General features: G+C 36.1%; 1 protein-coding gene across 4 annotated transcripts; it reads left to right on the forward strand.

Moving 5' to 3' along the window:
* The first annotated feature begins 1220 nt into the window (after window positions 1-1220).
* Col12a1 (collagen type XII alpha 1 chain) lies at window positions 1221-112796 on the forward strand. Of its 4 annotated transcripts, none has more exons than XM_005340334.5 (66): window positions 1221-1800; window positions 4786-4891; window positions 12128-12244; window positions 14868-15011; window positions 15416-15475; window positions 17583-17846; window positions 18017-18181; window positions 18848-19021; window positions 22350-22640; window positions 22840-23442; window positions 24589-24861; window positions 27166-27438; window positions 29079-29351; window positions 37850-38122; window positions 42533-42799; window positions 43195-43387; window positions 44513-44634; window positions 46415-46564; window positions 46647-46766; window positions 46867-47031; window positions 47709-47855; window positions 50876-51015; window positions 52076-52205; window positions 54036-54178; window positions 54606-54735; window positions 55732-55868; window positions 56923-57052; window positions 60211-60350; window positions 60594-60726; window positions 60828-60854; window positions 61563-61705; window positions 63793-63922; window positions 64271-64410; window positions 64801-64930; window positions 66171-66313; window positions 67392-67521; window positions 68258-68400; window positions 70087-70216; window positions 71976-72095; window positions 73547-73693; window positions 74638-74754; window positions 74907-75053; window positions 75490-75564; window positions 77347-77486; window positions 79333-79456; window positions 79628-79771; window positions 81350-81514; window positions 82806-82844; window positions 82941-83079; window positions 85096-85238; window positions 85592-85701; window positions 89385-89534; window positions 90978-91055; window positions 92618-92704; window positions 94084-94137; window positions 96282-96377; window positions 96917-96970; window positions 97319-97372; window positions 100809-100862; window positions 102713-102784; window positions 105791-105826; window positions 105935-106001; window positions 107263-107451; window positions 108375-108443; window positions 109400-109570; window positions 111768-112796. In XM_005340334.5, the coding sequence occupies exons 2-66, from the start codon at window positions 4819-4821 to the stop codon at window positions 111941-111943; spliced, it is 9363 nt and encodes a 3120-aa protein (XP_005340391.2). In that variant the 5' UTR covers window positions 1221-1800; window positions 4786-4818; the 3' UTR covers window positions 111944-112796. The 4 variants fall into 4 exon arrangements, with proteins under 4 accessions (XP_005340391.2, XP_021575900.2, XP_021575899.2 ...); XM_021720225.3 differs by lacking the exon at window positions 111768-112796 and adding an exon at window positions 110560-111388; XM_021720224.3 differs by lacking the exon at window positions 60828-60854.
* Window positions 112797-144179: the final 31383 nt, after the last annotated feature.

Here is a 144179-nt window from a genome sequence, read left to right on the forward strand (position 1 = left end):
CAGAGAATGTGCAGAGGTGGCGATTCCCATTTTTCTAGATTTTTTTTCTTTCAGGCTTCTCTTTTGCTTCCGCTGGCTCTTGCCTGTAGCAGTCTGTGCGTGGGGCGAGGTGAGCCAGTTAGGGTGGGCTCTGCACGTTTTTGTCATTCTCAAGGCAAGTTTGGAGGCTATCACACCTACTGGAAGGAAGGTCAGATCTTCAGAGGTCAGCCCAAACAGGAAAGAGAAGCTTATAAAGGAGACCTGACCTCCTGGCAGTCAATTCCAAGGACGCTACTCCTGGTTGGCTCTCCGCCCAGATACCAGGTAGCTCAACCCGGCAGGGGTAAACCCTGGCTTCAAAGAGGACAAAAGGCTCAGGGCTTGTGCTGAGCGCGTAGATCTGTGTAATTAGAACCTCTCTTGTATCGCTTTTCTGATACCATGATGTGACTGCTGGAAGCACTTTCCCATGCGCCTTGTACGATTTGGCAACGTAGAGTACCTTCAGGGCCAAGGGGTGGGGGTGCTGGAAGTGGGGGAGCTGTAAAAAGGGGCAATAATGCTGGCAGAATACCAGGCTCCTCTTTGGCGTGTGTGTGTGTGTGTGTGTGTGTGTGTGTGTGTGTGTTTTGTTTGGGAGATGTCTTTTCTCAATTCACTTTCAATTTATTCCTCTTCGTCCCTTTGACCCCAAGGAATTTTAAGAGCAGGGCTGAGTCTGAAGCCTCCGCCTGGGGCTAGGTTTTGCTCCCAATATAGTGAGAAATTTCTGCGGGTGGACTGAACTTGTCGCCGAGTGGCTTCCTGTTCTGAAGACCCTTAGGTTTCACAGCTTCCCTTTCCCTCCCTCTCTCTTGGCTCAAATTAAACTTCCCAGTTCCATCCCGAAGCACCAGGGGAGCGGGGCAGGACTGGGAAAGCCATCCCCTCTCCTGAGCCCGGTGCGGGCGGCTGTCCGGGTTTCCAATCGCCGCTTGGAGATTGAAAAAGACAGAAGGCCCGCCGCGTGCACAGACAGTTAGTTAATGGAAACCCTGTAAATCGGTTTTAAGTGCACCCAGGACGGAGGGGGAGGAAGGTGGAGGTAACGATGATGGGGGATGGGGATGGGATGTTGTGGGGGTGAATGGGTTACACGTCTAGCAGTTCTGAAAACAAGAACCGTGTTCCCCCTCTCCATTGTTCTTAATTTAGAAAAAGACAGTTATTAAAGAAAATCGCACCGAGAGGGAAACCCGAACTCCCCAGCCCGCCCCAAGCGGAGGAGTACGCGGCTTCCCTTGGCAGTGAACCCGGCTGCGGCTGTCCCCCTCTCCTCTCCCTCCCTCCTCCCCGCCCCCGGCGGGGCACTGCTACTACGGCGATCGCCACCTCACGCCGAAGGAATGCTCGAAGTATGCACACGTTCCCAAAAGTAGACCTCCTTCACCGCCGGAGGAGCATACATCACCCTGTGGCAGGCTTCCACCTTCTCAGGCGTTTCGTAACCGAGTAAACTGAGAGTGGGAACAGCCCTCTATTAAGTAGCCCGCGGCGCGGAGTCTCTTCCCACTCCGCGAAGGCGAGCCGCCCCAGACGCGTCTGTCCGCCGGCAGCTGCAGCCCCTGGCGGCGGTCTCCGTTGGTCTTGCGGCGCCGGGCGATCCTCTCTGGATCTCCTCCTCCTTCTGGACCTCCCCGCCGCTGTTCCTATTCCCGCCAGGTGCTCCGGGATCGCACAGCCTTTAGCTTCGGCTTGCGGGGGTCACCGCGAGGCTCCGGCTTCTGCGACGTCCGGAAGCTGCTGCCGCTGCCGCTACCTCTATCACCGCCGCCTCAGGTCAGTTTGATTTCTAACTACTTTTTGTGCCCCAAAGATAACGAGGGAAACTCGCCTTTAGCCTGCACTTAGATAGGAGCCATGAAGAATACCGGGCAAGGACCTTGTAGGCTTGTAAGAATGGAGAAGCACTTGAGTTTTGCAGTGATGTATAGGGGTTTTGTGGCTTACTTGGGGTTTTGAGGGAGAAGGGGAAAAAAGTCTTTTCTTAAAAGCGGATGCAGAGCGACTGTTTGCGCGCAAAGCATCAAGTCAAATATTTCCGTTTGTAGGGGAATTTCATCAATAAAGGCTGTCAATGAAGGGTGCGTTGGGTACTGTGGCAGTTCCTCCCTCAGTATCTTTGCAGGGGAGTGCCGGCGTGAGGCCGGGGCTCTGCGAAGGTATTTTAGTGACGCACCGTGCGGAATTCTTTGGAGAGCCCTCTGAGGGCTCTGCAGCTCGTCCGGGCTGCACGGGTGTGGGTGGCATCTCGAGACAGATTCCTGGTGCAGGGTTCTGATTTCTTCCTCCGGGGTATTTTGAAGCATCTGAGACAGTGGGTTAGGCCAGCTCTCGGGGACTCATTCTTGGCCCACTTTTCCCAGTCCCTGGAGAAAACCCCCTCTTTGATCCCCTTCCCCAGTGCATTATTGAGGCCCTACTCAGGGTTGGTGGGACTTCTGAGGTACTCACCATCTCAAATTCTGAGGTGGATTAGAGAGCCTGGGACGCCCAGATTATTTATGGAGAGGGGACCTGGAACTTGGAAGACCACAAGACCCAAATCCAGCATCCTCAGTGACCCTCCAGTGACCAGTTCTGGGCTTCTGGAATCTGTACCCCCAAAACCCAGACTAGGCAGTCTTTTAAAGAATGCTGGGGAGACATGGGGCTAGAAAGGACAAGAGCGTTAAGCCAGTCGTTAGCTAAGGTTAGGGTCTCAGTAAGTAGCAGGGACGGTAGAAGGCGGGCATGGGATCTGGAGAGGCTTTGTGTGTGTGTGTGTGTGTGTGTGTGTGTTTTGTGTGTGTATAAAATCTTCTTTAAAAAACTTGACTCTGGAGTTAAGAAATTGGCTCTTCCAGAGGGGTGGGAGGGAGTGGGGGAAGGGCGAGTTGGCCGAAGGGGACCAGTTCCCGTAGCGGCCCCCCCCACCCCGAAACTGACTCATTTTCATTCATGAGGGTGAAGTGAGGGAATCCTCACTGCCACGTAGGGGCGGCCACTTTCAGACACTTATGTCTGAGAATGCTCAATGAAGTGTTGCTAAGTATTCAGATAAATGTTTTGGCTAAAAAAGAGAGAAAACTTTCTCTCTCTTTTTTCAACATATATGGACAGAATGACTGGCTGGCGGAACTGATTCTGCGTTCAGATACCCCAAAGCGAGATGATTCATTCTTAATGTATATCAGGCAGCCGATAGGTGGCGCTGTAGACCCAGAGAAAAATGCTTCTGAGCCTCAGGTTTTTGTTTTTTTTTTTCCCCTTAAATCTGCACACGGTGTTTCGTGGGTCGATTGTCAGCTTTTAACTTTTCACATGTACGATTGCCAGCTGTGTTGGAAATTATTATGGCAAAGTTAAGGCAAGAACAACGGGCCAGTCTCACCTCTTGCTTTTCACTGGTGTAGAAGAGCGTTAGAAATATCAGTTATTAATTAGGAAGAATGAAATTGTAGAGCTCTTGGATCTCTTGAGCAACGCCAAAATTTTAATCTTGGCTTCATAAAAAGGTGCTCTGGGCAATTTGGCACCCCTGATCATCAGACATTTAAAATGCAATTTACACTAAGGCAACTAAGGCAGAGGAAAGCTGTCCTAATGCTTTGTGCCAATAATTTGGAAAGACATGGTTGGAGATTTTTTTTTTTTTTTTCTCAAGAGAAGTTTGAGCTTTGGCTCATTTTTGGATTCTCAAGCACCAGTCTTTTTCCCCCTCCATTTTTCATGAGGCCTAGCTTGTTGTTGCCTTATTATAATTTGTGTACCTATAGTCAACTCTCTTTTTATGTTTTGCCACTGGAAGCTAGGTTCTAGTTCAGTTCATTCCTGGTAGCTTTTGTCTCTAGATTGGATCTTAGAATATTTTGGGAGATTCCATTCTGTTGACTTGTTTCCCTACTGTGTGTTGGTGTTGGGAAACAAAGATGAATAAGACTCTTTATCTTTGAGGAACTGATAATCTGGTTACAAAAGAAGAAAAACTCAGAATAGAACATATTCACTTCTGGAGCACATATAACTGCAACTTTCTAGGATAAACGAATAATTAAGTACCCAGATTCATTATTAGCAGATTTTTCATTAAAATATTTTGGGAAAACAGACAAAGATCTTTTGCCTCTTCCATTGCCCTGTCTCTCTTTATTATGTATTTTAGAGTTGTTTTCCCCTCATCTTGGATAAAGCATTTATCAGATGTGAAAACAACAGTTAGCAGGAGGGTTAGGTTTCAGCTGGATCTCACATATTTCTGTATAATCCATTTCGGACCTCCAAGACCTGCGTATTTGTAGGCAGGACAAAATGAGGAAAAAAGAGAGTAAAAAGAGGTTTATTATACTTTTCCAAATTACCCTGAGACCACTAAAGTACAGTTACCTAAAGAGTTCAGCAGCTAGGAAAAAGCAGCCAAATAAAATCCCCAGCTGGAAGAGACATTTAGTTGAGTCAGGGATAAAATGACCTCTGAATTAGCCATCACCCAGGATGAAGTCATATGGGGACTGGTAAGGCCTTCCTGGGATGCTATGCAGGGTTGGGCTCCAGGAAAATAGGACCCTCTTTAAACTTGAATTCCCTCTTGGTGCCATGATTAGATTTATGTAGATGAACTTGACTTCCATGGTTCCACAATAGATCCATTATGTGCCGGTTTGGTCTCTGGGATTATTAAAACAGATTTGGCAGGTTTCTGGATTGTGTCTAGACTCCAGTTCTAGCCTGGTTCCAGACCTGTCCAAACCCGGTTCTGAATGCAGTTACTGCTTTCTCCTGCAGGTCTTCATGAGGCTGTGAACACTGAGGTCGAGCATGCGGACCAGGCTTCCCACAGCGCTGGCCGCCCTGGGCGTGGCCCTGCTCCTGTCTTCCGTTGAGGCAGAAGGTAAAAGGCTTTTCTTTCCGCCTTCCCGAGTGACACTGCAGAATTCGAGAAAGTAAAAAAACCACATCTTTCCACTTTCTATTGCTTGCTCTGTTTCCCCCGCATTTCGTGCTTTCTCGGGTGGTTTCTCTCCTCCAGAGAAACGCCCCCTTCTGAGGTTTGTCCATTTTCCAGCTCTCAGGTCCAGCTCTTTTGTATTCTGCTTAAGCCATTCCGTACAGTACTGTGTGGTCTCCTTGCTCTTGTCTCTGCGGTGGTGTGCTGTCCACACTGCCACCTCCACTGGCGCCTTCCGAGAGGACCAGCCCCCCCGCCCCCCGGGCGGGGGCGACGCTGCATCTAGCTCTACCAACGGGACATCTCCGGGTGGCACCCAGGAGCCTCGGAGCGCAGTTGTACTCACTTGTTGGGCCGGTAAACCATCTGAGTCAGGGATGCATCCTTGGTGACAAAACGAAATAAAAGACTCCAACAGCTGAAATAAAAGACTCCAACAGCTCCAGGTCTGCGCGTCTTTGTGTTTTGTAGGGAGCCCACTGGCTAGGCGGACCATGCAGGGCAACGGGGTCAGCAGGCAAACCGCTCCTGGAATGGGCGGCAAAAAGAGGTGGGGCCCTGGGCCCCGGGTGGCTGTGGGTGTTCCAGTGACCTAGGGGCTCTGCTGTCCCTGTTTGCTTCGAAGGACTCCAAGGCACGTGGCCCAGAACAACCCAGCTCAAGCAGTTTGGATCTGGGCCAAGGTTCCCAGCACGGGAAACCAGTGTGAGCCAAAGAAGCTGGGCGCCACTTCCATTGTCCTTCCCTCCTGCTTTGCTCCTGCCTTCTTCCCAGGAGACTTGGGTGCCGCTGACTTTAGTAAGAGGCAGTCAGAGACTCTAGAAGGGTCTCCAGACATGTGACCCTTTGGAAAACGAAGGACTTTTGTTAGACTTTCAACCTGTTTTTTTTTTTTTTTTTTTTGTGTGTGTGTGTGTGTGTGCACTTGATGCCTTACTTTCAAGAAATTCACTGAAAAAGCCATTTCTATATATTAAGTCCATGAGGACTGTCCTCAAACACCAGTGGAAGAACTAGTCATCTTTGTGTGCAATTTAGGGTAATGTCCTTAAAGACATCCCCCCCCCCCAATTAAAAAATGTTCTTGAAGTCAAATGAGAAATTCTGCATGTGACAGTTACTAAAGTTTCAGGGTGGGTTGTGACTTTTTTACATGTTAGGGGAAAGTGGGGCTATTTTAAAACACCGAGGTTTTCGAAAACTTTCTACAATAAAGCTGCAGGTACAAAAACTAAGATTAGGAAAAACAGAGTCTCCAAAATGTATGCATATTTAGAAAAGTAACAGAAACTGGTTGGCTCTTCTTACTTGATCAGTCTTGTGAATGTAGAGCTTTTTTCAAGTGGCCTCTGTGAAGTAATATTCAGATGAGATTGCCTTTGGTACCGGCTTCCTTTGTGGTTGTTAGGAAGGAATTTTATTTGAGGATCTTTTGGAAGCACTACTGAAGATATTTTTAGATAATTCACTGAAGGGACCCATTTATTGCTTATTAAGAAAATAGTTATTTGAAAATACAAGATTTGAGAATTCTTAGGGAAAGAATTAGGTTGGAAATGATGTAAGTGGAAAAAATCAATTCTGAATTGGCTTATGGCTAGCTAGCAAAGTGCAGTTAAAAACAACATTTTACTGTCTAAATTGTTACTTCTGATTATTTCCATATTTCTCACATTTAGTCTTTTTAATTTTCATTAGTTTCCATATGGTATGGTAGTGCTTTCTTAAACTGTTGTCTTTTTAAAAAATTTCCTACCCCCTTAAGTCAGTATATTTTAGTAAGATTCTAGTTTGGCCTTATTTTCTAGTTTGGCACTGTCAAATAGAAATACAATATGAGCCACAAATGCAACTTAAAAGATTTCTAGTAGTCACATGGAAAAGAAAAAAGGAACAGGAGAAATTAATTTTTACCATATATATTTATTTAACCTAATATTGTTTCAACATGTAATCAATATAAAGTTATTAGACATTTTGCATCTTTGACTAAGTTTCTGAAATTGGGTGTGTATTTTATACTTGTAGCACATTTTATTTTGGACTGGCTACAGTTTACTTGATAGCCACATGTGGCTGGTTTCTCCTGTGCTGGACAGCATAGCTCTAGTGTTAACTACCAACTAAGTGTCCCCAGGAGCTTGTGAAGGTCCAACAAAATTTGTGGCCAAAGCCTTGTTGGGGACAATGGGCTGGAAACAGAATTTTTCTGAAATCTTTCTGTTGGGAGCATTCAAAATTTCAACTTGCACCCCTGTTTGGTATTATGCCATTTTGATCTTAGTCCTAAAGTATTCAGAGTTACTTTTCTTTCTTTTTTGTGACTCACACTTGAACACTTATATTGATAGTTTTCTCATCATTTTTATTTAATTAATTTTTATGTGTTGAAACCCAGTACTTTTTTGATATTAATTAAAAGTTTTTGGTATTCACTTTTGTATTTCTCTGTTTTAAAAAATAGAGGTACTGCCTTTGCCCTGTTGTTTTTCTTCTCTGTAGTCATATAATATATTATATTTTTCATACTATTGTATCCTTTTTTATAGAAATAACTGTGAAAATGTGTGTTTTTTTTAACCTTTAATATTTGTAGTAGATACACAATAGACATCAGCAACCTTATAACTAGGTCAGTTTTCTCTGTGGCCTGAATGTATGAATTATTTTTGGTTTATATATGGCATAGTTTTAAAAAATATTTTTCAGAAAATTTAATATCTTAAAATTTTTTATTTAAAGTTTAATACTCAATATTTCCTGAGACTTGGATACCTTTCTTTTATTTCTTGTGGTCCTAGGGATTGAACCCAGGGCCTCACAGATGCTTGGCAAGGAAGTGACCACAATACTATATTCCCAGTCCAGAATTGTACACCTTTCTAATTAATCTAGAATTTGAAATGGAGGAAAATTTTGTGAAACACAGAGTTCTAACTTTTGTCAGTATTATTTATAGCTTATAATATATAATGAAAAATTGGATATTATCAATTCATCCGTGAGTTGAGGTCATAAGTTTTAATTATCTTGTGTATTGTTTAAGAAGCTAATTAATATGTATTTCCAGAATCCTTTGTCTAGCATATCTTATAGCAGAAATTTCAAACCAAAGGAGAATTTAGAGATCATTTATATAATTATCTTATTTTCCAAATGAGAAAATGAGGCCCATAGAGGTGAATAACTTGATCAATTAATATAGCTAGGGCAAAGCACAGAGAAGACCCAGGACTTCTAGTGCTGGTTTAGTGCTGTTCTGGCCACATTATGGTTCATTTTTACTGAGCAAGTGGTCAACCTAGTCAGTTTAATGGGAGAACACATTTTGTAATGTGTATAAACTCATTGTTTGTCTAAAATGTGAATTTTTTCCATTGGTTATTTCTGGCATTTTGTAAATAAAAATTGAACGAATTTTGGTAGCATGGCAAATTTTAAATATATACTAACATTGTATGGAAAATGTAAATTAATGCCTAGGGAGTAAATTCATCACACTTTGCACACTTCTAAAAGGCTTTAACATGAAGGTCAAATTCTTTCTAGTGTTATCCCAAATACTGGATGATGACTCTTAATTAGTTAATCAACATGATACTTTAGTGTATGTTCTCAGTTTTGCTTTATCTATAACACTTTAGATTCATTTATCAAGCGTATTAGAATATTTCCCTCTCACTTGTCCATTCATCCACTTAACCAACCATCCATCCATCCATCCATCCATCCATCCATCCATCCATCCATCTATTCATCTCTGCCATGGTTGGTAAATTCTTGGTCACAGATTCCCATTAGGTGACCTAATAAAAATTATTTTTTATTTATTGTATATCAAGGCACACACCTTAGTTTTAGAATTGATTGAACAAGTGTAAGGTTAATACACCAAATTCTATCTCTATCAGAACTGGAGATGACTGCATACCATGTATTTGTAGTTGACCAGGCATCATTTGTTCTAATAGTGGTTTATCATGTAGTAGGGAAATATGTATGCATATATTAACAAACAATTATGTATTAATATTGGGCTCTAAAGTTAATTTTTGGCTGAAATATTTTTTTTCATTCGATCTAGTAGAGTAGAAAACTGTACTTTAAAGTCAAGACCATGGAATAAAAGTGTTGCTGCCTATTAGCTGTGTTAACCTCTTTTGAATCTCACCTGTAAAAATGCCCACAATTAGGTTGTTATAAGGGAAAAAGCAGGCAGTATAAAAAATGATTAGCTCTTTGCTTATTACATAGAAGACAATCAGCAAATGTTATCTAGTATTATCATTCCTAAAATGTCCTAAATTCTGCCAGCTTATGTAACAAAAATTTTATCTGAATGAGACTAACGTAACGGTGTTTTGATAACAAAAGCATCATTCATAAATATAAAATTAAACTACTTACAAATATTTCAAATTTTAGTCTTAACTATCAGCATTTAGGTTTTATGAATAGATATGTTATTTATAATTTTAGTTCTCTTTTGATTCAGATTCTCATTCTTTGTAACTATGGCTCTTTGCAATTATAAACCATATATAGCTACTTCATATTTGTAATATTCCAGCATCAGCATTGTTGTAGGGTATGCCTATGATCTATGGCAATGCAATGTAGTTGTAAACTTTTTATGTAAGATTTTCAAAATTAATAAAAAAATATTTCTGGGGGCTACTAGGGATTAAACTCCAGGGCACTCAACTACTGAGCCACATTGTCAGTCCTATTTTGTATTTTATTTAGAGACAAGGTCTCACTGAGTTGCTTAAGTCCTCGCTGTTTTGCTGAGGCTGGCTTTGAACTCACAATCATCCTGCCTCAGCCTCCCGAGTTGCTGGGATTATAGGTGTACACCCCTGCACCTGGCTGAAAATATATTTTTGCATTGATTTAAGTTGACATGGGTCACATACTCACACCTACTTTACTATTATTTTTTCATGAAACAAACAAAAATGTATACAAAGAATGGCAATCTTGAAAGGTTGTATATATGACACAATCAGAAGAAAGTGGAAAGGGCTCTATGATTTACACAGGCTAGTTGGCCATTTCCTACTTTTGATTACCAAGTACCACATCTGAGTTTCTATGAGCACTTTAAAATCCTCTTAAATGTTAAAGACTTTTCCCCACAGTCAATTTTTCAGTTTATCTGGAATCCTGGTCATTTGGATATCAACAAGGTGGGCCGCTGCTGACCTTCAGCAGTTTTAACCTTGTGTCCGCTGCTTCAGGTCAATTTCCTTCCAAGGTTGGTGGTACTATTTTTCCATGTACTGATTTTTTTTAAAGCATGCTCAGGCCAGTTGTGTCTGCCTTTGCATTAAATTTGTCCTGAGCCATTGCTATTGGAACAATATTTTATAATGATATTCTTAATACCTATTGTCTTATTAACATCTGTTGCATGCTTGTTATACTAAGTGAGGACTTTAGCTAAACTTGTGATATGATTACAGACAGAAGAATGTTCAATAATTAAATATTGCATGTAGATAATTTTTTCTAATCTCACTGCCTGTGTATGGATAGTAAGAAAATAACATTCATTCCTATGCTAGTGTATTCAATAAAAAAAAACCATCTCCCACAGTTGCAAGCAGCAATCCATTAAAGCAATGTTTGCTTAATTTGTTTTATTTTCATTAAAACGTGGTATTAATATTATGTAAATCTCTAACCCCAGTTAAATTGGATAACTCTCAGAGCTACTACTGTATTTCAATTGACCTCTATAAGACTCTAAAAGGAGTTTGTACTCTCTCAAAACATAGGCAAAAATTCTAACTCACAAGGAATACTTTCAGACTAAAACATTTTAAGAAGAATATGGCTGAAAATCGTCTTACTTATTGCCCTGCTTCAAGTGTAATAATTTTTAATGCATTGACCATGCACTGACAGTGAGTCAGTACAATGCTGCATGATGAGGCATGAACATTGTAGAGAGAATATCATTATAAAATATTTTGGAAATGTCTTTGTGTAATGACTATTGTACATGGAGGCTTTTGTTTATTGTGGGAAACTAAAAACAAGTCAACATTTCATTGACACATGCATGATGCTGTATAATTTTGTATGTAAACTATTCCTTTCTGTACTTTTCAATTATTCCTGTCATTGATTTCTTCAAGTTTTTTATGCACAGTCATGTCTTCAGATTGCTGATTCTTCTCCACTATTTTCTTTAAGTTCTGTAAATAAATGTCCATAAATATACATTGATGTTGTCTTTTCATAATTAACCATTGTTTTGTAAAGGACCATACTGGCATTTTAACTTAAAATGCCATTTCTAGTATGGAGTATACCTGCTGCAAAGGAAATAGTTGTATTGGTTTACACCATGGAAACACATAGCAAGTTGGTGTAAACAGGCAGAATATTAGTTTTCAAAATACCTGTAGATCACTGTTTATATACTTATAAATTATTAACATCTCTTATTATTATGCTTGAATATTTGTCTATATAAATGTGAATATACATTTAAATGTATATTTCCTTGTGAGAAATACCTAAGATTCCTATGATTTCTCCTTTTCACTAAGATACAGTTTTTATCTCTGCCACAGATTGAGATTTATGAAACAACAATGAATAATAAGGCAAGAGTGCAGAGAATGAACCAAAAATATAATAAGGCAACAGTGCAGAGAATGAACCAAAAATATCATTAATTCCTTTCCACATTATGGAAAAAAAGTACTATGTCAATGTTCTAAATTAACTTCTATTGTTGTAAGCAGGTTGTGATTTGGCATGCTTGTTCAAAATGCACTCAGCATGTATTGATATTCTTTTAATTGTTATGTGAATTGTTTGCATATGTGGTTATTATCTGTGATTTCATTGTACTTGTATGTACCTGTAACCAAATATGTTTCTATTATGCTTGATTTTGCTGGCCATTCTTGAATGACCTAGCAACTCAAGAATCCAAAGTGTTTTGTGCCTGTCCTCTGTAATATGTATACTCTCTGATGTTTTGTCATATCTTGTCAGCTTTTAATTTTATTCTTATCCAACAAGATATCTTTTATATTTGTTGGAAACAAATTTATGCAAAGACAACTTTAGTAAGCTTTGCTCAACACAATTCTTTATTAATTATATTGACCACTCTGTGACATTGGAAAATGTAACTAATATCAACTCTCTCTTTTGCAGTTGATCCGCCTTCAGACTTGAATTTTAAAATTATAGATGAAAATACTGTTCATATGTCATGGGCAAGACCAGTTGATCCAATTGTGGGTTACAGAATAACAGTGGATCCTACAACAGGTAAGTTTTGAGATGTTGTGTTTTTAGGACAGAGTCATCAAAAATGATAAATCCAGTCTTCTCCCTTTCTTCCATCTTATCACAAGGAAGTCAAGTTTTAGCAAGCCTGAGGTCTTTGGTTGATATCATTAGATATTTGGTAGACTGAGGTCCACAGATTTCCATCCCAGTACTCATTTCTATATTTTGTGGTGTTCAAATTCCTTAACATGCTTTGCTGTGCCAAGCTGTTATTAACAATGGACTTTAGTTGATGTCATTAGATATTTGGTAGACTGAGATCTTTGAGATCTTTGGTTGATGTCATTAGATATTTGGTAGACTGAGGTCCACAGATTTCCATCCCAGTACTCATTTCTATATTTTGTGGTGTTCAGATTCCTTAACATGCTTTGCTGTGCCAAGCTGTTATTAACAATGGACTTTTGCATTGTTTAAACTTTATCAGATTATTACTGATAATTTTTAATTTTTTAAAAAATAGAATTCTTCTTGAATTACTTAATATTTTTCACATTTAAAATGCTAAGCAATGAAGTGAGTTGTTATGCTTTATCCAGTGCCCTATACATCTGGTGCTTCGGAAACATTATTCATTGTCATGGTGACTGACCATGATGGAAGACAAGAATTTACCTTTGCTAGGTAGATTTTGTAGCTACAGGGGCATTTAGTGCTAATGATGTTTCCCAAGTGTGGAAAACCAAACTCTTGGTAATTAACTTTTACTTATAAAAATGGAGTGAAAAAATAACAATTTTGAACACTGGCCACTATATCTGATTGACAGATGTGGGTGATACCAATATAACTTATCACTATAGCCTGTTATTTATCTTTTGGTCTTTAAAGATACCAATAATTTAAAATGCTGTTTATCAGGGAGTTTTTTTTTTTTTAAATTATGGTTTAAGAACTTAAAAATGGGCCAGGAATTTACTTTTTCCTCTTTGAATCTTTTCTCCCTAAATGTATTTGCAGTTAATTAATTGATCTATTCCAAAGTAGAAAAGCACTCAAATAGGGTCTATTCAGTACCCAGATATTAGAAATTGCTGGTTCCCAACACTCAAAAACCTGGCAAAATGAGTACCCAACCCAGCATATTCCCAAAGCTTTGATGTCTCCTAGGGGCCTGGCTGCTTTTGCATGTTCCACATGTGAGTCAAGAGCATTTCTCAGGGGTCTGTTCCATATGCCACCTTTCTTAATTATGTTTTTTGTAAGGTTTTTTTTTTTAGTTGACTATGGACACTATACCTTTATTTTACTTATTTATTTATTTTGTGAGGTGCTGAGGATCCAACCCAGTGCCTTACATGTGCAAGGCAAGCACTGTACAACTGAGCTACAACCCCAGTAACTCTAAATTATGGTTTGATGAAAATATGATATAATTAAAAATATTAATACATTTAGTCGCTAGGAATTATCATGTTTTCTGATTTAATTGAGAATTAGAATTTAAAAGAAAATACATTGTCAATATATTAGTAAACATTCAGGATGCTATACCTTGAAATATTTGGAAGTTAAATCAATTTAGCAGACATTGTTACCCTTCAAGTTTCTATTTGAGCATAGTCTATTATTTCCACACAAATTGTTTCCTACTGGGGTTAATTTAATTTAATTTAAAAATTTTTATATTTTTTGATACTGGGGATGAACTCAGGGATGCTTTACCATGGAACTACATCCCCAGCCATTTTTGTTTTAAGACAGGGTCTCACTAAGTTGCCTAGGGCCTTGCTAATTTGCTGAGGCTGGTCTTGAACTTGTGCTCCTCCTATTTCATCCTCCTGAGTCACTGGGATTATGTGTATATGTCACTGCACCAGGCCTAGTGGTTAATTTTAATCTATAAGATTGTGTTTTCTGGGGCTGGAGTTGTGGCTCAGCAGTAGAGTGCTCACCTAGCATATGTGAGGCCCTGGGTTCGATCCTCAGCACCACATAAAAATAAGTAAATAAAATAAAGGTATTAAAAAAAAGGATTGTGTTTTCCTTGAATTTATTTCTTTTTTTTGTTTTGTTCCTGGTTTAATTTATGCTAAAGATTAATTTATGTTTTAGCATATGTAAAAATTCCCTTCCTTTTTAACCCATTGAGTCCTAAGTTTTCAATTCTGCAAATATTTTAATAAAATAGGTTGGAAATAATAATCCAGAACTTTTATATCAATTATTATGATCATTAAGAATAAGAATTTATTTCTCTTTTTCTTTCTCTCTGCTCTCTTCTAATGTGTAACTTAAAATTAAATTATTTCTGCTTTATATCTCATTTATAACAACTTTTAAAATCTACCATTTGTCTTCAAAACCAAGGAGATTTTTGGTTTGTTATTTTAGTATCACTTAAATCTAGAAGAGTCCTGAGCCTTCAAAAAGTATTGAAAATGATTTTAACGAATAAAGGCAATGTCACTGAATTTATTACATTTCTAAAATTCAAGGTTTTAATCTTGATAGATGATTAAAAATAATGTTGGATATCCTGAAAAATGTATATATTTAATTTTTCAAATTTTTTAGTACATTTGGGAATTGCAATATATTGTGTTGTGTTATATTTTAAAAAGGTTTCATTGCATTCATATTTTCTCTTCCATATTTCCAGATGGGCCCACTAAAGAATTTACCCTTGCAGCTAGTACCACAGAAACTTTATTATCAGACCTTATATCTGGAATAGAGTATTTGGTAACAATAACTTCATATGATGAAGTAGAAGAAAGTGTACCAGTAATAGGCCAACTAACAAGTAAGTTCACATATACATTCAAACTTTTTTATTTTTATTCTGCAATATGTTTTTCTATCTTCAGATTTAATCTCTTATTATATAGAGTAAATTTGCTATTATTAATGGATGCAAATAAATTCATTCCTGGTTTATAACCCTGGTCTCTGGAAGCAGCAGGAATGTTCTAAATGAACATTATTTAGAACACTAAATTTATAGGCAAGAGTGCTAATGTCTTTTTGAAATATCTCTAAAATTTCACTAAAAATAATTTATTGCAAGGAACTGCTTGTTTGGAAGTCTGACCAGGAGGGCATAACCATACTTTTGAAAGACCATGGCAAAATAAATATGTTTATTCTCTTTTAATGAAACATTTGTTTGAATTAACTTCCTTTTCTAATAATGAGATTTTGATTTAGTTCAAACAGGTGGTCCTCCAAAGCCAGGGGAGAAGAAACCTGGAAAAACAGAGAAACAAAGTAAGTGTTTCCATATGCTTTTCCTTGGATTTGAAGTTGTAAATGTAGTAACAAATGGATGTGCCAATTATATACAAAGATTGATCTTATTCCTATATTTTTATAAGTTTTATCTAAAAAGGAGCACAAACAATATGAGAGAACTGTATAACTAAGTACTTATAAAAAAGTTCTGACTTTCTAGTTAATTTTTCATTCTAAACACACTGATAAAAATAGTTGGGACTTAGAGCTATATAATAAATATAAGACTGGAGAAATGCCCTTAGTTATTGTCTGACACAGTTCATCTGCTGCCATGAAAATACACATCCAAGTCCAGGCATATGTTATGTTCATCTCCAGGATATTTGTGTTGTCTTAGTTGGCAGTTTTTCCAATCTTTTTCAGAGATTCTGTGAGACATCTCTGCTATATTGTTGCATTTGTAATCAGATAAAAGCATGGTGGTTTTGTGATCATCAGCTTCCTTTTATGTTATCCTGCTTTGTCTGACTTACTAGGATGAACTTTTAAGGGATTTTTTGGACTACTGATTTTGCCATTTGTAAAAGTTGAATTTATGACCTAGAATGGCAAGTAAATATTATAAACACAAAAGCCTCTCTACCTGGAAATTTTCCTTCAGATCACTATTTATCATCCTCTCAGCAGTCTAAGTTTATAGCATTAAGTTACAATGCTAATATTTTCCCCAAACCATCAATGTTTATTCTGCATCAAAGCATTATGCCCCAAATAGACTTTTTAATTTGCTTAAATTGACTTATTAAATAGTGTGCAAAATTTTTTAAACATATCAATTGTATTTGGCTTGCAAAATTTTCCAGGACCCTTTTCCTTTTCATCCTAGCCAAATGTTTCTTTTACTATCTATACATGTCTTGTAAGAACAAAAATATCTTCAGAAAATCTACTCTGTGTTGCCTTGCAAGTAGAGATTTTCACAAAAACTGACCTGCCACCTCCACTGTAGAGAGAAGGAAAGATGACATCCAGTTATAAAAGTCAATCTTTGTATTTCAGTACTTTAAGGATTTCATATGAATTATCTATTTTGGAATAAAATGATTATTTCTCCTCTTTTCAGTAAGGTAGGTTTGTCAAATTTGAGTACATGGATGATTAGGACAAGATGTTTTGGTTACTTTGCACCATTTTATGCTTATTTTTACTTCTGTTAGGTTCCATTACCTCTTTAGACTAACCCTATTTCAAATTAGACAATTACATTGAAAAACACACATTAGTTTTTAAAAAATTGCTCTTTTTCTCAATTCAACTGCATTTGCTTGAATTGCACAAGTAATAAAACAGTTAAACTTACATTTATTTTGTGTATTTCCAAGATACTTTATATAATTTTTACTTGGAGAGAAGAATCAGAATATAGTTCATAAAAGTAGATAAGTTGATAGCAAAAATACTTGGACCACAGTCTCCTGGATAGCACATCACATCTCTAGTTATCTCTTTTTTAATATTTATTTTTTAGATGTACTTGGACACAATACCTTTATTTTATTTATTTTTATGTGGTGCTGAGGATTGAACTCAGGGCCTTGCACATGTTAGACAAGTGCTCTGCTGCTGAGCCACAACACCAGCCCTCTAGTTATCTCTTAATGCAGAAAGTCTTTTTTTTTTTTTTTTGAGTGTGTGTGTGGGGGTACTGGGGATCGAACTCAAGGACACTTGACCACTGAGCTACATCCCCAAGACTATTTTGTATTTTATTTAGAGACAGGGTCTCACTGAGTTGCTTAGTGCCTTGCTCTTGCTGAGAATAGTTTTGAACTTGCAACCCTCCTGCCTCAGCCTCCCAAACTGCTGGGATTACAGGCATGCAGCGCTGCACCCAGCTTATTGCATAAAGTCTTATTTAGCAATTTCAAAACATATAGTTCCATAAATGCATCTTGAAGACACTGAAATGCTACCATGTGTTAATAAAAATTTTTAATTCTTTTGTGTGTTTGGATGAAGAATAAGGAAGAAATAAGTTCTCATGAATAGGATGATTCATTTTTGCAATGTTGGCTTGTATTTGTTAATAATGGATTGATTGACTAATCCATCATATAAAAATGTATCAAATGTATTTCAGAATGCTCTGTCAGTGCCTGGACTGATTTAGTCTTCCTCGTGGATGGCTCATGGAGTGTGGGAAGAAATAATTTCAAGTACATTTTAGACTTTATTGCTGCTCTTGTGTCTGCTTTTGACATTGGGGAAGAGAAGACAAGGGTGGGAGTTGTTCAGTACAGCTCTGATACAAGGACTGAATTTAACTTAAATCAGTACTACCAAAGGGATGAGCTTCTTGCTGCAATTAAAAAAATTCCATACAAAGGTGGCAACACAATGACAGGTATGGTTTTACAGATTTTATTATTGTTTCTAGTAAATGAATGTTTGTTTTGGAAAGAAATTAAGCATTGCTTAGTAATCATATATTAAATACCTTTGAAATTAATCACATAGTTTTTGACGTTGGCAAAATAGCATAGAGTGAATGAACATGTTTTTTTGTCCTTTTAGGGGATGCCATTGATTTCTTGGTTAAAAATACTTTCACGGAATCTGCTGGAGCAAGAGTTGGCTTCCCTAAAGTAGCAATTATCATTACGGATGGCAAATCTCAGGACGAAGTGGAAATTCCAGCCCGAGAGCTTCGTAATATTGGAGTTGAAGTTTTCTCTTTGGGTGAGTTAGGTTTGGCTAATTATTTTCATTGTAGAACTGCTATAGTACACTTAATAATTAGGAAGATGTGAATTAATTACTCAAGGAAGGATACTATAAGAAGTGTTTACTGCATTTTATAGTGTGGCCATTAAACCAAATTGTCTTTGAGTAAAAACTTTTGTTTATCTCTTTCCCTAATGTAACTCCCTTGGCTTGTGTATTAAAGTAAGGGTATATATACATTCTTTGTTAGCTCTCTACTTTTCAAAGAAAACTGGGCCAATGATTCTAATAAAGATCTTCCTTGTATTATCATTAAGTGTTTTTTATGCGTTTCCTATATTATGTAATGCTTGAAGAATTCAGAGGGCTCCAGCTCATTCAGGACACTGGAAGAGAAAAGTATTATCTTTACAGATGGCAGAGACAAATAATGGTGTGGTTGGGATGAGAGCTTGCTCTGTTTTACTAACCAGTCATTTTTCTCTTTGGCTGTTCATTTTATGTGAAATTATAAAATGCTTTTGTCATCTGAACAGTTGCACATTCATTATGAAGCAAAGTAATTCTGGCTTATGACTTAAGGATTTGAAAATGTGTTCAGCTGTGAAAGACTGAGAAAGTGAAGAAATTTAAGTAGACACCTTTCCCATTTTAATATATCCTTGACTTTTTGTTTTTAAGGCATTAAAGCTGCAGATGCAAAAGAGCTCAAACAAATTGCATCCACACCTTCATTGAACCATGTTTTCAATGTGGCCAATTTTGATGCAATTGTGGATATTCAAAATGAGATCATCTCCCAGGTGTGCTCAGGTGTTGATGAACAGCTTGGTGAATTAGTTAGTGGAGAAGAAGGTAAGTACATTGTTTGTTAACTATTTCCCATGTGTTAGAATTTTCCATTTTTTTTTTGCTAACACTTATAGCTTTACAGCTATCTTACAAATAGTCGTATTTAAACATATCCTCCAGTGATTTTCTAATTTTATATTCTATTTGTTTTTCAGAACTTAAATTATTAATGCCATTTGTACTAACCTGTCCCATCAGTGAGCAATTCAATAAAATATTTATGTCATTGTTAAGTTCTTAAAACTTTGGGGGACAAGTTTTGATTTGCTCTGTTCTTTAATACTTGTGCATATTGTCTATCCATAATCAGGCTCTTCTGACACTTGCTTTAATTATCTTTACATTCTGATGTGAAAATTGGCTTGCTGAAAAGACATTTATTTTAGCATTCTATAATTTAAAATAATAACAATGTTTCTACTAATTGACTAAAGACAAGGGTTTTCCATCAAGATACTCTACTTATTATTTTCAAAGCTTTTAAGAATATTTAAAAAACCAGTCAATTTAATACTCCCACATCTGGAAAGCTTTTCCACTTCTATCAGTTATTACTTCTAAATATGTGGAAGAAAGAAGAGACTTTTCAAAAAGATGTGTTTCACAAAGATCATTTTGAACATCGAAAGTCACAATTCAAGGCGTTTATATTTTTCCATGATTGTTTGCTTTTTAGTCTAAGAATTGACAAATGATATGTCTCTAAATAGCTACATCCTCGATCCTATAAATCCATTAGTCTCCAAATCTCAAATATTTTGGCAATGTTCATTGTTGCTAACTTTATCTCACAACCTCTCATTATTTCATGAACTCTGAATCTTTTTCTTTATTTTACTGCCTAATGCCTGACTTTTTGCTCTGTATTATTACAAAATCCATCTCCCCCACAACCACTTTCCTTGAATGAACTGTCTTTACTCTCTTTTTAAAAATATGCTAATTCTTCACTAAGGTGAGGTTGTGTGTATGTAAGGGTAGGTATTTTAGTTAGTTTTGTGTTGCTGTGACCAAAGAACCTGACAAGGACAACATTGAGGAGGAAAAGTTTATTTTGGCTCATAGTTGCAGAGGTTTAGTCCATGGTTGACTGACTCCATAGCTCTGGGTCCAAGATGAGGTAGAACATAATGGTGGAAGGATGTGATGGAGGAAAGCAGCTCAGGACATGACACTAGGAAGGAGAGAGAGAGAGAGAGAGAGAGAGAGAGAGAGAGAGAGAGAGAGAGAGAGAGAGAGAGAGCATTCCATTCACCAAGTACAAAATATAACCCCAAAGGCACACTCCCAGTGACCTACTTCTTCCAGGCATATCCTATCTTTCTACAGTTACCACCCAGTTAATTTGTCTTAATGGGTTAATGCACTGATTAGGTCACACCTCTCATAATCTAATCATTTACCTCTGAAAATTCTTGCATTGTCTCACATATGAGCATTTGGGGAACATCTTATAGCTAACCCATAATAGAAGGGCAAATTTCGTCCTACCATGGCTTGAATTCTTCTGTATGGGGACCAGGGGCCACTCCACAGTTGTTCACACCATTCTTTGGTGTTTCTCCTTTTCCTTTGGCATTGGTTTGAGACTTCTGTTCCCTGTACTGTCTCTGTACCACCCAACAGTTTTTGCCAAATTTCCAGTTGGAACATTTATGGCTTTCCTCCTGCTACTTTTCACTAAAACATCATTTTTAGACACTGCATCTGATTGACTGTTTTTAGGAGGTAATGAATAAACTTGTGCCTGTTTTTGCACTTACTTCATCCAGTCTGATTTATAAAAATTTATGATTTTATCTTCTGGGAAGTCAATTCCATTGGCAAGCCTAGAATTTTGGAGACTTGTCTGGAATATCTTTAATATCATAAATACTTAAATTTAAATTACATGACTATGTTCTACAGTGACTAAGGATCAACATTTTTTACATGATCAATATTTACATATCAAAATATGCCTGTTAGAAACTGTTATTTCACCTCTTGTTTGTGGCATTTCGAAAGTAATTGAACTTTTTCTTTTATTCAGTATTAAGTGGGGTTAAAATTGTTAAAAAGAACCTGTCATTTGAGAACTGCTAAGTGCTTCTTATTTTTTGGAATCATATATAGTATCTTCCAAAGATCAGTTTTTCTCTTTATTTATTTTTTTTTTACAATTTTTAAGGACTTTATTATTTTTCTATGGATGAGCCATGCTTTCTTGCTTCTCTTTATACATCATGATTTCTTTTGAAAACTGAACATTTTAAATAATATATTGTGGGAACATTGTAAATCAGATTTTCCCCAAATTCAGGGATTGTTTCTGTTACTATTTGTTGTTATTTAGTTTTTTTATTTTATTTTCTTTTCTTTTTTTTCTTTTTTTTTATTGGTTGTTCAAAACATTACAAAGCTTTTGACATATCATGTTTCATACATTAGATTCAAGTTGGTTATGAACTCCCATTTTTACCCCAAATACAGATTGCAGAATCACATCTGTTACATATCCACATTTTTACATAATGCCCTATTAGTAACTGTTGTATTCTGCTCCCTTTCCTATCCTCTACTATCCCCCCTCCCCTCCCCTCCCATCTTGTCTCTCTACCCCATCTACTGTATTTCACTTCTCTCCTTGTTTATTTACCCATTCCCCTCGCAACCTCTTATGTGTGATTTAGTATAACAATGAGCGTCTCCCTCCATTCCCATGCAATTTCCCTTTTCTCTCTCTTTCCCTCCCACCTATTGTATCTGTTTAATGTTGATCTTTCCTTCCTGCTCTTCCTCTCTGCTCTGATCCTGGTTATTCTCATTATATCAAAGAAGACATTTGGTATTTGTTTTTTAGGGATTGGCTAGCTTCACTAAGCATAATCTGCTCTAGTGCCATCCATTTCCCTGCAAAATCCATGATTTTGTCAGTTTTTCTCTTTAATGATATTATTAAAAGAGAAAAATTTTCTAATGGATTGTGTGAATCATCGATTTAACAAATATTTATCACCTCTTTGGGACTCTGAGAATAAAGGCAACAGGTGAAATGCCAAAACCAAAATGGAAATCTTGGTTCCAGAGAAGAATCAGGCACCAGGGGCCCTGTTGTTAGTTTCTTTCAAATACTTTCTTTTTCCCTAAAATTTTCATCAATCTGACTAAAATCCAGACACTAGTCACTACTGGTTTGTAGGTACAGATGAAATTAAGGGAAAGAGGGTGTCGGGGATATCCTCATCATTACTGTGAATAAGGAGAACTGAAGGTTCATACCTAATCAACTAATTAATACAGTTGCATTTTCTTTTTATTAATCATTGTCTACTTATTTATAACTTTTTAGTTGTTGAGCCTCCTTCAAATTTGGTTGCCACGGAAGTCTCATCAAAATACATTAAGCTAAGTTGGGATCCATCTCCCAGTGCAGTGACTGGCTATAAAGTCCTCCTCACACCAATGGCTGCAGGAAGCCGACAGCACGCTCTGAGTGTGGGGCCTCAAACAACCTTGCTCAACGTTCGTGACCTCTTAGCAGACATGGAATACCAGATCAGTGTTTCTGCCATGAAGGGACTGACATCCAGTGAAGCCATCTCAATAATGGAGAAGACTCAGCCAATGAAGGTTCAAGTGGGTGAGTGAGTGCATGCACCATTGGGTTTGTAATTTGTGTAGGTCCATTTGACAGTAAGCCCCACTGGTTCAGACTTGGTTTCAGGCAAAATAATTTGCAATAGTTTTCTTTGAAAGAAGCATGCTAGGAAAGGCAGTACTTATATTATAAGATGAATTCATACTTGTTGAAATTTAATGGGCTTTTCTTCTCTTTACAGAATGCTCACGTGGTGTGGATATAAAAGCTGACATCGTGTTTTTGGTTGATGGCTCCTATAGCATTGGGATTGCAAACTTCGTTAAAGTTAGAGCATTTTTGGAAGTTCTTGCAAAAAGTTTCGAGATTTCACCAAACAGGGTCCAGATAAGTCTTGTCCAGTACAGTAGAGATCCTCACACCGAGTTCACTTTGAAAGAATTTACCAGAGTTGAAGATATAATTAAAGCAATAAACACCTTCCCCTACAGAGGAGGATCTACGAACACTGGCAAAGCAATGACTTATGTCAGAGAGAAAATATTTGTGCCTAACAAGGGTTCAAGAAGCAATGTACCAAAGGTTATGATTCTTATCACTGATGGGAAATCATCAGATGCTTTCAGAGATCCCGCCATAAAACTAAGGAATTCAGATGTTGAAATCTTTGCAGTTGGCGTGAAGGATGCTGTTCGCTCGGAATTGGAAGCTATCGCTTCTCCTCCTGCTGAGACCCATGTGTTCACAGTGGAAGATTTTGATGCTTTTCAGAGGATATCTTTTGAACTCACACAATCTATCTGCCTTAGAATTGAGCAAGAATTGGCAGCTATCAAGAAAAAAGGTTTGTGGAGTACAAGTTATCTCTTCATGACCAAAGCCTTTTGATTCTAAACCTGTGGATGATAGGCTTCTTCAATTCTTTTTATGAATTGGAGAAAGTAACATTCCTACGTCATTGAAAACTACTGGCCTTAGTCTATTTAGCTCTGAGTGATGGCTGCTGGGTATGGATCATTTCTTTGTTGGCTATGCTCACCCATAAGAGTTGTGAGATGTTTTTGCTCCCAGATTCTCAATCAGGGTAGGAACCAACTTTATCTCACCTATTGGCCATAGCAAATCAAAACCAATTTATTGAGTGTTTATTATGTGCTGGATACTGAGCCAGGTCCTTTGAACAAAGGTGACTAGAACAAAGTCCCAAACCTTTGAATTCTTTTTAGAACTTCACTTTTCTGGATAATTTTTGGGCATCACTCCTCACATTTGGGGTTTCCTATCCTCTTTTTCTTCATTTAACTAAATTCTCTTTCAGTGTTCAGTTAAGAGTTCCATCTCTTGCGTCCTACCTTCCTTAACTATTCTAGCCCTGGAACGCTCACTATTGCTTTCATTCATTTGGCATCCACATGTGTTGCCGTTTTTGTTTATAACTATGCACTTGCTCATCTCTCCAGTTCGAGTAGTATTTCTCTGGAGGACAGGCAATGTGCATTAAGCATTGTCTCATTCTATGATTTAGTTTAAATGCTTAGTTTAATAAGTGTTCTTTTTTAGGAAAAATTTTCCTTAGTTTTATTTTGAAGTATCTACCTACCTACCACCAAAGGTTTATATCCAAGTCCTTGGGAATGAATGGGAAAATCACAGTGGCTCTTTTTGGCTTTGCTAGTACTGAAGTAGCCCACACACGAAGAGTACCATTCTGTTACCACTTTGTCTTAAGAAGTTCAAATTCAATTTTAATTAAGCATTTACATTTTTCAGTATTTATGGATGGTCAAGGCAAATCATCAGGACCTCCTTGTAAGGCTGTGAGTGAAGGGCCCTCTCTCAGTGGTTGTGTGTGGAAGGTTGACTCAGTACATTGGCCTTAATGGCCACTTTCCCAAATTAATATAAGCCATTTCAGAAACATGAAGTCATTAGATCCATTTTTGTTTTATAAATTTTAAAATTTTAAATCAAGTCTTTTTTTTTTGAATAGCTTATGTGCCTCCAAAGAATATTAGTTTTTCTGAGGTGACATCTTACAGTTTCAAAACCAACTGGTCTCCTGCTGGAGAAAATGTTTTTTCATATCACATCACATACAAGGAAGCTACTGGGGACGACGAGATCACGGTGGTGGAGCCAGCCTCAAGCACCAGTGTTGTTCTAAACAACCTGAAGCCAGAGACCTTGTATTTGGTTAATGTGACTGCGGAGTATGAGGACGGCTTCAGCATTCCCACGGTTGGAGAGGAGACCACTGAAGAAGGTGTGATGGGGTTTCTATCATGGTTTATCATGGACTAGTCATTTATTGCAGAACAAAGTTATAGTTACAACCACCAGCTTTATAGTCCAGAATTGTGAACACCTTTGTAAAATTTGGTATCTTTAAGATACAGCTATTTATACATCTTTTTTAGAAAGAGAAAAACACTTTTAAGTAAAAAACTCTAGATTTGTTGTAATGAATTCAAGGTTAAGAGACAGAGAATTGTTAATACTTGTGGAACTAACTTTTGAAATACTGCTTTTCCATCATGTTCTGTTGTACATTTTGGCAACATCATGTTTTAAACCCTTCTGCAATTGCCTTATATTGCTAATGGAACTAACTACAGATACATATTGTCACATATTTTCTTTTTTTAAAAAAAATATGGTGAAATATATATAACACAAAATTTATAATTTTAGCCATTTTAAGTGTACATTCATTCCAGTGGCATTAAGCATGTTTATTTTGTTATTCTACCATCACCACCATCCATGTCTAGAATGTACAGAACTGAAACTCCGTAGCCTTTCAACTAAAATTCCCCATTCCTTGATTCCCTCTGCCCTGGAAACTACCATGTTGCTTTCTGTTTGTATGAACTTTTTCACTCTAAGTGACTCATAAGAGTGGAACCATACAGCATTTGTCCTTTTGCATATAATACTTATTTCCCTTAGTGCAATGTCCTCAAGATTTGTCTACTTTGCAACACGACTCAGAATTTCCTTTCTTTTTAAGGATGAATACTGTTCTGTGTATGTATACGCCACATTGGTTTATTCATCCATTGATATTCAGGTGGCTTATACCTTTTAGCTGTCGTGAATAAGGCTTCTGTGAACATGGGTGTGCTAATTTTACCAATGCTTTAAGAAGTATTTGTTTAGATGGGTCAACTGGGTAAAGCTGAATAGTTTTTGACATAATATTGACAATTAAAGGGCACCAATGTAACCTGGTTAGGACAAGATTAAGACAAAGCAATTACTCTTAATATAAAGACTGGGAATATTACAAGAGGTGTTGATTGTTCTCTATTTTGACTGGAGATATAAGGGAAAGAGCCCAAAGACCAGCATGAGGAATTTACAATAGTTACAGAATGTTTACTGATAGATCTGGCACACATGGCCATATTCTATTGATAAAAGCTAAGGAATCTTTTTTCTCAGAAACTTTCTTTTCATAAAAACAAACTGTAGAAATAAACACATTAAAACTTGACCCCTCCTCTGAGAAATAGTTTTGGAGTAGAGGCCACTATATTCACAGACACTCTAGTTTTTGGCCATTGGGCTTTTACAACAGAATTTGGCAATGCCTTTCTAATTATACGGTTTGTAGCAAAATCTAGGATGTGAATTTTCTTTAGTCAATAGGGAAATTTCTGATTCAATACTTTCATTAAGATAACACTTTTTGAGCTCCTGCTATGTGTCAGATGCTATGCTAAATATTTTTACATGGATTATCTTATTCAACCACTTCAATAATCCAATAAGTGGTCCTGTCTTACTGCTGGGTAATCTGAAGCTCACGGTTACACATATGTTAAGTTTCAGAGCCAGGAGACAAACTCCTCAGTCTATCTGCCTCATTTGTTCTGACTAATTTAGTCTTTTTCCTTGCCATACAAAATGAATCATAGCTGTAAGTCTGCCAACCACCATTTCTTTCTTTCCTTTCTTCCTCTTTGGATTGATCTATCGATTTTTAAGTAAAGTTAAATTTTTAAGTAAAAAGTTCTAATTGGGAGGAAGATACAGGCATGTTTCTGTGTAGTGGACTGAGAACACAATGACCTTGAGTTTCCCTTTTCTCAATATGTTGTCCATATGGACAGTTTGCCCCCTTGAACAAATAAATGTTTACTAGACATGAAGCCAAATAATGCTCTCATTTGGGCTTAATGAAAATTTCATTGAAGACTGTGAGTCTGTGTATGTTATCCATATTGCAATTTGACTTCAAGATATAGATCTAACTAGTGTTCATTAAGTACCCATCACATGCTTGTTCCCTCACATATATAGTCCAGTTATTCTTCAAATCAAATGACTGTACAGATAAAGTTAGTTAATGTATTGTTTCAGAATCTATTTATTCTGGCTACATGAGTGCAGAAACTAGGATGTTTGTCCAAAAACTGTAGATTTAATTAGAGAAATGTTTTAATTTAGTTTATAAATGCTAGTTTTTGTATTTTTCACATAAATTCTGCTAACTTTTTTTGAACATATATATGATATATAAATATATATACACATACATACATACGTTGTTTGTTTGTTTTAGTAAAAGGAGCACCTCGAAACCTAAAAGTGACAGATGAGACTACTGATAGCTTTAAAATTACCTGGTCTCAAGCTCCAGGAAGAGTTTTAAGGTATCGAATTATATATAGACCAGTTACTGGTGGAGAAAGCAAAGAAGTTACCACTCCAGCCAACCAAAGGAGGAGAACGCTGGAGAACCTGACTCCAGACACAAAGTATGAAGTATCTGTAATTCCTGAATATTTCTCAGGACCTGGCACTCCACTGACTGGAAATGCAGCTACTGAAGAAGGTAGAGGAAATATATTGATTATATGGTAACAACCAAGATCTTAAACTGAGGGGAAAGTTTGGATAACTCTCCAGATAACACAAGTCATGAGACATTTTGTCTCAATTATCTGAGTATATACTTCTTTGAAATTGAAGTTCTTCAAATTTTTTATTTACTTATGACATCATTTGTTTCAGGAGAACTTGAATTCTATGATATGGTCTTAATATTCATTAAAAATGATATTATTAAATATTTTAATTAAAAATTGAAGCATGACTAAGGATTAAAAATCAAACTGCTTGGCACCATGAAAACAGATCATATTTTACTTCTTTGGGAAGATTTTTAAACATTAATTTGTTTTTATTTACTGTGGCAGTTAGACTTCTGGGATCAATTCTGACATTTGTTGTAAATAGTGTTTAATATATATTTCATTGAGAGAAAAAGGCATATATAATCTTTTTTTATGTCTTATCTGTGTAGTTTTTAATAATAATAAAATGCTAAGAACATATTAGCAAAAACAAGCAGTTATTGTGCACCTATTTGCAGTAGACTCTGCAAAGATTTTTTTTGCGTATTATCTCATTAAATTCCTGTATAGACTATGAAGTTACTGTTATTGTCCCAGTTTTAGAAGGAAATGAGGCCAAGGGAATTAAATAATAGCTCTGAGTCATGTGGTTCATAAGTCAGGAATCTGAGTTTATGTTCTTCACTGCTATTTGCAGATGCCCCCAAGGAATATCTACTACAGTATAGTGTGGCCTCTGTGTCACTCCCTCCCCTCTACTTCAGTGCTCCCCTCCCTCCCTGTGCAATTTAGCTCATTAGGCTTTTCTAAGGTAACCTCTTCTCCTTCTGTGTCCTTTCTTCCTCCTTTCTCTTCCTTTGGGAAGTCACTGTTTCATTTTTTCTTTTACTTGCTGGGAATCTGGGATTCTTTGTGCTGGTCACCATGAAACAACCCAGGAACTCTTCATCTTTCTGTTTTCTGGAGTAAAACTGGCTGGGTGCTATGTTCCCAGTTGGTAACTGAGTACCCTGAGACTCTTCAGAGATGATGTGGCTAATCTACCTGCAGCCACGAGATGCTAGACATCATAGTTGAGAAGGGATAGGTGGCCCTCTCAACTATACCCAAGCCGTACCCAAGTTTCTGTCTCAACCTATTTCTTCTCTTTTCCCCTTAGGACAAGATCATTTTAATCACATTTATTCTATCATCATTATTTCCTGGATATTACCTTTAGATATTTATAGCCTTATACCAACAAAGTGTTTGTCCTGAGACATCTTGGAGGAGTTAAAGTCTCCTCCATTGTAATACTAATCAACATGGGTGCATTTTATAGTTTTTTCCCACTTTCAGGGAAAATTTAAGAAAAATATTTTGTACAAAATATTCTAACATGAGAATTACACAGATTAACATGAAAGATTTTAATCTGTCTAAATTCAGAAAATGAATGGTATGTCTTTGGCTTTGTTTCTACTAACACAGAGGTCCAGATTTAGAAATGCTTAAACTTTGTTGACTGGTTAACAGTTTAAATGACTAGCCTCATTCAGGATATAAAGTAACCAAGTGTTTTTCAAGTCAGTTTATTAAATAATGGATTTTAATGTTGTTATTGTCATTTTTAATGAAGTTAGAGGGAATCCAAGAGACTTAAGAGTTTCTGACACTACAACATCAACTATGAAGTTATCTTGGAGTGGAGCACCTGGAAAAGTCAAACATTATCTCGTCACATACACCCCAGTGGCAGGAGGGGAGACTCAAGAGGTCACTGTGAGAGGAGATACAACCAATACCATGCTGAGAAGATTAAAGCAGGGGACACAATATGCCTTATCTGTGACAGCTTTGTATGCATCTGGGGCTGGAGATGCCCTTTTTGGAGAAGGAACAACACTGGAAGGTAATCACTGTCATATTTTAATGAAAATTGTTGAACTTGTTTGTGATTCTGTATTTAGGTAGCTTAACATTTTTTCAAATAATGAAATCTGGAAATGTGTAATCTTTATTCTTAAAAGGAATTTATAATTTGAAAATGAATAATCATAAAATTGCCTGTTACTCAAAGATATAGAAGGTAAGAAACTGAAAAAAAATTTAACTTGATTAGGAAAAAGTATCTTTGGGGAGCAGTCTGTATAGTAAGGCCATGAAAATGTGTTTATAGTGCCTTGGGTTGATTTAATGGAGATTAAAGGTGCAACATTCAGGGAGGGAAGGAGCCTTGGGAAATATCTATAGGTGAAGAGTATTTGAATTGCTGAAGGTCAATGTCAACCAGGGCCTGATAGGAGCCATTTTCTCTTTTGGTCATGTGGTCTTCTCTTTTACTATGCACAAAAGCACTCATAGTAGCTTGAGAAATATGAGAATCCACGTTTTTGTTTGTTTTCTAAGTAACTTCTAAAATTCAATTCCATGTTAGAATTTCAGAGTTAATGCAATACTTAGTAAGTACAACCAGCAAGACTGTCTTCTTGTTTTTTTACATGAATTGTCAGAGTGCTTCATATTTTTTAGGTTCTTTTGAGATATAATGGCAGCTTAGGTTTAACTCACCACAAATAAGTAAGTAGTGCATGGTAGAGAAAACATAAATTCAAGTTAACCACAAAGAGAATGATTGCAATGCAAAGAAAAAGTGTTATCACTAGATGATTACAATGATGCTGATTAGTAGTGTAGGCTAACAAGCTTTCCTTCTTTTTATCATCACATTTTATATTACTTATTTAAATCATTATTGAAAGAAAATGAATCTGAAATACCTTTGTGATGTAAAAATTCATAGGAAATTAGGCAAAATACCCATCAAATTTGACAAATTCAGGAGCTTGGAGGATTGTAAATTGGAACTGGCAGGGACAAACCTATAATAAGTAATTCTGATTGGATGCTTAAAGACCTAGTCAAGAATTAAAAACAAATAAACAAAAATTTTTCAAATCAAAATAACCATGATTGAAAGTTTAATCCCATTAGTCCCAAAAAATCTGTTTTAAGAAAAGGATTTAAATATAAGATTACATACCAGTGTGTGAAGTCCTGATAACCAGAAGATTGGCTGAACTACGTAGCTGAGCAAACTTAATAAGCTTTTTACCCCTCTGAACCTCAGTTTTTCCAGCTATAAAAGGGGATGATCATCCTCCCTCCTTCTTCAAATTGCTATATGTATATAAAATTCATCAAGAGGAAATACCTTACTAACTTTAGAACTGATATTTAAAAATACAGTGCTAATATTGATTGGCTTCACAAAAACTTTCAAAATGAGAGGCAGAAATAAAGATTGCCTTAACTACAGATGCATAAACATAAAAATAAAAGCATGTGAACTCTGCATCTGGAGCAACATCCAGAATTTTGGAGAAACTAGCCCTTCTCTTTTGACCTTTTGCAGATTTCTTTTTCATATGCTTTTTATAAGTTTTTAGCCTAGATGTTCATAGGATTTTTTTCAAAGGATAAACTTTTGGACTTTTTTTTTTTTTTAAAGAATAAGTGCGGATTATTTACATTTGTAAAAAATTCTCCTTTAAATTATTTCATGGTCCTGGACATAACTTAATAGTTTTTCTTTTGGTTGTACCTTTTAATCTTCTTATATTCATCTGTACCACTTTCTTTTAAAAGTATAGTCACATTCAAAAATTTCTTAATTCTAAAAATTAAGGTATTTTCTTCAAGAATGAAGATGGGGATATAGCTCATTTGGTAGAGTGCTTGCCTTGTGTGCACAAGTCCCTTGGTTAGAACCCCAGCACCACCAAACAAAGAAAAAAAACCCTGAAAATCTTATATAATAAAATTCTCTTTAAAAATTTTACAGCAAACACATTCTATTAGTCTGTAGTTTTTTGGGGGGCTAGATGTATAGTTAATTGTTTATGAATTTTTAACTTTGAACCAGTGGTATAGATAGTCTAGTCTAGCAACTTGTATTCATGTTTGAGTGCATATATGCACACGTATACTAGGTATTTGATCAGAAATTGTCTCTATGGGATATACACAGGAAACAAAATAAAAATTAAGCACTACAGCTTCTCATTTCCTGAGATGGAGGAAAGCTAGATGATTTTCAAGTTTGCTTAAAAATATAGTTAATTTGTTACTCAATTGTAATAATAAAAAATATTTTTCATTTACACTAGAGTTCCTTACTGCAATGAAAGATTACAAAAAAAAAAAAAAGTTGCCAGCCTGATTTTATGAACATATTTGTCCCATTGCATTATGTGTGGTAAACTTGACAAATATGTGAAAGCATAGTTGTGACTAAATTAAAATAATAGAAGACTTTTGCCCCTGGTTATTCCATTTCATTTTATTATATTAACTCAGCCAAATCCACATACCATATACAGGAATAGGATATGATGGTAAATGCAGGGAGTGGAAAGCCCAGAAACAGAGCCAGGCAACTGCTTTTGAGGGCTGCTGTTTTTCTAATCTGTTTTTCTCCTGGAAGAGGAGGTGGTAAGAGCAGACCTTGAAGGAATGTTTCTTCTATCCAGAGGCATGGAGGCAACCATAAGAGCTTTCCCTAGGTTGAAAATTGTACAAATTACCTCAAGTGCATCGTGGCTTTCAATTCAAAAAGCAAGAATGCATTTTTAAAAAAATATTTACTATAACCTACAACCCTCTCTAACTTGAATCTGTTTCCTAGTACTTTCTCCTTCCTTCCTTCCTCTTTCCTTCCTTCCTTCTTTCCTTCCTTCCTTCCTTTCTTTTTTAAAAATGCAGCTGAAGATCAGAAAATTCCCCTGTCTCTGGAAGAGAGATTTATTAGCATTGGCATTGGGGAAGTTCATGGTTGGCTCTAGTATTGTATGCAATAGAATCACAAAGGCAGAGTTTATTACTATTTCAGATTCAACTTCAGAGGAATTTGAGCACAAACCATTAGTTTTGATTTACATTTTTTTTAACCGGGTGGTTGTTGTTAAAATAGGTAGGCTTAATGTAATTTCTAAAACATGATTATACATGTAGATGCACGTTAAATATTGATAGAAACCTTTGTAGTTAATGTTAATACTTAAGAGGTATTATAAACCTCTTTTATAAACCTCTAAATGAATAGTGTTCATTTTTATTCAGAGATTTACCACAAATGAATGAAAATATCGGTTCGGAAATAATATGGCTCTTTTAAAAAATTTCTGAATGTTGTTTTTTGGGCTATGGAAAATATGACTTTTCGGAATTTTCTTTGTTTCAGTTGCTGTAGCAACTTGCCAATGCCCTAGACATGAATGGCTTCCTACAGATCAAACCAAACTCAGTTGACATTTTGTTGCAATGAGGTTTTTAGCATATCACAAGAATTCTGCATGATGTTGAGTAATATGAGGCTTCATCAAGACCAAATAACAAAGCCTCTATGTTTCCCGAGATTTACTGCTGTCTCATAATTTGAAAAATCATACATTTAGGGCCTAACAACTTTAATGTTGCCAAGGAACTTTAGCACAATCACAGGACAGTCATTCACAGTTCCTTTTCTGTGAATTAATTGTTGATCCGAGAAAAATCTAAATCAAACAGGAAGATAATTATTTTTTGCTTATGCAGGCTCTGAAGTTGAATTACCATTTAATTTTTACCATTGTTTTTAAGAACTTATTACTTGAAGTGACTGAGTTAACTTATTGACAGTGAACTTTGTCCTTTGGAATGGTGGTTCTAGTTCATTGGTTGTAAATCAAGTGTATTTCCACATGAATGTTATCCAGAGGCAGGTCTTCTGCATTCTGCTGTGGAAAGTTGGATGGCTTTTGAGCTGAGCTCTAACGGAAAAGACAAATTGATTTAGAAGAGAGTTTACATTACATTTTCAATTTAACTTCTATTTTTGAAAGTGGTATGTGAAACTTAGTGAAAGCTTGCTAGAACAATCTATAAGATGAAATATAGTTTCATTTTGTAATGATTAATTTTTCAGTTATCATTGTTGGCTAAGTTATATTATAATTACATTTGAGTTGGATGATAACTTACTTTTCAGAAAGCAAATGGAAAGGGCTAAAGAAATACATGAAAGTTCCTTAAATGAAGTATTAATCTTTGGCATAGTATATGGAAACAAAAGTGTGCAAATCAACCCCTTGTGGATATGCAGATCATGAGAAATGCACCTGTCTGAATTAATTCCCATAGCAGCAGCAGTCATGAGAACAATGCTTTTGAATATATGTGTGAATGTGTTTTATAATCAGGACAGAAATGCTGCGTGCCAAAATTTCAAAGCCTGATAGAATTTAATACCTTTAGCTAATACCATCATATGAATGAATTGTTACTCATGGTGCTTATGCTGATACATACACTAGTGTACGGGAAAACTATTGACATGGAATCAAAGGAATAGAAAAGATGCATACCATCATTATAGAAGATGACTTATTTAAAATAATTGCCAGAAATTCTATTATGAGATAAACATAATGAAGAAAACACAGCATGTAATCCAGAACAGAAGTCAGTAAACATCAGGAAGCTAAATGTTATTGAAAAAAATGTCATTTGGGTAAAAAAAGGAAAATATCCTAAATCAACCCCTACATCATAAAACATACATTTGAGGGCTGGAATTGTGGCTCAGTGGTAGAGCACTTGCCTCCTAGCATGTGTGAAGCACTGGGTTCGATTCTCAGCACAACAACAACAAAAAAATAAAATAAAGATATTGTGTTCATCTAGCAAACAAACAAACAAACAAACAAACAAAAAACACGTACATTTGAGGGAGTGAGGGAGCCTCTGCTAGAGCAGAAGTGGGTCTAGGCTCAGGGAAAGGTAGTGGGAAAGGGGCAGAAAGTCTGCTGGACTTGGCTTCTGCTCACTGCCCCTTCAACTGTGCCTTGCCCTCTTGAGAACCAATAATCTTTCTTAGAGACAGGGTACGGACTGGAATTTTAATTTGACTTCTTTTCCTGTCTCCTTTCTCTAAGGTAAAAAGGAACTCTTTCTCAAACTCAGTCTGATCAAACTAAACCAAAAGAAGCCAAATAATCTCTTTCTGTGGTTATTGATGTGTGGAGTTCCTTAGATTGAGAACAAAAGCTACAACATATTGGCAGAGGGGAAAAGGGAGGGGTGAACTTCCTCTGTATTTTATGGGATAGAAAGGATGTGATGAGGAGCTAAATAACTTCTCCATTATCCAATGACTTATCCATTATCTGGTCATTTGTGAACATCAAGCTATCCTACAGAGCATCACCAGGACCAACATTTGGAACAGTTTTGTTTTTCACCCTTTGTGAAAAGGTAGCCCTGTTTCTACACTTTTTTTTCTTTTTTTCCTACAGGGTTACCTTTGAACGTGTGAAGGTTCTTTCCCACACTGACCAACCATACATTCCAAATAAATGCTTCTCTAGGCCTCAGAGAGAAGCAGCAGAAAGAAAAGGAGGGGGAAAATTAGAGATGGGAAAAGAATAAAGAATTATAGATGAATTAGAACTACGGGGCAGATTTTAAAGATTTCTAGAAAGCATCAGCATTTAGGCCTGGATGTTCTGATTTAATGGATAAAGGCAGGATGGAGCCTTTGGCTCTCCAGGCAGTTCTGTGTATTTGATCATGTATAGTCCAATTATTTTGCTACTGAGTATCCACGGCCTCAGGTACTGACATGGTCTGCTGGTGGCCCACTCAGCTGGTTGTATACCTAGCCCCAAGACCAACTTGGTCACTTGCCAACCTGCATCCTGCCAATTGTGCCACAGAGTGCTTAAAATTTCTTCTTCTTCTTCTTTTTTTTTTTTTTTTTTTTTGGTAATCTAATGTTTGACCAAGCCAAAATCCCATTTTTAAAAACTTGAAGGTTTGTAGATCTGATAAAACTTAAGTGTCATGAATTTATAACTTCTTCCATGTTTGTGGGTGTAAGGCAACAATACTCAAGATATCTTGTTTTTTTGGAGAAAAAAATTAATGTCTGAGAATAGTATAAGCTTATGTTTAGGAATATTCTTATCAAGCTGACTGATTGACATAAGAAACCCATGTGAAGGAGTTGTCTTTTCAATCCTGGCTATTGAATAGAAATACCTTTTACCTTTCTTTGAAGTCTGTGTTTCTTTGTAACTAATATGAATTGGTAATGCTCTTCCCTACAAATAATGCCTTTGTACAGGACAGGCAAAAACTATGACTTTATAAAGGATTTTTTTTTTCTGTGATTGAGAACCTACTCATGTTCATTAAAATTAATGTTGTCATGACATTCATGGGAACTCAGAAATGATTTTTTAGTTGCTTTTTCATTTGCATCTTAAAAAGTGCTCTTGAAGATTTCATCTTCAGGACATTGATAAACCTGGAAAAGGTCTTTATCGCAATTTTATTAATATTTTGCTCTAGCTTTATATGTCTTGAGAGTGTTAAAATAGTTGGTTAAAATGCATGGGGAGACATGTCTAGTGATATGAGATCCTTTTGTTTTAAGCTCAGAAATGTCTTTGTGAATATATTTTTGCTTCAGCCATAATTCTCTTCCTATTATTATTATTTTTTCTCACGGTGAAATCATTAACTTGTATTTGTGTTTGTGAGATGTCTGTTGTCATGGAAACAAACAATGTCACAAATTCAGTCATGTAGAAAGCAGGGAGAAAAACAGTCTGAGAAGCATAACCTTTAAGAAAAGTAGAAGCTAAAGTTATTGTTTGTGAATTATCCCAGTATTAATTTGGAATAGAATTCCCACATTTTAACTTTGTCTTATATTTTTTGGAATGTCATTAATACAGTATTTAGCTTATTTAAACTCAGAATCACTTTCAAGAATGGTCATTCTATAGCAGCTATTTCTGACCGCAACTTGGGAAATGTTGAAAGAGGCACATTTGGAAAACTGGCATAAGTGAAACAAAAGGAAAAAAGTTTTGCACATTTGAAGCTTAGAGACTAGTTTTTGGGATATCAATGATCAATATAAATAACAGACAAATAAAAACCTCAATAACTGAACCAAACAAAACAAATTAAACAAACTACTTAAAATTGCACTTTTATCTTCCTGTAGGTAGAGAAGATATAAAGATGTGTAGCCATTTAAGTAGCAAACACAATGAAGAAGACTTTCAAATGAGAATTAGCCTTGTGTACTTGGGGGAGAAAGTCAGTATGTTCTTGAAAATAAGTATTCTTGCAGCAAAATATGCAACTAATTTCCTTCCAGAGATGAGATGTCCTGTCAGCAGTTAAAGTTATTTATAATAGAATTTTCCACTTAGGCTTGACTGGTAGGCTGTTCAACTCGTTTTATTTCTTTTTTTTTCCCTTCCAATTTAATGATATATTGTAGGTTTTTGTCTATTGATGTTTCTTTATTGTTCATTGTTATCTTTACTTTTTTGTGTGTTGAAATTTATTTAATTATAAATAGCTTTAAGATATTTACTTTTACTCTTTGAGCCAAATAAATTAATAGCTTCCATAATTCTTATAATAGCATTGTATATAATTGGCATGAGTATACAACAATTACTGGCAAAGTGTATGCTGAAGAAGCAGATAGTTTCATAATTATGTCACACTGTGGCACAAGCCTTAGTAAAGGTAGCCAATATAAAGTGATCTGTATATTTATCTTACATTTAAACTATGGAGAGCGAGAGTTTTATTGGAAGACATCTGTGCCTCCCATTAAATTGAGGTTTCCATATTTTTCCATTTTTTTTTCATGAAAGAGCCAGAATTTAGCAGCAGACGTTTTTGATCAGCTAGAACAAGTGGTGTATTTTATTTTGATGACTATTCACTTTTAAGTTTTCTAGAAGAATTATTCATTTTTTAGCTTTATTAGGGTTAAGCTATGATGAAAGTTAGTTCTACTTTTTTAACTGTATGAGCAAACAAAAATTTCTCCAGAACATGATTGTTGGAATTTAGGTTTGCAAATGATATGAGATTGATGCAGTTATTGTTAATCATACATTGAAACTGAGCTTATTTAAATTAGATCTGGGAGGAAAAGATCATGAAAGTAAATGAAGATCTTTGTGAACAATGGGCTATGCAGGCAGACTGAAATGTGACAGAATTTTGGGATTTAGATGCTTTATTTTTCCTTTAAAAAAAATTTAAGACACCTATTCCTTCAAATTTGGGTGATAACCTTTTCTAGAAGGTCTTGCAATCAGACTGGGCATGAGGGGTAAGGCTGATAAATAGGAATGAAGTATAATTCTGAAGTTTTATTCCATCAATCCTACTGCACTGACAGAAGGGAAAAAAAAACTCAGAAAGGAGAAATAGCAATTTTTTAGACAAGTTGAGTTTGTGTTCAGCAAGTTAGGGATGTCTCCCAGGATGAATGAATGTTCAAATATCTAGTAGTTATTTAAAAAAATGATTTCCCTTTAATTTCTATCGTAGAACGTGGCTCACCTCAAGACTTAGTTATTAAGGACATCACTGATACATCAGTTGGTGCTTATTGGACGTCTGCTCCAGGAATGGTTCGAGGATACAGGGTATCATGGAAATCTCTTTATGATGATGTTGAGGCTGGAGAGAAAAATCTTCCTGGAGATGCAATTCATACTGTAATAGAAAATCTGCAGCCAGAGACCAAATACAAAATTTCGGTCTTTGCAACTTACAGTAGTGGAGAAGGAGAACCTTTGACTGGAGACGCCACAACTGAATGTAGGTAACATCACAGGTGTGTTTGGGAGTGTATTAGTGCTACCTAATAGCTATCAGCCCAAAGGACATGTAGTTTATCCACTTGATTTTTTTTTTGTTCATATGCTAAACAAGGACTGAACAATTACAATATTTAAAAAATGCAATTTAAATTCAGATTAATTAATACATGAGAAAATATGTCAGCCTAATATGGTGGTGCTTGTCTGTAATTCCAGTGACTCAGGAGGTTGAGGTAAAAGGATTGCAAGTTCAAGGTCAGCCTCAGCAACTTAAGAGAGACCCTGTCTTAAAATAAAAAAAACAAAAAGGGCTGGGGTGAAGTTCCGTGGTAGAGCATTCTGGGTTCAATTTCCCATACTGCAAAACGAAGGAAAAAGGTCATATTTTGAAATACCAAATCCCTTTCAACTACCTTCATTTAACTTCCCTCCCCCCATCTCTTATCAACTAGATAGGACCCCCAACCAGGAAAAAGATCAGGACCTCAGGAGACAGAATTCAGTCACATTTATAGTTGCCTTATCTGACTAACTTTACTTAACCTTTGAATCTTGATTTCTTAATGTGTAGAATGCAGATAATAAATCTTGTCTCTTAGAGTTTTCATGAGGATAAAATGAAATAACAATGTACATAGCATCAAGTACAGTGACTAGTTATTTAGTAATAATTTATAAATGATTACTGACTATCAACATAATGATTTTCATATAATAAGACCAATCCTAGATTCTTTGCTTTATTCCTGTTATATTTGATAAAGTTAAAATCAAAATCTCACTCAATATTATAGTGACTCTGCCTCATTAGTATTCTTTTTGGTGAACAATTATGAATAATCTATCATCATTTATCATCACATGGCTGGTGCAGGATGTGTCAAAATTTCTTAATTCTCTTTCCTAAAGTTATTTTTTTTTTTTGATAATGAATGATGTGCCAGAGTTGGTTAGTAGTTTTTATGAGTGTACCTCTTTGGTAGGGGATGTTAGAAATGAGGGAGGTCCTGTATGTGTGGGTCAGGGAAGGATACATGGGGAATCTCTGTATTTTCTTTTCAGTTTTGCTAGAAAACTAAAACTGTTATAAAAAAATGTATATTTAACCCCCCCCCCCAAAAAAAACCACACACACACAAAAAATTCATTTGTTAAGCATGGGTACTTCTAGGCTTTTGTAGGGTAAAAAACTTTATTCCTTTTGTTTTGGGAGGATTTTAGAAAAAGAGGGAAAAAATGGATCATCTTTGCATTTTCTTCTGTTAGAAAGAAGTAGAAGAATTTTGGTGATCTTACTGGCAAAGAGAAAGAGGCAAGTGCCATGAGGATTTTCGGTTAAGTCCCATATCCTGATTTGAAATTGTCCTTTAACAAAAATCTTTTGGTCTGAGTTGTCTGAGAAATTCATTTTCTTTTTACCACTGACAAGCTCAGTTGGATATGTTTAAATTTAAATTTGTCTAAATTAACCAGCTTTCAAAAAAACCAAAAAACAAAAAACCAAAAAATCCCTGTATGAAATTTAAATTTGTGTAAAGGCATATTGCTCAGATATTCACATGATTAGTTTCTATGGTACTAAATGAAATCTTGTGTCTGGAATAGATTGGCTGATGTAGTTTAAGAAACTCTATTTCTTTGTTGTAAGAGAAGCCATATTGCAAACTCAGGTCAGATAATGACACATAGAGCTAACCTTATTTATAGGAGTAAAGATAAAATTCATATAGTTGAGAAATTATTAAAGTAGTGCATTTAGAGGATTTTCTTTCCAAAAAAATTCTCCATTATATCTTTTTCTAAAAGTATCCGAGCCTTCAGATAATTAGGTTTGAAAATCTTCATAAGGAATGTGATTTAGCCAAAAGCAAGTATGTTAGCAGAAGCTGTAAATAAACTTTTGTTTCTTAGAAGATGAGCAACTGAGAACTTTTTAGTGTTTTTTTGGCTCTTTGATTTTAAGGCTGGTGAACAGAGAAGTCTCTTTTGAACTAGAAGCAGACTTGGAAGGAAGGAAACATTGATTTCTCAGAGTATTCAAAACTGCTTAAATAAATGTCTAAGTAAATAGAAGACATGAAGCTTTTTGGCTCTACTGCTGTTTGGTTGTTGTGTGTTGCTTTGTCTTTGGGGAAAGGAAAGCCACAAAGCCACAAAGTGCTTTCAAACATGTTAAGGGGTGGCATTTAGGTGACTGATGAATCCTAACGTATGGGTAGCTCAAGAGTCACCAGATTATGCTTTAAGAGTTTCATAGGCGCTCTCAAGGGATGTCTTAGAAATGTCTGTAGGATCAGGATCACCTGAAACTTAGAAGAGTATGGTGTACAATCTGTTGATACCATGGAAACCATATATTGACACTCGCAAGCTGACAGAGGGCAAACTCTCTGTTGTTCCTCTTCATGGCAGTGGGATCAACAGTCTCTTCCTTCCTTTATAGAGACACTAATTCCATTAAATTAGGGCCTCACTTATACAACCTCATTTAATCCTAGTTATCTCCTCAAAGGCCCTGTCTGCAAAACATTAGCACATAGAACACATTGGACTTTTGGGGGAGATGTAATCTTTCCATCCATAACATGGGCCACAGTTTTTTCTTCTTGGCATGCTCAATAATTTTTATTTGAAGCCAGACATTGTGAATTTTACCTTTTTGGGTGTTATATATTTTTATATTCTTATAAATATTCTTAAGCTTTTTTCCTGGAATATAGTTAAGTTCCTTGAAAAATAGTTTGATCTTTCTGAAGTTTACTTTTGAGCTCTGTTTTAGTTTAGGGCTAATTTTGCTCCATTATGGAAGTAATAATCTCCCGAGTATTCTACATGATGTCTCCAGAGTTATATGGTTTTCTCTTTGGCTAGTGGGAATCATTTCTGGCCCTGTGTGAGCTCCAGAAATAGTTCCCTCTATTTCTTTTGGGTGTTTCTTTCCCTGGTTTTGGATGGTTTCCTCACACTTGATCCCTGATTAACACTGAATTGAAGACTTGGGAACCTTTTGGATGTTTTGGGGACATTTTTGGTGGTGTGATCTCTTTATAGTATTTTGTTTTGCAAATTCTGCTTTGGACTCCTCAGACACTCAACATCATACTGTCAGTCAAGGGAGACCACCAGTGTCCATCTGGATCCCACCTTCTTATATTAGGGCTAGAATCTGGGTCATTCATAGGGTCTACTCTCATTTCTTCCTTCTTGCTTAGGGAATCACTGTTCAGTGCTTTCTGATACCCATTGTCTAAAAACTATTTTTAAAAAGAGTTTTTAGTTGTTTAATAGGTTCCCCCCCATTTGAATATAATATTTCTCTTAAAATCAGAAAGATTCTTTGCTTATTTTGTTTTCTTCGATAAATTAATTTCTTTCAATAAAATGCCTATGACTTCTTGAATATGAAGGTTATTAAATCTGAATTAAATGATCATGCTTATGAACTCTACTTATGTATAAGAAAAGGGATTTCATAGCTGGGTGTACAAACACCTAAATTCCAGGAACTTAGGAGACTGAGGCAAAAGTATTCCGAGTTCAAGAACAGCCTCAGCAACTTAACATGACATTGTCTCAAAATAAAAATAAAAATAACAGAGGATGTAGCTCAGTGGTAAAGTAGTCCTAGGCTCAATCCCTTATAACCACAACCCCGAAAACCCCCAAAATACAAAAGGATGTTGTTGGCTATTGGTGTGTATTTAGGGATCTGTTTCTGATAAAGTAATTAACAATTCTAAAATATTAATAAAAGATAATAAGTAATATTGTCTATAGATTGTACTAATAATAACATATAGTGCTTCCTAAATATTAAATATATACTAATTTATCTTTAGAGCCCTCAAAGCACTTTTATGTGTTAGAGTTTCCTGTTCTCTTGTGTCATAGTTTTACTTGCACATGGCAATCACAAGAACAGTGTTAACCATACTAATTCTGTCTAGTCATTTGTAGACAGCAACTTCTTCTGAAATGGCCTGAGTAAAATTTCTAACCCTGCATTCAGAGCTTTTAGTATTCCTCATGGCATTGTGATTAGAGGAATTCCTTACAGATGAAAATATAATAAAAAGTCTAAAACTTCATTTCCGGAAATGGATGTTTTCTTTACTGAAGTCTCCAGGATGCAAATAGGAAATCCCTGAAATATGAACTTCCATTTTTTTTAGTATTAGCTGGATAAAGAGAAAACATCTTACTGATATCTTGCTGAGATTAAGGTTCACACGCCATCATAAATTTATGAGATTACAAGGCTGAGTAAGAGAACAGTGTACATATTTAAGAAACCACAGATAGTTTTTTTTTACATAATCAAGGAACTGTTCACACACACACACACACACACACACTCACATACACACACTCTTATAGTATATATATTAATTTTCCTTTTATTTCACAGTATCCCAAGATTCCAAAACCTTGAAAGTGGATGACGAAACAGAAAATACAATGAGAGTTACGTGGAAACCTGCACCACGAAAGGTTGTCAACTACCGTGTTGTATACCGACCCCAAGGGGGAGGGCGACAAATGGTTGCTAAATTGCCCGCCACTGTCACTTCTACAGTGCTGAAACGGCTTCAACCCCAGACCACATATGATATCACAGTTCTCCCAGTCTACAAGACAGGAGAAGGAAAGCTTAGGCAAGGATCAGGAACAACAGGTACAAAATAATAATGCTTTTATTGGAGGGGAAAGTATATGTAACATTTTAAAAGAAGACTTTAATATGTCTACTTCATTTGTAAAAGCTTGAAATTGAATCTGTAATAAATTCAACTCTAATTATTACTTGGAATACCCAATTAGCATATTGTTACCAATCCCCTGGTAAAGTAATTCTACCTATTAATGTTCTAATGCTAAACCACTCTGAATTGTTAGGATTATTTATACTCTTGGGTAGTGCTCTGTTATCAGGACTTTTGTTGCACATGTTATATGGGGTCACAACAGTTAACGCTTCTTATAAATATGCATTTTTGTAGGCACTAACAGAAAATGCCAAAAGGCTAGTCTTATGGATATTATTTTAAAAATCCTTTTTTATCGTTACAGCTTCCCGATTTAAGTCACCCAGAAATCTCAAAACATCTGACCCAACTATGTCAAGTTTCCGAGTGACTTGGGAGCCTGCCCCTGGGGAGGTGAAGGGTTATAAAGTCACATTCCACCCTACGGGGGATGACAGAAAACTAGGGGAGTTAGTCGTTGGACCATATGACAACACAGTCGTTTTGGAGGAACTTAGGTAGGAACTAATTATATTTGTGTTAAGAGATTGAATCAACTTGTGTTAAAAGATTGAATCAACCTATGTAAATCAATAGACCTTATGTCAATAATCACTCATATGTCTCTTTGTTAGCAGAGTATTTAAAAATCAACTAAATTTGCTTTCTTGTGCTTCTTGATACTTCTTGATACTGGAGTTGAGGTTAGTCAGACGCTAGCAACAGAATTTTGGCCTGAGCAAAATGTACATAATATTTTAATGATTTTGTTTTTAAGTGATCAGGAATGACATTTTTTTTTCAATAGCACCCTGTTTTAACAAAACGTACATATTATACCATTTCACCAAAATTGTAGTCATTTTACTGAAATTATAGCCATGTAGAAATGTGGGGGTTCCTGTGCCTTCTGGAAGGGCCTGGGTGACTCATGGTGAGATCCCAAGTGTGGGTCCTCCTCCAGTGTGACACACTAAAGCCAGAAGGCAGGACTCTCTCTGTGCTTGCTGCCAGCTGGCAGGAGAATCCTGGGCTCACTGAAGGTCAAATTTTAGGCTGTGCAGTAGAAAACAAGGAAGTTTGAGTTTGAACAGCACCCTTCATTTATTACAGTAAAAAGAATGGGCTACTGTGCATTGCCTCTTGGAAAGTTTGTTTAACTATTCATTCAGCAATATTGAAAACTATGTAAATGCTTGTTATTGACTTTTACTAGTATAGGAGGGATAAAATTTATGAAGCACACTATTTGCCAGGCTTTGTGCTAGGTGCTTTATGCTACCCTGCAAGACACAACATTTCAATCATATTCTTAAAGCCCATTGCTTAGAAACAGCAGAGTAGAGATCCTGATCCTTTTCTGACATGCTGAGCAGCATCATAGGGACTCTCCCTCTGATAGAAGGGCAAGGCTGAAATGGTGCTCTGAATCCCCGAAATTCTCTGGAGTGCTAGGCGGCTAGTTTTTCTTGATACCTCACAGGGTAAACAAACGAGAATGAAACTCTTTTTCTTTTGTGAAAATGCTGTACTTTGTAAGTTACTCTGAGTAGAAGTTTATTAGTCAAAATAAATGTCTTTAAGAAAGCAAAATAATGCCTTGATCCAATGGTCCATACAGACTATTCACTTTGTCATTTCAGGGCAGGTACCACCTATAAGGTAAATGTTTTTGGAATGTTTGATGGAGGAGAAAGTTCACCTCTTGTTGGACAAGAAATGACAACTCTTTCTGACACAACTGTAATGCCAATTTTATCCTCTGGTAAGACATTGAGCTATATTCCCCTAGGAAAATTTAGCATTATGAAACTATTTCAAATGTGAACTATTAGATTATTATACAATGAGAAGTAACTAACATTATTTTTTTCACTAAAATTTATTTAAATAATTTGCATGCTTCCTTTTTGATGTTGGAAAAAATGCTTCAAGACATCCAGTCAAGCATACTTTAAATTATTTTTTTAGGTTTCTTTTTAAACATTGTGTTAGTAACATTATACTGCATTATTTAAAGATTAACAGATAATAATAACAATTGTAGATAACATCTATACTTTTCTAACATTTTTCTTCTTTTTAGTGACTAAGATGCAATTTTATTTTGTTAAAGTAATTATATATCTTTACTTAAATGATATATTTGGGCTGGGCAAGCAGAGTTAGGTTAGAAACAAGGGTGGACAACCGTGACTTGGGAAGCAAACTGGTAACATAAACCCCTTTAGATGTTCTGCCCCTGCTCAATTATGCCTTGATTAAATAGAGATAGTTTTTAACATTCTTAGAGGAGGTGAAGTGGTAGGTAGAGTTATTCAAATTTTTTTTATCATTTATTAAAAAACAGTAGTTATAAGCAGAGCAGGAACAGGTTTGCAAAGTCTTAAGTGCTTAGAATAGTATTTGGAAGTCTTTAGTCCTGTTTATAATACATGAATGGCACATTGTACTTTGTAGTGTGATGAGCATTACTTAATTTTTTTCAATGCCTTTTTTTCATAATGTCAAGATCAGATGTTAACAATAGAAGAAACTGGAAAATTCATAGCTGTTAACACATGCTCTTAGAAAAGAGAACACTTGAAATCTTGGATGTGCATAAAATAAATAAACGTATCAAATCTTATTGCTTTGCATTAATGTTTTATTGTTTCTCTTATGATGATATTAACTGACTTATATTTTTATTTTGTAGCTTTTACACTGAGGATATTGGGATTATTTTCTCTTTCCAAAGCACCCTAGCTTTGTATCAGTGTTTGTGCTTGTCTCTACAGCTCTCAATTTGTATATTTGTGTACTTTTCTAAATTGCCTTCCTTCTTTCTTGATTCTTTAAATGTGCAAACTTTACCATTTGTATTGATCTGATTTTTATATATGGTAGATGATAAAGTTAAATAATTAATAACTAAATAATAGTGTATCAGGTTTTTAAAATATATATTTACTTTATAAAGGTGTAATTTTAAGAGTCATGTATCTGGCCTTCATAATATATGTAATAGTTACCTGGGAGTTTAATTATTTTAAAAGATACCTTTGGCTCACTAAAACCATTTCTGGTTAACACATTTAATCAGTCCATCTCAAACTTACCTGTGAACTCCTATTAAATATTACAAAAGAATGCAATACCTTATCTTTAGATCACATTACAATTTTATTGAAATTGTAAATGCTGTATTGTTAGACAGCTATGCATTCTCATTTATTTCAGCTCTTGAGTGTGTGAGCCTTTCAAATTTATAATGGTGATCTAATTCAGGTCTTCAGGTTCTATATCTAAGGACAGGAAATATAGTCAAAGATGAAGGAAAGATTTGCAGCTGAAATAATCTTTGAAGGAATTGATTCTGGAGAATGTTATTTAAGGCTAATAAGTCATACTTGCATATTTATAGAGTCTTACACTCTAAATCATTCAGTTGAGCTGCAGTATCACAATAGGCACAACACACAGTTGGTGGCAGAGGCATGGCTAGGGAGAAATCCTGCCCACAATTTGCTTCTCACTATCTAATCTAATGATTGCTGTGTCAGGGATGGAGTGTCTCACCAGAGCTGAAGCAGACATTGTGTTGCTTGTGGATGGATCATGGAGCATCGGCAGGGCAAATTTTAGAACTGTGAGGAGCTTCATTTCTCGTATTGTGGAAGTCTTTGAGATTGGCCCCAAAAGAGTACAAATTGGTAGGTTCTGACAATACTGATGACATTTAGACGTTTTCATGGTGTTCTTTTATATGCCCTAACGTCAATGGTATTATTTTAGCTCTTGCTCAGTACAGCGGAGACCCCAGAACAGAGTGGCAATTAAATGCTCACAGAGATAAGAAGAGTTTGTTGCAAGCTGTGGCAAACTTACCATACAAAGGAGGCAATACCCTCACAGGTGAGTGAAGATGCCCTGATACTCTTTCAAAAGTTCATGCTTTGTTTCAACATGTGGATGAGAAGCGATGTGACTGATTCTCTTTTAAAAATCCCACTAGGCATGGCTTTGAATTTCATTCGCCAGCAGAGCTTCAGGACCCAAGCTGGCATGAGGCCTCGTGCTCGCAAAATTGGTGTTCTCATTACTGATGGAAAATCACAAGATGATGTGGAGGCACCTTCCAAGAAGCTCAAGGATGAAGGCGTGGAGCTGTTTGCCATTGGTAAGTGCTAGAGTGAGCAGCGATGTCCAAAAGTGCTGAGGACATTTGAGAAAAACAAACAAACATATATTTTCTATCACATAATTCATCAAAATGATGTGCCAGAAAGTGAGTTCACATTCTTCTTTTCTCTTTGTAACGAGACCCAACTACATGGCTTTTCAGAAGGAAAATAATGGATTAAGAGAAAAAAATGTAATATATTAATAGGATTCAGGAAAATTCCTGTTTGATTTTTCACAGAACTATATTTATCTTTGAAATCCATTATTTTGCTTTCCAGAAAAAACATCAAAAAGACACTTTTTTTGGTGGGAAATTAGTGCTAGAAGCATTTAGAAAAAGTCAGTTTAGAATACTTTTCAGATGATATTATTATTTTTTTATTTCTATTTTATAACTGCCAATAAGAAATCATTCTATCTTTTTACACCCAGACACACACACACACACATATTTCGTTTTTTAAAAATCTCTTTTTATTTCTTGGTTTTCTAGGTGTCATTTCAGTCTTGAAGAAAATAATAATATATTCTAGTTAATAAATTATTAACCTTCATAGTTGGCCTAATTGTCATTGATTTTTAAAAAAGTTCTAAAATATTTGCTTAATTTATTTGATTTTTTTTCTAAGAAGTGCTTTTAATTTATCTATCTATCTATCTATATGTTTTAAGGTATTAAAAATGCTGATGAAGTTGAGCTGAAGATGATTGCAACTGACCCCGATGATATCCATGCATACAATGTGGCAGATTTTGAGTCCCTCTCCAAGATTGTGGATGACCTCACCATCAACCTTTGTAACAGTGTAAAAGGGCCAGGTAAGTTTAGTCCAGGGGTTCTCATCTTCAGTCCTGTTGATATTTCTTTCTAGGATGGAGAGAGGATGGTTTTATGCATTGTAAGATGTTTACCAGAATTGCTGGCCTCTGCCTATTGGAAGCCAGAGGCATTCCTTGAGTTAAGATAATTAGGAATATCCTTGTGTTTATGTATGGTAAGCACCCAAATTGAAGGCTTTCAGAAAATTAATGATAAAAATTATGGTGGTCCTTAATATATGAGAAAAACTTCTTTTAAATAAATTTAGATTATGATAAAAACTTTTCTTCCTTAATTTACTCTGATTTTTAAAATTTGTTCTAATTAATTGTACATGACAGTAGAATGCATTCTGACACATCACACATAAATGGAATATAACTTCTCATTCTTCAGGTTGTATATGTAGGATCACACTGGTCATGTAGTCATATAGGCACAGAGGATATTAATGTCTGATTTATTTATCCTTCTTATCCCCAATTTACTCTGGTTTTGAGAAAATTGCAATGAATATAACAAATAATGCATGGTAGAAGTGATTCAGAGGCTTTGGGTACTGAGGGTGCATTTTTTTTTTAATGTTTCTTCTTGATTTTCTCCAAACTTTTGCAGATTTTCTCTATTGTCAAATGTCTGCTGGGGTTGGGTGTGGGGAATTGTTCCCAGTTGAAAATCACTTCTTTAACCCCTGATTTTTTTTGTGATTGTTTCTTGGAAAGGCACCAAACTAGAAAAGGGCTTTTAGCTTTTCCAAGGATGTACTTTTTGCATATATGCTTCCACCTCCAGCAAAATACTCAGGGAGAGAGAAAGAGTAGTCAGGGTGAGGGGTGGGGAGAGGTGAAGAGACCTGCTTCCTTTTTTGTGACTATCTCTTCTCTAGTAACTCTAGTTAAGTATTGTTATGTTGCCGTTAGATGGCTGTTTATAAACTTTGTTATCTAAAATTGGTACCTTTTTTGATTTCCTAATTCAAGTAGAATGGGAAGAGGGGTCTTATATCTGATTTTTTTTTTTTGCCTCAACTATAGATGGTTATGCTTGTAACACCAGAATATAAAAGGAAATTACTAATCTTAGGATTTGGACTTTTAGAAATTACATAATTTCTTTTTACCAGTAAGATCAAGTTAAAGTACTTGGTCAGGATAAAATGGTTAAATACATTTTTAGGGGTCTTTGAGAGATATGGATAAAAAATTAAAATTTAGAAATGAAACTCTAGAACTGGATTTGTAATAACAGAGGATGGTGCAGAATGACTATTATCTGTATAAAAACATAGGTCAAAACATGGTAAACACCACAATGGTTGTTCTTTTTGAAAACCAACAATAAAAATTATGGTTCTTATTTTATGAGAAATTTTCTTTTATGTATATGTAGATTATTGTAAAAACTGTCCTTTAACTTATCCTGGTTTTGGAAAGGTTGGAATGAGTTTAACAAATAATGTGGTAAAAATGGTTCATGTGCTTTGGATACTGGGACTACTTTTTTTTTTTTTTTTAAATGTTCCTTCTCGAGTTTCTCTCTCCAAACTTTTGCAGATTTTCTCTTTTGGATTTTGAACAACAGACTGACCTTTTCCCTGGAGAAATAGACCAGCTGGGCAGCCAGAATTTGTAGGCTCCTGGCTCTGGATTAACTGAGAGAGTTGTAGTTTTATTCAATTGAGGAGAACTTTGAGTGGGGATGAAAACATCTTTTATCTGTTTTCCTTTATTTTTTTTTATCAACTATGTAATAGTTGCATTCATTCTAGTTTCCCAGACAGTAAAACTGCTTGATAATTTTGCAAGCTTGACTATGACCCAAGTACAATAAAGGTTAGGATACTAAGAATGGAAATGCTCTCCCTAGTTTTGGCTTACAAAAATTGAGAGTTTATATGAAAATGATTTGCCATGCTCAGAGAGGCATTGAACTAATTCTTCTCCCTTTAAATTATTATTTGCATTGAGCTTGATACTTCTATTTTCTTTCTTCTTATTTTTTTTCTTTTTTGAAGTATTAGAAATCAAATATTGGTCTGAGCTATCCCCCAGTCCCATACTTTTGTTTTCATTAATATTTATTTTAGATATTATTATATAATTTTATTTCACCTGTATCTACATGTGGGAGCAAAATCACAGGCAGGTGGGCTCAGTGGCACATGCCTGTAATCCCAGCAGCTTGGGAGGCTGATGCAGGAGGATTGTGAGTTCAAAGCCAGCCTCAGCAAAAGCAAGGCTCTAAGCAACTCAGTAAGACCTTGTCTTTAAATAAAACAAAAAACAAAATACAAAAAAAAAAAAAAAAAAGAAAAAAGAAAAAAAAAAAAAGACCTGGGGATGTGGCTCAGTGGTGAAGTGCCCCTGAGTTCAATCCCTGGAACCTAAAAAAAAAAAAAAAAAAAAAAAAAAAATTCACAGGCAGTAGAATGTTCCTCAATGGTTATTTTTTGTTGTTGTTGTTTGTTTGTTTTTTAAGTGCTTCATACTAGACAAGCACTCTATTGCTGAGCTACATCAAAGCCCTGTTCCCAAATTTTAAAACCACATTTATTCTTATGGAACATAACTTTTAGCTAAAGAGATAAGACATGAAAAAAAAATTACATACACACATATAAACACTACAAAGTGATAATGAGGGCAGAGAACTCTGGCGGTGTTAATGGTGATAGAGACAATGGAGAAACTAAATTGTCAGGACCCAAATTCTTTCTTATTATCAATTATATGTATAAGGATAAAGATGGAAGGAAATATTCAAGGATGATGCAGAAGTTTGGATCTAGGTGATTTTAACTGGCGGTGTCTTAAAAAAGAAGAGGATGAAGTTTAAGGAGCTACCCATTTAGAGTGGTCTTATGGGCAGTGGGCCTCTGTATTTACTTATTATTTACTTAATATGTGAAAGGAAGTGTGTAAAAGCTTCAAAAAAAGAGAGAGATTAATACTGTTTCAATTAAACTTCATCACCTTGCTGCAATAATGAAAAAGCACATGCACTTTATTTCCACTTGTAGGTGACTTGGAAGCTCCTTCCAACCTAGTGATTTCTGAGCGAACTCATCGTTCCTTTAGGGTGAGCTGGACGCCCCCTTCTGACAGTGTGGATAGATATAAAGTGGAATACTACCCTGTTTCTGGAGGGAAACGTCAAGAAGTGAGTAAACAACACCTAATTCCATTTTTTTCTCATATTGAGATTGGGTCCTCATTAGTGCTCTGGGAAAACTACTGGGTATGGGGCAAGAGGGCTGTGGAGAAGGGCAGAACTGAGTTGGGAATGGTGCTTTCTGTTCTTGGCGAGGCATATGCTTCCATTTGAGCTTAATGAAAGGGAAAGGCCTTTGATTAAATTATTATGGTTTCTAAGAATTGTAGAATATCAATGTGATTTTTAAATTTAAAATAATTTTAGGATGCCAATTTGTTTGTGAGTTTGTATTAGAATCATGGAGTTGATAAGGAACATTAAACATAATCTAGTTTTACAAATGGAGCCACCGTATGATCCAGCTATACCAATCCTTGGTATTTATCCGAAAGAATTAGAACACAATAGAGATACAGACATGCCTATGTTTATAGCAGCACAGTTCATAATAGCCAAGTGTCTGTCAACAGATGAATGGCTAAAGAAAATGTGATATATACACATATACAGAGTGCAATTTCATTGTCATAAGAAAGAACTAAATTATGCCATTTTCAATAAAATGGGTGGAACTAGCTGAATAAGCTAGACCCAGAAAGACAAGTATCATATATTTTCTCTCATATGTGGAAGCTAGAGAGAAAAAAGAAAATACAAGGGATTTCATAAAGCTAGAAATTGGAACAATAGGGTAAAGGAAGAGGATGGGGGAGGGGGAAAGGGAGGTACTGTCAATGAAATTGATCAAATTATGTTATGTACATGTATGAATATGGTACAGGAAACCTGTTCTGTACAACTAATATTTACCAATAAAAAGGATAAACCATAAAATTATAATTTAAAAATTTAGTTTTACTCACTTATTTTATAAATAAGGAAGTAATACCTGGGAGAATAATTGATGTTAATTGTCCAAGATTTTATTGTAACCCAATTGTTTCCATAAATGGGAGACAATGGCCCCATTGAAATATAATTTTCAAGCTCATGGCAGTTAACTACAGTAGAAAAGAGGAAACTGGTTTAAACATATGTTGCTATTATTTTTTATTGACCTGCCCAGTTTTATGTGAGTCGACTGGAAACTAGCACGGTACTGAAAGATCTGAAGCCTGAGACTGAGTATGTGGTCAATGTGTATTCTGTGGTAGAAGATGAATATAGCGAACCTCTGAAGGGCACAGAAAAAACCCGTAAGTCAGATTTTAAAAAATCCCAAACACACATTTTCTCATTGTCTTGTTTTCCAAGATAAAGTAGTCATGGTCTATGTGAGATTTTTGCTAGCCTTTGAAATCATTTCTTTATTCAGTATTCATTGAACAAATATTTACGGAATGCATCATCATGCAGGTGCTCAAAAAACAGTGGTTTTTCTACTCTTACTGGCTGTTCATGCCATCACAAGATCCCACTGCTGGGAGGTGGCCATGGCCATAATAATATACAAGGAAAATCCTTTTAATATTGTCATACATTTCAGGGACTTCCTGATTACAAGAAAATCTCTTAAAATGAAAATATACCTTTCAGGGGGGTAATACTTCCAACTTGTTACATAGTAACTATTTATTGAGGAACTAAGCTCTTCAGGGTCAAGATACTAAAAAGTGCCATGGAGAGAGTACAGTGTAGGTGAGGAAGAGTTACTGTGCAGAGATGACCTATTTTACCTCTGCTGATTGCCAGACCTCCCTGCTGGTAACAAGGTCTGCCTGTTTTGTCTGGCCTCTGTACTTTGTTGGAAAAACTGTAAAGGCTTTGACTTTGAGTGAAGCTTTTGGGGGAGGAATTTCTTGCTCCTATTCCTGGTAGAGTTCCCAAGGCCATATGAAGTTACCCTTTCCTTGGTTAGATATTAGGAACAAGAAAAGATTGTGGTTTTTTTTTTTTTTTTGTATTGGGAATTAAACCCAGGAGCACTTAATTATTGAACCACATCCTCTGCCCCTTTTATTATTTATTTTGAGACAGGGTTTCACCAAGCTGCTTAGAGCCTCACTGTTCCTGCAGCTGGTCTTGGATTTGTGATCCTCCTGCCTCAGCTTCCTGAGTCACTGGGATTACAGGCACGCACCACCATGCCTGACTGAGAAAACTGTTTAAGGAGTGAGCATCACTTTTTTTTTGTAGGGCAAGAACTGATAGCACTTACTGCTCAATTCCTGAGGTCCTTATCTCTTCTCTTTATATTCAATTATAGAAGATGGGAAGTAATGCATTTTATAATTGGCAGGATTATGCAATAATTTCTTTCTTTTTTTTTTAAAGAGAGAGAAGAGAGAGAATTTTTTAATATTTATTTTTCAGTTTTTGGTGGACACAACATTTTAATTTTTTAATTTTTATGTGGTGCTGAGGATCCAACCCAGCGCCCCATGCATGCCAGGCGAGCTCGCTACTGTTTGAGCCACATCCCCAGCCCCCAATTTCTTAAAACTTTTAAATCAATCTTTGAATAAAAAAATAGTTGAAAACTATGTGATATTAAGTGAAGAAGAGATTGTAAATTTGTTACGCTGCCTCATGAGCTTATCTTTAAAAGCCTATGAATCTCCATGTTCCAGTTATTAATGTATAACATGCTCATTTTAAATGTAATTTTTTAAGAAAGATGAAATAAACTGTGCAGATTACTATGTCTGAAGTTCTATGATTGAAGAATAAAAAGAGCCAACTTGATTATGTTTCAGAAAGGGAGATTAAAGTCTCAGAAAGTTATTATCTATTTTGGCTTCTATAGGAACCCACTGGAATGTCCTTTACAATCTAAACTTTTGAATTATTTTTCCATTTACTAGTTGTCCATGCAGTCCTGAGTATTAAGTGCAAAGTGCAATGAGATTGGAATTTTTTCGTGGGGGAAGAGGATTATGTTAACTGTGATTTATCTCTTATGAACCCATTCTCTGTTTAGTGCATACAAATATGAATAAAGTAAAAAACAAAGGTTAAAAATGTAAGTGGAATGAAAGGAAGTAGCTGATATCTGATTTACTTACTTATGATTTTAATTTTAATAGTGCCTGTTCCTGTAGTCAGCCTGAATATTTATGATGTTGGTCCCACCACCATGCATGTGCAATGGCAGCCCGTGGGAGGAGCTACTGGCTACACCTTGTCACACCAACCTGTTAAAGCCCCAGAACCAACCAAACCCAAAGAGGTGAGACATTTTTTTTTTTTTTAATTGCTGGGCCCTTCTGAGACTTTACAGTTTTACAGTCTCCATTATACTTCAGTTACTTATGAAATGTAGAAACAGAAATATAGAAAACTAAATTTGTGGCCCAAAACACCTTTTAGAAAACATTGGCATGAAAAAAGAATGCAGGGGCTGGGGATATAGCTCAGTTGGTAGAGTGCTTGCCTTGTGTGCACAAGGTCATGGGTTCAATCCCCAGCACCACGCACAAAAAAAAAAAAAAAAGAAAAAAAAAAAAGAAAAAAAAACCAAGTGTATTTCTTATAAATGAAAAATAAAAGCTGTGTTGCAATCTAGTGATTACAAATAGGCTTCAACTAGATATCCCCAGGAAATGGAAATATTTGATTTGAACATTTAATAAGCTGCTTGGCATTTTCATATGTAGATGCGTGTTGGGCCAACAGTGACTGATGTGCAGCTGACTGACCTTCTTCCCAATACTGAGTACGAGGTCACAGTTCAGGCTGTCCTCCACGACCTCACTAGTGAACCTGTCACCGCTCGGGAAGTCACCTGTAAGATGCTGCTAGTTTTCCTTCCCTTCTTATTCCTATAAACTTGATGTTCATTAGAATATTTCTTTTACATGATGCTATCAATGATTGGTTATTCATGTGTAAGTTACAGAGTTGTTACTTTAGACAAATGGGTTTGAGAATAAATACTTTAATTCTAGGCTTACAATAGAATTTTAAATAGATTCTAGGATGCACATTTTGTTTTTTCACATTTATCATGCCTGGTATTGAGAAATGTCTTATGATCCATAGTGTATTACCAAGATGTTTCTGTCAAGCCACAGAACATGAAACAATGGTGCATCTTAAAATTGATGTTGTTTTAGACTCTTGAAATACACTTTGTAGGAGAATGGTAATATTGGGTAAGTGAGGTTTTGGAGGAAGATATTCAGGGTTAAGATCAAGGTGTTTCAAGTTCCTGCCAAAGTAGAAACTCTACTTCTCCTCATTATATACCTCCTTCTTTTTAAGATAAAGTTTGCTGGATTTGGTAAAAGATCTGTCTATCTATTTATTTATTTTTATTTCCCTCTAACCATTTAGGCTTCTGTAGCTTTTCTTGGAAGCTCACTGGGTGCTTACTGTTCTTTACTCTTGTAACTACTTATTTTTCTATCATACTCTTAAGGGAGCATAACTCAATTTTGTTATCTATCATAACTGATTTAAATATCTGATAAACAAACATGAGCTATACATTTATGAGGAACTGTGATTCATTATTAAGGCTGAGCAGCAAGTTATTTAGAGTAGAAGAAAATTAACAAATAAGAAGTTAGTATTGTGATAAAATATATCTTATTTTTAAAGTCTTCATAGGAAGTTTTTTCTGGTAGAATGGTGGCCCTTTTATCATTATAATATTTTTTTTAGTTATTTTGCTGCACATACTTTTAAGTTTTCCCCAGACAACTTCTTGAAATCTTAGTGAATGATTTGGAGTTTGTGGTTGAGAGGCACATCTGGGTCTCATATCTCATGCTTCTCCAGTGCCTTTACCCAGACCTCAAGATGTGAAACTCAGAGACGTGACTCACAGCACGATGAATGTCTTGTGGGAACCTGTGCTTGGAAAAGTCCGTAAATATATTGTTCGATACAAAACACCAGAAGAGGATGTCAAAGAGGTAGGTTGAGAATTAGAAAGGACATGAAATATTTGCTTTCTCAGAAGGCTTAACAAAATAACTTCATAAATTATAGATGACAGAGGGACTTAAACACTTGTCCTTTTACTCATATGGGGTTGAAAACTTGTGATATTAATAAAGCACTTCTTGAAAATCATAACATATTGGTCTGTCTTGGATGTAGTTCAGAAATGTTTTGCTGTGTGATATTAATCTCAAAAACAGTGTGGTCTTTATTCCTTTGTAGATAAAGAGCTATAAGAATTTAAATGGTATTTCCTTCTCATCCCGAGGCCTTATATGGTGCTCTCATTTTATGAATGACTAAAAAATGCCATCATGTTTCTAAAAATAAAAGATATTAAAAAGATGCAGGAGAGAAGAATGGAAGTGTGTCAGATGATGGGAAGATGGGACAGTTGAACAGGACAGAGAGGAAGGAGTAATATGTTGTCCCAGAAGAGCACCCTTTTAGGAATGATCTTTTTTGAGATGACTTGGGGATGGAGAGCTCTTTTCAGGACAACTTGATTCAAAGTGGGAGCAAATAGAGTTTTTGGAACACAGAAATAGTTCCTCTTAGCACCCAGGCATTTGTAAATGCTGCTAATTTGTAGATTATGCAAAAGTTAATTTATACATATGCACACAACCATGTCATTCTATTTTCCATTTCAAGATCTAAATGGATTTCACAAGATTCTTGTGCATAGCAAAAGAGACAATGCATAGGAGAACATTCCTGAAAGAAATAAGGTGTAATATGAAGAGAGACAGGTGAAAAATGGTTAGGTTATGTAAATCCATACGCAGTCATCATTTACCAGTTGGGTCAGATCTGACTCTCTAGTACATACATTTTTTTTCCCCCACTTTGGAAACATTTAGACTGAATCTGGTTCTCTGAATTCTTATACAAATTGAAGCATACTGCTGCTTTTTTCTTACAATAATTATTATGTTCCCGTGTTGAGAGTTTTAGTAAACAATTGAGAGATTCTCAAACCAAACCCTTTGTAAAAATAGTTCTGCTGCTCTGTTGTTATTATAGGTCGAGGTGGACAGATCACGGGCCAGCACCTCCATCAAAGACCTATCCTCACAAACCCTATACACAGTCAGTGTTTCTGCAGTGTATGATGAAGGGGAGTCTCCTCCAGTGACTGCTCAAGAGACAACCCGTGAGTTGTACCTCTGCTTTATTGATACTTGGAAAACAATACTCTGCATTCATGTGTACTTCAACTTACTGGGGCATTTCATTTCTTAATGTTCTTTTTGCTAGTATTTAATACTGGTTGGGTAGATTGTCTTTTTAATAATTACAAAATTTTTTTTTTTGGTACCAGCAATTGAACCCAATTGACACTACAGCACTGAGCCACTTCCCCAGCCCTTTTTATTTTTTATTTTGAGACATGGTCTTGCTAAGTTGCTTAGGGCCTTGCTAATTTGCTGAGGCTGACCTCAAACTTGCCATCCCTCCTGTCTCAACCTCCCAGCTCACTGGGATTACATGCATGTGCCACTGCATTCAATTTAGATTGTCTTTTTATTCATCTTCTTTGTATCCATTCCTTTATTATGCTACCAGTCACTTACCTTAATTTCTCTTGCTACTTAATTGGTGTGTGCGTATAGTAGGGTGGGGAAAAAAGCATATTCTAGATGCATGTTGGACATTTTCTCTGGAAAGTAGGAAGTATAATTTTGAGATCTCATTATTTGCAAAGTGATATCAAGGTAACAGAAGAGAAGTATCTTTTTAATTTTCTTTTAGTACTAAGGCTTGAATCTAAGGTCTAGCACATTGCAAGCAAGTACTCTAACTTTGAGCTACATCTCTAGCCCTTTTTAATTTTTATTTTGAAAAAGGCTCTCGCTACGAGAACATGTGATATTCCTGTCTTAGAGTCCAGGGAAGCTGGGGTTACAGTTGTGCACCTCCATGCCTGCTTGCTTGTCTTTTAAATACCTATTCTGTGTTCCCTTTGGTGTCTCCTCATGAAGGCAGAGATGTTTATTTTTCTCAGCTGCATATTTCCACGGCCTGGCACATAATTGTTTATTCTAGGGCTCAGCATACAGTTTTCTAATTTAATGATTAACCTGTAATAACCGAATCCATTGAGGGCTAAAATTATCGAAGTCTATCGCCAGAAGTGTTCCAAACAAATATAATGGGAGCCACATAAGTAATTTAAAAATTTCTGACATCTGTATTAAAAAGATAAAAAGATAAAATTAGTTTTAATATGTTTTATTCAACCCAATTTAACCAAAACTATTATCATTTTGATGTTTCAGTTTAATTATTAATTACATTTCACTTTTTTCTGTAAGAATTCTTTGAAATCCAGTGTGTATTTTTATACTTGCAGCACACCTCAATTCAGACTAGCCACATTTTAAGTGCTAAATAGCCACATGTGTCTAATGGTTTCCATAGTAGACAGCATAGGGCTAGAGAATTTAAATGACTTGCATGGCCTCATTTTGTAATCTAGAGGTGGGATTAGTTCCAGTGCTATAGTCTGGGACTTTCACCTCCTATCCAATATCCCCTCATGGTTCTCAGTAGCTTCTTCTTTAGTGTCCAGCTGTCTACGTCTGATGAGGGCATCTTGTCAAATGACACAGCCTGCCTCCTTGCTTCAGGTATATCCACTCCTCTCTTTTTGACTCTGCTATTTTTTTTTTTTTTACTATGGGATCTCTTAGCAATTTTAGTTGTCATCTTGGCATATGTTTTTACCTGGTAAGAATCAAGGCTAGGATGAGGATTGATGTATATGAGTAGATTGGCAGCTTCGTATAAACATAATAGGCATCTTAAAGAGAAAAAAAGTCAAGAAAAAGGCTGATGAAATAGTAATTAATATTTCCAATATATGTATTGAGTCCTTAAGATTTCCAAATATATTTTATTTTGAGATAGGGGTTTCCTATGTTGCCTGGCCTGCTTCAAACTCCTGGGATCAAGTGATCCTCTCCTCTCAGCTTCTAGTATCTGGGTCTACAGGTGTGTGACACTGCACCTGGATCTAATAAATTTTGATATATGCAAAGTGCATCCTTAGTAACTGGTTTGTTTTGCAGTTGTGCTTGTGGAAGCAGTATAGCCCTCTGATCTATTGCAATTGTTCTTTCATTGTACTTAGGAACAAATTTTTGATGGCTCTGGGTTTCGGTTACCAGGAGATAGGAAATTAATACATAATGAAGGCCTAGGACCATGGACCTAGGACCAGACTGCTTATGCTGCAAACTGACCAGAGGGCCTGGCCATCCAAAGGACTGTGTGGTAGAATTTTAGCAGTTATCAGGGCCTTTGGGGTTTCTCTGGATTGGGTCAGTATGATCAGTTTCATGTCATGTTTAGGTTTAATGATGTGTGGAGAAAAGCATGTGCATTGCTTACTTAGATCAAAACATGTTCAGAATTTCTTTCCTCCTAGGTTTGATTTCATTATATGTCAGGGTAGGTATGTTCTGACCAAATGTCAGAGTGTAATATGTTAGTGGTGTTTAAAAATCAAGGTAGACATTCTCAATTTTAAACTACAGTGATGTATATGTTTCTTAAAAAATAAAATGAAGCATTTTCTTTTGGATATTAGAACAACAAGTTCTGAACAACAAATGAGTTCCTATTTCTATTAGCATCTTCTTGAAGTGTAATATAGCAGCCTGCTTAGTTTGTGACATTCTTGGGTAAGAAAAAGGGTCTCTTAACTAGGAGTCCATGTCTGTCCCTGGGGTCTCTGACAGACTGGACAAGGTTTGTGAGCTCTCTGATATTATGTGACAGACTTTTTTTCTTTGTATTTTTCTGTTTCACCAGAGTCACAGGATTGGAGATCGAAAAAGGTTAGAAACCAATGAGTTAGGAGAATATTATTAAGTGGCATCTTTAAAAATATCATCATTTTACCTGGAATGGTGGGACATGCCTGTAATCCCAGCAGCTCAGGAGGCTGAGGCAGGAGGATCACCAGTTCAAAGCCAGTTAAAGCAACTCAGTGAAACCCTGTCTCTAAATAAAATACAAAAAAGAGCTGGGGATGTAGCTCAGTGATTGAGTGCTCCTGGGTTCAACCCCTGGTAACCACCTGCCCCATCATCATTGTAATAGAATGTCAATAATAACTTATTAATATCCATACAGTGCTTGCCCTATATTGTATTTATTTTTCAAATGAACTGAATTGGTGAAATATTTGGTTTTAAAGCAACATAGTTCATCAATTTCTGCACATCTATTAAAATAAACAAAGCAGTTTTATTCCATTAAAAGAAATTGATACTACACTTAGTCCTGCCTTTTATTTCATGATAGGACCTGTTCCAGCCCCAACAAACCTAAGGCTTACTGAAGTAACACCAGAGAGTTTCAGAGGAACTTGGGATCATGGAGCTTCAGATGTGTCTCTCTACAGAATCACCTGGGCACCTTTTGGAAGCTCGGATAAGATGGAGGTTAACACACTCTCTTTTTCTTTGTCTCTTTCATGTCCCATTTAATTATAGAGAAGCTTATTTGAAATGTGCATTATTTCCATTGCTAAATAAGCATCCCTTTCTACTAGTGACATCTGAGCTCATGGCATGCATTAAAGCAGGAGGAACATCTCTCTAAATGATGTCAATGAAATGCCAGTGTGTATCATATAAATGGAGACTTATTGTTGTGAACACATGTTTTTGTCTTCTTTCCCCAAGACCATCTTAAATGGAGATGAAAACACCTTGGTGTTTGAAAACCTGAACCCCAACACTCTCTATGAAGTTTCCATTACTGCCATCTATCCTGACGAGTCAGAGAGTGATGACCTGAGTGGCAGCGAACGCACATGTAGGTGTTCAGTTTTGAAATAGGACCCTGATATTTTAAAGTTCATTGTTAAAAAGTAGGGCTAAATTCGTAATGCTTCCCCAAATTCTGTTTTCTTTTAGTGCGTTTGATACCCTTAACAACACAAGGTAAGAATTTTAATTTGTTGAGTTGTTTGAGTGAACAAATAATAAATGAATGAATGATATGGTAACATACATTTTGAATACACCTTCTATTTTTTAATCGTAAGTGTGAAGAGCAGGGTTTCTTTTAAATAGGCTTTTCTTGAAAAACTTGGTTTTACTACTACTTGTTGAGGATAAGGAGTGTATTGGTTAGCATCTAACCATATCAGGTTAGATGACTTAAACAACAAAAATTTATATTCTCTTAATTCTGGAGAATGGAAAATCCAAAAATCAAGGTGCCAGCCCATTCTGTTGTTGATGAGGGCTCTCTTTCTGGATGGTGGACAGCTTCCTTCTCCCTCTGTTGTCATATGACATATATAGAGAGGACAGTCTCTCATGTCTCCTCTTATAAAGACTAATTTCATTTTGAGGTCTCTACCTTCATGGCCTCATTTAACTTCAAAGGCCACATCTGCAAATACCGTTGTATTGGAGGTTAGGGTTTCAATGTATGGAGGAACAAGGTTTGGGGGAACTCAAGCATTGAATCCATACCATGTAATCATTTAAGAGATAACAACCATCTTTATTATGAGCTTAAATTTAATTCTACACCTAGAGGTACACAGCTATATATCAATATCCTTGGGAACCACACATTTTTTTTTTTTTAGGGAAGCCTCGTTCTGTGTGCTTACTCTATCTTTAACAATCCTCTTTCAGCTCCAAAAAGTGGTCCACGAAACCTTCAGGTGTACAATGCAACATCTAACAGCTTGACTGTTAAGTGGGACCCTGCTAGTGGTCGTGTGCAGAAATACAGAATCACTTATCAGCCTTCAACAGGGGAAGGCAATGAACAGACGGTAATTTGTTTTTCAAAAACTACAACTTGGATAAATTCTACCTATTCCTTTTCAAATTCCTTTCACCCTCAATGTGAATTCATGCTTATTTAAAGGTTAAAAGATTTTCCTGTATTGAATGGGGTTATTTGACCCCTTAGCCAGCACTCACATCTGGAGGGCATCATGGATGTTCTCACAGGGGATGACAGTTGCTCTTCATAGTAGCTTTGGAACATTGGGTGCACACTTCATTAATAATCCTATTAATGCAGGATTATTCATGAAGATATCAAGATATGTTCAGAGTCTGTATAGATCTTCAATCTATCTCTCTCTAACTTAATCAAGCACTGAAAGTTTGCTAAACTCACCAATAAAGTTTCTTTTCTGTATCCCTATTTTTCTGGATTTTGCATGTCATGGGATGTCTTCTAGATCTGAACTAAAAGTCCACTCATCTAATTCAAAATACTTACCATTTTTATATTATCTAAAGGGAGGTACATAAGAAAGATGATAGAACTGCAAACTCAGCTGCTGTCATCTTTATCTTCTGAGTCCTCCCTTAATTAATTTACCTTCTCCCATCCTAACTTTAGCTGTCTGCCTTTGGACTTTTACCAGCTTTGCCTTTTAAGTGCATGAGTAGAAATGCATACATTCTCCTAGGTCAGGAAGCACCACAATTTTTATACAAATAGGATTATACTGATGTTATTTCAAATACCTTCCTTGGTGAGATCTAGAACTTTGCTGACTTTTTTTTAAAGATAGGAATAATATTTTCTTATATAGCCTTAGAGAGACATGAGTTTTTAATTTAATTATCACAATTGCTGAGCATAAGCAAATGGTGCATACTTCTTATGAGTTCAAGGTGCTAGCAGAGGTTGAAACTGTCAGTGATAAGAGTATGTGTTTAGAGCCCTCTGCTCCTCCCTGAATGGGTTTAACTGGATCAAAAACCTCCCCATCTTGTTTCAGTGCTGGTCCGTGAAATAAAATAATGAAGCATGAATGCTGGAATTATGTTGGAGAGTTCAATGAGAGAAGTAGGAGACACCTCTTTACTTACTCATGAGAGTAGTTCCCCTAAATAGATGCTTTCCAATGTGTTATATATCAAAATTTTACGAAAATGGCTGTACTAATATTGATACTGCTCTCCCATAACCTCAAATGTTAAATTTTTTGAAATTTGCCACTTTAATTCAATTCGCTCATATTTAGGATGACTGCAGTGATTCACTGAGGTTTTCTCTGGAATTCAGACTAAGGTCTGAAGGGTGCTAAGTTTGAAACATCTGGTCTGTACTAGCACATCCAGCCATGTACATGTGCGCTCATTGTGGGCAGCATGCCATTTTCATGCGATTTTAATTAATATGGCATAAACATCTGAATTTGGTAGACTGTTAACAAATCGAACAAATTTTCTTTCAACAAGATAGCTAGATGGCCTTGAGCAATGAATATAAAACTGCAGACTCCCTAATTGGAGTAAATTGAGGCGCTTCATACCACAAGGGTGGTATCATGGAGACCACTGGGAACCCCTGCCTGAGTGTGGCTTGGCAAAGGGTCCAGTCACGTCGTTTACACAGCTAATGCTGTTAGAGTGGCAGTGTTTGGGGGAAACACCAAGAGCTTTAGATCTTTTGCTGAATCATTTTAATGTGTTTCTAAAGCAAATAAAAAACATCTGTGAAAAAGTAAGAATAATACAGAATGGTGTGGAGCTTCTAAAGTTTTGCAGTTCTTTGGTATCTTAAAGTTCCTTTGTAGCTCACTTAAGATTAATGCCCCTTTTTTATGAAAGAGTTCTGTGAAATGTGTTTTGGATGAAATTTTGCAGTGCTGGCGGCTAGCAAGTTGAAATATCTTTTTGAGGTCACCGGTCTGAAGCTTGGAATCCTTTTAATGATTTGAGGTGCATACTTTACATTTAAAAGTATACCATAAATTATATTTAAACCTTCACTGTGGTACATGATTCCAGAAGTTGGCAGGGGTCTCAGAGTGTTCCCTAGTAGAAGGAATTTTCTGACATACTAGTGAGATGGAGAGAACAAAGCTAATGCTTATTAAGGCCTGTTTTATTTAAGACCACCATAGGAGGACGACAAAATAGTGTGGTCCTGCAGAAACTGAAGCCTGACACTCCTTATACAATCACTGTGTCCTCCCTGTATCCTGATGGTGAAGGTGGCCGGATGACTGGAAGAGGCAAGACCAGTAAGTAAAACCCGAGTTCCTGTAGCTTCTATAATAACTCCTATTGGATTGGACTCTCACTTTTATCTGTAAACACTGGGGTGACACAGAGTTTTCCTAATTTTTAAAAATAGTATCGATTGCTTTTAACATTCTTTCTTGGAATTATCTCCTTCTATTGGTGAAGAAAGATACTTTTACTTTTTAGGATTAAAAAAAAAAAAAGTCACTGGGGCCCAAATGTCTTGTGGATAAATGAGACATGTAAGAATTTGTGGGGTGTCTGCTATATTAAGGGTCCCTTAACTCGTATTTCAAGTGTGCTTGACTTTTGGGGCCATACGGTGGTGTGATTTCTGTTTATTTCAGAACCTCTGAATACCGTGAGGAACCTAAGAGTGTATGACCCTTCTACCAGTACCTTGAATGTTCGCTGGGACCATGCAGAGGGAAATCCTCGCCAATACAAACTCTTCTATGCTCCAACAGCAGGCGGCCCAGAGCAATTGGTAACCATTTTCTAGTTTTTTAAAACCACCTCTGGCTCTTTATAAGTAGAACTGAAGGAGTTAACTATTTGCTTCAGAGCTGAAGAAATTAGTATTCATGTAATAAGATTTGACAGAGGGTCAACAGTTGGTGCCTTAGAGTCTGGGGAGTAGGGGAATTGTGGGAATGGGGGTAGGAGAAGAAACAGTCATTCTAGAAAGTTTGAACAAAATGAAGTGAAGGCATAGAGAGAAATCTTTGTAACCTCTTGTAACAGTTCACTTGTGGGAAAATTATATCAAAATACTTCAAAACTTCTTGACTTGGTCTTAAACTGGTTATGATAGTGTTTGAAGTATTATTTCCTTTAAAAGTTTTTCAGACTTAAAGTTTTTTATTAAAATCTTTAGGTACCAATCCCTGGGAATACCAATTATGCCATTCTTAGGAATCTGCAGCCAGATACTCCATACACAGTTACAGTAGTTCCTGTCTATACAGAAGGCGATGGGGGGCGCACATCAGATACTGGAAGAACATGTAAGTCAAAAAGCAGGAAAAAAAGACTTTTCATCATAAATTTTGCTTTTCATTCTAAAAGTCATCTAAGTCCAGTAGAGAAAGGAAAATTCAGAATGGTAAAATTAAAAACAGAAATTACCCATAGTTCACGATCCAAACACCATCAACTGTTGTAGTGTAGGAAATAACACATTTATAATGACAATTATGATAATTTCAGGATTTGTGAATGTGTACATACTCACCAGTATTCTACTTTATTCTCTCTCACTGACTACAGTTCACTGAGCAGTTTTTTGTGCCTTCCTTATTTGTGGAAGGCCCTGTTTTGTGCTTGGCTTTCATTGTGTAAATTGTTGAAATCTGTTCATCACATTAGTCAGTTGCACATATCTCTGGTTTACTAATGAAGTGCTTTTGGGGGTTAAAAATCTACATGCTTTCATTTGTCATTAATGTCAGAAGAAATCGGTTTATAAAGTAAAAACTCTTGTTTGTAGTATTGCTTAAAGTCTTAGGTGCATACTTATAAGTATTTCTTTAGCTTTAAAAATATACTTGCTGATGGCTAAAAGGAAGCAGGCATGGATGGCTTCCTTTGGTAAAACACTAAAGGTCTAGAGACATGATGTTATTGACTAAGCTAGAATTTGGGATTAGTACATGGATTTAATTTGCAAAATTTCTAAGTCCCTATTGGGGTAGTTAGTACATGGATTTAATTTGCAAATTTTCTAAGTCCCTATTGAGAACCAAATATATCTTATTTCTTCCTCTTTTTTCCCCCTTTCTCTAAATCACAGAAGGCTTTCAGTAGCTATTTGTTGAATGAAGTAGGAATGAATGAAAGAATGAAAAATTCAAACTAGCTGATTTAGATGGGCTCTGTAGCTTTCACCAGGCTTTCCTTAAAAGACAGACTGTATAAAATTCCTCCTCTTCATTGTCTATACTAGAAATAAAAGCTCATTTTCTTGTTTCCTTTCCCTTTTCCTGTGCCCATTTATGACCAGTCCAGTTCTACTGGTCACATTGTTGTTTATTGAAAACAACATTGCTTCCATATAAACAAAGGCCACGGCTGGCTAACTTTGACTGAGCTTGGATTTGGAGAGTTTTAATCTGCTTTTTACATGTAGATAATTAGAAGTTTAAAGAGTGTTTTACCATATTACAGAGTATAAATTGTGGAAAAGTGATGAAAACTTGACATGCATAAACAGACTTAAGAAATAGGCCTTGGCTTTCATTTCCTCAGTGGTGAGAGGACTGGCAAGAAATGTCCAAGTGTATAATCCTACACCCAACAGCCTGGATGTTCGCTGGGACCCTGCTCCTGGGCCTGTGCAGCAGTATCGCATTGTGTATTCTCCTGTCGATGGCACAAGACCCTCGGATTCTGTAAGTAATTTTGTCATCTTAGAGCTCAGCAAAAGAATTTTGTAGATTCTGTTGTGGCTCCTGCCATGGTAGCTGGCTAAAAACAATAAGCCAATTATTGGTGTGACACAGCCTCTCAAGGAAGCTGCTTTTCCTGATGAGTGCAGTTACATGTTTGTGTCACATTTGGTGCCTGTGAGAATAAAAGCCACAGTCATGCCAGTGTGTAATACTTAAGTGATTGGTTTTGGTCAACTAAGGCAGGCATCTTAATGATAGGTTTACTTAGGGGAAAAAAAGAATTTTGGGAAAATGTAAGTTAGCTATCTATGTGAGTTAAAAACCTCAGTAATAAATGTAAATCATTGCTGGACCTTGTCAAGACGAGCTTTTGTTGTAAAGTATAAATGTCTTTGTTATGAAAATATGTTAAAGTCTGGCTTTACTGGCTCTTACAAATTGCAACCTATCTTCAATTTATAATACAACTCAGCTTATAAGTAGATTAGTAAATTAGAACTCAGAAATTATTAATGTGAATAATAATAGTGTCAGGATACTTATGTGAGAGTAAATTTATGGACTAATTCAATTTATAAGTCTGCAAAACTAAACAATAGCGGTGAACAAAGATAAACAAATGATAAGCAATGTGTGCATTCTATGTGAATACTGATTTTCATGACTCTGTATATGGTCGGATATATTCAGACATCTATCTATCCCATGGAATTGCTCTCTATCTTAATACAGAATATCTCTCCCACCAATGTGGTGAGTCCCTTGTCTTACATGTATCTAACCCAGGATGTTCTTTGACTAAATTTCATGAGTCCTAGATATTATAAATAAATATAAATGGGAGATAATTGAAGCAACTAAGGGTGAAGGATGAATTAGCATTTTTGGAAAGGGAATTTCTGAGCATAAATTTTGTCTAAATGGTGTGGCCTGGGCAGCTCACACGGGGAAGCACTCTTGGCTTCTGACATGTCTGGGCTCAGCTTTTTATTATAAATATTATTATGCTGACTAACCAAAGACTTGGTAAGCATTTGGGTTGTTGTCAGGCTGAATTTGGCATTTTCTCCCCCTACAGATTGTGGTGCCAGGAAATACCCGCACGGTGCACCTGGAGAGGCTCATTCCTGACACACCCTACTCTGTGAACATTGTGGCTCTCTACTCAGACGGAGAGGGGAATCCCAGCCCCAGCCAGGGCCGAACACGTGAGGAGGAAATCCTTTCTCCACCCAGTTCCTTGTATTTAGATTGGCCAGACTTCTCCCAGGGAATAAGGGGTGGGTGGTGGTGAGTGAGGGGTACAGAGAGCTTTCTGTTTTGGTGCAGGTCAGGGCAGCCCTCTGCATGAGACTATGCCTGGGCTTCCCTACTTCCCATGCCAGGCTGAAGCTCTGGGTCCAGGATTCTGTTTTGTTTTAAATGAACTTCAGTCTTTTTTTCCCCCCCAAATCTGGGACCTAAATTAAGGAAGGGTTTCTTCCTTATTCTGCTCTGCAGTGGTTCTTCTCACCAAATGGGCGCTTTGGAAATGTGAAACCTCAGTCTCTATGTGTCATTAAAGGAGGTGCTTGCAGTCGTTAAAACAACCCCTTTCTTTCCCAGTCTCTACACTAGGTTCAAATCCAGCTCTGTGTCACTGAAAGTTTAGCATGTAACTGTAGTTCTGAAATCTAGCACCTTGTACTGTTTATGATTTCACTTACAATCAGAGATATGAAAAATTATGCTCTATATATGTAATAAGAATTGCAGTGCATTCTGCTGTCATATATAAATAAAAAACAAAACAAACAAACAAACAAAAAACTCACACAAAATATGGACATCTTATCGGGAATGAACCTCATTGTGAATGGAGAAATACCTACAAGCACCTTCCTTAATGTCCCTTCATAATGCTTTCAGGTAGGAAACAAATTTTACCATATTTTATTTATTTAGTTCCACGAAGTGGACCAAGGAATCTGAGAGTTTTTGGAGAGACAACCAACAGCCTCTCTGTAGCCTGGGATCATGCTGATGGACCAGTTCAGCAATATAGGATCATTTATTCTCCCACTGTTGGTGATCCCATTGATGAATATGTAAGTGTAAGATTCAGTTATTAACGCACTCTTAGCTGGTTAGAGGGTAAAGTCAAATTTCTACTTAAGAAGTATGTCGTGATTAGAGTTGATCCTTGAGTATTGTGTGGTAATCAGATTTTATATATGATATACACGGGGACTACCCAAATGTGCCTGGTCTATTTCCCTCATCACAGAGAAGCAATGATTTGGGGATCACTTCTTTTCTAAGGACATGTTGAAAAACTGTCTTACTCATGATCACCTGCATATTTCCAACCACCTACTTATAGGAACACATTAGTGAATATGATACTCTTATAATGGAATATCTAAGTGAATGTTCAGATGATATGAATATACAAACTGTACCTTTTCTTCAAATCTAATTCTTCTTCAAGGTCTCCATTCCATACTGTGATGCTAATTGGTCTATCTTCTTTCTAAACTTAACATTTTCAGTACACTTTTGTTTTATATATATATATATTCTTTTATTAGCTCCAATCCACCCCCTGTACTGGGGATGAAATGCAGACTTCGAGGATGCTTAGGCAAGTGCTTTACCACTGAGCCACACTCTCAACTTCTCCTAACGTTTTGAGGGTGTATTTTCTCTCTAGATCCTGGCTCAAATTTCTTGTAGCTTCCACATAGCCCTCACTCCGCATATCCATTTGGTATGGATGGGAAAGCACTTATCTTGAAGATTAGTGATTAATTGCTGTGATAGGCCCATAGAAGATCACCCACAATTATGATTAGAAAAGAGTTAGGACTGAGGTTTGCATTCTTTTTGCCACATAAATCCTCTTAGATCATTCTTCCTTGATGAACTTCATAGGATGAAACATTTCATCTACTTGAACTTAGTATGGTAGGCTTTAGTTAAAGTCCCTATTTTATTAATAAGAAACATGCATCTGATCAAAATGAGATGATTTTAACCTTTTGCTACAGGAGAAAAGCTTATGTTTAGTTTTTGTTCAGCCTTGCCATAGTCAAATGTGCAATTGGCATTTATTTTATTAAAACATTAAAAATAATTTATTCTACCAATCTGTTTTTAGTTATGATATTCTATGCTGAGAATCACTGGCATAACCGATCCCTATCGTTTGTGGAAGCAAAGCATGGGATTGGAAGAGAAATTGAGATGACTAGTTTATTTCCTCTTTGTGGTTGAATGTGTTTTCTATTTTCTCTTTCCCATCTTCTTTACCTTATTAGTGTCAGCAAAACTTATATTTTTGAGGGCAAAAACAGTCCATTTTTGCTTACCCAGTAGCTAGTACCATACCTGGCTCCCCTGTGTAGGGTACATGCTGTTGAAGGACTACCTGAACACCATGCACGACAATGAGAGGTGGAGACAAACTTATTGCAGAGCGCTACTCTACTCAGCAGTGCCTTCTGAGTTGTGTGTGTTACTACCTTTAATCCACAGGTTTTTTTCCAAAGATATTTAGCCACATGGTTATTAACTAGCTGATCTGGAATCTAAACTCACATCTGTTGGACGCTAAAACCATTATCCCATATTGCATAGAGACAGTGTAGACAGTTAGTCTTCCATGAGTGTTCTGAAACAAAAAGAAAATTTAAATAAACCATTATTGTTTATATGAACGCATAAAATAATATTGGCTTTTGATCTTGAAGCAATCTGGCTTGCAATAAATGTATAATTTAATTTCCCTACAGACTACAGTCCCGGGCAGAAGAAACAACGTAATACTGCAGCCCCTGCAATCTGATACTCCATATAAAATTACTGTTATTCCTATTTATGAAGATGGAGATGGTGCCCATCTAACAGGAAATGGAAGAACTGGTCAGTGTCTGATACTTTTTTGTTTGTTTGTTTGTTTATTTGCTTAGAAATTGTAGGGATTTTAATATTATTTCTTATACCTTTAAAAATCTTTTAATTTGTCTCTACCAATGTATCTCAGAGACTACTACATTAACATTGCATTAACATTTGTACTTGACACTGTCTTTTATCAAAATGATTACATGAGAACACAATTTATTTAAAAAATTTAAAGATCCATGGAAAGAGGAAAAAAGAAGACAAAAGGATGCATATTTTTCTTTGCTTTAGATAATCTTATTTATTCTTTGAAAAAACCATTGTATATTCTCTGCATAATGTTATGATTTGGTGTCAAGACTATAATATTAAATATCAGCTAAAATAATTCTCTGCTGTGAGTGAATCTTAAGTGATAAAAATGATTAGCATTCATCATCTTCCTAAAAATTTAGCTATTTAAAAATTATTATACCAAAAATTTACAAAAAATTATCAACATTCAAGCCCCTTTCTAACCTATATTGATGACAACTTCTTATGGGTTAGAGTAAAAATTCTCTAATTTGATTGCTCATTGAGGTCACTAGACGAGTTTTAAAAAATACTAGTCCCTGGGAATCACTCCCAGAGATACGAATGTAACTGGTCTGAGGTGTGGGCTGGGCCTACAGATGTTATAATGTGTAACCAAGGTTAAGAGCCACTAGTCAGGCAGAAAGGCAGGTTGGATTCCTGGTCTATTACTGGTAAATATTGGCATTCCACTTTTCTACTTCATTCAGCAAAAATCTACTTAGGTTTCTTTCTTCACTCACTTGCTCAAACTCTTTTTGTGCTTAAATTTTCTCGATAACGTTGCAGAATTTGGGAGAGGAAAGTTCCTAAGAGAAAAGCAGGGCTAGAATTGATTCAGCCTAGCCTCTCAAGATCAGGAATCTATATATTGATTTACTATCATCTGTAGGACTAAGTCAGTGGAGACAGTCTTGTGACTCAAGGTGATTTTAATTCAACAACTTCTCCTTTTCCACCTTTTAAACTACATTTTAGTGATTTTCTGGAAAATAGTATATTTCAGAATTTTGTGCTTATTAAAATGTAAACTAACACAAAACAAAATATTTAATGCATCTTGAATTTTCTAGAAACGGCCAAAGTTATGTCTAGTTTCTCTTATAAAAAAAGGTTTTAATGTGGATTATTTTTGTAATGCTATAAATAATAGCAACTATTTGTCATGCCACCTAAACAGCATTGATTTTGCAAGGTGTAGGTTTGGAGGCTGTGCCTCTGGAGCATTTGAGAATGCAGACTAGGTTTTGTTGGTGGAAGATAAGGAGGGGTAAGGGAAGAATAATGTTTCGGTCACTAGCTAGCTGTGTGGTCTTGGACAAATTATATTTTATTTATGTGATGTGTGGTCTAACCAGATAGCCTCTAAATTGTGTTCTGGTTCTAACAATCCAACCTAAAACATTCTTAAACAGATCTGAGATCTATTTTCTATAATTTTGAGTCTTATTACAGATCACCTCTGGATCTTGCCTCCTGCTCAGGAGGTTTTTCTGAAAATTACCAGGTTCCTGAATTCATTTGAATAGCTGTTTGAATTTTGTAAATTACCAAGCTATTATGAACACTTCAATGGTTTTTAGTTAATTTCTGAAAAAGAAAATTAAGCTAATTAAACCAATAAGGCTGTCCTAATAATACCCCTAAGGTTCTGTGCTCACTCTGTGCCAGGTTAATAACACAAGTTGATATTTATTTTCAGTGGGACTGCTTCCTCCTCAGAACATACACATCTCTGATGAATGGTATACAAGATTCAGAGTGTCCTGGGATCCTTCACCCTCTCCAGTTCTTGGATATAAAATTGTGTACAAGCCAGTGGGTAAGGAAGCATCTTTATCATAATAGAAATGCATTGGAAAATTATTTGCATGTTAGGATATTCTCTATTGCATTCAACTATTAGATTCTCCTTGCAGTTCAGTTATATCAAGTCCATTATCACCAGAGTTAATTTTCTCTAATGGATATTTTAAGTCAGTGGTCTAAAGGATCATTGTTACTATGGGTGTAGATGAGACCATCATTAAATATTATGATTGAAAAGTTTGATCTGATCTGTAAAGTTGTATAAATCAAAGCTACATGTGTTCAGTCATTCTACGTATTCTAATGATCATGAAAGCTTTTTTCTTATTGTCTTTATTATTTTTTATTCTAATTTGATAAACATGGCAGAAGAATGCATTTAAATCCATAGGACACATGTAGAGCACAATTTTTCATTTCTCTGGTTGTACACAAAGTAGAGTCACACCATTCATGTCTTCATACATGTACTTAGGATAATGAAGTCCATCTCATTTCACCATCTTTCCTACCCCCATTCTCCCTTTTCCCCTCCCTCTCCCTTGTTCTATCTAGAGTTTGTCTAATCCTCCTATGCTCTCCACCACAACCCCATTATGAATCAGTATTCTTATATCAGAGAAAACATTCAGTGGTTTTTTTTTTTGGGGGGGGGGATTGGCTAACTTCACTTAGCATTATATTCTCCAACTCCATCCATTTATCTGCAAATGTCATGATTTTATCAATATAAACTTTAGTACTTTACTCTTGTGTCTAGGTATTATTCTATTTTGGGCATAGACTTTGTGAATTTTGTTTTTTTCATGACAAGCTTGCTTTCAACTCCTCACTGACGGTTTCACCAAAATCAATATCACCCTGGTAAATTATTTGCTATCTGTTTCCATGTTCTGCCTGTATGCTTACTAAAATCAGAAGAAACATGATTTTTGCATCAAACTTCCTAGGGCATTTTCAATGTACCCAGGAAGACTATGAATTAGAAACATGAAGGAGATAAAGCAAGGGAAAGAGAAAGTGAACCTGTATAAGAATAGAAAACTTTAGGAAGAAAGGGGAGTCGATAACTGAGGAAAAAAAAAAAGTGAAATGAGGTCCAAGATAGAAGGTTTTGGATTCTCTCTATGATAAATTGAAAAAAAAAAGTTAATTGAGCATCTCTTCTCTGGCAAGGTGGATTTAAAAAGAGTCACGAGAACATATTTACTAAGAGAGCATTAATTATGCACCTACTGCATTCAAGGTATTGTGTTGTGCTTTGAGAATAGGAGAGTGAAGAGTCAGTCCTTGCTACAGTTTCAGATTCATCATCGAATGTGGCTTGTGCCACTGTCAGTCAGTGGATGAAGTGCCATGGGAATGAATGGTGTTCCCTACCATTTGACTTTAGGGTCTTTAGTGCTGAGTGAAATCTGAGGCTATGATTGCATTTTTCTAAATTGTTTTGTGGTTGTTATAAAGGTTCCAATGAACCCATGGAAGCCTTTGTTGGAGAAGTAACATCCTACACGTTACATAATCTCAATCCCAGTACCACCTATGACGTGAATGTTTATGCTCAGTATGACTCTGGACTCAGTGTTCCCCTCACAGATCAAGGCACTACACGTGAGTCATGCTTGTCTTCACGGTTGTAAGAAAATGTGTGATCCAGCCTGTTTAAACTTCGCTTTTCTTAATTTATGCATATTTCTTCCAGTCCAGCCTGTTTTAACTTCACTTTTTAAAATTATGCATTTTTCCTAAGTTGTACGTAGGCAGTGATTTTGTATCCAGTTAAACAAGGTACTTATCTAAATCCTAAAGGAGTCGAATATATAAGAATATATGGTGTTTGCTTTATGCAGATTGTTATATTTATCCTAAAATATAAAAATTGTATAATTTGACATTTCATATATGTACAATCTGTATAAAGTTGTAATGCTAGTTCTTCTTGACATTTGATGTTAAAATATATATTACCTGAATTCATTAATATATTATTTGATTGAGTCATTGAATCTCTAACTTGTCCCACAAATAGATTTGTTTTTTTGACGCTTAGTGCTTTGATAGCTTTTTAAGGACTTAGTAGCTAGCCTTCTAGGAAAATTTACTGTTTTTTATAAGATGTCTTTGACATTCATATTTATGAGCGGGGCTATGTGGAATTTTCTTTTTCCTGAAAATCAGTGACAGAAAGGAAGGTCCATTTTGGCTCTTTCTTCATGTATGTTTTCATATATGCTTAATCTCTTTTTTTCTTAATATATATATATTTTTAGTTGTAGTTGGCCGCAATACCTTTATTTTATTTTATTTATTTTTACACAGTGCTGAGGATCAAACCCAGTTCCTCGCACGTGCGAGGCAAGTGCTCTACTGCTAAGCCACAATCCCAGCCCCATGCTTTGTGTATTTTTCATGTATTTTTCTTATAAGGAAAACATTACGATTTTAGACATATTTCAGCTACAGTGAAAATTTGAAAATTGTGTTGTGATTAAAAGTATGCTTTTTAAAACTTTATTCACAGTGAATCTTTTTTTTTCCCTTTCTTTATTTTGTAGTGTATTTAAATGTGTCAGATCTGAAAACTTACCAGGTTGGGTGGGACACATTCTGTGTCAGATGGTCACCTCACCGGGCAGCCACCTCCTACAGACTGAAACTAAGCCCTGCAGATGGTATGTGCACCTAAAAAAAATGAACTATAGCCCATAGTGAAAACATTTTGAACTTCAGTGATGAATATTTCATTTTATTTATTAAATGATGTATAATTTCTTTAGTTGTAATAGATAATAATGCTGGCATTTCTTGTTGTTGTCACAATCAGGAACCAGAGGACAAGAAATTACTGTGCGTGGATCAGAAACCAGCCACTGCTTCACGGGCCTTTCACCAGATGCTGATTACGGTGTCACTGTGTTTGTGCAGACACCAAATCTGGAGGGGCCAGGTGTCCCCGTCAGAGAACATACTAGTAAGTTTTTGAGCAATTTGGGAATCCTCCAAAAGGCTTCAGAATAGAGCATTGTAGGAGAGGGGGAATGAAGAGATACCTGCTCAGGCACTTCTCCCTGTGAGTGGCAGTAATGGTGGGATGATGGTTTCTCAGAGTGGAGTGAGAAGGAGACTATGCATCCTTATGAGTGACTTTTAGTCATTTGGCACTCTCTGAAGGCTTTGCATTTTCCCATTGAATCTGTGCTTTCTACAACTGTAATTCATGTGAAAAACTCAAGGATACCAAGTTTGTATAGAATAGAATTCCCAGTATTTCAATGCCAGTGAGCCTGGAGCCTTATTTTATAAGACTTGATTTGTTGCTGAGGATTCAAATCGTCCTTAAGATTTACTTTTTGGAATATGAAATGAACACGTGTCCTATTTTTCTAATTATTGTTTTTAAATTCTAGCCTTAAAACCAACTGAAGCTCCTACAGAACCACCCACACCTCCTCCTCCTCCCACTATTCCACCAGCCCGGGATGGTAAGTTCAGATAACTATGCAATGAATTGAGGGATTTGCAAATTCTTAGTTATGCCTTATGTACTTATTTACAATTGATCCAGAGTGTTTTTGATTTACTTTTCTTGATGAAGAGTTTTCAGGTAGAAAAAAAAGATCACCAGTAGTTTGTTCCTCTCTCTTTCTGGGCACATTTTAGTGTGAATAAAATCAGTCATAAACTTCTCCAGCTCTTTGGCTGGAACTCCATTTTCTCAGTTTTGCAGGTTGAGATCTAGAAATACCTTCCATAGTCCATATGTAGGACTTTTCTTTCTGCTGGCTGCTAGTATCAAGATGCACTGCGAACCTTTTTTGGCTATATCTGCAACCTAATCCCTGAGGCTTTTGATTTTGGAATTTCTGGCTTCTGACTTGAGAAGAGCCCTGGATTACACAAAACTAAAAAAATTTCCATTCACTAAAGTTTGAGACATAATTGTCAGTTGCAGAGAACTGGTAAAAAGACACTCTGAGCTGGTAGGTTTGGCTCTCAGTAAATTGGGGGCAGTTCTTCAGAGCTCCATCAAATTATGTTTAAGCTAAATAACCTCTGGGGTTATTCTTTTTTTTTTTTTTTACATTCTGCTTTTCAGAAAGCATTTCAGATTTCAGAAGTATTTTTCTTACCATATTAGAGGACCTAGATTGTTGCAAATTTGTTAAGCCTATTGTATGCCCCTCTATTATTACTTACCTATTATAAAAGTAAAATTAAAAAATAAAGTATATTTTTAAAGGGTAAAATAATAACAGGTTTTTAAAAAATTGTACTGTTGAAAGAAATTCAATAAATAATCTCAGCTAAAACAATGATGTTGGAGTTTATGGGTGTAGTTCAGTGGTAGAGGGCTTTTCTAAGAGGTATGAGGTCCTGGGTTCAGTCACCAGTACTGAAAAACAGAACTGCCAAACAAAACATGTTGTTTTTAATAGATTTTATTTTCTAGAGTATTTTGGTTTCACAGCCAAATTGAGCAGAAAGTATAAAGAGTGCTCATTAACCACCCGTGTCCTACCTTCTCAACCCCATCTATCAACATCCCTCATCAGATTAGTACATTTGTCACAACTGATGAATCACATCGACACATCATTACCACCCAAAGTCCATGGTTTACATTAGGGCTCACTCTTGTTATAGTACATTCTGTACATTTAATTTTCATAAACTAAAATTTTATTAAATTTTTCTTTAGAATTTTTATTTGGCTTCCAAATCTAAAAAGACCCAAAGTTATATTTTTATTTTACTTCTCTCCTTTCCCACACATGACTCTAGTGGCTTAACTTAAAATTAAAAAACAAAACAAAACAAAACATTTCATTTGCACCAAATCTTTGATAATTATATTCAAATTCTCCAAACCACTGAGGACCCATTTCAGTTCCAGACATCACTGCTTTTCATTTGATGTCCCCTCTCATTTATTGTTTGAAGCTACTCGGAGACTTTTGGGAGGCAATAGCATATTTTTGCATAATGGATCTAAACAAGAGTGATCCCAGGGCGAGAATCAGGGTCTATTAGACCTGTGCTTCTGTTTTTGTACTTGAGTCACTTGGACGTCTTATTATTGCTGATTTTGAGTCAGGAAGTCTAGGGTGAGGCCAGGAGTTTGCATTCGGACATGCTTTCAGGCTGTGCGGTTTTCATTGAGCCACACTTTTAAGGAGTGAAGTTTCATCCTACATTATTACATGAACTCATTTGAATAGAAAGAGTTAATGAGACTGAGGGCTTACCCTGTATTTTTTTTCCAGTATGCAAAGGGGCCAAGGCAGATATTGTATTCTTGACTGATGCCTCTTGGAGTATTGGGGATGATAATTTTAACAAAGTTGTAAAATTCATCTTTAATACTGTGGGAGCCTTTGATGAAATCAGTCCTGCTGGGATTCAGGTGAGTATCTTTCTGCTAGTAGTTACTTCTTTGTAGTGTCTTGCTCTTTTGAATGTTTCTTTTTAGCTAGAAAGTCATTTCATCATAAACTATGTTTTGACTTTTACTCTTTGCTATTGCTATTACACATGTGTTTTTAGGAAGGGTTTGGGTGTTAATGATAAATAAATAGAAAATAAATATTCCTCTCCTTTTTATCTTTGGCTACATGATATTTCTGCTGGAGAATTTAGAACATTCTGATTTTAATGTGATTAAAACTTCCAACAATGATGAATTTCCATAAAAGGTCATTCAAAGTTCTAGACATCAAATGGATTATGATTGTCATGCCCTGTAAAGTGAGAAGAATGCAGTTACTGGAGTGGCTGTGTGGCCTCTGCTGCCCCCTCTATTATTACATTACAGATATTATCCTGTCCAGAAGAATGTCTATTATTGACCTGAAGGGTATTTAATTTGTTTTCCTAAAATGTTAACTACCAATTATATTGCTGGGAAGTTGCTTCAGATTTATTTGTTGTACTAGATTAGGAACTGAGAACAGCTGTATTTCTGTGAGAGACCTCCAAGAGTAATTCATCAGTTAGTCAAAACCTGCCTATAAAGCTGAGCATCTCATCCTCCATTCCCAACATACCCATGAACAGATGAACACTCAAGCCTAGGGGCTCTAAACTATTTTGGACAGTCTCCTCAGATGTCTTTGAGAATCTGATTCAGTCTATTATTAGCTATTTCTTAAAGACTCCTTCCAATTCAGCCCTTCTGGTGAGGTTCCCTGAGGCCTCTAGGTGTTCCTTGCTCCGGAAGTATTTTTTCTATATTGCCATTACAGCAGATGTCTTGTTACACTGTCATTATTTGTTTGACTCTCTTCTATCTAAATATCTTAAAATCCTCTTTTCCTTTTCTTCTCTATTCATTTTGGCAAACTTTCTTCTTTATTTTGGCAGTTTTTATGTCATTGTAGCATCTTTGAGACATTATAAAAATAAAAATACATTGAAATAAATGACAAGTAATTTTATAGAGAAACCACATCCTCATAATGAAATAGTACTTTATGAAATATACTACATTTCAAACCCTCAAATAATCCTGTGGACATTGTTCAACCCAAGAAGAGTAAAAAGTCCGGCCATATTCTTCTTGAAATGTGTTAACAATTAGGCTGTTTTTCACCCTTTTTAGAAATCAAATTTTTCTAATAGAGATAGCTATTATATTTGATTAACTTCTATGTACCAATTAGTCTGTATGTGTGATAATTAATCCTTAAAGCAACCCTAGAAGGTAAATATGAGGATCTCCACTTTACTGATGAAACTAAAGCACAGAGAACTTGTCCAATGTCACACAGCTGTTAATGTATAGAGCTAGGATTTGAGCTAGTATTAAGCCTGTACTCTTTCCACCAAAATCACACTCTTACTGTTAGTCATGAGTTCTGATTGTCATCACACTTGCAACATTTTTATATTACCGTTAAGAATTAAGGTAGTCAATGAGAAGGAATGGTTGGCGCAGAACTTTTAACATTCGATTTCAGGATGGTGTGTCCTTGTTCCTAATGCTGAGACCTCAGTGTTACCCAGATTTACACTTCTCTGCCTACATCCTAGAGAAAGGCACATATGAATTACAAAATATTTTCATTGTTAATGTCAATCATGACAATTTCCTTGAAGGATTGGAAATTAGAGAGTTTAATGAGACAACAGAAGTCAGTGTTAAAATATCAGCCATATAATATTTTGCCATTCTGCAGCTAGAGGAAGCTCTCAAAGATTGAAATGTAAAATTAGATGACTAATACTCACTGGAAAACAACATTTCCTTTCAGGTTTCATTTGTACAGTACAGTGATGAGGTCAAGTCTGAGTTCAAGCTGAATACGTACAATGACAAGGCCCTAGCCCTTGGGGCCCTCCAGAATATTAGATACAGAGGAGGAAACACAAGAACAGGTACAGTTATTCAGGGTTTATGTGGATTTCACTCCCCAAAGCAGTCGGGGTAGTAGAACAGAATGTATCATCTCCCCTAATGTCTGGACTCTTATCAGTTGGGCATGACTCATGACATTTAGGTATTTTTCAGTGAGATGATACTAAAATGTTTCATGCCACACCCTGTAGGCAAGGCCCTCACATTTATCAAGGAGAAGGTCTTGACCTGGGAAAGCGGCATGAGGAAGAATGTCCCCAAGGTGCTGGTTGTGGTCACGGATGGGCGGTCACAAGATGAGGTCAAGAAGGCGGCTTTTGTCATCCAGCAATCAGGTAATCACAAGCATGTATTTGATTGCACTCATTATTTTAAGCTTCTAATGTTCAGCAATGATTTCAAAAGACCCAAAGTCCTGATTTTATGTTATAGTTCCATTTTATTCTGTACACCTGTAATGTTAATTTATATTTAATTATGGAAAAGTTAGATAATTGCTCAAAAATGACAGCAATGATAATGGGATAATCCTTGAGCAGCTCCCTGCCATAGCAGAAATAAATCCTAGTGCTGGTTCTTGGGCAAGGAGAGACATAGGATTCCTTCAGCTGTAGCTCATCTTTCCAGAGGCAGACTTAAAGCAGACTGCTAAGAGAGGTACTGAAAGCTAGCTCTTGGGGATGTGTGTGGTAGGGGGTAGATCTTGCTAACAAAACACTCTGAGAGCCCTTTGCCTTTTGGATTAGTTATTTAGGATTATTAGAGATGAAACTAGGTCTTTCAGTACTTCATTAACACCCTCCCTGCCCCTGCAGTCCTAAGCAGGGTCCAAGGTAGATGCATTTTAGAAGGAATTCTATGTCATGCATGATCTGTAGCAATAAATTATAAGGCACTTTGTTACATAGAATTTGTCATCTGCACATACATAATTCTTTGACTAAAATTATGAATCATGATTAGTGCTGTTATACTATCTTCTTTCAATAGAGATTGTTCATTGCACTAATCCTTTATTAGTTTATTGCCATTGGGTTATACACTTTCAGCAGATTTCCACATATTTTGGGTTTCTAGTTGATTTAAGTTTGGGATTATGAATGCTTGCTTCTTTAGTTGCTACACACACACACACACACACACATACACACTTTATATTCCTTTCATATCCTTTTATTTCTGATGTCAAATTAAGCTCTTGGAATGAAAACTTTGTTTATTTGCATTAGTCTAAATAAAGGAATATTTATTGCCACTGGGAATTGCAAATTTTGAAGGTAGTGAAATTGCTGCCATTTTTTTTGAGCCTGAATTTGTTGAGAAAAATCAATCTCAAGAATTCAAATTTAAAATAGCCCATTCTTGGTTTCTTAGTCACATATACTTAAATTGTTAATGGTACCTAAGAGAATTACAGTATTCATGTGTACATTAGGACAGTGAATTTGTGGAAGCCTGTGTGCCTTACACCAAGTCTCTCTGCTTTTAAAAGCTTTATTTTTTAATTATTAAGTGATCTAATTAATCAAACTTTATAAACCAGATAATAGATGAACCCAAGAGTGTTTAATAGCTGAGACCCATCCCCAGCCCTTTTTAATTTTTTTGTTTTGAGACAGGGTTTCATTAAATTGCTTAGAGCTTTGCCAAGTTGCTGAGGTTGGCAACCTGCAATCTTTCTGCTTCAGCCTCCCAAGCTGCTGGGATCACAGGAGTGCACCACCATGCCCAGTGCACATACTCATTAAAAGAACATATTTATCCATTAAAGAGAGTTTTTGTCAAATACCAGAACTTGCTGCACATGCTAAGAAAATACAGTATCATTTCTGATAAGATTTCATTTTGAATTGTTAAAACAATAAAGGGCAGAAAAAGGATATACAATTTACTCTATTAATGCTACTTTGCAGGGTTCAGTGTCTTTGTAGTTGGTGTGGCTGATGTTGACTACAATGAGCTGGCCAACATTGCCAGCAAGCCAAGTGAACGGCATGTGTTCATTGTGGATGACTTTGAATCTTTTGAGAAGATTGAGGACAACCTTATTACATTTGTTTGTGAAACTGCCACTTCGAGTAAGTCATGGTCAACATAGATCCATAACTTTGTTGAATTGGGAAATGTTTACTTATACACTAAATGGAATTATACTATATGGGATCAAGTCTGTGCAAAAATAGATCCTGGGAAATCACTTGAAAACCTGATGAGTCATTGTTCCATTGAGATCCTGCTAAATGTGTGCTTGTCAGAAATCCGTTTTTAGCCTAGAGGATGTAATAACCCTTATATGGAAATAAAGCATTTTAATATACTATTTCCCAACACCTCAGTGCCTGTGACATTTAGGAAAATTAATCATCCACTTAGAATTGCATATATAGAAACTCTTCTGTGAGATGAAGATTTTCCCTGTTCATTACCAGCTGGTATTCTGTCAACATTCATGCTTCAAGAAAGCAATGGGCCAACTGGCTTGTGCTTGCGTGATCCATGGAAATTCAGTTGATTCTCATTTGTTTGTTTGGGTGTAGATTTTTCTTATACCAAGTTCAGCTTTTGAACTACAGTGAGGAACTAAAGATCAATTAAGTCAATTTTTCTTCTTCCTCATCCATTTTGAGGTATAAGATTAGGGAGACAATTATGTGACCAGTTTACACTCCTAATCCTAGGCAGGGCTCTAGTTTACAAGTGCCATATTTTCCCTATTAAACATTATATTATAAATATAAAATTCTGGTTTGAGATGGCAACAGTGAACAAAACTCAGGGGTTTACTGTGAAAACTTACACTGAACTCCAGAATGGAGCTGCCATGGTGAATGTGGGTAGAGGGCTGGAACTGTCTCCCTTCCACTCCTGGATGCAGCATTCTGGTACCTCTGGCTTTGGGAGATCCAAGGTGAAAATTGTGCTATACTTGTCACTGTTTTGTTATGTGTGGTAGACAGTGAGAGACTAGAGGTTTGGCAGAGAAGAGGGTTATGGATGAATGAACTTTTTTCCCTTTGCTTAAATCTCACATTTTCTGGGAGAAAATTTCTTTCTGAAAAACAAGTGAAAATTTTCCTCTTCAATTCCATTTTATTATTTTTAAGAAAAATTTAAAATTCCAATTTGACTAGAGAATATTCAGAAAACTTTTTTCCCTATTAATAATAATAGCATAATAATTATTAATATTACATTTTTCCTATACACAAGAAGCCTATAAGAAATAAAAGGCTAAATCAACAAGTTAACTTTTATAAATAAATGAACAGATTCATGACTTGATGTGCACACATTTCTGCTCTCTCTGTGTGTGCAGAGTTTGTACATCATGTTGGTGAGTCATACTTAAAAGACTTCTGTACATTTCAGGTTGTCCTCTCATTTATTTGGATGGCTACACCTCACCAGGTAAGCATTTATGTCCTTGGACTAACTTCTTTCTAGATTTAAGGAACAAAATAATTAAAATATACTCATTTTAGTAATTTCTTCTTTGATATAAAGGATTTAAGATGCTCGAAGCATACAACTTGACAGAAAAGAATTTTGCTTCTGTCCAAGGAGTCTCTTTGGAGTCAGGGTCTTTCCCCAGCTACTCCTCTTACAGGCTTCAGAAGAATGCCTTTGTGAATCAACCTACCGCGTAAGTGTGAAAACAGGAGGTTCCCTTTTCCTTATAATGGGCAAGAGGTTCTTGAAATCTTTGCTGACTTCCTAGAATCTTGGAACTTCAGAATTGTCAGAAGACTTGTTATGGATGACCTACTCTGTTTTCCTTAAATAGAATTGGGTTAATTGTCTTCCATCAAGCTGTGTGGCAGGTTGAAAGCAAGGAACTGGGACTCATGACCCACTATTCCCAGATCCAAGAATCTGAACCTGATTCTTTGGAATTGAAGGTCAGGGTTGTAGTTCTACTCCTTCTAAGAGAGGCTGTTAAAACAGGAAGGCAGCTTATTATTGTGAAAGTATCCCCCTGTGGTACAGAATGACTGGCTGAAATAAATGAAGAACAAGAGCAAGAATTCTTTTTATTGTTTCAGACCTCTAGAAAATGAAGGGCTGCAGTAATTTTGCTTGTCCGTGATCAGACAGGCAGCAGTTAGTTTTTATTGGCTAATACTCTAGCAATCTGTTGGGTAGCTCTGGAGGTTTGCACCTGGATATGATAACAGAAATATGTATTTCTTATTCATCTTAAAACTAAAACTTTTTAATGTTGAAAATATGTGTTTGGCAACTTATGGAGAGAAAAGAATAAGAAGAAATAAAGCTTTCAGAAACTTAGGACAGGAACAGAAAATAATGTCTGAAATTTGAAATGCTCTGGGAAAGCTAGTGGAAAATTCAGACTAAAATCAAAGCTGATTAATTTTAAGGAGGTGCAGATTGTATTGTAGTTCGACCACATTGTAACTCCTGACTCTTTTATGGTTAGCCATGTTGGTTTGAAGTGCTTGAGTTTTCAGCAAACCTCAATAACCAATGTTCAACTCTTTCAGTCACCTCACGGTACTTTTTAACTTACAACATTCCTATTGTGTTTGCAAGAGTCAGAACTTTTGAATGAAAGGAAAGAAACATAAATGTAATTGAATTATTACTATTTTTTCACAAGGGCTAGTTAAATAGGGAAAGAGAAAAAAGGGCTACATGAGAGATGAGGTAATAGGGAGAAAATATTATTTTTAACATGGATGTGGATAGATATTTCTTGAATATATAAATGGCATCTTGCCAGCTTTCTCAGAACATCTGATGATGCAAAGCAGCACTATAGTCCAGAAGTATTGGTTACACTGTAGGAGGTCACAAGACACATTTTATGCCTTAGGCCAAAATTGGTAGAGGCATAGCTTCTTTTCTGTCCAAGATTCGATTATCTAGGCCTTTTTTTTTTTTTCTTCCTTCAGGGAGAAAGTGTTACATGATCTCAGACACAAAAGGATCAAATCTGCTTAAAAAATTCTTCCAGGACAATGTTGACTCAACTCTGGAAGGACACAGGGGACTGAGTTTTTTGTCTCCCAGCCTTAGAGCCAAGAAACGTTTCCTTTTAATTGACTCACATTTCTTTATCAGCATTAAACATTTGCACATGTACATGGCCTTAACATTTACAACTGGTTTTATTTTTGGGAATATGTAGGCTTCTTGAGGTGATTTATTTGATTTCAACAGAGGAATTTGGAAGTGCAAAACATTATCAGTGATAAGGAGAGAGAAATTAAAGCCATAACCCACTTGCCTGTGATCTTATCCCCTTGACATTGGAAATTAATGTTTAGTCAGATTCATTGTCTTCACACGATATCTATAGTAATAGCGTTTATCACCCTAAAATTATTACATGATATTATAGTCCTCTATGTGTCTAGAAGAAATTCATTACTAAGAGTAGAACAAAAGACTATTCAGTAATTTCCCAGACTTTTGTGACTTTATCAAATAAATAATCTGCTATTTTCATAATGGGTCTTTAGTGTTTATTCTTTTGATGTATTTTATAAAATTTTCTCCTTTTATTATTGAATTGGATGATTGTAAATAGTACCTCATAATGGGATTATGGTCTAATGGTTTTCTCTGTTTCTGATGAAAAAAAATTCTTATTTATTCATTTTATTTATTTATTAACCTATTTTGTTTTATCTCACAGAGACCTGCATCCAAACGGACTTCCTCCTTCATACACAATTATACTATTGTTCAGACTTCTCCCAGAATCTCCCAATGATCCTTTTGCAATTTGGCAAATTACAGACAGAGACTACAAACCACAAGTTGGAGTAATTGCAGATCGTAAGGATTTTATCCTGTTTTAAGGCACATGAAGACATAGTTTTGATTATGTTTTTCCCTTTCCTTCTCTTTTCTCTCTAGAGGCCTTCTGAATATAACTAAGTTCATGCTGAGTACTTGGTTATTCAAAATTTGAATAGTATATGTTTTAAAACTCACACACATATATACTTAGTATATGCTTTTATATTAAACTTTAAAAAATATAACATCAGTAAATATTCTACTTTTATATTAGTGCAAGTGAAATTATTGAAATTTTTAGAAGTTTTCCAATAAGGGTGGTTTGCTAATACTTACAATAAAAAGTATGCCATGCATGTGATTTAATAACAATCTCATGTTGCTTACAGCTTCTAGTAAGACATTATCATTCTTCAATAAGGATACAAGAGGCGAGGTGCAAACAGTTACATTTGACACAGATGAAGTAAAGACATTATTTTATGGAAGTTTTCATAAGGTAAAAATGTAAGATTATCTAAGTCTTATTTCTAAAAAAAGGATATGACTTAAAAATAAAAACTAATTTCTTTTATTATTTATTAAGATGTCATGTTAAATTGGTAGAGTTCTAGCTATGTCTTTCAAAAGGATAATATTATTTTAGATAATTTGATTAATTCATAAATTTGAGAGATTATTGCTGGTGGTTGTGGTGGTACAGTCTGTGATCCCAGCTACTCAGTGGCTGAGGCCAGAGGACCTCAAGTTCTAGGTCAGCCTGGGCAATTTAGCAAGACTCTGCCTCAAAATAAAAAATTAAAAGGGCTGAGGATGTAACTCAGGAGCAAAGTTCCAGGATTCAATTCCCAGTATGAGAGAGAGGGGGCAGGGTGGGAGAGAGAGAGAGAGAAAGAGGGGAGATGGATAACTACTATTAACCTATTAATCTTTTAATTTATTTTCAAAGTTTATATCTTTCAACAATTGAATCAGAAGGTTACAATATTGTTCACCTATTTTTCTACTTGTCATTTTGTTGTGAATATTTATGTCTTCAAGTTTGAGAAGCTTAATAATTTAGCAGGTTATATTTTAATTGATACTATTCTATATAGAACAGGAGCTTTTTGCTTGCTTGCTTATTGAAAAGTTACAAACATGCTAGTGAACTATAAACTAGTTCAACTAGTTGACAAATAAGTATTGAAGTTGGGAGCATTAGGGAAAAAAAGGGTCAGTCTAGGTTAGGAATAAACCTTTTATGATATCCTTTCATGCATTGGAGTATGTTAACAGGAACCAGTTATTGCACAAAAGGTCTAAATTTTCTACAAGTATGACATGCAGAAAGATAAGCCCCACATATAAAAGACAAATATTTCCAGTTCAATCTGACCTTCCTCTAACTTGAATTGGTTTAACATGATTTCTTGCTGTTTCTACTCTCAATGAAATCTCGTTTCTCTCCCGAATGTTTTTCTAATTCATAAATTAGATTCATGATAAGGATGGTAAAAGACTTTCTTTATTGAGTTCAAAGAGGCTTCAAAGTGCACATCATTGTAACCAAAGAAAAGAAAAGAAAAGAAAAAACCCTTTTACTATATTTACTTAAAATTTTATTGACTTTCATGTAGTACAGTAAAATAAATTCCTCAATGGGAAAGCAAATTCTAGTTTGGAGGATGTTATTGGTTTCAAGTGATCCTTTTCTGATAATAGATGTTGAATCTGGCATTTTTTTGGCCCATTGGGTAACATGCTAAGAAGGACTATTTTTATTTTTTCTTTTGTATCCACTTAAGATGTTGAGAATCATCTTCTACTAAACAACCAATAACCACTTAGTAACTATTTAAAAATTTCCAATGTTCATGAAATGCTTTATTTGAGCCAAAAGGCAGTATTTTTCAGAGATCTATAATAATAGTCATTAATTACTACAAATCAAGATAAGTTTTTTTTTTCATTCCCTTCTTCTTACTATTTGTCTTCCCATGGAGGTATTGCACTCTTGGATTTTACATAACATCCCTTCTTTCTTCTTCTTTGTCTACTCTTCCTAAATTTTCTTTCTTTTTATTTCATAATCTGTTCTTATTTTTTCTTTCCCTTTTCACTAAGTCCTTTCCCTCCTTCACTGCTTAACCTCATTCTTTTTTTTTCAAAATAGTTTTATTAAAATATTTTTAAAAAACTTTTATCTTTAATTTTTTATCTTTATGTGGTGCTGAGGATTGAACCCAGCACCTCACATGTGCTAGGTGAGCACTCTACCACTTAGCCCCAGCCCCAGCCCTTTTATTGAAATATTTTTGACATATAAAATTATATATATTTAAGGTATATGAAAAAGTGATATACATTGTGAAATGATCTTCACAATCAAGATAATTAATATTAATTAACATTACTTCTGCATAGTTACCATTTTCTGTGTGTGTTAAAAAGACTTAAGTCTAGCCTCTTAATAAATTGTAAATATACAACACCCTGCCCATTCCTTTAACCCACTCTCATGTATCACATCAGTGCAGTACTGCCTGGGATCACTACCAGCTACTTGCATTCTTACTGAGCTAAGGATTCAAGCTCTCTTTTTTCACTTTCCATCTAATTTCTGAACTGAGGTTCTTCAGCCCTGTCTGGGAATGAGCAGAAGACAGTGATGATGGCAGGAAGAGAGCCCTTTGGAAAGAAGAGAATAGCTAAATGAGTTTAGAGTTGACAGTTATCACTTTTTGTACAGTCTCTTGAAAAACTTTGTGTGTGTGTGTGTGTGTGTGTGTGTGTATATACCTTCTACTGATAATAGATGAGGTAGATCCATGTGAGAAATAAAGTAGGTGAAAAATAGAGCTTTAGGAATTGTCAGAGCCTGGGAAGGGAGATGAGTGGCAGTTGAGAAATAAGTCAGTACCTTAAATACTTGAGACAGTGATCTGATGAGTCCATCTGAAATGTAACTATGTATGTGTTTAAAACATGCAGTATGCAGTAAAATAAATAATCACTGAATAAACAATCACAAAATGTGTCTTTAGGTTGTGCTTCTTATGGTTAGCATAAATGACAAGTGCATTTGGAGTGATTCTGATACAAAAATTTTTTTTAATTTTGATTTTGAAATAATTTTTGTGGATACCATGAGTTTTCACACTATGAATGTTTGCTTCTGTGGTTGTTCACCTAGAGTCAATAAAATTCAAAGAGTCTAAATCCTATTATATGATAAATATCCTTGAAATGCTTATACAATGTTCATTTTGATTTCAGTATTAGTTGATTTCCTTGAGGATCTTTAAACTTTATTTTAGCCAGCTGTGTATCACTTGTATATAAAAACAACATGTAATTCATATTTATCATAGATATGATAAAATAATTTTTTTGGTGGTAAATCCATGTGGGAAAATATCTACTTTAAAAATAAAACTTTAGAAATTGTTCTTAAGTTTATTGACTCAGAACATTTAAGAGAATTTCTGTTCTTTTTAACTTTCTGCCAAACTTTTCAAAGTAATCAAGTGCTCACTTGAGTATTTGTGCTGATATAAGTGGAAACTATGAGCATAACCATCAAGTCAAAGATTACCGACTATTCTTTACATTTTGAAATACAAATGCTTTATTAGTTATCTGTACTAATAGATTTCTTAACATTCTGTGTCTTCAGAAGCAGACACAAAATTAATCAACATAAGTGCTTTTTTTCCTTAAGAGGAAATGAATCTAAAGTTCTATTAATTTCCAGGGTTGTATCTCTACAGAAGATATTTTATGGCTTATAAAGTATTTTTGGCTGAGACTGGGAAATAAGCTAAAAATTGAATTGAGCAAATTATTGGGAGACATTTGAAGCTCCTTTGTACTAAGCATACATATAAATGATTTATCAATTCTACTTTGTTAGTTCTTTAGAGTTTGCAAAGTCCTTTTACCCACTACCTCCTTTCTAGTCATCTCAGCAAGGGTACACAGTGGGCAAATAAGAAAGTATGTGTGTACATGTGGATGACATAAACTGAGACCAGAGAGGTTAAGTGGCTTGCTTAGTTTCATATGGTTAATAAATGACATTGTTGACATTACAACCTGGTTCTTGGTTTTGAGTTCAAGACTCTTGGTTTGGGATGAGAATAGCTAATTTTTTTGGTGGAATTTTTATAATGGAAACAAATTTGTTTCCATCTTTTTTAGATTCATATTGTAGTGACTTCAAAAAGTGTTAAGATTTACATAGACTGCTATGAAATTATAGAAAAAGACATAAAGGAAGCTGGAAATATCACAACAGATGGTTATGAAATTCTTGGAAAACTCCTTAAAGGTGAAAGGAAATCAGCCACAGTAAGTAATGTCTTTATGTTTCTTGGTACTTTGTGCTCAAAGATTGATGTGTCATTTTCTAAGTAGCGCAGTAAGTTTTATTTATTTTTTCTCAGTGAGTTCTAAATTGCCAACTCTGAAACATTGGAAAAGTGACATTGAGAAAATATGCTACCAGCAGCCCATAACATTGTGCCTTACTTCTAGAAACAAAATAAGTTGTCCAGGCACCAGGAAACACTTTGTAGTTGTCTTTAAATAGGATCAAGTTGCAGGAAAACAATGCAGAGTTGCCAGCATACCCAGTGAAATCTAAAATAGCTCCTTTTTTATTCTTCAAAGATAATAATTTTTTAGTGCATTTTTGTGCAATCGGGTCATTAAACATTAAACTAGCAATGACTGTCCTGGGTCTGCTCATAGAGGAGCCGTTAGTCTACCTCCGAAGGATCAGTGTAGCTGAGCACCCAGCTGACGCCTTACTCTCAGGTTTCATTGCCAACTTTGCTCACAATGTGATCTGGTAGTAAAGACCTCAATCTAAAGCGTTCACTGTACTGTACAAGGATAATTAAGCCATATTAAATTTCAATCAATAAACATTGTCCTAAAAGCTAATAAAGTTCTTTGGCTTCTCTTATTATTATTTTTAATGTCATTATTTATTTAATTTGGCTTTGTTCCATGAGCAGGATTTTCTATCAGATTCAAAAGGGAAATTTTTAGTTTTCAGTATAGAAAGAATTAGCTCAAAATTTAATGAAGTTATGATTGAAACCCAAACTTTTTGTTTAAATTTGGATTTAATATTTAAATAGAACGATTACATTAGGTTTTTAAAAGAATGAATACATCTAGACAACCCTTTTTCTTTTTGCCAAAAGAACTATATTTTATATTTTTGAACTATAGGAGGTATATGCTATATTAAAATAATTAAGTTGAGGGCCAATAGAAAAGTTATTTGTCAATCTGTAGCCTACAGTTAGAAGTTAGAACAGGTGCACCTTATGGGACAGAAATCATGAGCAAAAAAAAAAAAAAAAAAAATCAACAATTTTAGTGTGAGAAGTGATTTTTTAAATGTAACTTTTCTACAAGGCTGGATTCATAAAATTGATTTGAATATATGTAGTCTTAAAATTCATTTAAGCATATAAATGAATAAACAACAAAAACTCAAATATTACTTTAAAAGTTCATTTAAAAAACAAAAGTCACTAGATTGCATTTTAGCTAAAGAAACAAATCAGGAGTGGGAATTTTACATATGCATTTCACTTTATTATCTTTCTCAAGCATATATTTTAATGTTCTTTCCTTATGAAATAAGGGGCGCATTCTCTGAAGGCCTTGCATCCTTGGGAAAATCTGTGTGAGAAGTTGGCAAAGATTAAAACTGGAGACATTAATATAAAACGGTCTTGAGTTGTCTGTAGCTAATGTTGCTGTTGTTTTTTGCAGTTCCAAATTCAGAGTTTTGACATTGTCTGCAGTCCAGTGTGGACCAGTAGAGACAGATGCTGTGATATTCCTTCTAGGGTAAGTGAAAGGGAATGATCTGAGTGGTCCCCCAGGACTAAGTCCTTGTGATGCAGATGGTTTGGGAGAGGAAGTGCCACTCAGCAGCTGCATTTCCAAATTGGAGCCAAGGGACATACAACACGTACTCATCTGCTACATAGTCCAGGCCAGTGCCTGTGTGACTTCCTTGCAAGCTACGAATGTACAAGACCATATCTGGAAATTCTCTAAAAGTCAGAAAAGCCCTGCTGAGTCAATGTGTTTGACAAACCTACTTATTACTGCAAAGCCCTCCTATTCCTTATAAACTATGAGCATTTTACAGAATCAGTCATCATCTTTCTGAATGTCTAAGGATTTTTAGATAATAGAAATAACCATATTTCTTTTTGAGATGCTGGCTTTCCTTTTTAGTATCTCTGTAGGAGGTAGTAATAACAAAATTGAATGTTCGTGATGGATTTGAAGCTTTGCAAGCAGAGAACTGCATACATTCATGAGTGTACATTATTTAGTCAAGAAGTATTTATTGAATATTCATCATAAGCCACACACTGTTCTGTTGCTAGGGTTATAGCAATAAAAAGTGAATGTCCTTGTGAAATACAGGGGGAGAGAAATAATTCACAAGAGATATATAAAGTTGGCTCTTCTTCTCTGTGGATTCAGTATCTATGAATTCAATGAACTGCAGATTGAAAATATTTAAAAAATTGCATCTGTACTGAGTATGTGTAGACATTTTTTCCTTGCCATTTTCCCTTTAACAGTATAATGTAGCACTGTTCATAGCATTTAGATTGCATTAGGTATTGTTAATAATCTAGAGATGATTTAAAGTCTACAGGAGATGTACTTCAGTTATATGCAAATATTGCATCATTTAATATGAGGAACTTGAACATCCTTAGATTTTGTAATTGGCAGGGAGCCCTGGAATCAATCCACCACAGACACTGAATGAGTGAGAATCCTAGAGTGAGAATCCTAGGATGATATACAAATCAGGGTAAAGGGACAGGGAATGATTGTAGGTATCATCAACCCTCAGTGATAAGGCTGAGAATTAGGCAGAGCCTGAATAAAGTGAGGGAGCAAACTATGTGGATAATGGAGGAAGAGCATTGTATACTCCAAAAAGCTGAGAAACTCAAGATCAATGGGGCTGGAGCAAAGTGAAAGTGAGGGGTAAAGTGGTAGGCATTGAAATGGGCTTGATGGTGGGGAGTGGGTTTGCAGAGCATGAGAGAGTTGTAGGTCATGGAAAGGTTTTGGATTTTTTTTCCCCTGAATGAAATGGGACATGATATTTAAGATATATAGTGTTTCTCTAACACTGGATTAGAGAAGATTGTATTAAATTACTAGTGGTCCTGGTGGTCTTGTAATGTCATGTGTGGTTTCCTCAAGTAAAATGAAAATATAAAGAAGTCAAACAAGTTTCAATTTAAGACTAGTTTTGAAATGTTAACAAGAAGTTATTTCCTCAAGTTGGTAAAAAAGAATTTCTTGGGGGTGGGAGATGGGAAGTCCTCCCCAACTTTTAAATCTATAAATAAATATTCTTTTCAAATTTTCAGAGAGATGAAGCAAAATGCCCTGCTCTTCCAAATGCATGCACATGCACACAGGACAGTGTTGGACCTCCAGGGCCTCCAGGACCTGCAGTAAGGAAATTGAAATTGTTTTTTTATTTTAAAATCTTTGGAATGATCATCAGTTTGCCAGTATGGCGTTCATAAAATGCTTCTATGCATCTGTGTTTTCTGGGATAGAGCAAGTTCAATTTTGAGAGTTTTTCTCTTAAAGATAGAAATCTTATAAATAAATGGGTTTATATCTATAATTATATGATTTTGAAAATTCCTTCCATCTTCTGAAAATTTTTGTATGAATGGAGTAGGGCTGTGTTTGAGAGGCTGGCCTGTAGTTAGAACAGGTGAACCTTATGGAGCAGAAATCATGAGCACAAGATTTAAAAAGGGCAATTCATACGTGTGATTTCATAAACTCTGAGTGAAAGTACTGGAATTTGGAATAACTTGAATGAGAAAGCTGTGGCCAGGTCTATTCATGGGTAGCAGGGAGACTGCAAGCCAAAACATTGACTATTGAAGTGATAGATCTCATTTAGTCAGTTCAACAATGGACCTGAGCCACTTTGAGAAATGGAAGTGATAGCTCTAAGTCCTGTTGGCTTCTTTTAACAAAATGGATAATTAAAATAGGAGCAGCTCAAGAATTCTCAGAATGTCAAATTTTACTGTACTTGGGTCATGGCAAATAACAAAGTAATTTTAGGTTGATTGCAAAATAGCTTTTCAAATACAGAATAAAAATGCCAATTGAGTTACTATTTTTTTAAGTGACAGTGACTTACCTGATTTATATTTATAAACATAAAATTATATATTATGTGTGACAGATGTTTTTGAGTAGTTTTTTCTCTAGTTGTGAGATCATATTCATGGATGTCACTATCAAATTTATTTAGTCTTTGCTTAGTGGTTTCTGGTTTCATGTTAAGTACATTTTCTGAGTTGCCGAGAGACTTAAGATCGTATTTTGTTGATATTATTTTCCATGAAAAATACAATTCACATGATTCTTAAACATATTTTTCTCTTTACTGTAGTCAGGTAATCTTTGCTTTTCCTAATTTTCAAATTCCTTAACCTCAAATTTTCAAATTAACTTTATATTTTGATATCAGTAAAGTACAGAATGTCAAAAGTTAGACATTTAGAATGTTCAAAGTTTTGAAATTCTCTTTCTCCTCGTATTTCACATATTTCAATGACATGACTTTGTGTGTGTGTGTGTGTGTGTGTGTGTGTGTGTGTATGTGGTACTGGGAATTGAACCGCTGGGCTTTACATATGTTCTACCATTGAGCCCTCAGCCCTGAAGTGAAATTTTTACTTCAGTTCTTTGCAAGTAGCTATGGAAGTATTGATTTTTTTGAGACTTAATTTTTTCTTGAAGCAATTTTTACTTTCTACTTTCCTATCCAGAAGCTAAAATGTACCCTTACTATGTATTTTAGGGAGGACCAGGTGCTAAAGGTCCCAGAGGTGAAAGAGGTATTAATGGAGCAATTGTAAGTATATTTTAGAGTGCATTTAAATGTTCACTATATGTTGAAGTCTGGTTGTTCAAATTTCCACTAAAGAGGGTATGTGATCTTGAGCAAGATAGTTCAGGTTTAGCATGCATTTTAGTCAGCTTTTCTTTGCTGTTACTAAAAGACCTGATAAGAACAACTTAGAGGAGGAAGAGTGAATTTTGGCTCATAGTTTCAGAGAGTCAGTCTATGGTTGGCTGACTTCATAACTCTGGGCCCAATGGAAGGCTGAACATCATGGCAGAAGGATATGGCAGAAGAGAGTGGCTCACAATGTGGTGGGGCAGGGCAGGGAGAGCGCTCTGCTCTCCTGGACAAAATATAAACCCTAAAGGCATATACCCCCAGTGATTAACTTCCTCTAGCCACACCCTACCTGCTTCTGGTTACCACTCAGTTAATCCATGTTGGTAGGTTAATCCACTGATTGGGGTACAGCTCTCATAATCTTATCATTTTACTTCTGAACATTCTTCCAATGTCTCATGCATGAACTTTTAGGGGACACCTCATATTCAAACTATAACAGTATATCTCAGGCAATATAATTATGTTTGTCTTTTCTCCAGAGGCAAGTGAGGGTTGAGAATAGTTGGAGAAAGAAATGCATGCTGTAGCAACGACACATGGGAAATCTGCAGAGGGTCCTTAAAGAGCTCTTCTGGAACTTGGGGAAGGAGAATGGGTGAACCTGCCATCAGTTAAAGATCTCACAGGCAGCAGAGTCCCTCTAGAAAGCTGGAGCAATGTGGGAGCCATTTAGCCGCTCTTTTTTCATTTGTTTCAGAAAAATTGCTGAGTGGCCACATATGAGTTCACCAGAGTTTATGAGCCCCTTCTGCTAGTTATATGCACTGATCTTCTCTAAAAAAACTGAAGTTCTCTAGAGACAAAGCTAACTTAGTCAGGAAAGGGTGAGATTGGGGTGCTTACTCAGGTTTGCCTGACTCCAAGTTTATGCCCTTTCCAACAAGACAAATTGCAAAAAGAACTCCAACTTACAGTATCCAATCCATGGATATCTATTTTTTTCCTTACTTCATTTATGTATACTTTAGTCCTAGAAATAAGCACAAGTCTAAAAGAAATAATGACTAGCTTAAAATACAATTATTATTCACCCCTATTTTTAGTTTCAGTTACCCATACTCATTTAGGGTTCAAAATATTAAATGAAACATGTCAGAAATAAACAATGCTAAGTTTTAAATTGCACATCATTCTGAGTAGCATGATAAAATCTTGCACCTGGGCTGTAAATCATCTTTTTGTCCAGTGTATCCATGCTGTATACCCTACCCACCTGATAGTCACATATTTATCTTGGTTATAAGATTGACTATCACAGTATTACAGTGCTTATTTTCAAGTTTTCCTTATTTTTATTGAATGACCTCAAAGCACACTCTTTTATTATAATTTGATAGTTATAATTGTTCTATTTTATTTTGAGTTATTGTTATTATTCTCTTACTGTGACTAATTTATAAATTGAAACTTTATCTTATGTGTGTGTAGGAGAAACTGTAGTAAATATAGGGTTCAGCACTATCCTTAGTTTTAGGTATTCACTTCGGGTCTTGGAATATTCCCTGAGGATAAGGGAGACTACTTTAATCAAACTCAATGAAATTTAGACTTTGAGCTCATATGAATATGAAAATATAAGTGCTGTTGTGAATTTATTTTACTTTCCAACTATTCTTTTTTTTTTTTTTTTGAATGTGGGTGCTGGGGATCAAACACAGGGCCTCATGCATACTAGGCAAGCACCTCTATCACTGAGCTACATCCCCATCCCTTTTTATTTATTTATTTATTTATTTATTTATTTATTTAGCAACAGTTGTCCAGGCTAACCTCAAACATGCAATCTTCCTGTCTTAACCTCCCAAGTAGTTGGGATTACAGGCATGCACTTCTGTGCCCAGCTTACAGTTGTTTGTTTAATGAATAGTAAAGGGAAGAAAAGAATGGCATTAATACTTTCATAGATGTATATATTTCTGAAATGTTTGCACAGACTATATGATTGATGTCTTAGAGTTATGAATACAAGTTTCTGTTAGCACTGGAGGACATTACGTTACTTGTGGTCATCTCTCTGTTGTGTATTTTAGGGGCCTCCTGGTCCTCGCGGAGATATAGGTCCTCCAGGTCCCCAGGGTCCTCCAGGTCCCCAGGGACCCAATGGACTGTCTATTCCAGGAGAACAAGTAAGTACAAAAGCTTTCTGAAGGAAATGAGATTAGTGAATCAGTTGAGTATAACTGGAACATTTTCTGTATTTTGACAAACTCAAATGTTTTCTCAGAAAATTCAGCAAAATTAATCTCTTAAATAATGTCATATGGTAATGATGATTTTTGATATGTAAATAGTATATTTAATAATATAAACTGTGTAAAAATATTGTTAGATATTTGACCTTTAAAAAAAACTTCTTATAAGTAATGCATATATCCTTTCTGTTAAACTATGTTCTTTTAAAGTGGGTATGTTAGCCCACAATTACATAAAGTCACCTCTTAACATATTAAGTGGAAATTGTAATATATAGCATATATAGTTTAAAAAGTGAGCATCAGTCCAAAAAAAAAATGACTTATCCATCTCTCTTCAAAAATACTCCTTTGTGTCAATCTTTGATTTTGGATTTATAAAGTGCTGAAAATTTCATAAGTAATTTATATCTTTCCTTTGTACTTAATCTCTGTAAAATGCCTTAGAACTGTCTTCTTATTGTTTACTCCAGGGTCGCCAGGGCATGAAAGGTGATGCCGGAGAGCCAGGACTTCCAGGCAGAACAGTGAGTTTTCCCACAAGTTGCCTTTTCTTTCACCTGCCATGCATTATTTGAAACGTTGCCTTTGTCATGCTTCAAAAGGTGAACCAAGGTCAGGCAGCGAAACACAAGCCTGGGTATGTTCTTCACATTGTTTCGATTTCATACCCTGGTCTTGGTCTTCAAGTTTGTGCTGTTCAGTTCAGGGGTTTGCTTGTTGACTGATTATCTGTGTGTTTGGCCCCAGTTTCATGTTTTTTTTCTAGAGTCCTTAGAACTTTACTTTGAAAATATTTTAGAGAATCATAAGAATTTTTTCCTACACAGGAAGTACGTTACAGTGTTTCACTTTTTTGTTTCCTTCTGTTGTAGGGAACCCCAGGATTACCTGGCCCACCAGGACCAATGGGACCTCCAGGAGACAGAGTAAGTTTTCCTGGGCAGGCCGTCATGATATCAGAAGTGATGGCACACTTTTGCCTAGTAGTGCTATCACTACTAGTCAGCTATCACATTTCTAGTCAGTTTTCGTGACTAGAAATGAAGAGATCACGTACCTGTGGAAGGCTACAAGGCCTGTGTTAGTAGGCCTTCTGACATTAGATCAATTTCAGACTCTCTGAAACAAATTGGTTGGGCTTTAGGGGAGTTTTGACACTTTAATTTGGGGATTTTAAAATTATATTAGATTCAGAAAAAGTAATTCATTGAAGGAGCATTAGCTAATTAGGAGGAGATTCAAGATTTTTAGCAAATGGTTTTAAATCCTGAAATCAAAATCTATGTTACAAGGCAAATTTTTTACAGACAGAGAGTAACCTTGACTCTCATGGCATTCTCTACCAAGTCAGGACATCTTTGCTACATCTTTGGAACTCAACTGCCACTTCTGAGGCCTCAGTGATGTTTGCTGATTTGTAATAGGGTCTTTGACTATTTGCAGAAGATTTGATTCACTCTTAACTCAGAGTAAAAGAGGCACACATACCTTGGAAACCCAATCTTTCTAAGAGAAGTAAATGAAAAGACCAGTGAATATGACCACTTTGCTCTGTTCATTAATATTACAGAAACATTTGGTTCCAGAGCAGAACCTAGAGCTTTTAGAGTTGCTCAGAACAAACAAAAAATAATGGTTTTTCAACATCTTATGTTTAAACTAGTGTGTACTCTGACCAATCAAGTTAAAGCATATGACTAGCAATGGTATCTGAGGGGGCCAGAGATGTAATACCTGTCACTAAACTTTATTACTCCCAAAACACCATTAGGCAGGAGGAGCAAATATTAATCCAAATATAATATTAATCCAAATGATACAAAATAGTGGATGATATGCCAGTGAACTTTATTTATCTGCTCCCACGCCTACTTTTGAGTTTGGAGGAGGGAGTACTAAAGGGAGGTCAAAGAGAAAATTGTATTTTCTGAGATCTAGAACCTGGAGGTGGTACCAATGTATACATTCCTCTGACTCTTTTTGAGACTGGAACCTAAAGGGTTTTTGTGAATTTTTATTTTACAATGAAGGACAACAGGTAGGATATAATGGTGACAAGTTGATCTTTTCAATTAGAAAATAAAACTAAAAATATTGCAATCAATAAGAGATGCTAGGCTGACTTGCATGCTGCTATTACTGAAGGCTTGCTGTGCCCATCAACACACCTTGGTGTGAGCTTTAGGCAGACAATGCTGGGTCCTGAATGCACATCCCATCCATCCAGACAGCCATCATCATTGTCACGGCATCCCTGAAGAGTGAGGGATCAGGAGGAACTGTGTTTTTCTACTCTCAAACTCCGATCTTTGTTCAGTTTTGTGGTGAGGCCACCCAAGACTCCTGGGATGAGCATGTGAAAACTTTTCAAGAAATTGTTCTCTTCTTTCCTCCACAGTCTTGTACATTTTCCTATTGCTTAGTAAACTGCTACTGGAGATGAAAGGAGAATAGGAGAGTGCACAGCTGATGAGACAACAAATTTGGAGAGTGAGAGAGTTTGGGTATGGGGATCTCAGCTGAAAGAGAAGAATAGAAATTTGATTTTGTTATAGACTTGAGAAAGTGGGAGGAGGAGTGAGAGGGAGAGGAAGAGAGAGAAAGAAAGAGAGTGCATATGTGTGCCCAAACACAAGGCCAGGGACCCTGGTGAGAAAGGAAGACTTGTTACCAGGACTGTATGGCTGGGAATGGGATGCATGGATTGTCTTCAGCACAGACGCTTATCAGAATGAGGAACATCTTCAGGGACGACTCGAAAGTAACAAAAGACCCATATGTACAGATATCTTGTACATGGTATATATGAAAATGATCACTGGTATCTTAAGCCACCCCCATGTGGGTGGACATAGCACTAATTACTGCAACAAAAAGTGAATAAGAAAGTAAAATTATAACACAAAGTTCTGTAGACGGTTCCATGGGTAGCCCTTCTGAGGATATCAGAATAAATTTATCCTCACCCTAACTTAAATACATGTTTCTCCTAGAAGAATATGGTCAATCAGAAAGTTTCTAGGATGACTTGAATATTATTAAGAAATATGATCCTTATCTAAAATATAAAAAAAGAATGTACTATGTAGCAGTTGGAGAAATTCAGATGGAAGAAATGCTGTTCAAATTGTCCAAGCAATATCACGGAAACATTTTTATTTCTTAAGTGGCTCTCAGAAGTATCAGATGGACTTGGTGGCTGTTTTTTGTTAAGCAGGCCTAGATCTTTTAGAAAACAGCCTGAAATCTTATCCCTATAAGTTTCTGAAAAAAATTTTGCTATGGGGGAGGAAAAATATTTCTAACAAAATTTGAAGAAATAATTTGAACTTCTGTTGTAAAATCAATGGACTAAAAAGAAATGTGGATATCTAATGCAGGCAGAGATCCAAATAATCCTGATGTTTGACACAGTTCAAGAATATGGATGAAATGATCACTCTTATTTTCTACAGAAAATGAGATAAAAAATTTCCTATGACAGAGGAATGCAACAATCATAAACAACAACTTGACTCAGAAATCCTCTGCTGGATTTCAGAGATCAGCAGTTGGGAATGAATGTTAACTAGGTAGCGGGGTGACTCATTCCAGGCAGAATTCATTTGGCAGTGTACCGAGAGAAAAAAACAACACATGAATGTTGGTGGACCATCCAGAGAGTGAGCCTGCAAGGAGATGCACTCTGTCCTTCTTTCTTTGCCAGATGATACCGATGTAGTTCTTGCCTTTATGTGTGATGGGGAGACAAATGCCACTAAAAGGTTTAAGTTTGTATTATGAGGATTGACACTTTCCTCTCCTGTGGGTGTAGGGCCAGTTAAGATAATCTTGCTTCTTTTTGTGGGGAGGAGAGACTTCACCAGCAGTGGACACAAACTGTCCAGCCTAGCCATCTGGCAGTTGCTCAGGAAACCAGAGTTGAATGGATTGGCCTCTCCTTCATCCTGCATGAAACCACTCACCTGTCTCAATAACATTTCGTTTGTCCCAGGCTGTTTGTGGACTTGACTTTTTGGTTTCTAGAAAGGATCTTTCTTCCTTTATCCTTCTTTATACTTTCACAGAAGCAAAACCTAATATCTTTATGAAAGAAGTCTGCCTTCTTTGGAGATTACTTTGACTTTTAAAATGGCTCTATTTATAACTATACGAATAAGTGGACATAGAAATTAATTATTCAGTAGAAAACATAGGCAATTTGAAATGATTTTATTTTGGTATGTTTGTCTTTATATTGAAACTTTACTTGCCCAATAGCAAATTCTCATCACATGTGATCCTTAGTAATCTGTTTAGCATCTTTCTTCTCACTTCTTCAATAACCTCCCTAATCTGTACTTAATTTCATTTTTACAATAGGGCTTCACTGGAAAAGATGGTGCAATGGGACCGAGGGGCCCACCTGGGCCACCGGTAAGAATCAAATGGGTTATAAGGTCGTCTTCCCCATGCCACAACCCCCTTATGCTCTATTCCTGCTAGAGAAGAGCCAGGCAGCTTGATTTGTGGGAACATTCCATCTGTGCTGGGGAATATATTAGTCAAGGGAGCTGTTTTCATTTTCCTAAATCAAACCATGCCAGAGAGAATAGATATGTCAAAATATAGTCTTTATGTTTCCAGTTATATTTGGAAAATAATAATAATAATAAAAAAAGAAAATCCCTAACTTGGCCACTAACTGGTTACTGCCTCAGTTCCTTCCTCTTTACATTGAGTGGTTGGGTTTATGATTTTATTGGTTACCTCCTGTTTTAGAATTTTAAGAGTCTTATGCCTATGATATGTTAATGTCAAAGACATTTAGTACTGAGCACTATCAGTGGTTCTGATAAATAAGCTTTATCCACAACTAAAAAAAAGGGTCTTCTAAATAAGATCTGTAGGAAAAATACTGGCGTTAGTGACTTTGAAATTGGTGTTGGTATCCCTCCAATCCAGGTGAGATCACAAATTGTTTGAGGGGATGGATATTATCTATGTATGGCAGGATATGAAGACTTGAGAAAATATGTAAAATAATTTTATTATTTATGTTTAGTACATATGTTTTCAGGTAAGGAGGATTTAAGTGCATAATAATCATTTAAGTATTTATGACAGAGCTTAAAATTTCCATAATTGATAAAGAATTGCTTTACAAAATCTGGTTAATTCTATTTTAAGGAAATTTGAGGCTTTAGGACATGGCATATTGACTATTTTATATATAAATATTTTATAAATATATGTTTAAGATTTCTGGAAGTTGTGTTAAAAGCAACAGGGAGAAACACGGTTTTAGAGGGGTGAAGGATGCTGATGTAATAGAAGAGAATTAAGTAGAATGTGTTAGCTTTGCATCACTGTGACCCAAATGCCCTACAAGAACAACTTAGAGGAGAAAAAGTTTATCTGGGGCTCACAATTTCAGGTCTCAGTCTGTAGATGATGGACTCCATTGTTCTGGTCTGAGATGAAGCAGCGCATCATAGGGGAAGGACCTGGTGAAGAAGTGCTGCTCCTTTCATGGCAGTTAGGAAACAGGGGGAAAGGATCACAGGAGAGATGAACCCAGGGCATGCTCCCAGTGTCTCACCTCCTCCAGCCACATCCCACCTGCCTGCAGTTACCTCCTAGTCAGTCCATTCAAACTAGGGTGGACTGATTAGGTTACAGTTCCCACAATCCCATCATTTCACCTCTGAACTTTCCGGTATTAACACAGGAGTTTTGGGGGACACCTTGTATCCAAACTGTAACACAGGGAAGGGAATGTACTTAAGAAAAAAAAAAATGAATTTCTAGTCTAAGTGCAGTTCCCAGTAGGGGAAGGCTGCCCTCATTTTGCTCAGCTTAGCACAAAATTAGACACATATTGATTCTTCCCCAGCCAAAGTTTTCAACCCCTGTCTTTTGGAGGGTTTTCTGGCTTTGTAATAGAAATAAACTAAAAAGTAGGAATTGCTTTCTGCAAGTTCACTTTGGAACAGATTTACTGGGATCATAGTCTATAAATTGTGAAACTGATTACATTATATGTGCATGTGTTTTTCAACTGGCCTCAAGATACATTATAGAATTGTACAGTCCACAAATTGAACTGGAATTTTCAAGATTTTTTTCCCTTCATGTTACTTTAAAGTTTGGTTTTACCCTCCTTAATGGGTAATTATGTGCTGTTTCTTTTAAAAGCTTTTAAACCTGGCTACAGTGCGTTAGTTTACTGTGGCTGGGATTTTCCCTTTGTCATAACATTCCCTTCCTTGGCTTGTGTATTGTAGGGAACTCCAGGCTCTCCAGGAGTCACAGGACCAAGTGGGAAACCAGGAAAACCTGGAGACCATGGCAGACCAGTAAGTGGCAGCTTGCATGTCTACCTACCTCCATTTCCCCATGGACATAAATAATGAGAACTGCAAGGCTTTGGCATGTTTAGGTTATCTTTGCTATAAATGTGCTTTTGAAGCATTTGTTGAAACTATGCTAAATCCATGGATTTGACTTGGTACTAGTTCTGAATTTTTTTTTTCTCTCTGGGTTTCTATAATATTCAGGGATGAAAATTGTGGCCATTGGGTTTCTTTAAAAAGAGAAAGAGATTATGAGCCAAGACACATATTTCTGTACTGTATAAACACTCATAGTTTCAGAGCTGGGTCAGCAAAATGATTCTTTTTATTTAGAAATGGTATGCTGTTGAAGACAGAAAAATACATGATGATGGTGCATGGCGCCTCCATCCTTAGTTGGCGGAATGTTAACCCTTCAGCAGCATTATCCAGCTGTGCCATTTTTTCTTTTCTCTTTCAATGCTAGTATATTAATTCCAGAGTTAAAAGGTTTACTGGCTAGAGTTGTAGCTCAGTGATAGGATAGCATGTTCAAGGCCCTGGGTTGAATTCCCAGCACTATTACAAAGAAAGAAAGAAAGAAAGAAAATGAAAGGATTTATCAAGTTTATCATTTTACTTTTTAAATTTTGTTCTTTCCCAATTTATATCCAATTTAACTTTCTCTTACTCAGAAGTTTTGCTTAAAATAATGGTTGAGATAGTATTGTATGTACCAGGTATTTTCAAATTAGTAACTCCAAAAGTGAATTAGAAAATTCTAAATTAGCCATAAGTGTTGGTGATTACTATTGGGCTTTTATTTTCTATATGTTCTACCTTATTTGTATTTTTCTTATGTAAGGATTATTAGTGTAATTGGTTTACCTAGAAGCCTGAAAGAAATGTCTGCTACATTTACTTGAAATGTGATTGCTAAATACTGACCATAAAGATGACCTCTGCAAATCATATACAATTGGACAACTTCACATTTTAAAAAATCACCTTAGAAGCCAGCCTCAGCAACATATGGAGGCTCTAAACAATTTAGTGAGACCTGTCTCAAAAAAAAAGGGGGGGGGGGAAAGGGCTGGGGATGTGGCTCAGTGATTAAGTCCCCCTGGGTTCAATCCACAGTACCAAACCAAACCAGACAAAACACAACATTAGAAAAAGTTCAAAATAGCAGAAAAATTTAAAATCCCTATGATTTACAAAAGATCCAAATTTAATAATATTTGTGTTTCCACAAAAATCTACAACTTTTTACAAAAAGATAGCAAAACTGAAGTTTTTCTTATGATAATTGCAATTTGGTGTTTTATTTATTTGGACTTCATATCTCCTCCCTTCATCTTTCTCATTCTAAGATGGCAAATTTCATCTCCTTTTCTTCTTTATTCTATCTTGTCTTCCTCTGAGGTCTGAAACCAAATATAGTAGATGAATGGTTAAAGGTCTTGGCAGAGAGCTTGGCCAGATCACTGTTAGCTTATGTTGTTAGCTATTAAAACTAGTTAATGTCTTCTTGTTACTTCTTGATGTTGTATGATGTATGTTTCTAGAAACTGCTTGTGGAATATTGCATTCATTTAATTGACATGTATTTCTTTAATTCCTGCAGTGTGCTACCTAGTGTTCTTAGGTCAGGAGATATAGCAGCAAACAAGACAGAGTCCCTGACTATATAGATATTGTAGAGGAGGAGACAGATGAACAACATGTAAATGAATAATCTGGTTTCTAGTGATAGGAAGAGACAAGAACCAAAGCAAGGGTTAGAGAGTGCTTGTGGTAGTGGGAGGTAGCTGTTTTAGATATGGTGGTCAGGGAACCTCTCAGGAGGTGGCATTGGAATGAAGCGAGGGATCAAGCTCTCTTATTTATGGGAGAAGGATTTAGACAAAAGGAACAGCATGAATGAAATCCATGAGTAAGATTGAGTCTGGCATATGCAAGAGGTCTGGTTACCCAAAGAAAAGGAGTGAAATAGAGAGGATGAAGGATAAGGTCAGATAGTTGGTCTTGGATGACCATGTGGTCCATGTAGCCCATGAGAGGGAATTCTTTTATTTCAAATGTGATAGGAAGCTCTTGGAGCCAAAGGAGTGACACATATGATCCAATTTTCCCAAACAAACAAACACCCCTACCCCTCCAACATCATTCTGGCTTCTGGTGTGGAGAAAAGACTGCCAAGGGGCAATATGGGAGGAAGGGAGAATAACTAGGAGGATATTGGCAAAGCTAAGGTAAGAATCTTATTTTAGACTACAGTGGTTTCCATGGTGATGGAAAGAAGTGGTTTGGTCTGGGATATTATTCGAACATCCAGTTTGCAGTGATTTGTATGTTTCTCCTATGATAGCAGTTGGCAGCCTGGAAATTTGTAACTTGAAAGACGAAAACTTTGTGCCTTCTAAGGAAAACTTTCCACCAAGATTTCTCATATCCAGTCAGAGGCTGGTGACTGAGTAGAGGCAAAGATTCTATGGTTGTGTGTGAATGTGAGACTACCTGGATGGAATTATTTAATAAGGAAGACACCTGGTTCCTTTTCTACCCAACATATGAATATTCATAAGAAGAAGCTCGAGTTACATAGTTAGCTGGGAGGCTGACAAATGCCTACTGGTTCTTTGTGGAACTGAAAGGACATTCCACAATAACCAGCTGAGCCAATCAGCTATGATAATGTTAAGTATGATGGCATAGCACAGGCTTCATGTGTATTTCAGTTCCAAGGCTGCATTATGAATGACATTATAAAATGTCATTTACACTTGGCATAACTTTAACATTGCAAATAAAATATGCATCTGGGCACTGTTTTGGAAAGCATGTGTTTCCAAGAGAGAGAAAATGATACTCCTTTTTACAGAAAAGGAAAACTTGAGTGATATGGATATGCATGTGATGATGTTAGTTTGCTCATTCATTAGACAATAGACTGAGCTCTCTTTTTACATCACACATCGTTTAGACCATAGTTATAATTTTCTAATACATGAAATTTCTATATTTTAGGGTCCATCTGGGTTAAAAGGAGAGAAAGGCGATAGGGTATGTATTTCTTAACATTTGGTGCTCATGTTTATTTTCTGTGTTAAACATTGAAGCCTGAAACTCTAGAAATAATATGCTAATGATTCTCTTGATTTCATTAACAAGGGAGACATCGCTTCCCAGAACATGATGCGAGCAGTTGCAAGACAAGTCTGTGAACAATTGATAAGTGGTAAAATTTATTTTCTTTTTATTCTGTGAATGATTTAAAAAATATTTGCAGGAATGCAGAGTTTGAGCCATACACTTTCTAAGTGAATATGTTTCTATTTAATTTTTGACGGGCTCTGGTTTTTACACAGTGTCAGTTTTGTATCTGATTAGATAAACCTAATGAGATTTTAAAGATTGTCATTAAGGTAAAATAGTAACTCAAGACAATATAATAATAGTCTTTTATTTCTATATTTAGTCTGATAACAAAATCATATTTTAAAAGGGCTTTTTAGTTTCTGAGTTAGAATTTTTAGTGAGCTTCATCATGGTATATCCAGAAGCAGCAAAGATTTTAAGTATTAAGACACTGAAAACATTTCAGTTACAACCTTTAAGTTATTCTGTGACCTTAAAGAAGGTGGCCCACTAAGATTAACTGGATCATAGAAAGTCAATTTTGGTGGGAACTTTTTCCTTGCCCCTATTTTTCACAGACTCTATGTCACAAGGCCTATTCAATAATAAAGCTCAGTTTCTGCAGACTGAGTGCAAGCTTTAAACTCAGGGTTCCACCTTTGGGAGGTTTTATGGTGTTTCTTGAAAGTGTGGTCCTGAGGACACTGACCTTAAAATCACTTATGTTGTTTGTTAGAAAAGATAGCTTCTGGGCTGTGGCATAAACCTAGTCAATCATTATCTGGAGATGAGGCCCAGAGATGTCTATTTTTCAGGGTCTTGCTAAGTTTCTTTGGGTCTTGCTAAATTGCTGAGGCTGGCCTTGAAATTGCAATCCTCCTGTCTCAGCCTCCTGGGTCACTGGGATTGCAGGCATGTGACACCATTCCCAGTGATATATCTTACAGGCGATTCTAATATGTACTCAAACCTGATTATCATTGCCTTAGATTCATACAAATATGGTATAATTTCTTAATTTGAAACATATTATATTTTGAGTGACATCAGATGGAGCATCTCAAGTCTTTATTTCAGAGCCATGTTAATCTTTAAGGACTCTTTTATATTAATAGTAATGCTTGCAGTTTATAGGTCAGCTTCTTTGGAAATGATTACTTATCTCGGATCACTTTGTATTGGGTGACTAGCATATCTAGTTTATTTTGGGGATTTTAATTACAATGTTTCCTGGAGGGAAGAGGTATGGAGATGGATTTTACTAGACACAAAGAGAAAATAACTTCACTTTCTCACCCCTCCTTGGAGACAGGGACCAGTGCATTGTATTTCTTACTAATAAGCCTAATTTCTATTTGCAGGCCAGATGAGCAGATTCAACCAGATGCTGAATCAGATTCCAAATGATTACCACTCCAATCGCAACCAGCCAGGTCCACCAGGTCCCCCAGGTCCTCCTGGCAGTGCTGGAGCCAGAGGAGAACCAGGGCCTGGAGGGCGACCTGGCTTCCCAGGAACACCAGGGATGCAAGGACCCCCCGGTGAACGAGGTGGGCATTTATGGGTGCTATAGGCAGGACTTTCAAGTATAGGAACTGGGCCAGGTTAAAAGCATCTGAAGTTGCCAAGCTACTTTACCTAGTCTTATCAGGACAGTCCTTCCAAAGCCACTGTCCATGAACTGTTTCCCTCTTTAGGCAACGTGCAGGTCATAGAGATCTACATCTTGGAAAAGAGGATGCTTTTGTCAGAAGATCTCAGCAGAGCTATTGTTATTTTCTGATTTTTGCTGTTCTGGTAAAGTGGGAAATTCTGTATCTTGGCAAGCTAAACCGGCAGCAAAATCTTAATAATTGCTGTGACGGTGGCAAGAGCTGAGCAGCAACTGAATGCACTTAAGCAGTCTGATAGCTTTAGATCCAAATTCTTTTTGTTCCTTTATTTAGGGCTTGGCACTGATCTCATATGCTTGTTTGACTTTAATTTCATGGTAGATAAGTGAAATTGAAGGAAAAGAAAAAAAACAAGATTTTCTTATTCCAGATGTTTTAGGACTTTTGGATGTCCACATTGGTCAAAAGTGTAGTTAACATTCAAGAGATAACTTACATATAACTTGGATACCCTGTAGAGCTACTAAAGATTAGATACCTTTAAGATGTTTTTCAACAATTTGTAACTACTTATTCAAAATTTCTGTTCTTAGTTACTATTTAAAAATATATTAGACATGTTTGTTTCCTTCAAATAATTTTCCCCCTGTCTTGTAGCCAGATTTGTTTCTTGGCCATGAATCTGGAATTACCCAAATGTCTAGAAAGAATTTGGCTTGAAGACTGAATTTCTTTGAAAAATTATTTTCTGCTTTCACTAAGGGAATGAATTACTTGAACCAAGTATTATCATGTAAGATGAAAACTCCATGTTTTCATATAATGCTTCCCTGTGTTTTCCTCTTCTTATTTTTCCTTAGGATTGCCAGGGGAGAAAGGAGAAAGGGGTATTGGATCTCCAGGACCTCGAGGGCTGCCTGGCCCCCCAGGTAGGTTTGCTAGTATTCAAGTGGGTAAGGATCATAGATGCTAAGAAAGTACCCAGTCCCCAAGAGACCCATGTCACCTCATTAACTTCAGGCATGTGTACCACATGATATATCTTTTAGCAAAAAATTCAACCTGTATAGCTCCTGTTACAAAAATGAGCAAGTTCTATTAGGCAATTACTATAATCCTAATATTTGAGGGTATGAATTTTAGTGATACAGAAGGCTGCTATTTTCTTTTTTTAGGGAATTCCTATTTGTTTTGTTTGCCTTCTTATTCTTTTTAAGGATATTTACTAGACTGGGAAAAATGTATTTCTTACTAAGAGCCTCGATACATTGCAAAATTTCCTGTACAGCTTCTAATACTTTGCAAAGAAATAACAGTAGTCTGGTTGTTTATGCATTTGGTTTGCTATGTTGAAAATGATTTTTTCTTCATTATAAGATTTGTGAGATCCTTGCAACCAGGGTTAGCTCCATGGATGAATTTTTACATTTATGTTAACCATAACTATCACTTGATCCAGACATAACATTGCTGTCTTCACATAGTCTGGCAGTGTGGAGCAGACACACCAGTGTCTTCATGGTAGTCCTGAATGGGTGCCAAGTAGAGGTGTTTCCTTCAGGTGTGCTTATCTCTGTGAGAGTGGGAGCAAACCTGAGAACTCACTGATAGCTTTGTTTGGCTGAATTCTTGCTAAATCAGTTTTCCCTTAATGAAAATTGTTGAAGTTGTAGATTTCTGGCATTAACTCTTGATGAGTCACTGGCAAGAAAGTTCCACCAAGCTTTGGTTCATATTAGGGGTTTCTTAAGGAAATATTTTCTTACCATGCACTAACAAATAGTCTCAAGTCAGTGGAGGTATAATTTCTTAATTTTTTAGTGATACTTTAAGTATTGCTGACTGCTTCAGGAGGGGAAATATATTTTTTTAAACTCCACCCTAGGTCCACAAGGAGAATCCAGAACTGGTCCACCAGGGTCCACAGGTTCAAGAGGTCCTCCTGGTCCCCCAGGTCGTCCTGGAAACTCAGGTATCCGAGGACCCCCAGGTCCTCCTGGATACTGTGATTCATCCCAGTGTGCCAGCATCCCATACAATGGGCAAGGCTATCCAGGTATGTTGTTGCCATTGTAGGAACCCAGTTTTCCTGAAGTGAAGACCCTATATGGAAATGAAGGATTGAAGGAAGGTTGATGTGAGGATTTCTTGAAGATATCAACTCTTTCAATTCTGTATTTTGATTAAGAATAGAGCTGTCTTCTAAAGCCTAAAACATCTTACTGTTAGACTTCAAATAATGATTTTCTCCTTCTATATTTCTATGTTTACCAAATCACATCATAAACCTCTCCTTATCTCTTATGGGAGTTTGAAGACTGTTAATTGACCAATTGACTTTTTTTTAAAAATATAAAGGATTTGTTGAATACAATAGTAGAATCCCAAGAATGTATATAAAATTTGTTGTGGGAGTCTAAATTTGTAGGCAAACTATTTGGTAATATAGTGCAGACAAGGGAAAATAATTCTTCATCCCACATTGTCTATGGAATTAATACTTAATAAAAATCTGGGACTGATTTTTTGAAAAAGGATTGTTTGAAATTCTAGTGTTTGACAGGTATAAGAGGGCAGAAGTCTCTTATGACTGACTTTGGAGAAAATGAGGACTGGGAGATAGGCTGATCTGGATACAAAATAGTTATGCAGTGGTCAACAGTGACTTTTTCATTAGTGCACTCTTGAGCATCTTGCAAGTTTTAAAAATGATACTGCTGTTTGATATGGTTTGCTACTAGCAAATAGTGCATGAGTAGTTGAATATCTAAATATCTATATATCTATATATTTATGTGCATAATTACATGTAACTGGAAGTAAGAGTGAATAATGTATATTTCTCATGCAATGTATTTACAAAATTACAATTTAATTTTTTATAAAATAAATTTAAATTACCAGTGCCTATGGCATGTGTGATGACAGAATATATGGATATATATATATGTATATTTTAACCATACATACTTAGATGGATGTTTATATATATATTTTTGCATAGTAATTCAACTTTTAAAAACTATCATCTTTGACCTGTTTCAGGTTCCGGCTAACAAATTTTCTAAGTCGCCAGTGCTGCTTACAGTTTGAATACATGAAAATCCTGTTTCTGAGATGTTTGCGCACGTGCTTATTAGAAAATGAGTCTGTATGGAAATCTCACCACAGATATGGTTAACGAACTGGGTAGACATCATAAAGGAGGGTGGAGACTCTTTATACTAACTTGAATGAGACAAAAGCAGTGGTGTCAGCCTGATGCATTTCAGTAATAATGTAGAAAAATATTTTTTTAAAAAAGTTCAAATACACAGCCATGAAGAGCATCAGTTTTGAAAGAGATGCCTAATAAAACTACTAACCAGCGAAGACTATGCCATTTTAGGAAAAACAATTAACCTGGTTAAAGAGAAAAGTCTTTTGTAAATAATAAACTAATTGTGGCTTGTAAATGATTTGTATGTAATCCTGTCCACTAAAATTACTTAACAATTTTACAAAAGCTTCTGCATCAAAGCCTGCTGCTTGCTCTATGCCGGAATAACACCGAATGGAATCTCCTCATCTCTTGCTTGTTAGCAATGTGTCTGATTCAGGGCATGTGACCTTTTTAGTGTTTTTTTTTTTTTTTGTACTGTGTAATCTCATTTGGGTTTTGTAACTGCAATTTTCAAACCAAAGTTTAAAGTCACCTATTTTTTTTTCCTGTTTTGTTGTAGTCACTGGTGTTTCTTACCCACTAGCTATAACTGAGTCTGTGTGAGGGACAGACACAGGAAATGTCATGTACTGTATATTACCTGGTGATGGTTGATTTTCACCTCCAGAGTTCAGTTTCTAGGAGTCAATAAAACTTATCTTCACCTCCTCACTTTTCCAAGTTGTTCTTTGACTTGAGGAGTTTGAAGTTGGGGATTTGCGAAAATCCTACCTACGTGTTGTGTTTACAATTCTTTGGCCCAGTCTCTGGTCCTTCCCAGGTATTTGTGCAATGATTGTATTTACTGCTGGATCTCTGAAGGTTTTTTTTTTTTTTCCTTAAAGTGCCATTTCATTATTTGATCACCAAATTCTCTTTGCCAATGGAAGTAATCAGAGCATTGTAATTTATCTATTTATGGTATTGAGGTTAAGACTGGAGTGCCATCACTGCCGGTGATGATTTAGCTTTTGCTGTGTGTGTGTGTGTGTGTGTGTGTGTGTGTGTGTGCCTTCCGATCATGCCATAACTGTGATGTTGAATCGGACAGAGCCCTACGTGCCCGAGGGCGGGGCCTACCTGCCTGAGCGCGAGCCCTTCATCGTGCCGGTGGAGCCCGAGAGAACCGCAGAATACGAAGATGACTACGGCGCCGACGATCCTGCGGGGGAGCAACCTCAGCGCGCGCGTTGGCGGCGTGCTGTGCTGCGCGGCCCGGGGCAGTGAACCTGAGACCGCGCACCGCCTGCTAGGCAGGGGGGAGGTGTTGGGATTCTCATTTACAGGTCAGATAGAGCAATGTATATCTTCTGTGATGTTTTCTCCGGCGTTGCTTCATCCACGAGTAACCTTTCTGACTGTAGAGAACCTTGTTTCTGCAGGAAGCCTATCTTGCAACACTCAATTCTGTAGGCATCTATGCCCTTGCCCTTAAAATGCTTGCAAAATGCCTTGTTCACCAAAGCTGCCAGGAGAGAACGTGCCCTGCGCTGGCAGCCTCAGTGAAACTCTTTGATTAAGCAGTAAATCTGGAACCCTGAGCTACTGTGTATTTAGAGAGGGCAGTTTAGCTTTTCCAGTACTTATCTGCAATTTAATTACACCACGATTCAAGAAATTCCCCTCCTAAAATCAGAAAAGAGTGAAAGTTGAGCTCCATTTAAATTTTTGGTCTTCCTCTTCTATCTTCTGTTATACATTAGGGCACAGAATGCTCTTACACATCTCCTTTATAAAGCAACCACAGATCTTAAGTTCCATAACTGAAGCTATTGTATCAACTGGATACAGTTCCATATTGCCGTAAACTTCCCTGTTTTAGACACACTAACATTTATGCCAAATTGCAGATTATTCTGCAGAGATGGAATTGCATGTTTGTGTTGTATATTTAGTATGAACTTTTTTTTCAGAACATAATGTTTCTTAGTTATCAAAAGCAGTTGGAAAATGTTTGCAAGACTATGAACATAGAATTGCTGCTTTTATATTTTAACTGCAGATTGTGAATTTCACTGCCTTATATTATTTATTTCTGAAACAAAAGAGGCATTTTTCAATAAAACTACTGAAAATTTCACATGGTATGTTTTTTTTTCTTTGAAGAGCTTTTGGACCACTTAGGCAGTTGTTACAACAAACAAACTCATGTCCTTGGATACACACTGTTACAAATCTTGCTAATACTATTAAATTATGCTAAATAACTTTAGATTTTTAATGATATGGTGAAGTCATAGAAACAGAGTGGTGAGAACCTTAAAAAGCCCAACAGATTCCAAAGGCTTTATTAGGAATGTGTGGGTTGGTGGAAAACAACTAAGTATCCTAGGAGACCCCAAACAACCAAATAATCTCTAACATCCCACATGATTTTGCATGCATTTAATTACTTTCCTATACTATGCTTTGCCCAATCACAAATTTAGTTGCAAAAAGGGAAATTCCTTAATGGAAAATTTTATAGTTAGTGATGTATTTCTTTTCCACTTACAAATGTTATACAACCATTTTCAATATCATAGAAAACAATGTAAATGTTGGCTTGAAAAACATCAGTTGAAGAGAGTGAGAAGGAATAGAAAGTTTTCCACAAAACAAAACATCTGAATTAAGTATTTCCTGGAGTCCAATATCAAAAGGAAGAGATGATACATGAGTGTATTACATTTAGGAGGTTTCAAGCACGTCAATAAACTTATAGCAATCACCTGCAATTCTCAGCATGTTCACTTTTACAACTAGAAGAGACCACTGAGATTATCCCAGTCCAACTCTTTGACCTGCATATAATAAGAACATACTAATTAGTATCAGAATAAGACTGAGACTCTACCCCTTGTGGTTCTTAATCTAGTTTATCACCTGATGTTCTTCAGCTCCCACTCCTGAACCCTTACTCTCTGGATAGGAGTTTTCAAACCTCAAAGTTCTCTCAATTTATTTTATTGTCTCCTGATTCACTTGGTTTTCTGAAGTTCCTTGCTGAAGAGCCCCTGTATGAGAAGCCTGAAAATGGTTCCTCATGCCATTCACTCATGGTTCCCAGAGAGCCTCCTAGATTTGAGGCACAAAAGAACTACTGGCTAGATGGAGTTTGATTGGCAGCTCACTGCTTCCCTACATTCAAGCTGGTGCTGGGAGAGGGAAATGGAGGCTAGGGCATTCCTAACCAGGGGCTAAGCAGGAAATAACTAAGGTGCATTTTAAAAATTTATTTATTGGTTCTAATTTGTTATACATGACAGCGGAATGCATTTCAATTCATAGTACACATATAGAGCACATTTTTTCTTGTCTCTGGTTGTACACAAAGTAGGTCATACCATTCGTGTCTTCATACATGTACTTGGGATAATGATGTCCATCTCATCCCACCATCTTTCCTACCCCCATAGCCCCTCCTTTCTCTTCCCTCCCCTTTGCCCTATCTAAAATTCCTCCATTCCTCCATGCTCTGCTCTCCACCCCCATTATGAATCAGCATTTGGCCTTTGGGTTTTTGGGATTGGCTTACTTCATTTAGCATTATATTCTCAAATTTAATCCATTTACCTGAAAAGGCCATGATTTTATTCTCTTTTAATGCTGAGTAATATTCCATTGTGTATATATACCACAATTTCTTTATCCATTCATCTATTGAAGTACATCTAGGTTGGTTCCACAATTTAGCTATTGTGAATTGTGCTGCTATAAACATTGGAGTGGTTGTATCACTGTAGTATGCTGTTTTTAAGTTCTTTGGGTATAAACCAAGGAGTGGAATAGCTGGATCAAATGGTGGTCCCATACCAAGTTTTCCAAGGAATCTCCATACTACTCTTCAGATTGGTTGCACCAATTTGCAGTCCCACCAGCAGTTTATGAATGTGCCTTTCCCCCCACATCCTTGCCAATACTTATTGTTGTTTGTATCCTTGATAACTGCCATTCTGACTGGAGTGAGATGAAATATTTTAGTTTTGCATTTCTCTAATTGCTGGAGATGTTGAATATTTTTTTATATATTTGTTGATTGATTGTACATCATCTTCTGAAAAGTGTTCAGTTCCATAGCCCATTTATTGATTGGGTTACTTGTTTTTTTGGTGTCAAGTTTTTTGAGTTCTTTATATATCCTAGGGATTAGTGCTCTATCTGATGTGCATGTGGTAAAAATTTGCTCTCCCTTCACCTCACTGAGTGTTTCTTTTGTGAAGAATTAGCTTTTTAGTTTGAATTCATTTATTTATTCTTGATTTTATTTCTTGCACTGTGGGAGTCTTGTTAAGGAAGGCAGACCTAACCTGACATGATGAAGATTTAGGCCTAGTTTTTCTTCTATTAGGTGCAAGGTCTCTGGTCTAATTCCTAGGTCCTTGATCCACATTGAGTTGAGTTTTGTTCATGGCAAGAGATGAGGGCTTAATTTCATCTTGCTACATATGGATTTCCAGTTTTCTCAGAACCATTTGTTGGAGAGACTATTTTTTTTCCATTTTGGTGCCTTTGTCTAGTATGAGATAACTGTATTTATGTGGATTTGTCTCTGTGTCCTCTATTCTGTACCATAGGTCTAACAGGTCTATTTTGGTGCCAATAAAATGCCAGTTTTGTTACTATTGCTCTGAAGTATAGTTTAAGGTCTGGTTTAATGATGCTACCTGCTTCACTCTTCTTGCTAAGGATTGCTTTAGCTATTCTGGGTCTCTTATTTTTCTAGGTGAATTTCATGATTGATTGCTTTTTCTATTTCTATGAGGAATGCCACTGTGATTTTGGTTGGAATTTCATTAAGTCTGTATAGTACTTTTGGTCATTTTGACAATATTAGTTCTGCCTATCCAAGAACAAGAGAGATCTTTCCATTTTTTAAGGTCTTCTTTAATTTCTTCCTTTAGCATTTTGTAATTGTCATTGTAGAGGTCTTTCACCTCTTTTGTTAAGTCAATTCCCAACTATTTTATTTTATTTTCTTGAGGCTGTTGTAAATGGGGGTATAGTTTCTTTTTCAGAGGATTTGTCGCTGATGTATAGAAATGCCTTTGATATATGGGTGTTAATTTTATATCCTGCTACTTTGCTGAATTCATTTATTAGTTCTATAAGTTTTCTGGTGGAATTTTTTGGGTCTTCCAGGTATAGAATCATGTAGCTGCCAAATAGTGATAGTTTGAGTTCTTCTTTCCTCTCCCTATTCCTTTAATTTCTTTTATCTGTCTAATTGCTCTGGCTAGAGTTTCAAGACTTACATTAAATAGAAATGGTAAAAGAGGACATCCCTGTCTTGTTCCAGTTTTTAGAGGGAATGCTTTCAATTTTTTTTCCACTTAGAATGATGTTTTCCTTAGGTTCAGCAGAAACATCCTTTAAAATGTTGAGATATGTTTCTATTATCCCTAGTTTTTCTAGTGTTTTTAACATAAAGGGGTGCTGTATTTTGTTGAATGCTTTTTCTGCATCTATTGAGATGATCATATGATTCTTTAAGTCTATTGATGTGATGAATTACATTTATTGATTTCTGAATGTTGAACCAAACTTGTATCCCTGGGCTGACCCCTACTTGATTGTGCACTATATCTTTAATATGTTTTTGTATTTGATTTGCCAGAATTTTATTGAGAAGTTTTGCATCTATGCTCATTAGAAATATTGGTCTGAAGTTTTATTTCTTTGATGTGTCTTTGTCTGGTTTTGGAATCAGGGTGATATTGGCCTCATAGAATGAGTTTGGAAGTATTCCCTCTTTTTCTATTTCATGGAATAATTTGAGAAGTATTGGTATTAGTTCTTCTTTGAAGGTCTTGTAGACCTCAGCTGTGTATCCATCTGGTCCTGGGCTTTTCTTGGTTGGTAGGCTTCGGATGGCATCTTCTATTTCATTGCTTGAAATTGATCTGTTTAACTGTGTATATTATCTTGATTCAGTTTTGGCAAATCATATGACTCTAGAAATTTGTAGACTCCTTTGATTTTTTAATTGGAATACAAATTTTTAAAATAGTTTCGAATTATCTTCTGTATTTCTGTAGTGTCTGTCATGATATTTCCTTTTTCATGCAGATGTTAGTAAATTGAGCTTTCTCTCTCCTCTCCATTAGCATGGCTAATGGTTTATCAATTTTATTTATTTTTTCAAAGAACCAACTTTTTGTTTTGTCAATTTTTTTAATTGTTTTTTTGTATCAATTTCATTGATTTTAGCTTGATTTAAATTATTTCCTGTCTTCTACTGCTTTTGGTGTTGATTTATTCTTCTTTTTCTAGGGCTTTGAGATGAAATATTAGGTCATTTATTTGTTGACTTTTTCTTCTTTTAAGGAGTGAACTCCATGCAATGAACTTTCCTCTTAGTACTGCCTTCATAGTGTCCCAGAGATTTCAATATGTTGTATTGGTGTTCTCATTTACCTCTAAGAATTTTTTAATTCCTTCTTTGATGTCTTCGGAAACCCGTTGTTCATTCAATAGCATATTATTGAGTCTCCAGATGTTGGAGTAGCTTCTATTTTTATCAAGGTACATGTTATGTTTTTTTTTCATAGTATATTTTTTCCCTTAATTATGTTTGCTAAATAATCCTCCTCTTCCTCCTCCTCCTCCTCCTTCTCCTTTTTTTTTGGGGGGTACCAGGGATTGAACTCAGGGGCACTTTTTCACTGAGCCACATCCCCAGCCCTATTTTTTATTTCGTTTAGAGACAGGATCTCACTGAGTTGCTCAGCACCTGGCTTTTTTGTTGAGGCTGGCTTTGAACTCTCAATCCACCTGCTCAGCCTCTGAGTGGCTGGGATTACAGATGTGCATTAACCGTGCCTGGCCATGTTTGCTGAATTCTATTTTAAAATTACTTTTGTAATCCTTGATTGAGCACATACTAGACTGAATATTGAGAAGAGGCCAGATAGTCTGGGTTTTAAAACTCATGGTAAAATGCCAGGATATCACATGAATAGGCATTGGCTTATTTATTTAAATGTTCTTTGAGAGGTAAACAGTACTACCTAAAATAATTTTTCTAACTTTTTAAATATGGAAGCATTATAAGAAATTCATTGCTTATAATTGAAATTAAGGCTGTTATTTATAAGAAAACACCTTGAAATTACTGTGGAAGTAAGTGAGGTCTATAGTGGGGAAAATTTTAAGATTTACAAATAGCATTTACACAGATCCTAATTTTCTGAGTATTTTATAGAATATTTTATTCAATAGAATTAACAATTTAGCAAGTGTAATATAGAGGTTGCATGTGTATTTTCTCAAATACATGCATTTTCATTTCTGGGTCTATAAATAATATTATTGTTCATGTATTTGCTCAAATTTATGTTTTATTTTCTGTACAAATAAGGTCAATATAATTTTCCCTAAATATTTTCTATCCATTATATCCTTTCACTGTATTTGATACATCAGATTCTTTTTTTGCTTGTTTGTTTGCACTTACCTATATCCCAACCTACATCTTATACCATCATATCTTCTCTCTAGTGCTCAGTCCACTCTGCATTGTTTCTTTATTAGCAAAACCAAAGTTAGGAAAGAAACGAGAATAATAAATGTGCAACTCTCAATCTAACTTTAAACCACATTATTTTGAGGAAATAATGCTGTTCTTCTAAATTAAGCTTTCTCTAAGTCTCTTGGTCCCCTGGAATAATATTCTAGGCAAAACCCTCCATTGTTCCTACGAAGCTTTTTATTTTTTAAAATTATTTTTTGTTATCTATGACAGCAGAATCAATTTTGGCAAAAAATACTTACATAAACATAGAGTACACCTTGTTCTAATTTGAATCCCAGTCTTGTGGATGTATAGCATGTGGAGATTCACTATAGTATATTCATATATGTACATAGGAAAGTTATGTCAGATTCACTCTAGTGTTTTTTCTATTCCTATTCCACCTCCTTTCCCTTCATTCTCCTTTGTCTAATCCAATGAACTTCTATTCTCTCTCCGTCCCCTTGTTGTGTGTTGGCATTCACAAATTGGAGAGACCATTTGGCTTTTGGCTTTTTGGGATTGGCTTATTTCACTTAGCATGATAATCTCCAGATCCATCCATTTGCTGGCAAATGTCATAAAGCCATTCTTCTTTATGACTGAGTAATATTTCATGACACATCAGATTCTTTCTCATTTGCCTTTAGTCATTATTTCTCCACAAATGAAGGGATTTTGATTAAATTGTCCTCATGTGATCAGAGTACCTTATCAAGGTTAGCCAATTATACAAAGAAATGTTCTGCTAACTTTTATTTTCAAAGTCAATTATTTTTTTTTGTTTTTTTTCTTTCCACATTTTTTATTGGTGCATTATATTTGTACATAATGGTGGGATTTGTTGTTACATATTCGTACATGCACACAATAAAACCAATTAATTTGACCAATATCACTTCCCAGCACTTCCACCTCCCTCCCCACCTTGCACCCCTTTCTTCCTTCCTTCTACTGATCTCCCTTTGATTTTCATGAGATCCGTGCTCAACCCCCATTTGTTTTCCTTTTCCCTCTCTAGCTTCCTCATGTAAGATATACAACCCTTGACCTTCTGAGTTTGGCATATTTTGCTTAACATGATGGTCTCTAGTTATATCCATTTTTCTGCAAATGACATAATATTGTTAGGTAGTAGTTGGTAATGAACAGTGGAATGCATAGCAAGATCACAGGTTTTCTTTATATCATTCTTACAGTTTTCTTAAAGTTACTGCCAAAGTAGTAAGTAGCCAGAGTAAGTAGCTTGTAGCAAACATCCTGTAGAAAAAATATTGATACATAAACCTTGAAGAAAAACAAACAAAAGTAAAAGGTGATCATGGCAGGGGGGGGATACCTCAAGAAAGAATGATTAATGGGACTAACTCCTGACAGGACCCATGAAGGTCAAGATAAAACTAGGAGTTATGGCACCAAGTATCATCTATCTCAGAAGTGGGTATTCTTTAGGGGTACAGGTGCAGTAAAGTAAGCTGTTGCTGACTCCAGTAGCCCCTCTCCCCAATAGGGTGGCCTCTAAGCCACTTCTGGAAGGGACCAACTAAGGTCAAACACTCCACTGCATGACATGAAGAAGGAGATTGACAAGGAGTGCAGAAGATGGACCCTGGTTCTCAAGGCAGCCATCAAACAACAATACACTTGGAAGCAGCATTGTTTCCTTTGGTGTTCTCTGCTTGTGGACAGCCCAATCTCTCTCTCTCAAGGGTGCTCTTCACTTTACCTTTACTTAGAATAAAGTTCTTTTGCATGGCTTCTGATGTCTGACTTTAATTTTTTTTTTCATCTGAACACAAGAACCAAGGTTTGGAGCTTTAGTTACCTACTCTCCTGAGACAATTTCATTTTTATTTATGCCCCCCTACTCCATTGTGTATATTTACCACATTTTCTTCGTCCATTCGTCTACTGATGAATATCTAGGCTGGTTCCATAGTTTGGCTGTTGTGACTTGTTCTGCTAGGAACAAAGGTATGCATGTATAATTCTTCATGATAAATGCTGAGGAGTAGTATAGCTGGGTCATGTGGGAGTTCCAGGCCCAGTCTTTTGAGGAAACTCCATCCTGATTTCCATAGTGGTTGTACTAGTTTACAATCCCATGAACAGTGTAAAAGAGTTCCTTTTTCTCCACATCCTTGTGAGCATTTATTATTGTTTGTATGCTTGATGACTGTCAAAGGCAATCTTTTAAATACGAAATAATACTGAGTCCTGAATTACCTTATATTTAGATATGAATATTCTTCCAAGCAAACATTTACTGATCTTTTCACTCTTTGATCAGGCTGTTGAAGATTTAGGGGGAAAAATCACATGCCCTCACTTTCAGGGAATCACCTGCATTTTCTATCTGCAACCCCGATCTCAGTATCCAACTGTGTATCCCTCCTCAAAGTTTCACAGACACTTTAAACTTAATATATCTTGTATTTGTTAGGATTAAGTTCAGCTGTAACAGAAAGCTAAAAAATGACAGTGGCTTCAAGAAGTAGAAATTTCTTTATTTCTCATGTTTGAGAAGGCAAAGACCCAAGGTTTCTCTTACTGCTCTGGTCAAGTAGAGCTTATGGTCCATGATAGTCCATGGAGCTATAGCTATAATGTTCCTATTACCCTAAAGGAAGGAGAAAAGGATGAGGAAAACATTCTCCTTTTTTTTAAAAAAATTGTTCAAAATAGATAGACATAACAGCAGAATGCCTTCCGACTCATTGTACACAAATGGAAAAAATGTTCTCCTTTTAAGCACACTTCCTGGAAGTCGCAAATACAATTTATGCTACATGCTGTTAGCCACCGCTTGGTCATTAGGTTACCTATAAAGGGAAATGAGAAACGTTGCCTTTATTTTTAGGGCCATGTGCCAAATTAAAACCAGCTACTCTATATGTAAGAAGGGTAAAGACAACTCACAGTCAACTCAAGCTTTAGTTTTTGACACAATATCCAAATCTATATGTAACACTAAACTTCTACAATAATTTTGATTTTATTTCAGACTTTGGGATTTTTTTTAAACTTGATTAAATAATTAAGAGTCTCCTAATGGTCTCCCTTCCTGTAGCCTGGACTCCCCTCAAAATGGTCTTCTCCACAGATCTAAGAGTGATTCATCGAAAATATAAGACTAACATATCTGTGTCCCTGCAGAACACACTTCAAATGGTGAACACATTTTTTTTTTTTTTCTGAAAATCTTGACTTTGTCCACTCATTCCCTGTTTGGTTTTTCTCATGAACCCTTTCACTAGACGATCTAAAATTTCTCTTGCATTTGTAGCAAACTCTTCTAAATCCTCAGCCTCTTCAGTTAACCATCTCAGTGTCTACTAAATAGGCTCTGAAGACACTGCTGAGGCAACCAAACGATAATTGTTCCTTGTCTTACAAAGAGCCTTTATCATTGGAGGAACATGCTGACTTCAGATCACTATCACCTATTTGCTTCATGGCCACTCCATCCACTTGGTAGGCACTTTAGAATGTGCTCCTCTGTGCATATCTGCCATATTCTGAGGGGGACTTCAATATCTATGTTGGACCTTCTCAATTTAAAAGATTTTTTTCCTTTACTCACCTTTGACTTTTAGTCTTATCAAGGTTTAAATTTGAATTCATTACATACTACCACCACCTTGAAAATACTATTCCAGACATTCCACCCTTTTTGACCTTCTAGTTCATCTTTCCAAATGCCCTTTTGCAACTATTCTTTAGCTTCATGGTGGCCAGATGCAGTCAACCTTCTATGTTGTTCCCACCTACCAGCCCCCTCTTTGTCTTCACTTCTTATTAATTCAGCTTGTGTTCCATTAGACGATAGCATACCAATTATTGAACAGCCTTAATGTTAAGAGGTGACAACACTAGTTTTATTCCCTTAACTAAAGCCTTTGTCTTCAGGTATGTTCTGTGAAAATTCTTTTTCTATCCCTTATCATACATTGAACAGATCCCATTGCCTTTGAATCCTTTCCTCCAATTCAGTTCAGTCCAGTACAATCCACCTGAAAACGTTGATCTCAAATCCAGTTTAATATTCGTTATGGCTTGGATGTGAAGTGTCCTCTGAAAGCTCACATGAGACAATGCAAGAAGGTTTGGAAGATGAATAATTGGATTATAGGCATAGCCTATATAGTGGTAAGATATGGCTGGAGGAGGTGAGAACTGTGGCATGGCTTTGGGTATATATTTGTATCTGGAGAGTGGAGTTTCTCTCTCTGCTTCCTGATCACTGTGATGTGAGCTGCTTTCCTCTGCCACCCTCTCCTGCCATGATGTTCAGTCTCATATAGAGCTCCAATGAATGGAGCTGGCCTTCTATGGACTAAAACCTCTGAAACCTGAGCCCTCAGATAAACTTCTCCTTCACTATAGTTGTTCTGGTTGGGTCCTTTAACGAAAAAGCTTACTAAAACAATATTCTCTTTCCTTTCTATCTTAAAGCCAGACCTGAGACTAGTTAGGGACTTGGACTGTAAAAAGATGGCATGTCAACTCTTTCGGTCTAGCTTCTCCAGGGTTCAGGACTGAGAAAGGTTTAAATTAATTAAAACCTTGGTGAGACTGAGAACTCAAAGTTGAGTAAAGGAAAAAAATCTTTGAAGTTGAGAAGGTTCAACATGGATATTGAAGTACCCCCAGAATAAAGCAGATGCTGGGGTAAGAAAAGCATGGAAGACCACGTAAGTGTCTACTGATTGGACAGAGTGGCCATGAAGCAAATAAGTGATAGTAATGGGAATTCAGCATGATCCTCCAATAATCATGTCCACTTAATCCGTGCCACTGGTATCCTCAGTTAGATGTCAATGCTTACAAAGTGACAAGTGGCTAATGCTGTCACTCTCTCAGGAGTTTGTGTATGATTTTCAGGGGTTCTACAGGGTCTCTGTCCATTGCCCATTTGTTTCCAAAATGACCCCTCCCAATGCCCACTCAGCTTTTACTTCCATGGAATACTTCACAGCTACTTATACCTAAGGTCCTCTCCCCTGACCTGAAGTCCTTTTAGGAGGAATGACTGCAAAATGACCGAAATCTGGCTAACTTCTAAGTGTCCATTTGACCACAGAAGACTCAGGTATACTTGTCAAGTCAAATGAAAAAAGTATTTCTCCACAAGTGCTCCCTATCTTTTTCTCATTGGGTCTTATTCAATATATAGGCACATAGGTTAGGTCAGTAGGTCTATTGTGTGATAGATATCCACCCACAAACTAACATCCCATCCCTCAATCTTTACCAGTGATACTCTTTTTACCCCAAAGTAATTCACTTGGGTGAGGATTTGAAGCACTCTCTCCACGATGGAAGGTAAAAGCCACAACTGGTCCCAGAGTGACTAACCTGCTTCAGGGAATTCTTGATTCTCTGTCTTTTGCAAATATAGTCTACTTGGAGGTAAGTAAGTGATAGTTTGGATGGCAGAACCAATTCTTTCAATTATTAGAGATCATGTGTGAATGAGCTCTGTGACTTTCATTAGAAAGCACGTGGTAGGTAATTATTGCTTTCATCTTTATAACCATTTTCCCAACTTTGAGTTGAGGGGAAAAGTTCCATTTAATATCTTATTACCCAAATAAGCCAAATTACCTTGCTCCTTTATCCTTCTGTCATATTTGTATAATAAACCCCTGATTCCAGATTATTCCTCCTGCTTTGTCATCTACATGGCTATAGGAGAAATTGAGCAGAGTTGCAGGAGGTCATCCATTGGGGCAGCTTATGTCTATAAATTTATGATGACAAATCACAATTTACTTGTCAACACTGCCAAATAATTTGATTCATCCTGTTCTTGACTATCACCAAAAAAATTTCAAACTTTCATCCTGCTTCTCATAGAAGTGGTTATGTCTATAGGAATGAGAAAGTAAATTGTAACTTTACCTTTCTACATCTGGCAACAAAACCACCTGCATCTGTATCCTTCTTTTTCTCCTGTTTCAATAAAAGGAGCATCTCATCTCTACTCCTTGAAAACTGAATGGCTTTTCACTCCTTCCTCCCATAGGAAAAGAGTAGGCACTATTGTTATGTGCTGTTCAAATGATACTGGGTTCTATGGTGAACATAGGAAAACATAGGCAAAACCTCTTTATGAGGATAACATTTTTAGAATGCAAAACAGATAATAAATTAAGTGGCACAGAATATATAGTCAGAGGGTGATAAAAAACTGTGAAAGAAAATAGAGCAGGGCAAGGAGAGAGAACTCTGAGTGTAGAAGGTCCAAGTGCCAGTTTAGGTGGAGTTTCTAGGAACTGCTTCTTTGAGTAGAGGCCTGAGTAAAAGGTGACTGAAAGTCTGAGACTCAAATCTGTCTGGTGATTGCATAATTTGAATGCTTTTTCAATTATATAAATCACCATTCATATCCTTGGAGTGGTATATCTTAACCTTGCCTACACACTGTAATTGCTTGGAGAAGTTTTAAAAAAAATCATGTCTGAATCTCACCCTCATAAATACTGGTTAATTATCCTGGGGTGGGGACTGATGATAAAGATTTTTAAAAGCTCCTTAGGTAACAGCAAAGTATAATAAAAGAGCCAAACTACTCTGTAGAGATTCTTATTCAGTGTGTTGGAGATGGAGGTCCAAATAAATTTAAAACATATTCTTCAAGTGAGTCACATGATTATCTGGTATAGAAAGTTTACTTCTTTTCTCTTTGGTTTTGAGAATCATCCTTATCCCCACAATTATATTTCTAGCCCATGACACGCTTATGAGCCTTTAAGCATGTATGCCCAAATGTCCTGGTATATCTCTAGTTGGATTCAGGCATTTCAAATGTGACAGAACAAAGTGTAATCCTTTACCTTCCCCTCCATATTAGCTTTTATACAATGTTATTATTTTTGTCTTTGGGAGGGGACACAATCATCATCTCAATTGTTTAATCCAGAAACGTTGGAAATAACACCTCCCTCATCTCATCAATTGGTCTTTTTGATCCTACATCCTAAGCATCCTTCAGCTGTTTACCCCTCTGTCTCCCCATGTCCCTTCTCTTCCTCTAGGCCTCATTGTCTTGTTTGGACTTATGCAGCAGGCTTATATCTGATCTCTTCCATATAAATTCCTTCCAGTTTATTCTTTTCACACAACATAGCAGTCAAAATGGTAATTAAGAATGCAAATGTGGTCATATCATTGCATTCCTTAAAATCTTTTAGTGGTGCTATCTAGAAACCTTTTCAAGACTCATATGGTCTCAAGATTTGGGCTCTTCATATATATATATATATATTTTTACATTACAATACTCACTTACCTCCTCCACTGATTTTCTCCAACTATATTGTGCTTCTTGTCTTAACTTTTCATAACCCAGAGCCATCACAGCTGCTATTTCTTTTACCTTAAACATTCCATTGCTTCATTTGGTCAAGTTTTATTTATATTTTTACTTATATATGACAGCAAAACACATTACAATTCTTATTACACATATAGAGCACAATTTTTCATACCTCTGGTTGTATACAAAATATATTCACACCAATTTGTGTTTTCATACATGTACTTTGGATAATAATGATCATCACATTCCACCATCATTTCTAACCCCAAGCTCCTTCACTTCCCCTCCAATCTTTCTGCCCTATCTAGAGTTCGTCTATTCCTCCCATGCTTCCTTCCCTATTCCACTATGAGTCAGCCTCCTTATATCAAAGAAAACATTTGTTTTTTTGGGATTGGCTAACTTCATTTAGCATTATCTTTTCTAACTCCATCCATTTATCTGCAAATGCCCTGATTTTTTCTTTTATCGCTTAGTAAAATTCCATTGTGTATAGATGCCACATTTTTTTTATCCATTCATTTATTGAAGGGCATCTAGGTTGGTCCCACAGTTTATTTATTGTGAGTTGTGCTGCTATAAACATTGATGTGGCTGTGTCCCTGTGTATATGCTGTTTTTAAGACCTTTGGGTATATACTGAGGAGAGGGATAGCTGGGTCAAATGGTGGTTCCATTCCCAATTTTCCAAGAAATCTCCATTTAGTCAAGTTTTATTCATCCCTTAATTTTATGTGGCAGTATCAGTTCCCATGGGATGCCTTTCCCGTGGCTTGCAAAGTTCACGATCCTACAGCGTATCATTAGTACTAACTTTTCTCTGCTTTATTTTATCATATTAATGATTCCTTATTCAAACTGTCTTCCCTGCCAGATGACAAGTTTCTATGAGGACAGATACCATATTTATTTTGCCACTCTTGTATACCCAGTAGCCACCACAGTGCTGACATTTAGATAGTATGCAAATATTTGTGGAGCAGAAGATGCCACTGGGGGTATGTTACCCTTACTCTGTGTGGGTGCCATGAATGACAAGGAATCTTAATTCTTCCTTTCTTTGGACTATTACCTACTTGTGCTTCTCCTAATGGCACTATCCTATGTTTGTGAATTAAAGACTATGAGAGTGAGGAAGAGTGGGGTAATTGGCTAAAGTACAGAAAAAATTTCATTTTCTATTTTTTTTTCAAGGGAACTAATAGGAAAATATATAGAGAGGCTACTCTAAAACTTCACTGAGTTCTTAATGAAAAAAGCCTCAGGGGTTCCAGAAATGCCATAAAGAAGAAAAGATGTTTTATCTTTTTTCATTAAAAAGAGTTCTGTTGCCCAAGCCACTCCCCAGTCAACACCTGGCAGGATGGTTAGACAATGGAGTTAGTTACAGAGTTGGTTTTGTTGAGAGAGCGACTGGCAGAAAGTGTTGTCAGTCATTGGAGGTTTCAATTGTAGCTAAATAGGATGAAACAAGCATATCAAATGATAAATATCTTTAATCAGAACCTTTCCTATGGTTGCCAAATTAAAGCAGCTGTAAGATATTCATCACTTCAAATCTCTCCGGTTTAGATTACTAAAAACAAGTGCCACTGGAACATGTTGTTTAACGTAGTTTTGAGCGGAGCCCAAATAACAAAGATGATTTAGTCATTTTTCTTTTTATCTTTAGGTTTTCTTATAAAATGTAATTTGCTTATTTTAAACTTTTTATTTCTTAATTTCTCAATTTATACCCAGAACAGAATCAAGATAAAATGACTGCAAATGTATATTAAGTGGATATTAAGTAACTCTTAATAAGCTTTATTTTCCATGTATTTTTAATATATATTTTTTAGTTGTATATGGAGACAATACATTTATTTAATTTAATTTTTAATAATGATATTGATTATTCTAAAGAATTTTTTAAGAGAGAGAGAGAGAGAGAGAGAGAGAGAGAGAGAGAGAGAATTTTTTAATATTTATTTATTTGTTTTTTAGTTTTCGGCGGACACAACATCTTTGTTGTTGCTGAGGATCAAACCCGGGCTGCACGCATGCCAGGCAAGCGCGCGCTTGAGCCACATCCCCAGCCCAATACATTTATTTTATTTATTCATTTTTATGTGGTGCTGATGATCAAACCCAGTGCTTCACACATGCCAGGCAAGTGCTCTAGCACTGAGCCACAAACCCAGCCCCTCCATGTATATTTTAAAGACAGAAAACAAATCAGAATTATGCCTTATTTTGTTATTTCCTTCCTGGTATGTTAAATGTCCCCACTTGGGTAATCTTGTGTTATTATCCCTATTGTGCAGATGAGATAAGAGTTTTAAGAAAATTAATCTGTTATTTTAAGTCATGTAGTTAATAAAGGGAGGAGGTTCCAATCTATCCCTTCCTATGACACTGTGACACTAGGCAGCCTTACTGTTTCCCTATGGTGATGCAAGTGTAATCCTGTCTATTTATATGAGTACAAAGTTTGCTCCAAGATAGACCTGGATATGAATGTTGTTATAAATTCTTTCTGTGATCTTAGGAGTTTTCTTAAGGTGTCTGATTCTCAAGTCCTGAAAACTTGGCCTCATGCTTAGCTGTAGAGTCATGGGAAGATTAAGGCTAGCATTTGTTACACTATTTAACATAGTAAAAAATTTAAGCTCAGTATAAACATTGTAAGTTGGCATTAGAAGCTTTTCTTTGTCTTTTTTTTGTTAAAGCATTATAGTTATACATAGTAGTTGAATTTATTTTGACAAAATCATGTATGCATGGAATTTGATTTTCATCTTTTTTCCTCTTCTCTCCCCCTATTCTCCTTCCCATACTGATTTTTCTTTCACTTGTGTATTTATTTTTTATTGGTACTTTCTACATTTATGTAAAGGTAAAATTCTCTGAGATACATTTATATATGCATATAACATGATTTTATTAAATTCATTCCATATATCCTCCCTTTTCTGATCTTCCTTCCCTCCCATCCTCCCTCCCTCTGTCCCTGTTTGTTCTCCTTCTTTGACTCCATTGATCTCCCCTATGTATTTATGATACCCAATTCTGCCCCCTGCCTCCACTTTCTTTCCCTTATTTTTCTCTAGCTTCCATCCATTTGACCCTTGATTTTCTGAGTCTGGCTTATTTTACTTAGCACATGTTCTCTATTTCTACCATAATTTTACTGGCAAATACCATAATTTAATCCTTCTTTATGGCAGAGTAAAATTCCATTGTGTATGGATCCATTTATCTATTGATGATCATTTGGACTGATTCTATAATTTGGCTGTTGTGAATTGTGCTGTTATAAATATTGAAGTCACTGAAGTATGCTTATTTTCACTTTTTCTTTTGATAAATACCAAGGAGTGTCATACAGTGTTTCTATTCCTAGTATTTTTAGGAATCTCCACATTGCTTTCTAGAGTGGCTGTACTAATTTTTAGTCCCACTAATAATGTATGAGTGTACCTTCCCCACCCCACCCCCATCCTTGCCAATATTCATTCATTATTATTTGTGTTCTTCATAATTGCCATTCTGATTGGAGTGAGATAAAATCTTAATGTAGTTCTGATTTGCATTTTCCTGATTACTAGAGATGTAGAACATTTTTCATATATTTGTTGGCCCATTTTGTTTCTTCCTTTGAGAAATGTCTGTTTAGGTTTTTGCCCATTTATTGATTGGGCTATTTGGTTTTTTGGCATTGAGTTTTTTGAGTACTTTATATAATCTGGATATTAATTTCCTGTGAGAGGAGTAGCTGGCAAATATTTTCTCCCATTCTGTAGCTTTTCTTTTCATGCACTTAATTGTTCCCTTTGCTATGCAGAAGCTTTTTAATTTGATGACATCCCACTTATTGATTCTTGTTTTTATTTCTTGAACTTTAGGGGTCTTGTTGAGGAAGTGCTGGCATCTATATAATGGAGAGTTGATCCTTTGTTATTTTTCTAGCTTTTACATATTTTCTAATCTAATTTCTATGTTGTCTTTGACCCACTTAGAGTTGACTTCAGTGCAAGGTAAGAGACAGGGATCTGGTTTTATTCTTTTTCATATAAATAGTTTTTCCAGCACCATTTGTTAAAAAGGCTGTATTTTCTCCCAAATATATTTTTGACACCTTTGTCAAGTATCAGATGACTGTATCTAGGGGGTTTGTCTCTGTATCTTCTAGTCTATTCCTTTGGTCTTCATGTCCATTCTGATGTCAATACCATGCTGTTTTTGTTGCTATTGCTCTGTAGTATAATTTGAGATTAGATATTGTGATGCCCATTAGAGGCTTTTCTCCAGTAGTTGTTCCTGCTCAAAAAGGGGTTGCTCCAGTTCACTGTACTGCTGCAGCATTATTGCTTTCTTTTCAGTTTTCATTCCATAATTTTATGTTTCAGCATTGCTTCTCCATTTATAACTCAGTAACTTTGGTCACTTCTTCCTCTTATCACCAAAATGAGGAAAGATAATAATGTGACTATGCCTAGCCTACTGACCATTAAATAACTGCTTTCTTTTCTGCCCATTGTACTCATCCAATAGTTCTGATCTTAATGTACCAATCAGATTTCTTGGTGCTTCTCAAAGAAGGTCATGAAGATATTTGTATAGGATTCTGGTAAGGATTTTTTTTTTCAATATTTTTTTTATTGGTTGTTCACAACATTACAAAGCTCTTGCCATATCATATTTCATACATTAGATTGAAGTAGGTTATGAACCAGAGGCCTTTAATTTTCTTTGTTTTGACTTCAAAAGATGAATAACTGTGGAGGAGGAAAGTGAAAGGGATGTATGAAACAAGAAAACTCTGGGAATAGTCTTTTTAACCTCTTCAAGTTTGTTAAGGAGGACTGTTTCACAATTTCTGAAGTCACTGAAATTATGTCTTTCTTAAATAAATTGTGTTCTTTTGTTGTGAATTGAAAGGTTATATTTTAAGTATAAAAAGTGAAGGTAGCAGCCCACCTGGGGATTGGTAGTGAAATTGTGGAAAAAGTAAGTTTCTGGAGCCAGGAAGAACTGGATGTGAATCTGGACTCACCTATTAAGAAGTAACTCAATTTCCTTGAGTTTTATTTTCCTAATCTGTAACTGGGTATAATGACACTCTTGCAATGTTTTATTTAAGAGAATGATATCAGAGTTTTGAGATGAAACTCGATTTCTATGTTGCAGCAGACCCCAGCAGCTCACCACTAGCTTCTTCTTTCTGGGTTCTTGTCTCATAAATTCAAAAAACGAAATCCATAGACCTGGATGAATGAGTATAAGAGTAGGATTTATTCAAATGTGCATAGAAACAGAACTATCACAGTTAGAGAGGGGACCCCACAAGGGTAAACTACCAGAGTGTGCCAATCTAGTGGCTTATATAGCACTTGGGTCAACACTATTGGTCCAAAATTATACTAATCAGGGGTTGGAAAAGTACTAACACAATCGGTCCAAATTTATGCTAATTATGGTTTGGAAATGTTCTAACACTCTTGGTTAATCTATAGTCCCAAGAAATTCAATGGATTCCAACTAGTATAAATGCAAAGAGATTCATTTAGCAACACACTATAGTCAAAGTGTTCAAGCCAGAGGAAAAATAAAATTTTGTAAGTAATTAGTAAAAAATGACTCGTGATATACAACAAGATTAACATATCATTACTTATCAGAAAGAAAGAGGTCAAATGGCAAGAGAATGGCATACTGAAAGTGCTTAAAGGAAAAAAAAATACTGACAACCAAAAACTTTACATGCAGCAAAATTATTTCTCAAACATAAAGATGACATAAAGACATTTAAAAATGAACAAAATAGAGAATTTGTGGCTAAAAGACCCACTTTATTAGAAACACTGAAGAAATTTTTCAGGCTGAAAGCATCTATTTCCAGACCATTCTTCAAATTTTCATAAAAAAAGCAAAAAGCACTGGCAAAAGAATTGTAGAAGACAATTCTTTCAAATGCAATAAAGAAAGAATTGTATAGTTGAAAACATGTATAGTAGATTGTATAATTATAATAAAATTGTATAATAGAAAACGTGTATACTTAGATTGTTGGGTGGATAGCATATAAATGTGACATATTTGACAATAAAAGAACAAAGGCAGTAGTTGGGAGCACAGCTAGACTGGAGTAAGGAAATTACATCAAATGAGAACTTGAATCTAAAAGAGCAAATAAAAAGATGTAAAAATGATTAATAAGGGTAATATAGCAAACTCTAAATATCTGCTCTCCTGTATTTCTTCAATTTCTTTAAAAGACATAAAATTATATAAAGTAATAATTGTAGCAATGGAATATATTTATAAAGCCATTTAGCCATTTGTGAAATACTTGAGGACCTTTTCTTGGCATGGAAGCCAGAGGAGGGAATAGGTCTGGCATTGGAAACTTTCTGTGCCTCTCCCATGGTGACAGATCACCCAATGCACATGACCTTCCCCTCTGCTCTGCTAGAAAGGTCCCTCATGGTAGCGTGGGAGATGGGCATAATCCATTAGGAAGTGAGCAGCCTACCTGCCCCCACCTTGGTGGTGAAGAACAGTCTATAGAATTTCTTTTATGTCTTCCAATATAAATAAAGCAGATGCGGTGCTCCTTTGTGTTAGAAGCTCCTTTGTGTTAGAAGCTGTCTGGTCAGCTTATCTGTCCTGTCCTTGCTTTCAAACTACCTTCTGCGTTCTGTGTTTTTTTTCACTGTTCTAGTTTTCTTAGCTTTTATTTCTCAGTCAGCCCATTCCACATAGGGGAGCCCCATTCCCACTGGCTGTGGGGTAAGTGGGATATACATATGAAATAGGGTATGGTGTTATATAGGAGTAATGTTTCTATATCTCATTAGACTTAAATTACATAAGTATAAAGCAGATTCTGATAACTTGAGATGTATATGGTAAGTCCTAGAGCAACCACTAAGAAAATGCACCCAACAAAATAGTGCAAAAATCATTAAAGAAATTAAAGTATTGTATTAGAAAATGTATACTTGATTGAAATAAAGGGAATCAAAAAGGTATAGAGGAACACAAAAGACATAAGAGATAGAGAAAACACACACACACACACACACACACAAATCAAATGGCAAATATAAACCTAATGATATAAAAGTGACATTTAATGTGAATTATAAAAATCCAATCAAGTATGATGGCACACTCCTGTGATATTTGTACTACTTTGAAAAGATCAACAAAATTGACAAACATTTAGTTAAAATGACTAAGAACAAAAAGACTCAAATTACTTTTGTCAGGAATGAGAGACATTACCACTGAATGTGTGAAATTAGAAGGATTACAAGCAAATGTATTAACAACTGCATGCCAAAAATTTTTGAAATTTAATTGAAATGGACAAATTTCTAGAAGAACACACACTGTTAAAATGAACTTGAGAATAGACAATTTGAACAGACCTGCCTGAACCAGAGATATTAAATTAATAATTAGCAATTATTTACAAATGAAATATCAGGCACAGATGATTTCTATGGACCCATCAAACATTTTCAGATGAATGAATATCAATTAAAAAAAATCTTCCTCAAAATTACTAGAAAACATTTCCGGTCCATTCTGTGAATCTAGTGTCACCATTATACCCAAACCAGACAAAGAGATCATAAGAAAATAAACCAATAATCCAAATAACCCATTTGTGTTGCTATACCAAAATATCTGAGACCATATAAAGAACAAAAATTTATTTCTCACAGTTCTGCATGCTGGAAACTCTAAGATAAAACCACTGTCAAGTTTGTTGTCTGTTGAGGGCCCGGTTCTCTGCTTAATAATTAGCAATTATTTACAAATGAAATATCAGGCACAGATGTTAGTGCATGCTCCAGGAAGGACAAACACTTTGTCCTCACTGGCAGAAGGTGGAAAGGGCAAGAGTGACTTAGGTTAATTCCCTTTTGTAAAGAAGAGACTAATCTTTTCATGACAACTCCAACCTCATGAATTAATCACTCCTCCCAAAGATCCCTCCTCTTGCTATCATCACAGTGGGGATTAAGTTTCAGCATGAAATTTGGAGGGGGATATATTTATACCACAGCACAAACAAAACTGCAGCCCAATATCTTTTTATGAATATGGATGCCAAAATCCCCAACAAAATCCTAGCAAACCAAATTCAGTAACATATAAAAACATTACAAGTAGATTTTATCCCAGGAATTTGAAGAGAGTTTAGCATTTAGAAACAAATTAAACACAGCACGTAAACAGAATAAGGGGCAAAACCCAAGAAATCTTCTCCATATACTCAGAAAAAGCATTTGTCAACATCACTTCAGGATAAAAACATTCAACACACACCTGAAGTAGAAGGGGATTTTCTCAGCGTAATTAAGGGAATCTACAAAAACTCAGTTAAAATCAAACATCATGGTGGAAAACCAAATGCTATCTCCTTAAGATAAAGAAGTTCATTTTTGTCATTTCCACTTAATATTATACTGGAGGTTTTAGGCAGGCCAATTGGGCAAGAAAAAGAAATAAAAGTCTCTCAGATTGGAGAGGAAGAAGTAAAACTATACCTGTTTTTGGATGACATTGTATAAAGAAGTTTCAAGCCTGTGCATGGTGATGCACACACCTGTAATCCCAGGTACGAGGAAGGCTGAAGCAGGAAGATTCCAAGTTTGAGGCCAGCCTAACCAACTTATTGAGACACTATCTCAAATTAAGACTTTAGAAAAAGGCTTGGGATGTGTGGCTCTGGGATAGAGTACTTTTTCAGCATGTGCAATTCCCAATACTAAAAAAAAAAGTCATATATATATCAATTGAGTTTCTGCACACTAGCAAAGAGAAATCTAACAATTAAATTGAGCAAACAACTTCTCTGAAAATTGCATTAAAATAATTTGACACAAGAAGTTCAAGAATTATATTCTGAATATTAAAAAAACTGAGAAAGATTAAAGAGACCCTAATCAACTAGAAAGATATATTAATGGATCTGAAGACTTAATATTGTTAGGGTAGCAACAGTATTCAGATAAATCTACAAATTAAATACCCTCTTTATAAAATTCCAGCTCCTCTTGACAAGCTGCTCCTCAAACTTAAATGAAAGTTCAAGGAGCCTAGAAGAGCTAAAATGATCTTGAAAAGGAACAAAGCTGCAAGGCCTACATCTCCTGGTTTTAAAACCTACTACAGAGCTACAGCACTCAGGAAAGCATGGTACAGGCAAAAGGATAGATATAAGGAATAATGAGGTAGACTTGAAAGTTCATAAGTAGACCTTTTCATTTACATTAAATTAATTTCTGACAGTGGTGCCCAGATAATAGCTAGACAATCTAATGAGGAAGGAATATTCTTCAATGAATGGTGTTAGGAGTCCTGGGCAACCCTATAGAAAAGAATGAAACTGAAATTCTTCCTCACATTGTACACAAAAATTAACTGAAAGCAGATAATAGAGCTAAATTTAACAAATAAAACTCCAAACCTCTTAAAAGTAAATGTCTGGGACAACAAAAATGTAGATAACTTGGAGTTCATAAAGTTAAAAATGTTGAGCTTCAAAGCATGCCCTCAAGAAAGTAAAGAGAGTGTGAACAATGTTGAAAAAAAATTGTTAATCATATAAGGGACTTATATCTAAAAATATAAAGAACCTTTACAATTCAATAAAGAATAGTAACTCAAATAAAAATGTCATGGAATCTCAACAGACATTTCTCCAAAGAAGATACAAAAATGGCTAACAGGAACAAAATGATGATCAAAATCATTTTCCATTGGGGAAATGAAGGACAAAATCACAATGGGCCATCTCTTCACCCTAGTATGATGGCTATAACAAAAAAAGATTGTAACAATTACTGGCAAGGATGTGGTGAAATCATAATCACCACATACTGAAGATGAGAACATAAAATAGGTCAACTCTTCTGGAAATATACTAAATAATTTACTACACCATACATAAACATAGAAGCATTACTAAATATACTAACTATGTAAAAACCATTGAATTGTACACTTAAACGGGGTGAATCGTGTCTCAATAAAACTATTCTATTAAAAACAAAAACCCAAAGGAGGCCAGGATCCAGGCCAGGGAGAGATGCAGAGAGTATGCAGAATTCTACCATGAGAAGTTCAAAATAGTCAAGGCTGAGCAATGGTCAGAAACTTGGAATGTGGTGTCAAAGACTTTTGCTTTGGGAGATCAAGCTCAGCCTCCACAGATCCTAGGCTTACTCCTCACCTATCTAATTTTAATCCTTGCTTAAATTAAAATTCTGCTGTGGAAGTGGGGTGGATAATAGGCTATGTTGTTACTAGTGATCTATACTCCAGGGATAAAAAATATTGGAAAAAAGTTTGGATAGGAACAATCTGAAAAAGCACCAGGCACCTACGGAAAAGAGGTGAATGAAATTGTTAGGCACTGAGGAAAGGAATGTCAGAGTTAGCAGAGCCTCCCTTTTAATATCACAGAGCTCTTCCTGGGTTGCCATATTTTTGTAGACATGAATTCCACAGATAAAGGTTCCACACTATATGGGTGAGGCTGGCCAAGAAAGTCTTTGCCCCATTTTAATGAGAAATCTTGGAGCCAATGACTGTGCCAGTTGTACACGTGTGGCAGGCCCAGTTTAGGCCAAATCATGAAAACTCAGTGAAAATTCCTTCTATCTTGATGTTTACTTGCAGGAGAGTATCAGGCTATCAAAACAGGAACTCTATATTTTCAATCAGAATGCTTTACCCCTGTGCAGCCTGAGGACTCTAGTTTAGTGATTCTCAATTATCAAGGGAAACCTTATCCTGGGGAAGGAATGAGGATCACATTAGAACTTGAGAGATGGCAGTGCATAGATATTTGAAAATTTAGGTTCAATGTACTTATTCTGTTGTTAAAACAAATTTTAGACATTGGAGTTCCATAGTCAGTTTGGTTAATGAAAATATGTCAGAGACAGAACAAGAAGCACAGAGACACAGGATAGAAACTATGGATAAGTAGTGATATAAGCCAGAGGAGAATGAAGAGATCTGGGAAGGAAGGATGTTCTTCTTGGATGAGGCACAAAGGTCCTTTGAGTTTTCAGAGTAGTGGAGCTAGGGCTTCACAGGACACGGTGACAGTGAGTGCTGAGGAAATCTAGGTTTGGCAGTTGAATGTCCTGGGTTGATTACAGGCTTGGGCCTGTTGTGGTTTAAATTAGGTGTCTCCCAAAATCTGATTGTGAGACAATGCAAGAAGGTTTAGAGGTGAAATGATTGGGTTATGATAGCCTTATCCAATCAGTGGAGTTAATCCCCTGACAGTGATTAGCTAGGTGGTAACTCTAGGCAGGTAGGTGTGGCTGGAAAAGATAGGTCCCTAGGGGTGTGCCTTTGGGGTATATATTTTGTCCTGATGAGACAGAGCTCTCTCTCTCTGCTTCCTACTGTGATGTCTTGAGCTGCTTCCCTATTACAGGCTCCTCCATCATGATATTATGACACATCTTGAGCCCCAAATAATGGAGCTGTCAGGCTATGGACTGTGATCTCTGAAACCAAATAAGCTTTTCCTCCTTAAAATTGCTCTTGTCAGGTCTTTTGGTCCAATGATGAAAAGGCTAACTAAAAAAAAAAAAGGCTAACTAAAAGTGCCTCTCTTCAGCTTGGAATCTCTCCAGAGAAGGGGCATGAAACGATCCCACATGGTTTACCTAGATTCTCCCAGGGAAGCCCATGCTAGTAACTTGAATTTCCCGATGCTAAAGAATTGGTTGGCCAGGAAAAGAGCCTTATAGTTTTAGGAATACTTGAGGCATAAATTCTTTTTATAAGTAGGACCTAACAAGGATGAAATTTCAAGTTAAGTGTCAAGAAGACCCTTAAATTGGAACAATCCATAACTCTAGTGGCACGAATTATCTTAGAAAATGGAATCAGTAATTCACAAATGTGCCTAAATAAAGTGTGGCAGTTAGTATCCCTTTTTTCCAACCTCTAATCCTACTTCTTAGATCTATTCTGCACTCTTGGATTCTGGAAACAGACTCTTTTTAGGAATAAATCTTTCATTGGCCTGCTGTGGGCTGGGTTCAGGAACTGAGAAGCACCAGCAGGAGAGCACAGGGAGGAGATGGCTATTCTTTGATGTCTCATCTCTGGCAGAAACTCTGTCCTACCACACTGTACCTCCTGCAGGGTTCCTTCTCTCTTCAGCTCCAGCTCTCACTGAGACACCACAAGGATGTTTCCTGCCTACTTCTCTCTCTCTCTCTCTCTCTCTCTCTCTCTGTGTGTGTGTGTGGGTGTTGGTAGTGGTAATGCATGTTCCTATTTCTGTTTCTGGATGCCTCACCATCCTTTGTTTATTTTAACTTGCTTACACCTCTGCAAATCATCTCTTTATTAAATTCTTATCATTTATACCTTGTGGGAGAAATTTCTTTTCTTCTGGGATGCCGAGTGTCATACAAAGAGACACAATTTAAGAACATTGAATTGAAACTAGAAGTGGATTGTTCACTAACTAGTTTGGTGGTAATTGAGAAAATGCTTTACTTTTGTGAGTATGTAATTTTATGTTAAAAGGGCAGGAAATTATACTCTGATTCAAAAACAAGCATGGAATAAATAAATGGCTGGAAGTTTGAACTGGATGACATTCCATGTCATTTTTCAATAGTGGGAGCAGATATAAGCACAGATAGGCTAAATTGGAAACCATCTCAAGGACTGCTGGGGAATTTTATCTTTGCAAAGAACCCCAAGGGAGCACTTGCTTTCAAGCCACACCTAATATAAGGCTGGATTTTCTCTGGATAGGGAAAACTGATGAGATGGCACAGGCAGTTCATAGAGAGGAAGCAGGCTTTTCCTTCATTTCAAGATGCTATAATTAAGGAAAAACAATACTGACGAGGTATTATTGACATGTGTTGAGAATTGCAGCCTGAAGATTCCATGCTGCCTGTAGACTTTCTTTCCTAGCACTCCACATCCAGGCCCGGAATCTTCATTTATTCAGGCCTCAGGTTTTGTCAGGTTCCACTTTTCTACTCCTAGTGAACTGCTTTTTTTTTTTTTTAAAAAAAAAAAAAACAACAAAAAACCCTAATGGTCTTTATTGTTCTGTCCCCAGTTCTCAGAAAAAAAGAAAATGGTTGAAAAACTACAATTACTTTGTGTTTTATTAAAAAAGTAGACACATTTTTAATAAAACCACAATTATGTATTAGGTTTGCAGAGTTCTGGAAGATTCTAACGTATTATTATCTTTGAAAGGCAAGCTACTAAATATAGATGGTGGAGATAAATGGGAGAGTGCTGAGGGAAATTAAACAGAGAACAAAGAAAGAAATTGGTGGACAAAATACATTTGAGAAGAGACAGAAATTCTGTTCAACAATGTAAAAAGGAATGATGACTCTGGTATGTCATATTATTGACTTAATATAGAAAGAAAGAAAAATTATCTTAGTTTGTGACAGTTTTGAGAACTTTTCATTGAGTATTTAATTTGAAGTTAAGAACCCCCCCAAATACTGAAGATATTACAAAATTATAATGTTCATATAAATATTGAATGAATGCTCAAGGATAGTTGTCTAGCATGGTGAATTTAAAAAATATGAACAAAGAGAATAAGACCATCATTTGATTTTTCTTATTATTTTCTACTCCTCATAAAGAAGGAAGGAAGGAAGGCCAATTGGGATGAGCAGAAGCATTCTCACCAAGAGTGAGTACAATCATTCAATTGTTGTCTGTGCTTGGAATAGCTCTCTAGGTAAAAGAATCCTTTCACTTCCAAAGCGGAGGGACACTGTACAACATCAGGGTTATATGTATTGCTTTTTGAAGTTCTTCCAGCTTTTATCAGTTGTGTTTGATTCATTTGGAAGTTTTTTAAATTTTCAATTAGCATCATCTGCACATTAAGGTTCCAAAAAGATCCTTATTTCAAGAGCAGCTTGAATCAATCCAGATTTGGCACATCAGAGTAAAACCCAAATGTCTTGTTTTATTAGTATGTCATCTTTTGGCATGTATAGTTGTCCCTTGGTATCCATGGAAGTTCTGGTCCAGGACCTCCTACAGATACCCAAATCTGCATTGCTAAAGTCCCTTATATAAAATAGTGTAGTATTTGTATATAACCTACACACATCTTCTCATATACTTTAAATCATTATAGTACCTAATATAAGGTAAGCCCTATGTAAATAGTTACTATATTGTATTGTTCAGGAAATATTGACAAGAAAGAAAGGTCTGTACATGTTCAGTACATACATCATCCTCCCTCTCAAATACAGCCTATGAGTGGTTGAATCTGTGGATGTGGAGCTATGGATACAGAAGTCTGACTTACACTATCATTATTAAAGACACTTCATTTTATTGACATCTTCACTTTCCTTGTTGCCCAGTCCATAGCTCATGTTACTCCCCAAAACACCAAGAAATTATCTTAGGAAAATTAATAGGAAGGCTGATTTTAAGAGAAGCCATCAAATCCTGGGAATGTGAGCACTGTGTTAGAGAAACACAAAAGAAGAGATTGGTGGACCAATTTTCTAACTTCTGATGAGTATAATTACTCTTTAATGAATATAATTACTCTTTAATGAATATAAGTAATGAGTATAATTACTAGGAACATCTAGTAATTCCTATCTTCTGAAAATACTAAAATGATTAGCTTTACTAATTTGCAGAACGCAAATATTTTCTGGTTATTCTGGTGCTACAGTTGTCTTTAAGAAATGATATATGATGGTCATGGGAGCTGAAATGAATTTCTTATGTCGCCCAATTGTCTCAGAAATTTAACTGATAGGTTCTAAAGACCTTTTAAATGATGAGATTTAATTATAATTTTTGAATGGCTTTTGCTTAGAAAGTTTTGATGACACCGGTTATGGTTTAGATACGAGGTGTCCACCAAAAGCTCATGTGTGAGACAATCCAAATAAATTCAGAGGTAAAATGAATGAGTCATAGGAGTCTAAACTTACTAAGTGTATTAATCCACTGATAGGGATTAACTGGGTGGTAACTGCAGACAGGTAGGGTATATGTGGCTGGAGCAGACAGGTCACTCACTTTGGAGATCATATTTTGTCTCTAGGGAGCAGAACACTTTCTCTGCTTCCCAGTGAACATGTCCTATGCTGCTTTCTTTCTCTGCACCCTTCCACCATGATGTTCTGCCTCACCTTTGGCCCAGAGCAATGGAGTCATCCGTCTATAGATTGAGACATCTGAAACCATGAGCTCCCAAATCAACTTTTCCTTCCCTGCATATTCTTTTCAGGTTTTTTTATAACAGTGACAAAAATGGACTAAAACACAGCTGTTGGTGTCAATATGCTCTGTAGTATTTCAGCTGTAACTGAGCTAAAGAAACCAGCAATGTGGCTTTGAATATGATACATCATGTAGTTCAAAATACAGTTAGGCTAAAAGTCAAATTATACTCATCATATATACATGTTGAATGTTTGCCTTGATGTTTCATTGGTGGTATTGTCCCCCACCAATTACCTAAAATAGAGTTTAAGCTTACTTAGAAAATATCCAAAGTAAAACTATTTAGACTTAAATTTAGGTTCATTTTGTAGGTTGCAAGACATACCAATGAGGCAGTACCTTTGGGATTTTACTGTTTTCTCAAATTAGCACATTGCAATATAACTAGGGGATCTAAATTTCCTGGAGGAAAGGTAATGTTGGCAGATGGAACCACTTGTAAAAATGTATAAAGGAACATGAAGTAGGGGAAGGGCAGGCTGGGTAGGCACAGGGATGGGTTGGAAGAGGATAACAGGAACCAGATGTCTGAGAAAGGGTCTTGCTGTCCTGCTGAGAAGTGTTTATTTTGAGGATGAGATTGGAAGTGATGGGAAGAGTGTTAGGGATTGTGACACAGTGTGACATGGCCAGAGGTGCCCATTTATTTAATCTGGGCTTTCTCCTGGCACAGCTGGCCACTCTGGAATTTCTCCCTCCAGTCACTGGCTGGGAAACAGAGAGGCGGAAAGGAGAGAGAATGAGACTTGGGGCACTAGGTTACTTAGAGGGTCTTTCTTATTTGGCAATGACGATGGCTTTCCTGAGTTCAAAGAGGAAGCTAAACTTGCTTATAAAATTTGTTGTCTGTTGTCAACATGTTTGTTTCTATAGATCTTCTGGCGGAACAATGGCTCTTCCTCAGTGGGAGTCTGTTTTTGTGACTTTTTCAGTATTTAAAACACAAGGGAATTTTCTAGCCAATTCTGACTAAATGGAAACTCAAGCCCTATAAATCCCCATAAAAGCATCATGTTATGGGGACACGATTAAGGGACTTTTCTTCCCTCATTTCTTGCTCTCATTTTCATTAGGATTGTGTAGATGGAGACTTACAGTGGCTTTCTTGAGTATTCAGTAAAGTTCACTGTTCCAAAGGGCAATGAGTCTTACCCTCAAAAAGGACAAGAGAAACTCACACACCACCCAGCCACAGGTTGTTCTCATTTGAGAAGGTACCAAAATTTTAAACTGGGTTATTGTCCCAGTTACTGAAATCTTTAAATGTTACTGAAAAATCAGTAATGTTATCTGAAAATCAAACAACAGAGCCTCTTTATCTATAATAATGGAAACCCACATTATAGACATGCATTATTGTTGAAACACATAGTAGGCTTTCGAGTGTTTGCTAAATAAATGATGGAATAAATGTCCTCTTGTGAAATGAAGGATTCACCTTGTATACATTCAGTGTTTCTGTATAGAGACTAAACTGCTTGAACATGTCTCTCCATGGGATTCTCACAGCTTCACTTAGATTGCTTTTGTTTTTGCTGGCTCCTGTTTGCTTGATGGTGAAGATTTAAAAATCAGAATTTCCAAGTGCAAATTGTCAATCTTAAACCCTTTATTCCAACAAAGCACTCTGAAAATGGTTTCTATTATTACATAGTTTATTCAGAAACACTGTACTCTTTTGGTAAATATGATGAGTAAGATACTTCTTGCTGTTCACACTTTTTTTTTGTGAAGGATAATTTCTATTAAAATATGAAGGACATATCATTTGGAACACGGCTAAAATAGTTACCAATAACCTATCTAGACTCTTCATCTGAATAAATTTCTAGAATTATCAAATGTGAATAATTTTCTAGTTCCTTCCTTTCTATAAACATGTCAGAATTCTTTCTTAAGAAAAGATCATGCCTTTATGCCGCAGTCTGGCTGCAGCAACATAATGGGGGTTGACGAACAACTTGTGTAGATCGATACAGCAGGAGTGGAAGCCGTTTATTGTAGGACAGGAGCAGTATTTATACATTCCACACAGCTTATCTTAATTAGCATAAACTAGATACATCAGTCAATCAATAAGAAATCTCCACATTGAATGGCTCCTGGCCCTACTTCACAAACCACTCTCTCTGGCATTTTGCCAGGCGCCATCCAGACTTGTTTACGGACTCTAACATTCCCCTGGCAAAATGCCAGGCGCCATCCTGACTTGTTTACAGACTCTAACACCTTTACATACCTTATCTAATTTCTTCCTGCCACTGCCATACTTCTTGAAAAATGTACATTCATTGCCTGTTGCTTCAGTCGTATCTACAAGAACTTAAGCCATGAATCCAAGGAATGTGACCTGCATCTTCCTGCTTTATCCAAGTGGCCCCCTGAAAGGTCACTGATTACTATACACAGAGGCTATTTTCCTCCTGTAGAGTCTCCTTGATCTTTGCTGCATGAAAGACTTATGGTCTCCCTTTCATTTCTGAAACTCTCTTCCCTTTCCCCATGACCTTAGCATGTTGCAGTCCTTTTTCCTGAATGGCTACTTTGTCTTGCTTTTTTTTTTTTTTTTATACCAGGGATTGAACCCAGGGATGCTTAACAAGTGAGCCACATTATCAGCCTTTTTAAATTTTGAAAAAGGGTCTCATTAATTTCCCTAGGGCCTCACTAAATTGCTGAAGCTGGCTTTGAACTTGCAATCCTCTTGCCTCAGTCTCACGAGCCACCAGGATTAAGAACATGTGCCACTGCGCCCAGCTTCTTTCCTGCCCTTTTAAACGGTTCTACTCTCTCCTTTGTTCCCCAAATCTGTGTGAATCTGTTGGATTGTCTTACTTGACCTGCTTTCATTCTTTTCCTGGTTCTAGTGCCTTGGTAGCTGTCCACCAAGTACCCATCTCACCCTCAACCATGCATTCCTGGAATGGCTGACCTACTTTCTGATTCCAGGGTTTTCCCCTGGCCTTGGCCTGCATAATTAGCATACTTCATTCTATTCTTCCTGTCTCACAGCCTCTACAGAGATCCACTGGGGAAAGATTGTGTGACCTAAATCTAGCCAATTAGTGTCAAATCTGGACCATTTGCTAGAACTCTTGGGAAAGAAAGATTTTTGTCTGTGGACAATGTTGACATATTATAAGTTTGGAATTGCAGTGATAATTTTACCTCTACAAAGGAAATGAGGTAGGCAGCCACCTAGGAGGAAGGGAGGTAGAAGAGGGTGCAGGGTAAAGAGGGCAGTTGGGTAGGGTGACAAGGGCAAGAGTGGTATGGTGCATGGTGTCAGGGTCACAGCAAATGAGTGCTCAGGCTGCAGTGGCCTGGAGTGGGCTGTTTGAGCCTGAACGATGAGCCTT

This window comes from Ictidomys tridecemlineatus, chromosome 8 (genome assembly GCF_052094955.1).
Source record: "Ictidomys tridecemlineatus isolate mIctTri1 chromosome 8, mIctTri1.hap1, whole genome shotgun sequence".
NCBI classification, from domain to species: Eukaryota; Metazoa; Chordata; class Mammalia; order Rodentia; family Sciuridae; genus Ictidomys; species Ictidomys tridecemlineatus.

Coding starts and splice junctions, on each gene's coding strand:
- Col12a1 (XM_005340334.5), top strand. CDS start 4,819: ATGCGGACCAGGCTTCCCACAGCGCTGGCCGCCCTGGGCGTGGCCCTG. Junction 29,352..37,849: donor AGAAGGAACAACACTGGAAG/GTAATCACTGTC, acceptor TTTCTATCGTAG/AACGTGGCTCACCTCAAGAC. Junction 66,314..67,391: donor GCACAAGACCCTCGGATTCT/GTAAGTAATTTT, acceptor CTCCCCCTACAG/ATTGTGGTGCCAGGAAATAC.